General features: G+C 42.0%; 3 protein-coding genes across 3 annotated transcripts; all 3 read right to left on the bottom strand.

Annotated features, from left to right (window-relative positions):
- Positions 1-2,277: 2,277 nt before the first annotated feature.
- LOC128939270 (solute carrier family 22 member 2-like) lies at positions 2,278-12,465 on the bottom strand. Its single transcript, XM_054280152.1, has 11 exons — positions 12,055-12,465; positions 9,834-9,937; positions 8,723-8,877; positions 6,474-6,642; positions 5,380-5,494; positions 5,169-5,275; positions 4,838-5,052; positions 4,472-4,580; positions 3,977-4,089; positions 2,824-2,923; positions 2,278-2,344 (listed from the first exon to the last, which is right to left on the bottom strand). Exons 1-11 carry the CDS (start codon positions 12,463-12,465, stop codon positions 2,278-2,280), a joined length of 1,665 nt encoding a protein of 554 aa, XP_054136127.1.
- Positions 12,466-14,972: 2,507 nt separating this feature from the next.
- IGF2R (insulin like growth factor 2 receptor) lies at positions 14,973-71,180 on the bottom strand. The gene is made up of 48 exons (XM_054279595.1): positions 71,058-71,180; positions 62,718-62,851; positions 57,281-57,405; positions 55,574-55,672; positions 55,072-55,198; positions 53,971-54,091; positions 52,756-52,873; positions 51,086-51,248; positions 50,754-50,934; positions 49,923-50,026; positions 49,384-49,548; positions 48,566-48,706; positions 48,055-48,207; positions 47,023-47,154; positions 46,487-46,634; positions 44,937-45,114; positions 44,267-44,382; positions 43,723-43,885; positions 42,042-42,221; positions 40,918-41,019; positions 39,961-40,062; positions 39,122-39,296; positions 37,637-37,804; positions 36,932-37,075; positions 35,467-35,645; positions 35,013-35,100; positions 33,410-33,616; positions 32,917-33,047; positions 32,109-32,206; positions 31,152-31,288; positions 30,358-30,548; positions 29,663-29,789; positions 29,167-29,289; positions 27,928-28,190; positions 26,090-26,302; positions 25,006-25,155; positions 24,215-24,376; positions 23,525-23,726; positions 22,991-23,137; positions 22,623-22,857; positions 21,510-21,646; positions 20,878-20,992; positions 19,854-20,000; positions 19,249-19,433; positions 18,689-18,875; positions 17,765-17,926; positions 17,093-17,162; positions 14,973-16,662 (listed from the first exon to the last, which is right to left on the bottom strand). The coding sequence occupies exons 1-48, from the start codon at positions 71,159-71,161 to the stop codon at positions 16,261-16,263; spliced, it is 7,401 nt and encodes a 2,466-aa protein (XP_054135570.1). The 5' UTR covers positions 71,162-71,180; the 3' UTR covers positions 14,973-16,260.
- An 11,956-nt stretch (positions 71,181-83,136) lies between these two features.
- Positions 83,137-84,126, bottom strand: MAS1 (MAS1 proto-oncogene, G protein-coupled receptor). The gene has a single exon (XM_054280488.1). It carries the CDS (start codon positions 84,124-84,126, stop codon positions 83,137-83,139), a length of 990 nt encoding a protein of 329 aa, XP_054136463.1.
- Between the last annotated feature and the right edge of the window lie 21,742 nt (positions 84,127-105,868).

Below are 105,868 nucleotides of genomic sequence, written 5' to 3'. Positions count from 1 at the left end.
GGAACACAGAAGTGCCCAAACAAGAGCCATGCTTGCATGTTGGCATTTGGATTTAGGTGCTGACAGCAACAGCAGGGGATGAGAACAGGGCTTAGAAAGGTGCAGCCCTTGGCCACAAGATCATCTGCCCATCAGATGATGCCATGGAGAACACCAGAAAATTTGCAAAAGTAAAGCTGGTTGGCCAAACCCATTTGGTGAAGGCTGGTAGGTATCCCAAAACATGGAGCTTTTAAGTTCTCTTGAGGCTCAGCTGATATAAAGTCCAGGTTTAAGTAATTAGGTGCGGAGCAGGGCCTTCTTTAGGGGTCAGTCCCACTTTAATTAATCTGGCCCTGTTTACTTGCTCCCAGGCTCCTTGCCAGAGTCAGGTGGTGCTTGGTCCTGAAGGGCTCCTTCCCAACTCCACTGGCACTGGTTGTGCTCCAGCAGCCCCAGGAGCAGACAGGCTCCAGCTGCTCTTTAGGGGAAGGGAAGCTGTCAAACTGTGTTACCTGAGGCAGGATGTGAGCTCCACCTACAGCCAGGGGGGTGACACCCTCCTGCCACCCCCAGGACACAGTGCTGCTGCTCCCGGTTTTGAGAGCAGCCACGTGCACCTGGACCAGCTTTTACATCCCTCTGACTTCCCAGCTCCAGGAATCAATCCATCAATGGGCAAAGGTCACCAGCAAAGAAATGAATGAAGGACATTTGCCCTTGTGTTTATTAAGCTGCCAGCAGAAGCAGATGCCACTATCCCATGCAGAAGACAGTAAACAAAGGTGTGCCAGAGCCTCTGTAGTTCCTGCTGTGGCAGTAGCAGTGCTTGTGGGAATAAATACCAGTGTTATAGGTAAGAGCCTTGGGACTCAGCTTTTGTAATTATTTATTTATTCATCTCAGTCTTTGCTTTGCTTGACTTGTTGCTACCACCCCCATTTTCTACCTGCAGAGTTTTCAACAGGTTTTATGTCAAAGAATTGTAAGTCAGAAGTTCTGATAGATTTCTTTTAGTGCAGGGAAGAGACATGTCTGCAACCAGAGCAGGATATCAGCTCTACCAGACACATAATTACACCCCCACTGTTCCTCTTGCCCTCTCAGGACAAGCTCATTCCCCTCTGATCCTGAAGCAAATAGTAGTTTTGCAACTGCCCGGGCCAAAGTCATGTCATTCCTGATCTGTCCCTGCTCTTCTCAGGGCAACCTTGCCACGGCCCTGCCTCTCTGGACAGCACACTTCCCTGCCCTGGAGGCCCTCACAGCAGCACTGAACATTAACTGAGGTCCAGGTCAGCTGAAAGCAGGTGCAAGGTCACTGGGATGCAATCCTGGGGGAATTTCACCCTGCCTGCTAGAGTCCAGCAGTGTCTTGCTCAACTGGGAGTTCTCTCCCTGCAGCTGATTATCAGTGGGCAGAGGTATCTCGCACCCTGCTCACAGTATCCTTAAGGAAAACCAGCAGTTTTTCCAGCAGATAGGGACCAGCAACACAAACAGGGAAGGGGAGCCACAGGACCGTTGTCCCTGTTTTGCCCTGCAACCACAGGCCTGTTGCAGTCGCTCAACAGGATGGATTAGGACAATTCTGAAGGTGCTGGACACTTCCTGGAAGACCCAGTGCTGTTCCTGATTCTCCTTGATGCACAGGACCCTTGGTCAGGGTCCTGCACATTCCCAAGCCTGATCCCAGCTCACTCCAAAGGAATGCCCCTGCAGGGCACATGTATAATGCTATTACCTTACAAAGGATTAAGAGTGTTTCTGCTATGCATGCTCTGGAGTTGCCACATGCCCATCCTTGTGAGTATACATCCTTGTGAGTAGCCAGTAAAATAGGAGAAAATAAAATCAATCTTTTTAAAAACTGTGCAAGTTGTCACACAACTGAACCAGGTTTGTAGTTACCTTGATTCTACAATGGAGATAAATACCATATTATGCTGCCTCTTCTTAAGAGAAACCAACAAAGTCAGACTTCATGGAGACTTACAAAGTTTTGTGGGTATTGATCCTACCATACTCAAGTCAAGACCTCTTGAAGTCCATATTGAAGTCCACACAGCTGGTACAAAAATTTCCCAGACTTAAAATACGGTTCTCTTAGTGCAGAGAGGGGGAAGCAGCTCTGCAGCAATTGGGACGATCCCATCAGAAAACCCTAAATACTGTAAATAAAGGATATGCATAGAAATTGAAATAAGAGAGGCAACACTTTTCAGAGGGAGTTTATTCTAAGTGGCATTTCTGTGCTACTGCCCTAAAGCAAACTACTCAGAAAGAGATACGCCTTCTTCAGCCACGTGCCACTTCTGATCCTAGGACTTGGAGGTAGATTTTTTTGGCCGTTGGAGCACTTTGCCTGCAAGAGACAAAGACATGAACATCAACCAGGAATGAAGTTGTTCAGGGAGAATCTAACTTCAAGTTCTTCACTTGCTCTGCCTTGGCCCCAATAAAATCACCATATATGTTTCCTTGGGTTTGCTCTGACTCCTCAGCAGACACTGGTGCTTCACACACCTCATGTGAGGCTGCTGCCAAGACTGCCCTTTTCCTCTTCAATTGTTAAGGCATTTTTTTAAACACAAATACCATTTATAATGGTGTTGCCACACTTTTGAGAGACTAGTGCAGCTATTTACAGGACAGTAAAGGCCTAGACTACTTGTTGTCAAGATTTTACATAGGGTAAAAGGAGTCTGGAATCTGCCCAGTAAGAGTTACCCAGCAACTTACTGGAAACAAACAAGTAGCCAAGTAACCCCTGGGATTCCCTCCAGACAGGGATTTTGGCCAGTTTCAAGTGAAAACTGCTACAAGTTCATCATCATGACTCACCTGTGAAAGTTTTCAACATCCTCCACAGTCTCAGGCAAAACTCTTCCTTTAGTTTCAGGCAGAAGCAGCACCAATCCACCCGCAATCAAACCAAGCACACCTTCAAAACAGAGGCACAAAGAGCTTGTAAGCATTTATCAGCCACTTGCTACAGCCAGACTGAATGGACTTGTCACTGGCATTTTATTTTGTCCTGCATACAAGGTGTGCATCTCAAGTCTCATATGCAAAACTGTCATGCTGGTGCAAAAATGGAGGATGTGGCTGCCCTGTGGAGACAGCACCAAGCCAAGTCCTCTTGTGAGTTGTGCATGAACTAGGACACCTCAAACTGGACAGACCTTTCCTTTGTAGAGGAAAGAACTCTTTTTAGTGCTAGAGCATGACAGGAAACACATTCCATCTTTATGCTGTTCACATAAGATTAGAAAATGTACACACAATATATTATCTTCTAAGCAACACAATCAAATTCTCCTCTGTTAATTTCTTTTAGCAGTTTGTACATGTTTGGCATGTGTTTTAAATCTATTAAGCACTCTTCTAGATGTCCCGTCTGTCAAAATCTGCATATTGCCATTCAAGGTATTTTTCTGTAAATAATGTGCTGACCTAAAGATTCATAAAAGTGTTGCAGGCCCTGACCTGAGAGTTCAGGTCACTAGTCTGTAAAACTTATCTTGCATTTATTCACCAGCCACTTTCTGAGTAGCTGGAGAAGAGCCAGTTAACAAAGTGTCAGACAAGCTGAAGCATAACAGCCATACTTGTACTCCATTAAACAGGGAATTACATGAAATTCTAGGGTTTGACTGCTGGACAAAGACAGTATAACTCACAGTAGAGCAGCAAATCAGCTTTAAATCCATCAAATATTAAGCTCATCAAAATTTTTATGAGTTCTTTGCCATCTGCCAAACACATATTTGACTCAAACTTCCTTTAAAATGCAAGGAGAAATCATAGGGGCAAGGGAGGCATGATGCATAAACAAGTTCCAGCTTGTCAGAAACTGAAGACTAAGGTCTTGTAGAGAGCAGGAGGCTTCTGCTGAACTTAAAGCAGCTGTGTTGGTGGCTTTTCCCTCCCTTTGGAACTTGGGTCCCCCACTGCACCCTGGAAGGGGCCAGCAAGGAGGGAAGGTGGCACTTACTGAAGACAACCAGTGGCAGATCGTGCCAGATCTCCACCAGTCTGTAGACAATGAATGGGACGATGACTCCACCAATATCACACAGAGAGGAGCAAACCATCACCCCGAGGTTCCTGGTTTGGCAGCAGAGGGATTATGTTAGTGTCAGAGTACTGCACTTGGAAAGGGATGGATTACAGCTCTCACCCTCACACAGGACAGATCCAGGCACTGTGTGGAACTTCAGATCCCTCACCAGAATCCACCCTGGTTCTCTCAAATTTTCCCTTTATTTCAGTCATGTGAGTTTCCCCTTGTCTAAAAGTACATTTCTTTTCTTTATTAAGCTACCTTTTTAAGCATTTTAATTGTGCTTCCCCTACTTTATGTTCAATAGTACCTGTGCAGTTCTGACACATTTGAGGATAACTTAATTTAGCATAAAACATAACACACACATCAGCCTCAACTATTTGTTTCCAGGCCAAATACCAACTGGGGAGAGGATGCACCTACCTGATGTAAGTTGGATACAGTTCTGTGTTTACAAAGCAAACCATTTCAAAAGCCATTGTAATTCCCATTCTCCCAATGCAAGCAGTAATCACTTTTAACCAATGTAGATCTGCAGAGAAAATACATTCAACACATTTAAAAGCATCCCAGGTGTCAATTGACACAACCGTGTTCTTCTGTGGGACCTCTGATCCATGCCAGTTGATGTTTTTAAGGGATGTTTATTTTTTTTGTTTCACCCGTGTGAGTGAGGGAACGAGAACAGTGAGGACTCATGAGCAGTGGAAAAGGGACCCTCCCAAAGCAGCATGGAGGTGCCAGAGGACAGGGTGGGAGCCCCCACGGGGTTTCATTCAGGTGACTCACCCTCTGGGATGAGGGCTGTGGCAAGGCAGGCGGCCCCAGCCACCAGGTTGGACACGGCCCAGGGGTAGCGCCGCCCGACACGGTCAATAGTGACGATGATGATGAAGGCAGCTGGGAACTCTACGAGAGCAGAGTAGAGGAAATCCAGGTACATGTTCTCAGCAGCCATTCCCATGTGCATGATGAGCCCCTGGTAGAGGACGGAGCTCGTGAACCTGGGCAGAGAAGAGCATCCTGGATTTGTTAGATAGCAAGAGAGCAGACATCCCTGTCCTGATGGAGTGGTCAATGCCAGAGCTCCAAAACTAGCTGTCTAGTGCTATATTCTTACCAGTTGTACATCAAAATGAGTGTGTTCTTTCTTATCTGTGGTGTCCTGAAAAGGTCCATCAGTGAGGGATTCTGCTTTCCACAATCATCCTCTTCAAATTTAATATCCTATGGAGGAGCCAGTACATAGCACGTTAAATTTCTCTGGGAGGAACTGATGCAAGGTACTGTCATGATGCTTACTTGCACATACAGGCAAACCCTGAGCTCACCTTAAAATGGGAAGGCATCTTTTTCCGATTTGTTTTAGCCATATTTCTGACAATTTTCATGGCTTTGTCATTTTTTCCTTGAGATATCAGCCACCTGGGAGACTCTGGGAGGCACCTACAATGCGAGTGGATGCCATTATACAACAAAACATAAAACCTACCTATTCTCCCATGAGTGGAGACTTTGGAGGGATTAAATAGAGGTCGATGGATTTTTTTTTTTTTTTTGTTAGGTGAGTTTTGTGTACTACTTCCCACTACCCCAGCCAGGAAAAGGAGTACATCCCATGGCTGAGATTGGAAGAGGAACAGTTGAGGTAGTGGCTTTAGTAAAAAAGGAGTTTACTAAAGATAAATAATAAGGAAGGAGCTTGGAGTGAGAGTAGTGCTGTCACCTTATCCAGCCCATTCACCACAAACCAGCTCCTCTTAGGGAGCCATTTTTCACTTCTGCCAATACAGATTAAGAACGACTAATTAAGTTAGAACTGGCTTACCAATTCAAAAATATGGCAGAAGGAAGGCAACAAATTTCTTTCTACTCTTCCTAATTTCTGACCCACCCATACAATTTCTCAAATCCAAAGCACTCAATCCAAAAATTATTGATTAAAAAGAGAGGAGAGAAATGAAAATTAAGGAGGACCCAAGTATTTAGTTTTTTTCAGTTGGACCACAAAAACTGCACCTTCTCTGCCTTGAAGGAACATGCTAACAGCCTGGTACAGTTATGTTAGACAATCTGTGAATAGCCATATTTTCAGACCAACTAAGTTATGCCAAGGCAACTGTTTTCATTTATAAATTGCTTAAAGAAAGTAGAAAATTATATTAGTCCAACTTTCCCCCAGTGGTCTCTTTCTTAAACACAAGGTCAGGTCAGGTGCACAGGCTAGGATTCAACAAGATCTCAGTTGCTGAGAGTCCTATTTCCCTCTCCTTTTTGCTGGGAGCCTCCTCTTTGCACCAAGGATGTGTGCGGCAACAAGGAGCGCCCAGTCTCCCTCAGCACCAGCATCAGCAGGACACGCAGGGAAGCAGGAGGAGCCGGGATTTTTGGGAGTTGGGCATAGGCACACCGAAAGGGCACTCACCAGTAGTAGAGCAGGAGGAAGCAGGTGGGCAGGGTGACGGTGAGCTGCAGCCACCGCCAGTGCGGGAGGGCGTAGGCGATGCCATCGAGGAGCAGGAGCCCGACGGAGAAGGCGGCCTGGTAGAGGATCCCCACCGTCCTGCGGTACTGCGGGCCCACCACCTCCGTCACTGCGGGCGGGCACAGCGACACGTCAGTGCCACGCTGCCCCACACGGCAGGAACCACCCGGGGCACGCCGCAGGCCCAGTGCTGTGGTAACTCCTTGGAGAAACCTTGGTAATCACGGGCTTCCCGGCATAATGCCTCCCAGCAAAACCCCCTGCTGCACTTTTCTGGCACCCAGACTCCAGCAGAGAGGAGAACACTGCTGCTGGCCGAGCACTGGCCTGAGGCATCCAGCAGTGTCCTCTGCTGCCGAGATCCCAGAGAAAATCAGGCATTTGTCACAGTGCACAGATGTGTTTTGTTGAGAAATCCAATGCCAACATACGTAATGTCTCCAACCCAACAACAAAGCTGAATATTTTGTTCCCAAAGAACAGGCTTTCAGCCTGCTTCTCACGCCAAGTAATAAGGAAGGCCTGTATCACAGGATGGCTCTGAGCTCCCAGGCCAGGGTGGGATCACTGTTCATCTGCACAGAGCCACACATCTGTGGGTCTCTGTGTCTTGTGGATTCAGAGTTAAAAGTAACTATTCCAGCAGGCAGGCACAAGCCCAGTCAACATTTTGCATCCAGTTGTGCGACTTCAAGAAAGCAAGCTCATTAGAAAAAGAACAGTAAGGAACTAATTAGCAGCCAAATGAGCTGCTGAGTTTTGGAGCCACAGATTAGCTAATGCTGCTCAGCTGAAGATGCACAAAGACATCTCCTCAGGCTCAGCAGCACTGAGCCAGAAGCCGCTGAAGGGTACACAAGCAGGATAACAAAGTTATTCTGTCCTTGTATCCTTCCCTGGACATTCAGTATTGGTCACCCTCAGGGAGATGATACAAATTTAAGGGAGATTTGGGCCTGGTTCAGGATAATTTCCATAAAACAGTTTCTAGAGATTCCAGGAGTAACAAGATGTAACAGAGAGAAAATATCAGAATGGGGTAAATAATTGTCCTGAAAAGGACTTCACACTCTAAAACAGCTTTAAGTTTCCCAGAAGAGAGGATGGATATTTTATTTGTGCTAGGAAAAGATTTAAGAGGCCAAGCAAGCATCCAGAAATGCACAGGAAGGAATAATCATGTCTTAGCAGAAAGACAGTCTAGATGGTAGGATAGGTGCTTTTATTTATATCAGACCTCTGGATAACTAAATTAGCAAAATGCTCACACTGAAAGATTTCATGGAAGTTTAGGGCACTGACTTTTACATTTTTACCACTGTCACAATGAACTGCATATCTCTCAGAGGTATTTGGTAGACCCACCTGTTACTCTAACCCAGCTAATGTTCTGTGAGTCAGCTTTTAAAATAGGTAATCTGCTGCTTCAGTGATTGCTTGCAGTTGGGTATTTTGGACAAGAGACTGAACTCCACTCCTGAAAAATCCCAGAGAAGTCCCAGGCAGCTCTACCCTGAAGCAGAAGGAGGTCCTGAGGTGGTCCCAGACCCAGCCTGTCTGCCCAGCTGTGCCTCACCAGCAGACACAGCTGGTGCAGGACACTGGGAGAGAGAGGAGCCCACACGGGCTGGCTCCTCCATGGCTTGGCCTCTGCTCAGCCCAGTGCATACACACAGGTACACAAACACCTCGTCTTCTTATCAGCAAGTACGTGCTGTTCTTCAGTTATTTTTATGTTTCCTGTTTCCCTCTTTGTGTCATAAAAATGTCTCAAGTTTTCCCCACCCTCTGCTTGCTTCTTTAATGGTCTCCTGTGTCCCCATCCTGTCTGCACCCAGGGCAGAGGGACTGTGCCTGCCTGGTCACCTTCCCTAGCCAGAGCCTGATGGAGGGAACAGGAGCCGTGGGGCCCAGACAGATCTGCAAAGGTGAGCTGTACCACAGGGGAAAGCCTATCTGGGGTTAGGAGCCCTAATACACCATCACTTGCTTGAGTTTTGAAGGCTACTGTTGGTTCTCCCTAATGACAGTGCTTGAAAACATCCTGGGGAGTCAGAGGGAGAAAACTCCTTAATAAAATACCGTGGGGGGCATTTTTAAATGGCTTATTTTTCAAGTTTTTTGGAGTTGAGTTTTGTTCCTTCATCATCTGCAGCTAGTCTGGCTCCTGGGAGCAGTCCTGCACTCACCCAGGATGTAGCCTGCAGTCCAGCAGCCCTTGCTGACCAGCCCTTGCAAGAACCGGATGATGACTATCCACAGGTAGCTGGGCACGAAGACCAGGAGGAGTCCACACACAATATTGGCAACGATTGTTGTTAAAAGGCAAAATTTACGGCCAAACCTGGGTTGGAAAATGATAGGCATGAAGCAAACCACTAGTCATGGAAGCATTTTAAACTACTAAGAGCTTTGTGTATCTTCAGGGGGAAAAAAATCCAATTTTGCTATGCAATATTGAAACATGCTTTTTTTCTTTGCCCATTATTCACTTATCTGCTTTTCTATGCCATGAAAAGCTACTGTGCCAGTTGCTCAGCGATTCCACAAAAACTTTAAGGAAAAAAAAAATAGTTCCATGTTTACATATATTACATTGGGACTGAAAAACAAGTAAGGGTCAATGTTATGATTCTGATAGTTCCACATGCACCAGATTTATAAGGGATTTATTCACCACAACCTTTACCTTTAAAACAGTAGTAATGAGTGGATCTACTTGTGAGTGGGCATTTCTCAGCTGGAGCAACTCAGAGCCTACTGTGCTAACAGTCCTAGGGGAGCAAGGGGGAAAACAGGCCTTGACATTTGTTTCTTTTTAACCCCAGGTGCCTGGGCCAGGGAGTCTGACTCTGCTGGCTCTGAACGGGGAAGCTAGAGGGACTATCTGCTTTTTTCTAAGTGACTGCTACTGCACACATCTGGCAGTGTGTGACAACTCTTTCTAAGCTTCTCCAAGCTGCAGCCACACAGAGTGTGACAGGTTAAGTGGGAGATCAAAACCATGCATTTCCTGGCTTTGGTTAACATCTGAGGGCTCTTATACGGCACAGTACAAAGTTTGAGGTGTACAATTCTAAAATAGAATGGGCTCTGCAGGGCTCTCTGAGCAGATCTGTGCTAACCATCAGACACAACCTGAAAGGCAGGGTACTGGCTCATGCTGCCACTGAAGGTCCAGGGGGATGACCTTATTTTCAGAAGAGCAGAGATGATATCACTTGCACAACCTTTATCTAGGTTTGGCTGCTGAACATTGATAAGGGAGGTCAGAGAGTTTTGCTGTCAGCCCACACGTACCTGTCTGCAATGTAGCCAATGTTTAAGGAGCCAATAAAAAACCCAGCATTCACAGAAGACTGAAAGAGATCCAACTTCCAGGAGTCCTCACACACCAGGTCAAACTAAAGGAGCAATCACAGTCAGAGACAAAAGAGTGAAATGAGGAGCTGGCTCACATCCAAAACTCTCCTTCACTTCAGTTAAAGATTTAAACTTGTTTAAATGGGTCATGTTTCTGGGTCAATGCCTGTTTTGCCAGCACACAGAAATCCTACTAACTTAACTAATTGTCCAACATTAAAAACTGGAAAAAGCCCTTGAGCAGTTTACTGGCATGTCCCATTCATGTCTCATCTCTCTTTTCTGGAAAGAGCATAAGTGAGTAATTGTCTGTCAAAACTGGCACCCGAACCTGTATTGGCCCTCATCGATCAAATCAGCAAGGATCTGACAATCACACAGAGTTTTTCAAACAGGTTTTTTTTGTGGCTGATGGTGAGCATTTCTAAGCAGTTCTTGTTGCCTCATACCCTGGCATGGAAGGGTACTGCCCACTAAGTGTGATGCCTTTACTAGAAGCATCTTAGATGCCTTCATGAGCCTGCCTTGTCCCAGGTCCCAGGGAGCACTGGCCTTCTGGAGGAGGGTGGAAGTACCTGCATCTGCCCTGAGGCCACAGCATTTTCTCTCTGCTCTGATCTTTAGCTCAACTACATTGTTGCATGTGTCTGGAGAGCAGACATTTTTTACCCAGGGCCAAGCTTTATAGCACATGGATACCCACATACATTTGTCATCTAGTCTTGTCCTATCTTGCTGGTAGAAATACATAAAAGCTACTATTGCAAAAACTTCTCCTAATATAAGTGAGAATCCCTTCCTCCTGGTAGCTGGGTTTAATTGAATCTATGTATCCATAATTAATACAAAACTAAATTTTTCTTCTGATGCTCTTATAGGACTTCCCATGAGGACCTTTTTCCATAGGCAAACTTTTCCTTTGAAATAACACAATTTACACTGCACTATCCTTTCCTTTTCTTAGTAATCAGAGCAACATATCAGAGCCTGAGAAGTTTCACAGAAACAGTGACAACAAGGAGCTCGTTGACAAAATGCAGAGTTATGTGACACATCTGGTTACCCCATGAAGGAAGCAGCCCGTGGGCCTGGCCTGGCACCCCTTCAGCAGGAGAGGGCAGACAGCTGATGTGAGAGCATGACTGCATAAGCCCACACCGACTGCAAGTGCTCAGCTTCCCACAGCCTCAGGAGATGATGGTGGGAGCATCTGACCCCAGGATCCGCTGGAGCATTTTCCTGTGAGATGTGCTGCTGAGCTGCTGCTGCATAGAACACCTGGCTCAGCCTGCATTTAAGGTGCCTCACTTCCTCCCTTTCATATCTCACAGCCCATAACTTGCTGAAAGAAGCACACTTAGAGTGCAGCCCCTTATATCCAGGACCAATCTCTTACAAAACTATGAATGTGGAAGTTGCTGGAGCACAGATTTTAACTGCTCCTGTGTTAGACATGTGGGGCAAAGAATCCTGACTGCCTCTAAACATTTGGTGGAGCTTTCTATGATGAGATCAAGCTTGTCATCCCAGTTACTGGTTTATTCTTAAAGCACCTGAACTGCTAAAGTACAGCAAGTAGCTTAAGTACTACTTTCAGTTTATTCACACTCCTTCTGAGAACACAGTTTCTACAGTTTATTCCTGACTTAAGCTGTTTAATTGTGGGAAGCAATACCTTTCCTCACACTGACTGCAATTCATTTTTATTTAAAACCAACTTTAAAAGACATTATTCATTAAAAAAATAAAAGAAAAAAAAAGGAAGGGGGTGGGGGGAAGAAATTAAGACCATTGAATTGGCCAGTTTTGTTTGGAGCACTGCTAGCTGCACTGTTTACACACCTTCACCAATTGGACCTCTCATGTGACAGGAATTTCATTCAGAACTGGACTTTATCTACCTGGGGATTTATTTGCTGAAATATGCTCTGCTCCCCAGCTGGAGATATAAGCCTCCTGAACAGCCAAGGCAGCACTTCACAGCAAGGACAGAAGGACGATGACTTGTAAACCCCCAAGCGCAAGTTCACAGTGAGAGCCAATCCCTCCTCCAGGTAAGCAGGGGATATTTTAACACAGCCAAGGCTCCACCAACCCTCTCCCCCAGCCCTCACCTGGTCTTTAACAGAGGGGACAGGACAAAGGGGGTTGTTTTTACCTCTGTCACGATAGAGCTCCCTGGGGAGTCGTAGACCCAGCCATCCCGGCAGGGCCCGAGGGGGACGGGCTCCCCAGTGCCCCCCAGGCTGCCGAGGGGGTCGGTGCAGCTGATGCCTGTTGTGTTCCAGTCCACCTCGTACCTCCTGCAGCGGCTGCTGAAGCTGGCCCCGTGGCCATCCCACTGGGGAACTGTGTGATTGAGCTGCTCCTCCAGGCTCCAGCCACAGCGCTGGCTCAGCTCAGCCACCCCGGGGTTGGAGCAGCGGTGCTCGGGGGTGAACCCAAAGAAGACGACCCCCACGTACACTGGGGTGAAGGAGGCAGATAACAAACATAGGACAAAAAAGGTTTGCTTCTGGAACCTGTCAAATTCGCCAACATGCTCTAAAATATCATCTAGGGTTGGCATTTTGACACCCAGACCACCTCAAAAACCTCAACTAGGTCCTCTCTGCAGCCCTGATATATTTAGTTGGCAACAAAGCTACTTAAGTTACAAAGATATTTGACCAAAAGTCAAGACTAACTCTATAAATTATTAAACTACATGTTGCAAGCTCTATTTTTTAGGTTTCATTTGAAATCAGACCTTAATTCACCCAAGGCGAATTTCCCTTTAACCCCTAATCAGAGCACTTCTGCATTCCTGTTCTCTGGAACAGCCCCTATGGGTCACAGCCCTTCAGGTTTTTTGGGGGGTTTTGGGGTTATTTTTTTAGTTAGGCAAGTCAGTTCATCAAATAATAAGCATTTTTAAACGGCAAACATAGGTGGAAAATTCTACCAATACACAAGCAACACGGGGCTTAGTGCAGAATGGCTGGGCACCACATGAGCAAAGCTTCATAACCAGGATCTGTAAAAAATAGGTGGTCACACCCTGAAAGAGCAATGTCTACACATTGAGCCATAGAGCAGTAAAGGAACAGCTTTCCTGAAAACTCCTCTGTCACATGAGTCTCACCCCGCACCCTCTTCCATTCCCAAGGAAAACCTCTCCCCATCAGGGAACACACTTTTACCTGACCGTATTTTTGCAGTGATCCAAAAGAGAAGAAGCATTCATTACAGAATTATGCACTGGGAATAGCTGTGGAAAGCCATACTATACAGTGTCTATGGCCAAAACTGCTTTTTTTTTTTTTTTACCTTATCACAGCAAACCTATTGGACTTCAGGTAGGCTTCATTGCAGGCACCTCAAATAAATGCAGTTGTATTAGGCTCCAGTGGTACATTGTCCTGCCTATGGATAGACACCAGCTACTCCCAGATCTTTTGCTGACAACAGCAGCATTCCATCAGAAAGAAAAGCCTAAGTGGAGGTAACATTTAAAAGACGTTTTAAAAAGTGAAAAATTGTATGGAAAGCAATTGGAATAGCTTAGGCAACAAAGAAAAAAAATTAAAGACACAATACACTCTGAAAAAAATAAACCAGCTTAGAAGGCCATCCTGGCCCAGGCATTGAAACAGAACTTCGTCTCACTGCTCATCAACTACAGACCAAGACTGGCCTGAGCAGTTGTGAAAGCTGCTCTGCAAACCAACATTCCAAAATCATTCCCTACATCACACAGATGTGCTTTCTCCTCTCCTACTTTATCCTCTTCTCTGTCAGGAACATCTATACCAAGTTAACAAGAACTCCTGAGCTGTGTCACCCTCAGCCAAGCACAGCACCACCCCACTCCAGACCTTTGCCTCCCTGGCTGCAGGAGCTCCATGTGGAACTGGGGAGGGGAACAGGGACACAAACGTGCACAGCAGTCACCACGCTCTGAGCCAGCCCCTGCAACCTTCCTCAGCAGGGGGAAGTGTGCACTCAGCTGGAGCCAAGGGAACTGAAGTCAAAGCCTGCCTGGGATGTGGATGAAGCTAAGGCATTAGGCTGCATCTTAAAAACACACCCCAAACCCCCTCACATCACTTCTTTTCCAACAGTTTTATTTCAACAGTCGGTAATGGCATGGAAAAGTTTCCCTTGAACTACAGAAGTTTGATCCACACTGGGCCAGTTTTCCCCATTTCCCACCATTCTCCCTGGAGCCAGCCCAGAGGGGGCTGTGTGGACCCTGCCAGGCAGGGGGTTTCTTTGGGATGTTTCCCAAGGAGTCATGCTGCTGACTAGCAAAGCTTCTGCTCCTGGCCCAGCCATTTGTACAGACTCATCTGGGCCCTGCTATTCTCATAACCCTTCTCTCCACATAGTTGAGTATTCTTCTGGGAAAAATCGTCTGGTGAAGCTGGTAATGCATCCAGCTCTCTATGAGGCAAGATTCAGCCAGGCTACCTACAAATGCCTGGGTAAAAAGTGGGCAATAATTCCAAGACCAGGCACTGAAGTCACTCACTGTCAGATACAAATTATAACATTGTTTTTGCTCAGAGAAGCACTCCTGGACAGAATAGCTCTGTTCTACCTAAGCCTTGCTAGGCACAGCCCAAACAAAGAGACCGCATGATTTTACGCAGGAGAAATCATTTCATGCAGTTGGTTCACGGATCAAACTCCCAAATGCCAGCCTTGATGACCTGGGCAAGGGAAGCAGCACCCTCTGACATGCATTGAGAGAACTGTTGTAATGATAACAGATGGAATTAAAAATACATCATCAAGCCTCTCACTTCACCAAGCTCTCCTAATTATAAATATGAAAATTCTGATTTAAATTTGAGAAGATGCAGCTTAAGCCAAACTGACTCACAGCTACAGTTGTAGCAATACAAGAGGAAGACCCAAGCCTGATTAAAGAAAGAACACACCCACCAGGGCCTGCCTATATATTCTGATCCTTGTCATCAAACACTGGTTCTCATTTTGAGTGACATGATTGAGGTATTAGCCACCACAGCAGGAAAGGGCCTCACCAGGCTGGTGAGCAGCATACAGAAGAGTGCAAGAAAGATTCCAGACTTGAGATGTGGGATTTGGAATACCCACTTCATATCTTTTATTGAAATTGCTGAATACTTTATATTACACTATTTTGATTCAAAATGGAGTTTTTATAAAAAGAAACCATTGTTGAAACTGAATAAGCCAGCCAAAAGGAACAACAAAAAGTTTCAAAAAATTCTGACCAATGCATGTTCTCGTACAATGCTTTGAAACCCTAACATTGTCCATAATTTCATTTAGGAAACACCTGGAGAGGAGCAAGACTGCTAGAGAAAAACTGACTTGCATTTATTACCAGCAACATTTCAAATTAATGACCATGGCCAGGATCATAGCATACAGACTACAAATTAGGCTATCGGAAAATATTGGCCCAGATTTATTTTCTTGAAATTAATACCAGAGAGAGGCATTATGCAGACTAGGGCTCCTCTAGTCCTTGGGTTTTTCTTTATGATGACAAACTGGGTAGTGCAGACTGTATTATAGGAACTCTGCCTCTATGTTCTTGAAGAGTCTGGCTCTCTGTGCAGTTGGCCTAGCCCAGCCATAATCAAGGAAAAAAAAAAAATCTTTGGGTGCTTGTCAGCTGCTTAGGCAAATACTGATGAAGTCAGTCATATAACCAGTACCAAAAAAAAAAATAAAATACCATGCGAAGAACAGCAACCATTTCAGGCTAAAGCTATACAGAATTGTACCTTTTAGTCCACACCTCTGAACCAATGATCTGTTTAAATTAGAATGGATATTCAAATTTACAGGATAAATTAGACCAGTTCCAAAATTTACATCAAATCATCCCAACACACAAAAGTTATACTTTTCCTTGTCTCACAATGGGTGAGCCCATAGAAGAATACCCTGCCGGCAGGAAGAACAAGTTACTATTAAGCAAACCTGAGTAGTGAGGATCAATAAATACAAGGAGTTAAAACGATAGTAGTCGGATAACTTGAGTCTCAGAAGCCAGGGGCTTCGTTAAGCCTTAATCTTTTCCTTTCAAAGGTTTCTCTTTTTTAAGCAAGCATTTAACATCTATGCTGAGACTTAAAAAAAAAAAAGTGTCCTGGCTAGAGAGAGTCAACTAACTCAACCAACTGGATGTCAGAAATCCAGTCATTACTGAACAGATCATTGTAAACAATCAAGAAATCTTTATCTTCTTCCCTTTTCAATGGTTTCTTGTTAAAGGCAAAATTCGGAAAAATCTTTCAGGCTGAAGTCCTCGTATTTGGTTGGAAATGTTGTCCTGTTATATATAATCTCTCTATATATATTTGATTAGGCACAAGAAGGGTTATTAAATATTCAACAAGTCCTCATCACTATCATCATGAAACGATGTTGTATTTGTAGAGTTCTGTGCCTGATGCTGGCCTGGCTTTGCTATTGCTTTTGTTTCCTTTCCTCCGTTCAGTAAATAAGATTTGTTATCACTGCCAAAATTGTGTGGCTTCTTTTGTGGGTGCTTGCTCTTGTCTAGTCCTCTTCCCGTTTGAATCTTTACATCTGGAATGGTTAACACTTCATCCTCACTGTCCAGGTCATCCACATGGAGAGAGGTAAGGGCTTCAGATGTAACAGACTTGGTAGCAATGTGACCATTCTCCTGTCCTCCTTTGGCTGTTCTTGGATTTGGTGCTGCAACTTCCTCCATAAGCCACTCTGTCTCATTCTCATTAGCTTCTTCTTCACTGCTGATCTGCAAGAAAAGAAAAGAGGAGAATGCATCTGCCACTCCAGACTGACACACACACTGATCTCCCCAGTCGTCAGACCCCACAGCATGCACAGCCTTGGTTTAAGGCAGCTGTGAGAGAGTAAACACTGCAAGAGCATCACTTTCCACTGTGCTGAAACAGACTTGGCTCTCTTTTTGTACATTGACATGTTATTTGATGATTTATGGACTGCTTTGCATTTCCTCAACTCCATCTTCCTTTCTCATTTCACAATATAAATATATATATATATATATATATACACATCAGCTATGTGGCTTTCCTAATACCACACCATATGGTTTCTATGCACTAAAGGAGTTAGGAATTGAGGGGATTATTTATTTATTAACAAAGCTTCATATTATAAAAACTTGACAAGAAACAAATTTGATTTTGTCACTGTATTACCTTTGTGTATTTGTAAGAAACACCAGATGATCTTCTGCAGCAGTTTGTTATCTTGTTTATTACAATTTCCCTAAACAAAGGAAAGAATACTACATTAGGAACACTGTATCCACTTATTAGCCCTCACTTTTCTTCTGGAATTTTACCATCAACATAAAGCATGTCAGCAAATGAGCTACAAACTATCACACTGACCCTGAACCACTCTATCAAAATCCAGTCTGGGATAATGTACATCTTCCCCCTTGCTACAGCTTCAGGCTGACTGTACTGAAACCCCTCTGGCCTTCACATCTAAAGGAAAAACCCCAAAAGTCATCTGGAAAGCAGAGGAACAGCAGGACTTGCACTTTTTCCCTGACACTGTTGTATGGATCTAGTCTCACCCCATGGAAGTGGAGGGATATCAAATACTAACAATATTGTCATAGTGTTTTATGCTCCTTAATTAGCAGCTGCCCACAAGAGACCAACTCAGTTTTACACCCCAGCCCTCTTTACATGGGCCTTCAGACAGTAATGGAGAATTTGAAGGAACCAGCAGTTTGACAGCTGATCCTGCCAACTGAAAAACAGAACTCAAATCTCTAAAGTTTACCATTTTCCTTTCATTTCTGGCAGAAAACAGAGTCCTGACAAAGAAACTTCTAAAGCCTCTTAATAATTTCTTACCTCCTCTCTTTTTTGTAGAACAGCAAGATTATGAGACACGCAGTGAGAACAACCAGGAGGACACTAAGCACAGCACCAACAGCCTGGCTTCTCCTTGAAAGACCTTTATGTATTTGGGTCTCATCTGTCTGCTGCTGATTGTTTCCTGGATCATTGGTTGATCTAGCAATGTAAATTGAAAAGATAAGGTCTATTGATAAATTTTTTTAAACTGGATTAGAAACATCAGATTAAAAGAAGACATGCCACGCCATCCTGTCATTCCCATCTAACAACTGCACAAACTGAATTTAGGGCAGTTTGCCTGTGCTTTCAAGCTAGCAGCCAGAAAGGAAACACTTCCAGAAGTAGTCACTCCATTTTTCACAGTGAGGTACCTGTCAAGAACATTGCAAACACCTAGATACAGACACACTCCCCTTTTAACACTGTCCCCTCACTAATCAGCAGATTAGCTGATCATATTTAATTGCAGAAATGCTTCATTGCTCCTTGAAGACCTGTAATGATTTTCCATTCCAGGTTAAAGAAGTGGGCAGATAGAGCGGAAGGCCAGTCTTTGTCACAGCTTTAAAGTTTTCCAGACAATAAGGCAGGGGAACCAAACATCTCACCCACAAACTGTTTGCTCCTCTCAGTAACATGAAATAGCACGTTCTGCCAGCTACAGTAGCTTTTACTTAGGGAAAACAATTACATTAATTCCATTGTGCCTCTCCAGCTGTAAGTCCAGATCAGTTTGGCAAGCTTTAATTCAGTAGTCATGTGCCCAAATGCTGCATACATGATCATCAATTTATCTATAAGTCTACTCCTTTTTTAGCTTTTCCCCTTTTCCCAAGCACTGTAACAAATAAATACAAAAGAGCCTTTCGCTGAGAAGTGCTGACAGAAGCTGCTTTCAGGAAACAGTTATCTACTCACATTAATGGACACACAGCAGATGTGTACCAGGTAAATAAATACTGGCAATCTGCTGTCTCGTGAAGGAATTCAGGGATGCCTTCCTTCGCTTCTGGATTGCAGTGAAAGAAAATGGTTGAAGACACAAACTTTGTTTTATCTTTACCACATCTGGAGTCAGATGAAAATATGACATCCAAATCATCATCTACAATGAGAAGAAAAAATAGTTTACATCCTTGAGAACAGTCTGTAAACACCAGACCCTGGAAAAAAAAGTAGCTAGCTAAAGGAAATCATTGCAGTATGAGCACAGATGAAAACAGGAGATCAAAGTCTTCTAACTTCAATTCTTTCTGTCTTCAAGTGTCAAGCCCTAACCCCTATTAAAGCCATATTTGCAACTGAGCTTACACAGCAAAAAAAAAAGAAAAAAAAAAGAAGAAATCTAAATTATGCTAGACAGATTTTGAATAGCTTTACAGAAATGGATTAGCATAGATGATGTCAACCAAGAGCCATTTTCTGCTGAAGCAATTCACAGAGTATCAAGCAATTCTGTCTGGTGAATACATACTTACCATCAACGTAGTACTTGGCATTTCTGGCAGAACCAACTCTCCGAACACGCCGCTCATTGGTTTTCACCTGGCAGATGTTGGCTCCAAAGCATTCTGGGGAACTTGAGTTTGTTATACCAGAAAGTTGGATTTGATACACATATTTATCACCATTTGTCCGTACATCACCAGAAGCTGTGTACAACCTGAGGAAACAGGAAAAAATGTATTCTTAAGTCTAAATTCACAGGTTGGGGTTATTCCCAAGACTGGCAGCAGTGGTAGATGCTATCACTGGTTGATTCCAGAGCATGCTGAGTGTGATTCAGCAACCAGAAAAGATGCAGGACTGTGGATTCCTCCTTGAAGTAGAAATAAGGATTATATTTAGCATAAATATAATCTTTTGCAAGCACAGAAGGCAGATTTTTCCAGTTATACTGCCCATCTAAGAGAGTATGAAGACCAAAATGTGATTCAGTGGCTCATACACCCTACTGACTGTGAGAACCACCTGGTGTGCTCTGCAGCTAAGATAAATGGCACAGTTTAGCAATCTTCTCCAGAAAGGTAACTAGTTCTACCGTTCTGCTGTTTTGGGATTTCTTTGGGGTTTTTTTACTCACTTGGAATAAACATCCCCTAAAGAAAAGTTTTTCCCAGTTGCAGGATTAATGACTGTTCCATTCACCACCTCTACCTCCTGCTGCTTCACAGCACAAGCTGCACGTGTGTCCCATGTGATGTAGTAAGCACAGTTTTCTTCATCAAACCTACCAAATAAAAGAGAAAGCTGATGATTCCAGGAAAGAGCAACAACCTTTTTAGCACCTTGAGAAAAGGAAAAGACAACTGCAAACCCACACGTGACAATGTCCTGCCTAAGTATCACACCTAGAGTAAGCTACAATAGTCAAGCAGCACTCAAAAAAAAAAAAAAAAAAAAACAAACTACCTGAAGAATTACCTTGGATTTTTCTGAAGTTTCATGATTTTAGAAGACTTGGCTGCACCTAAACTCCTGAACTTCCTACTGAAAATTCCAGAATTCCCACAGTGTATCAAAGGGTTTTATTGATATATTTCAGCTAGCAAACACATCAGGCTGCTTTTCTGCACCACATTAAACCTGGCTTTTATTTACGCAGGTATAAGCTAATGCCCTCGTTCTGGCCACGAAGCAAAAGTCCTCAAGTTTTCTTAGTATTTGTGATCATGCATATATACCTTATTTCAGAGAGCTGCTGGTTAAATACACTGTATTGAGACAGAAATAACCTATACTTTATTAGCTCAATCACTTACCTACAGAAAATGTTCTTTAATAAATGGATTTTGGACAGAGGTTAGAGTGGTTGTACAATGACACTGGCTACTGACACTGAAAACAACAGCATCCGAACCATTATCAGATCTAATTCAGAAGCAGAATGCTTAAATTTTTTCCCAGAAATTTTAGGATAAATAAAAAATATGATGTTTATGAAAATGAACAATTGCACAAACTCCAGAAGACCCTATGCCTTGCAAGTACAGACCATGGATTATTTTTGAGATTCTCTAACAGAGCAGAGTGTCCCCGTCTTGAGATTTAAGGGTTTACTAGAGAGCTACAAATCAGCCATGAAGGTACGTAAATTTATTACTCACCTCTGCAGCATGGGCATGCCAACTGTTCTTGCACATTTCAGTTCTATAATTGTTGTTACTTTCTTATTTTTCCTACATTCTTGCCCACTGGAATAACTAATATATACTGTATCACCTAGAAGAAAAAAAGGTGACAAAAAGTTTTTGTAAGCAGCTGTCAGAAATTTCCTTTGCTCCTTTGCCCTCTCACAACTATAGAATCACATATTAGCTGAGGGTGGAAGGGATCCCTGGAGGTCATCTGGTCCAAACCCCCTGCTCAAGTGGGGTCACTTGGGGCCAGCTGACCAGGACTATGTCCAGACAGCCTCTGAATATCTCCAAGGTAGCAAACTCCACAACCTCCTTAGATAGCCTGTGCCAGTGCTTGGGTAACCTCACTGTAATGAGAGGGTTTCTTGATATTCAGATAGATAATTCATTTCTTAGAGCTTTAATGACAACACTGTTTAATTGCTTCAATGCTTTCTCATGCCTTAAACATCACATTTGGTTTCCATTTTTAAACGGAAGATTCACTGATAAAATATTTCAAAATAAAAGATCAGCATAATTTAAAAACTGCTGCAGCCAGGCTGTAAGATTTAAACCTTTAACCTCTACCTCTCCACAGGAAGAAAAAGTAACCCTACCTGTCATATTCAGCTTCTGTGTATGAACAAGTCCAAGAACTTGGACATCTCCATTGTCGCTTTTCCTGCAAATACTGGCTCTTTCAGGACAGCCATTGGGTCCCTCATGTACCCCCTGACAGAGGTTCACATAGTACCTATACAGAACATGGAAGACAAAACTTCTTTAAAATTCTTTTAGGCTAAACTGAAGAAGTGATACACAAACTTTAGAATCTTTGTGGGAAGCTAGACAGGTTGCAACAAACTAAATCTCAAATTAGCTGACAGACTAAAACATGTACTACGGTTTGGTAGATTACTTCTAACTATCATTGTCAAGTAAAAGATTGTGCAAAAAATAAAACTGCTCATTAACAGTGACTAATCCAGTAAATTTTGACCTAGGTCTAGACTAGAAATTGGAAGAGAGTCAAGAAATATCCTGAAGTTTTTTCATTTATAAAAGTTATAGTACTACCCTAAATTCAGCATCTCCTCAGAGTTATACCAGCTCAGATATGTTAGAGCAGAGAACTGCTGGCAAGGTGGTGAATGAAGCATTTTGCCACCCCACAGTTTATCGTAAGTTTAGAATTAGATGCTGTCATCCTTGCCAGTTCGTTTCTATTTCCTAGCTGGAGGAGGGAGGCTGGAGAAGTTGATGACTTTCTCATATCCATATTTTCCACTACACTAATACATTGAGGAATATGGGTGAAAAGCCCCAGTAAAACATCAGAAAATAAGTTGTACATTTGAGTCAAAAGAAAGCAACTAAGTAAAATTAAGATTTTTCTTCAACAAGATAAAGAATCAAAAAAAAATAGCACTTCAACAACAAAATTCCATTTTTAAGATAGCAGTTTAAATACAAAGTTTTTAAATAGCTTTTAGTTTAGATGTATTCATCCTTTAAAAAGGGTTACCAATAGAGGGAAAGGGTGAGAATGAAGAACGTGCTTACTCAGTCCCTTCAGATAAAATGGATTCCTTTCTCAGTTTTTTTCATTTATATGAAATGTTAAGCACTGACTGTTTTAAGACACTGAGCAGGGACTAAATAGATATTCTATGCCACATTGCAACTTTACTGATAAGCAAGCTGCTCCCTGTGAGTTGCTCAATACTCACGAGTTCCCATTGTGGGAAAAGATCCATGATCCTGTCAGGGAAGAGAGCATTCTCAAGTCATATGTTCTGTGTTTTTGGACAAACTTGCACTCCATTTTCTTGGGAGGACAAACAGCTTGAGTCTTCCATTCAAATGTCACAGCACAACCAAGAGTCTCACTGAGAAGGTATGGGCTCCCAACATCAGCATTTTCATCACATGTAAAGATAATGGTAGATTCCTTTCTTGCAGTTGCTATAAGCAGAAAGATAGGAAAAAAAAGAAAAAGTGTATTTTACAGGAGGTTTGCAGGCATATATGGATTTTAGTGCAGATAAATCTCTGTGTTAGCTAACACCCTTGTACATAAAGTATAGGAAGTACTTACTGCTACTACATAATCCCCACTTGTCATCTCCCTGGTAGTTTTCAGTTGTAGCACACCATGGCTTATTCCTCCCTTCTGTAATACACTCCTCATAGGTCTTCCCTTTGTACTTGAAGGGGAACACACAGAGCTCTCCCTTGTCAGTCACTGAGAAGGAAAGGTATAATCTCATAACTATGCTCAGTAGAATAGAGGCATAACTGTATTCAGAACCTTATTCAAAGCCTGTACTTCAATGCTAAAGAAAGGTCAGTGGCAGACAACAGAAATACTGAAACACTGAATTTAAATCTGATTAGAAAACCAGATGTAGCATACAACTAGCAACAATCATCCCTACAGAACAGTTGCACTGTCTCTTCCAGGGAGATACATGTTGATGTTGCAGATTAATATGATGCTTGTGATTTAGCAAAACTGCATGTTTCTATTGCTGTATGTAAAATCTAGGTTGCTTCCTCCTGTCACAACAAAACCTCCTGTTCTACGGGAAAAATATTTTCAACATAAAGAATGGGCCTGCTTGGATCTCACCTGGAGGGCACCGATCACCTCCTGTGTATTGCAAGATGACTGTCTCATCCTGGTGGCTATAGTCCATTCTCATTTCCTTTATGTTTCCAAAAGATGACACACCACTTTTAGATGTCAGACACACTGCCCCATCTCTGCATTTTCCCTGGGGCAAGCCCACGCGGCACACACCAATGTGGTAATTGTTGGATCCAGAAAATACCTGTGTAAACAATCAGAAGCATCACAGCAAGTCTAGAGTCAGTACTTAGAAAATCACAAGTGCTTCATAAAACCAAGCCTCATGCAGCATTTGCATACTGCAGAAGGAAGAAAGAACTAATTTTTCAAGTCTGGCCTTCCTTAATATGACAAAACTGCAGATAAAGCACAAAGGATCACAGATAAAAGATGTTCAGCAGACCTGCTTTCTCATTCAAGATTCTGTCAAAGGTGAAGATTTCTCATTCCTTTACCCATCACTGTGTCCATTAACTTCACTCTCAAAGACATTAAAATGTTATACTCTCTAACATTATTCCCTCTGTCAGAAGCCAAACAAGTATCAATACTGACCACAGCACGTTTCAGCTTTTTCTCACACAGAATGCTTAAAAGAAATCCTTCCTGCAGTTTTAAAATGTTGTTAGCAATAGGTTATTATGAATAAAAAAATAAATAAATAAATGTCACACCACAAGAAGGCATTACCTCAAATGATCTTCCAGAAAGGCTGGTCAGGTTAAATGTATAGTGTAGCTGTTCATCAATCACAGAGCAGCCCAAAGTTTTCACTTTATCAGGACACACAAGTGGAGTTTCCCACTCAAACACAAATGTGCAGTCAACTTTCCTTATCATCTTTGGCTTACCCTGTTACCAAAGAACACAGGAAGACACATTTAATTTTTGGAGAGTTTGCTGTTGTCTTTGCATTTTCCCAATTCCCCAGTAGTTAATCCCAGTGCCTCTTTACAGTTTGTTGAAGCATTAAAAAAATTCAAGAAGCGTTAGATTCACATCACCATGCAAGCTCAATTTAGTGTCCAGGTGTTGACACAAAATAAAACCACAAGTAACTAATTGCAAATTTTTAAAGTTGTGTGTGATTATAGAAAATGTTACAGCATAGGGAACACTTCAGAGTAATACCTGTAAGGTTACACTGATTCTTGTGTTAGCTTGAGGTACAAGTACAAACTTAAGGATCTAAATGAGGTGCAATACAGCATTAAGTTTAGTGCCAGCAATAAGTTATCATTACATTACTTCTGTGCAATCTGATGCTTGAAATCACCACTATCTGTTACTCTCAAGCTTAAAGTTCATGCCCTCAATAAAATTTTAGTCAGTCAGGAAAATAAATATTATACTTCTTGGAGCGAGTCCATCCATACATTAGAGAAACAAACCCTTGACTTAGTTTTAAACAAAGCTAACACTGGTTACTACCCACTTTCCATTACATTCCAATATCAACCTAAGTTGAATAGATGTCTTACCAGACCAGTTCCTTGGCCACAGTGAAATACAATAATAGAAGTATAGTTCAATCCATTGTTTATATGACAAGGAGTAGTGCTGTTGTAAGTGACGTAAACTTCATTTGCTGCCTTATTGAACTGGGGAGGTTCAGTAACACGACCAATATCCTACACAAGCAAAAATATGTATTAATAGAATTACAGGACACATCTAGATTCCAGATCAGCCCAGAGATTCAGATCAATTCAGATTCATCTATTTGGTTTAACCAGGAGCACAACTACTACACTTCCAAAAACTTGCAATCTATACTCAAAGAACAGCCATTACATTTCAATCCTAACAAAACATAAGTTGAGCAACTCAAAACAGTTTTTCACTGAGCTAGACAAAAGCCAAGGAGTTTCTGCCTCTTAGAGGTAGATTCTTCTTTACATCAATGTGCCAAATTATCACAACATCACTTAAAAACAGCATTAATGGAATAAGGTCCCTACATGACTATGGAAATTTGTCGAAAACAATCACAGCTTTTTTGCATCTATCTTCAAGAGCTTGCAAACAAGTCCTCAAAAGAAAAAAACCTAGACCTCTCAAGGTAATGACACAGACAAATAGTCGATCCTCTGTAACAGGTTTGCTACTTATGTAGCTGTCAAGTTCTTACATGAAAGACCTAAATGCATTTTGAAGTATACTAGCATCTAGACTGCTTCCAATTGCAACAGGCTATCACAAGTTCAATTAAGCCACAGAATGGCTAAGACATTCTGCTTCCCAGTGTCCACATTTGGCACACAGCACTTGGGTACACAAATTCTTTTCCACTACATGGAAAAAAATTCTCTGTAGCAATTTCTAGATTTATCACTGTATTTAATCTTCTGACATCCAAAAAAGACCACTGGGGTTCAGTATAGGAAAATCCTTCTTCACAGGGAAAAGCAATAAAAGGGAACTTTGCAGAGGAGGTTTTGATTTTGCATTCCATTTCTTTAATCCACTGTCAAGCCTCTGGTTCAAATCAGGTCTCTAGGCAGGGATACTATATTAAACTATTAAGGAAATGCACATTTCAGTGATTCTTGGCACAGTACTTACTATTGGTGATGCATTAACAGGAACCATGCAAACAGCTGATCCAGGTGGGCAACTGACATCTTTGATAGGATTGAGAGGCTCACAAATGTTGATGTAGAAGTCTGGAGAAACATCTGTAATATCTTCATCCACAAATGCTTCATAATACCCAGTGCGATGGATCAGAGGAGACAGGTCAATAATGGAACTGCCATTCATCACTGAGCACTTCACCTACAAGAAAATACATTTATTGCTCTTATTCTTTTATTACTAGCTTTGATTAATTGAAAAACATCTTATCCTTTCTGGGGCCAGAAGCATGGCTACATTTAAAAGTTTCAAATGTAAGTAAAGAAGAATTTGTTATCATTTTTGCTCATCTATAGATACTAAGCACCATATGAAAAACCTTGATCATTTAAACATTCTTATGGAATGAAATCCCTATCAGAACAACACCAAGACAAAGTTCTGGCACACATACACCAGCATACATAGTCACTATGACTTCACCAGATCAGGCCCCATGCCTTCCTCTCCTCATCCACACCACCTCCAACAAACAAGCCTGGTTATAACATTATAATAATAATGTAAAGTCAGTATATTGCAAGTTGATGGCTTGAGTACTACCTTTCCTCAGAACCAATTTCACACACTCTTAACCTGCATAAACCTACTGAGAGTCTATGAGGAATTTGAGAAATCTATTCTTCTTTAGATGCTGGAAAAGAAGCAACTGATACAATTACCATTAAATTTGAGGACAAATAATCATTGTCACTACCTAAATATCACACTGAAATAGCTTGGGTCACTGTGAAAAAAGGGATCAGAATGTCACTATAGATCACCAATGGAATTAACAGGCTAGAGAACATTGGGGTTGGGTATTGTTGATTTGTATTGCAGCATGGTACGTATTACTGAAGGGAAACCAGAACTGTGTGTAGCTGAAGGAGAGAACGTGACAGTTCCTGTTGGTGAAAGAAAAATTGGAACATCTTTTTTCTAAATGTAAGCAAGAGCTATTGTAGTATTGTAGAAACAGTGATAAGGAGGAAAAACAACTTGTTGCAGAGAATGATGGTCACACTAGAGGCAATCAAAGCAGCAAAAATAATTATTAGGCAGATTCACAAAAGAAAATATCAGGTATTAAGAAAAGATCTAAACTCCTCCAACAGTTTGTTTGGCCTTCTATTCCTAGGGCTGCCTTTTACTCTATGCATCCACCCTCTACTGGCCATTTTTAAATAGCTAAAATTAACTAAAGACTACCTCAATACATTGTCTGGAACACCAGTTCAACGAAACCGACCAGATTATGTTGTTACAGCACGTGCTGGACACCAGAAGCCGACTCTAAATTCACTCTGTCAAGGTTTATCGGGTTTTGCACCAAGCAAACTGATCATGCACTTGCCTGGCCTCTAGTCACCTGCCCAGAAACAAAGACCATCCCCATGCACAGAGATGTTATCCTTCCTCCAGTCAACCTCAGCTCTGCTGGCCTGCTGCACTGGAGGATCTTCACCACTGCTTCCCAACATGACACCCTATGGCTTTGATTTGAACTGTACAGAAAAGCAGCTAAGGAGGCTCCACAAAGGGGTTATTCTCAAGTGTTAGAAGTTTTAACTTGGCTCAACACACTCAGAAGGAGTTTGTCAAGTATTGCTTACCTCTGTTTAAATGTTAGTAAGGAAAGCATTCAAGAACTCCTACATGAACTTGGGTTCTGTACTACAGGAAGAAATCTTTCCCTCAAGGAATTTAAAATACACTGCTATTATATCTACCCCCTCTCAGAAATTTTAAGTCCCATGAGCATTTTCTGCAAAAGTGATTCTCACCTCTTCTTCACAAGCCAAGGAAGTATGCCAAGAGAAGTAACTAGTGCATGTCTGCTCATCAAAAGACACAAAAACAGGCCGGCTCTCATCTCCAGCATCAGACTTGCACACAAAGCTAAAATAGCTTTTATGCTTCAGTGCAGGGTCTGCAGGGCAAGGATCTCCATCTTCATAGACAAGCTTTAACACCTGATCTTCATAACTTAAAGTTTTACTCTGTTTTCCAGCATTAACTGGTTTTTGGCCACTTGTGATGCAGACAGCTAAAATGGAAAAAAGAAAAATTAAGAAAACAGATCAAGTCTGATGCAACTGCCTTCAAAAATTGCACCATACAACATAAACAGAAGGAACATTAAGACTGTATCATCACTTTAATTTTTCTAATAAAGAATGGCTTTGCCACAGAATCCAGAATCCAGTTGCAATTAAACTGAGCTGAACTGCACTGATACAAAGACCAAATATTTTCTTTATTCATCAACCAGCTGAATGTATTGCATCTCTACATGCTTAAGCAGCTACAGAGCAGTGTTTGGTTATCACATCTCTGAAAATCAAGCAATTAATACAAAATGTCAGACAGATTATATATAATTTTATTAAGATGCCTCTTAAAAACCAAATCAATCCAATATTTTCTTTTAACTTCACAAAAATAATTTTCTCAACAAGCAATATTCCTATTTTAGCATTTAAGATGCTTAAATATTATTTCTTATTCAATTTGACAGAAGAGCTAGTAATTCAACCTGCAATTAAGCAGCTATAAAACTAGTTAATTAAGCAGAAATTTAACTTCCACTGATGTTTCAGAAGCACCAAGAACAAAACAAAGCTAGAAAGAGGGTTTGAAGTACAGACACAAAGCCCAGTGTAGACATATTACAGCAATGCATCACTATAAAGTTCACTTTAGCTGGAAGACTGTAATGTTTCCATTTTCACAGCATTAAAGACATGCAGTAGAAGCAACTACATTCCTGCCTTCATGTCCATTCATTAGGAAATAAAGGGACTGGGACTTGAAGTGAGCCCATGTGAATGGTGTTGGGTAAAAATATATGGCCTCATTTCCTAAAACAGTTTTATGTTCCTGGTCAGTACAGCCACAAGCTGCTCCCTTCACTCCTTCTGCATTTGCAGTAAAATCACATTTTGCAGTAAACTTGAGCATAAGCATTTCTTTGGTTACCCTATAGTCAATGATTACAGTACCAGAGAGGATAAGTTGCTTACCAGCTCCATTAGCACATGAACTTTTAACTTCAGCACAAACATTCAACTCAATTATTCTGTTGTGGGAATCACTGATGGTATAGCCAGACTCTCGCTTCAAAGGTGTCAGATCAAAGAGGTGGCCTATAGGGAGATCAGGGAACAATTTAATCTCTTATTCAGATTCAAAATCAAGATATTTCTTTGTATTATAAGCTTGCAGTAACTTAATTTAGTCAGAAGGTTAACCAGACCCTACTTGTCTGCTAGCTTAGAAAGGCAAACAATTTCTTATTCACACTAATAGGGGAAAAACTAGTGTTTCAACTATCAGCTATTTATGTTCCAAGTGACATTGCAGTACAAGAGATTTCTACCATCAGTAAGCTTGTTGGTCACTATCCAGAGGATGTGTCATACTGCTCTTTACTAACAGAAGTCCCTAAAGAACACAAACACAGCAGTGCTGCTTCCAGCAGCCTCTTCCACATAGAAAATCCTGAGGCCTCCTCCTTACCTGTGGCAGGATTGGTGACCCGACAGTCATTTTGCACACTGCTTTTAAGGGGACATGCAGCAGCAGTGAACCATAAGAAGGTATATTCACAATCTTCAATGGCAGTTATAAGTTCTGGCTTTGATTCCTAAACACAAAACAGTGGAGAGAGCAACTATAAAGTGATAGTGTAAGATTCATGCCAATGGGTTTATCCCTGCAGCCTGTAGCTGAGCTCAGTTCAAACACCAGTCCTAAAACCTGACAGATCATCATAGTCCACTGAATTAATCCAAGATCAGAGTATTTAACTGTGATTATGTCAAATACACAATAGTATAGAATCATTATCAGGAGAAATAAAATTAATGAGAGGAGAGCTAAAGGTAGCCTAGGGCAATAGAAAATCCAAAAGGCAATTCAAATCTCATCAAATAGAAGACTACTTAATGGCAAGGCATAGAGATGCACAAGAGTTAAGAGCTACACAGTCAACAGCATTATTTACTACTTGAAGCACTTCCCAACCTGCACTACATTCATCTTCAAGATGTAAGCAGATGATCTGAAGCTATTACAGATGATAAAATTTGTGCTAACAGAGTATACAACACAATCTCTTAATCACTCAGCATCTAAAATCCAAGTACTAGAAGTCCTTCTGCTTGCATGAACACCTAAAATCCCAGCAGAAGGAACCAAAGGAACCCACTTACAATTCTGTTTTCATCACACTTGAGTCGCAATATTGTCGTTTTGCTCCGCATTTGATCTGGACACAGATCTCCATTAATGTATTTCAGGATAAAAGTGACATTTTCCCAACGAGGACCATCAGCCACTTCCCCAAGACTGGTACATTTTGTACCCTCAATGAGGGAGGCAGCGGCATCAGAAGGGCAGGAACCTATACATATAAACAAAAATTGCATTATTACTTCAAATGTTAGTAAGGTGTACTAGCCTGGAATAAAAGTCCACTACTCTATTTTCAGGTATACCATGGCTGATCTGTCTCCAAGGCATTGTCCCAGACATACTCATAGGGGTGCATTTTCCCCAAAAATTGCAACTAGCAGCAATTGTCTCATTTCACTTAAAATCATGCAAAAAGTAGTGGCAGCTACCACAGGGGAAGTAGACTAGTACAGAGTGGAAGGCTACAGTCTGGCCTTGCACTGCACGAAATGTAGAGTCAGTCAGAAGATGCCATATGGAAATTCTGAAATTATTATTTTAATCTTTAAGAGCTATAGCAAACTTTGGATAAGGACTGAAGAGCTAGAGTACCAAAGCTATCAAGAGAAGAGCTGCTAGTAAATCTCACCCACTAAGCAGATGGAAATCAGGCTCACAACCTACCTTTCCCTCTGGTGCTAAAATCACACCACATACTGTCTCCACATGCTTTGCTTTGTGATTTATTTTGCTGAGAACAGCCACTAGCAGTACTGTCCTGCCACTTGCCTTCCCCAGCTATAGGAAGAATATATCTGTATTTTGCACTTACGTGTAGCACTGTAGGGTACCAAGGGCCTGCAGACATTAATGTAGTATTTCTGGGTAGGAGCAGATATAGCAATGGCCTCCCAGTTCTCCCTGTGTCGTGTCAGGGACGAAAAGTCATAGGAATTTCCTTCAGCATCCCTGTACAAAAGATTAAAGGCATGTAAAATAATTAAGCACTTCAAAGTTGCAATTCTTAAGTTACTAAAGCAATTTCAACCTGATAACTCTAAGCAGACTGTTACACTGGAAAAGAAGTCTGCATCAGACGCAGTGCCCCCCAGAAACTTTAAATTCAGTAGAGGGATAACATCACTGCACCAGCTACTCCCACAGAAACTGTCCACATGCACACAGCTCTCAGCCAATGCAAGAGTAATTCCAGCTTTTAATTCAAGCATGTTGGCTTTCAGTGCATGGCAAGCATGCACACAGTTACAGTGTGTATGTATTTAACACCCAGTTAAAATCCACTGGTTTACCTTAGGGTAGAGACCTATAAAGAGGCCAGATGTCCAAATATTAGCCACATCTGACCCCACATCCAATCCTAATGAGCTAATACTTGGCTGTGACAGAAATAAATGACATTTTTCCTGAAGCACTGTTTGGTGGAAATTCCAAACAGACAGTTGTAGTCTTATTTAAATTAGCTACTGTTAAATAACAACTTGACACTTGCAACCACCTAACATACTCAGATTCAACCATCAATACATACCAAACAGCTCCCTTTTATTATTCCACAGAAGAATCTCAAAGTTGGTTTTTTCCCAATGAAATTAGTTTTCAGAAGCACAAATTGCAAAAGTTATTTAAAATATTATGCACTGGCATCGAATGCTACATTAGCTGGTCAAAACCCAATAGCTAAAGGGGCAGTGTTGCACTGCATTGCAAGAAGGCTGTATTTGTCTCTCTCAATATACAGCTCCGTTTTAATTTTGTGGAAACAACTTACTTGTAGGAGCACTCAGTAGATTTAACAGGTGGGCAAGCATGCTGAGTATGCCATTCAAACATGTAGGTGCAGTCTGGAGTTTCCTTCAAAAATATAGGCTGAAAGAACACAATACAAAATTAATTTGCTTTCTCATTTAGACACATGGAAACAGTGAAATGCCTCAGTCATGCTTCAGTAAGAACACGCATATTGTCTTAGAGCCACACTATGCCTCTGACCAGCTAAGCATGGCTTCTCCCAAACCTGAGTTTATCCACATGCACACTTCTGATAAAAGGGCAGACATTAGCAATTGCTGCCTCCCCCAGGAAATAAGAAGACCAAAAGTAATTCTAGACAAAGTTGTTTTAGAACAGTAAGGGAAGCACAAATCAGATACCAAAAGCAAGTAATTTTATTTTTAACCAGTCTGGCCATGTAATACCTGCTTATTTTTAACCAGTCTGGCCATGTAATACCTGCTTTCCTGCACATTCAACCTTCTACCTCTTATTTCTTACAAAGAAACAGCTGTTATTTATGGAAGAACATCCCTTCCCAACTTCTCCAAGAGCTCTGGTAATGACAGACATCCCTTAAAGGAACAATATGCACTGATCTTCCTAGGCAATGATAAAGGCACCATCCATAGACATGAGATTCAAAACATTCTTCATCTTTTTGTCCCCTCATAGCACCTTTGAATCACTTGTCTAATCTGTAAATGATTAGGCACGTTCATGTTATTAACCCTAACCTTCCACACTTTAAAAAGGAGAGAAACTCTGGAAGACCGTATGTACAGGTAGCATGTTTTGAAACTAACCTCAGATGTAGTCTTGTCACAATAGAATAATATAGCAGTTGATCGTTCATATATTTTATGACATTTTTCTCCACTGGTGTAATTAATCATTATTAGACCATTTTTGAAAGTCAGTTTGTCTGTACGCAAGCCTAGAAGCAAAGAGTTGAGAAAAGTCAACAGCTACAGTAAACACACAATTGCAGTAATGTCTCTGACAACAGGTCACATAAACAACAATAAAATGCACAATTAAAGAATAGACAGACAGACCTCAACCTTCCTCTAAAACTTGCAATCCAGTTATTGTGGGTCTACTACTCCAGTACAGTAAAGCTGAACTAATTTATAACTGAGTGTCAAGGTAACTACATGTATGCCATTTATCTGCACATTGAGCAAAAGCAGTGAGGTGTTTTATCTCATTAGATGTACTAGATTAGCAAGAACCCTTCTTCTATTACACCTTAGTTAATCTTCCTATTCCTTAGGTTTGTTTAGGTAAGTGCAGTACCTGCTACTTTCTTGAAGTTAGGGTCCATCTTCTTTACTTGACATGATGCAACACTGTGATGCTCTGCAGAGCAAGGCTCTGTTATTTCTCCACAAACTCTGAAGTAGTAGTCATACTCATCTGTACTCACTTTGATGTCTTTATTGGAAAGTGGCCTCAGGTCAAAAACATGACCATACCTTGGATCTTTCACCTGGCAATCTTTTCCTTTAAAGAGAAGTTAACAATTTAAATTACAACTTAAGATCTATTAGCCTTCCCAAATACAGTGGGGACAATTAAGGCTTACTGGACAAATAATGCCACAAAAATGAGTAGCTACTTTAAGGCAGTGACACTGAAGAACCATCTTAGTATAAATGGCACATTTCTTTTATAACTGCCACTAAAGCAAGATGCAAAAGCCACACTGTAGTTCAAAAACTGCCTCAGAGTGGTCTCAAGTTCTTCTTTCAGCTGTGCTGAAGGTAAAGTACAAAATCAGACACTAAGTCCAGAACTTGCTTAATTATCTGGAAAGAACAGCAAGGTCACAAGATCAAAGCAAGAGGTGTCCTAGATGTCAGTCTTGTATCTTCTTTTAACAGCTCTGAAGTTTGATGAGTTGAGAAAATAATCAATCAGTCATAGGAAATATTTATTCAAGCTTACAAATCTACAAAAATGCATATAAAAGAAGGTTTAGGAAAATTCTAGTTTCCTGAGTGTCATTAGCTGCTATATGTCAGTGACTTTGCTGTTGCTCAAGTCCTCAGTTTTTAAAGTGACCCTTTGCTCAATATTCTGAAGCTTTTAAAAAAACATCAGATTGCATCACTCAAACATTATGCTCTTGTCAATCATACACGTTGGTACCCAGCTAAAGACATCAGGTTTCCTCCTTCAAAACCACAATTCAGTCACCAGTGTTCTGCACAGTAATTATGTGCTACAGAGCAGCAGTTTGTGAACATTCCTCATGCCATGTCAGTTCACCAGCAGTTTCAATCAAGACTAGGACCGTTGTGACAGATCCCTTACAGGAAGTCCAAGAATAAGGAATTACCTACAAGCTGCAAAACAAAGCCTGCAAAGGCAGAGAAGATGCCCACACATTCCATCTAAGAGACAATCAAGTACCAGAACCAGAACTTGTGATTTCTTGTTGCACATCCTGGAGTCAAATACAAACTGAGACTCCCCCACTGGCCTCTCAACCATTGTCTAAAAAGGGTCAAGTTTTATCTTGCTTCCAGTCTTTGGTGAGGAAAAGGGAATGACTTGCCAGGCACAGAATCAACTCCATTCTCATGAAAACTGAAGTTTTATTATTTACTAGCAAGTCTGTCTGTGATTTAACAAGAGAGTAATTATGCTGTTTTGATAAAGTATTGTATTACACCTTCTTTCTCTAGATAGGCAAGTACATTTGCCTCTCATCCTAACTTGTACTTTTAACATTAGACAGGATTTGTGGTTAGCTTAAAGCTCAGAACAGACATTCCTCCACAAGCCAACACTTTTAACACAAAGATTCACAGGGCAAGAACCCAATGTAGTTTCATTCAAGTATTTATTACTTGTACAGTTTGAATGATACTTTAAATCTCAAATAACTACTTACCTTCTGCTTTGTGAACAGGACATGCTGCCAAAGTCCTCCAAACAAAGACAAACTCACAGTCATTCTCTTGCTCCAACACTGGTGATCCCTACAGAAAAGAGCCATATGAAGGAGGCTTACTAACAACTACACTGCAAGTCTCAAAACATATGTACATAGCTTTTTTTTTTTCCTGCAGTTTCGCAGTTTAAAATCTCCACTATCAAATTGCAGTATTCATGTTCAGCAAAGAGCTGCTTTTGGTGGCTCACAGGAGAAAAAAGGATTCCACAATAGTTCACAATTGTGTTCTACAGGTTCAGCAAAACAGACAGCTTTTTCAAGAAGAGCCAAGGAAAAACCCAATATGTAAGATTTTACTTTTTAGAATCAGTCTCTCCAAGTTAAGAGGAATAAACATGGTTTATTTTGGTAAAAGCACTAAAATCCTCATTAGGAGCAAGTAGAAAATTACCGTTGTTTGATCACACTGGAAAATGATACGTGTGGAGTAACGCTGATTATCTTTGCACGTGTCACCATTCAAGTAGATAATGCTCAATGACCCATCAGTAGCAGCCTGGGGGTTTATCTGAATGACTCCCAGGTTCTTGCTTTTGCCAGTGTATTTCACACAAGATCCTATGGCACCACCTACAGGAAAAGAACTGGTGTTTAGTTCAAAGCTTTAACAACTAGTGCTAAATTGATTGTAAAATAATATAACAGGGTAGTTTTAAGAGAGCTTTGAAGTAAACTGTCTCAAACTCCTGAAGCAGAATACAACACACACATATTCATCAACACAGTTAGAAACACAGAGTACCTAAAGCCTCTGAGGAATGTAACAAGTCACTCCTGCATACTCAAATCTTTCAAACTGCACTGATTTATCTGATTCCACAGACTTGTAAAAGACTACAGTACAGTTAAATACATTAAACTGGGCAGAAATGGAGTAAGACACAGCTGAAGCTTCTGATTCTGGCTTCATTCAGTTAGGAGGCTTCAACAACATTTGACTTTCTGCACTAGTTTCGGGTTCATTTTCTTCACAGTGGTGAATATGAGGCTGTGTTTTGGATTTGTACTGAACACAGGGTTGATAATATAGAGAGTTTTTGTTATTGCTGAGCAGGGCTTACATAAAGCCAAGACCTTTTCTGCTTTTCCTACTATAATATGGGAAGGGAAGCTGGGGGGGCACAGGAGGCTGGGAGGAGACACAGCAGGGGCAGGTGACTCAAACTGATCAAAGGGATATTCTAAACCATATGACGTCATGCTCATATAAAGTGGGGGAAGGAGGAGGAAGGAGGGACATTTGGAATTATGATGTTTGTATTCCCAAGTCACTGTTACACGTAATGCAGCCCTGCCCTCCTGGAGATAGCTGAACACCTGTCTCCCCATGGGAAGAAGGGAGTTAACTTCTTGTTTTGCTTTGCTTGTATGCTCAGCTTATGCTTTGCCCATTAAAATGTCTTTACCAGAAACCACAATTTCTTACCTTCACCCCTCTGATTCTCACCCTGATCCTGCTGGTAGGGAAGTGAGCAAGCAGCTGAATGGGGTTGACTGCTAGCTGGGGTTGAACCACAACACTTTATATCCTATCTTCTTTAAAAAATAATAATAAGCTCACAGATCCTGGCAATACAGCCCTCAATGCAATTTTCCCAAATGCATTAATATACATCTCAATGCAAGAGTCCTGATGAGCATTAAGACTCCTCTCAGCTTGCAGAAGTCTGTTTACTAATACTCCTGCATATGTCACCCAGACACATGGGTGACATACGTCACCCAGATCTATGCTATTTCTGTGATTAAACAGACAGGAGTCAATAAATCTTACTAAAACACCCAGGGACATCACTCTGACTATAAGCTCTTGCATCAGAAGACACAAGTTAAGAAGTGCTTGCCACGTGGCTTACCAGGACACCCAGTCACGTAGGGCAGGGGCTTGCAGACATTCAAGAAAAACGTTCGCTTTTTCGCTTCCTTTGAAGTGTCTATAGCAACCCACGGCTCACCGTCTTTGCTCAAGTCACTTAAGTCATACTCATTGCCAGCAGCATCTAGAAGAAATGCAGTAAGCGGAGAGAACTTAATACTTGCAGCAGAATTGGATCTGAAATGATACCAGTTTCACTGACAAATACACAACTCAAAATAATTTTCAGAATCACATTAGATATGTATTAAGAGAATGTACTGTTGCCACAAAAACATCACCATGCCAAATGTAGAACACAGTTCCCTTGACAGTTACTTCCCAAATGTAACTTCTCCACAAATCACAGGTGCATTTTTACAGATGTCAATACTAAATTAACTCATTTTCTTTAGAGTAGGGCTGAAGCAGCATCAGTCACAGTAATGATTAAATGTTTTCAAAGTAATTATCAACTTTCTCGTGTATACCACAATGTTTTAAATTAGCTTCTTTCCCTGTTTTTTAAGTTAAGCCTGCTTCAAACAACTTCCCTCTTCTCCCACTCTACAACTTCTACAAAGATTTTAAGTCTCACAAATGTCTTCTCAATAGGTAATCTTACAGCCCTCCACTGAGCAGAAGTTTGCCGCCCAGTTAATCCTTCCAACATGGGAAAGAGCCCACCTAAATTCCAGGTACTCACCTGTAACCTGACAATCTACAGGAGCAGGAGCACAAGCCAGAGCTGTGTGAAACTCAAAAAAAGTATCATGGACGTCCAGCACGCTGTTTATCTCCTCACGCACAAACTTAAGCTCTCCAGGATATGAATCATTACAAATGAAAGTCACTCTGAGCATGTCTGATGTTCCTATAAAACAAACATTTATCTACTGATGGTTCTGTTTGGAACACTTGAATTTAAGTTCAAGCTAATACTCTACTTCAAAATTTTTTAAGAGTTTCTTATTAATAACTGCTTCAAGGATAACACCACCTTGCTGATTATGGGGTTTTAGCTGTAAATATGCAAGCCTTCTTCAGAGAGCCATGAAAAATTGCCTAGCAGGCACCATTGCCTCTACAAACAAGAGACCAAAACATGCCTTGACAATGTAATCATCTTGTTGAAATGTGTCTCCTTGACACATTTCAACAACATGATTACCTTCACTGACCTCTGCTCCCTATGTTCTTTGACATATATGAAGAAACAGAAACCTTTTAAAACACCACCAGTGGTAACAAGCAGCTTTTAAATTACATCACACAAAGTTTTGGTTTAGGGGTTCTGTTTGTTTGTAAGAAGTTCAGTGTAATGACTGCAGAACAAGTAATACTGATCCTATCAAAGCACTATATGTTAAGTTCTGTTTAGTCCTCAAGAAGTGACAGAATTATGTCAGGCAGTAGTATTTGTCAGCAAAATGCTTAGTACAAAAATTGTAGAACCTCTCAAAGTAAAATACATAAGAGCTTAATCACTGTTACATATTATGTACAAAAATGTCACAACTGAGAAAATAAGAGATAGCACCCAAGCAACTGAGCATGCTGAAGCATTTGAGGTTCCTGAACCAAAACTCAGTTTTCCCAAGGTCTTTTGTTGTTAAGATGTCTTATTTCTTTCTACAAAGCTCAATTTCAGTATAATTGAAGAGCATCTACTATCAAAAAAACAGATATACATTTTTAATTCATTTTACCTGCAAAAGATCTAATTCATGAAGTAGGTGCATATGAAGTATTAGAGCACTAATTCAAAAAATTCCATACAGGAGAGCACAAGCTTACTGAAAACTGACCTTTCAGATATGAAATACCTTTAGAGAGAATTATCCATGAAACTGAAGCTAAAAGCTATTACTTCACTTAGAAAAAGAATCTGAGTTCATTTTGTTTTCCCAATTTGACTATCCATTTCTCCATGCAAGGACCAGTACTTTTCATCTGCTAAGGAGAAAACCCTATAGTGTACTGAGTCACTTTCCTAGAGTTTTGAAATGCACATGTATTACTGAGCCATTACCATTCTGTGTAATGGCTAAATTTCCTAAAATTTCCATAGGAGCAAGCTTGTTTAAGTAATTAATACTAAGCCAAATATACTTCAGCACATGAACAAAAGAAGGAATGAAGACCACTCACACTAAGTTTTTACAATACCCTGTGTATTTCCTGAACTCACCTGATTCCACATGAAGACGGCCTCTGTAGGTAAGAGTTAGAAACCCTTCACTGGATAGATAAAGGGTTTTGTCCAATTCCAGTGGCCTCAGAGGTGTCAGCTTTTCTCTTTCACACCCAGCAGCTGTTTTGCCATTGATTTTACCACAATATGGCAAGTCTCCACAAATGTTTAGCTAGAAATTTTGAAAACATGTAGATGTACATAGTATTAACTGCATCAGAAAAACAAGGTCCACAGAGCCATTTCTACATCAGTAAAACACTTGTAGAGAACTATTTGAACCAACACAGTTGTCTTGCAGTGCAGAAATTACAGACTATAATTCAACTATAATACAGTAAGAGCATCCTCAATCTTCGGATTATGAGGTCCATAAATTCTCCCCACTAGAAGTAAAGGATGTGGTTCAGCATGTTTATTCTTGGCCTAAAGATATCACTATGGTATTATCTATGACAGCCTAGGATTACTGACACATGCAGATTACATTAAAAACACTGATATGCACAGACTAAATCCCTTTCTAGGCTTTCCCTGTCAATTTCTTCAGAATCAGCAGATAAATTGGCAGTACACAAGAGAGTCCAGGAGGGGAAAATCACCTCAAAAAGGAGCCTCAAAAGTGTGGCTACCTCATGTTCTCCAAGAACCAGAAGTTCAATGCTTTCAAGATTAGGCGAATGAAGTAATCTTTCATTCCCTCCCTCAACCACAACGCTTTCCTGCCAACTCATACTTCCTAAGAAGGCTGAGTGAAAGCTCCCCTAGATCACTATGCAAGACAAAAAATGCAACAACAGCACTCAAACAACACAGAATGCAGTCAAAATCCTTACCGAGAACGTTTTCCCATTGCCAGTAACTGTATACCCTTGCTCAGAAGCCAATGGCTGCAGGTTGAACACAAAACCAGTGTTTGGATCTCGCACAGAGCACGACTGGGGAAAAAATTACAACAAAATTATTTTCTCCTTCTGCATTTCTTCTGCTTAGATTTTACCTCTAACTCGTTTCAAGAACCAAAGCAGTGATTTAGACATATTCCTACCCTGCATATAGAACATATATAAGCTACTCTGGCAGTAGCTTCATTCAATTCTTTTGTATATTTGTTCAATTCTTTTTGTCCACTGACATCAGCCACACCAACATACGAAAGTGGAATTTAAGAGATGGCATCTATCATATTAGCTAAGAGCATGGAAATTTTAACTGAGGGCTGTTTTCACACTAATGTGTTTATGGTGAGACCTGTAAAGCAGAAGCAACTGAGTAGATTTCACAGAATATTTTTCATTGGAAGGGACCCACAAGGATCATTGAGTCCAACTGTTTAATGTATGGCTCATATGGGGATCAAACAGGAATCAAACCCTCAACCTTGGTGTTATTAGCATCATGCTCTCAGCAACCGGGCTAATCTCATGGCTTAGTGTGAAAAAAGAAAAGCCTCATTTGATGATCTGCAGAAAACAAGGATATTACATATCCATACATATAAACTCAGTTTTACTAGCAACATAACAAGGGAATGAAACATTAAATGAAGCATTCAAGAGGAAGTAAACTTTTCTCACGAGAAAGCACCTGAGTATTTTTGTCAGAAGTTAGGCATTTCAGAAACACTTCAAAAATACAACATGATAAGATATCACAAGACTACATCATGACCAACTTAAGACTTCACTTTAGGTAGTTTTCTTCAAGAGCCATTTAAACAGAGAAACCAAGAGTGCTATAAATAAACATTGTACATTGAGACTATAAATACAATTTATATTCTCCTTTCTCACCTGGGAATCGTCTTTTGCTTCCTTTATTGGGCAAGCAGCCTCAGTTTCCCATAAGAAAGTGGCCACACAATCCAGAATAGCTATAAACCGTGGGCTGCTACTCTGGAAACAGATTGCAGAGGAAGACCAGAGTAAGTGTAATAGCTAACACTTCATCATGTTTGAGATTCCCCCTTAGAGAAACTGTCATGTTCTTCTAAAACACTTCACTACAAAGGCACACAATTTCCACTCCACTTCCCTCTCCCCAATTTATTTTGAAGGTCATCACTGAAAACTTATTTTAGTTAAACATTTACTATGTGACCAAGCATTAGCCAAGAACTGAATCTGACATCCAAATACTCAGATTAAAGTCAATATTTAATCTAGACACATATAACTAGATCTTGTCTCAGTCTAAGCTTTGAGGAGTTTTGGTGTATAATACATAGTTCATAATTTAAAAAAAAGGCAAAAGTAAAGCAACAGAAATCTGTTAGGTGAAGTAACAAGGTAACAGGAATATTAATTATGTACACTTCATGTCAGTGTTTTAGACAAAAGCAAAGCAGTTCATAACTGCTCCATGTCACAGATTTTTCACCACACCTCTTGGGCTACAGATCATGTGGGTAAGGTGAGAGCAAGACCTGCAGATTCAAAAAGCCAGGAAAAACAAGTCTACACAAGCTTAAGTCTAATAATCCCCTCAATCTAGTCTTCACTATGTGGAGTTGTAGTCCAAAAAGCTCTACAGATTTAAGAACTCTAGAATCAACCATCTATGGAGAATGCAGAACCTAAGCCTGAGAATGCACCTTACAATATTTTTCTGCTTAAGAGTGTCCACAATGTTTGCTGTTTTAAGTACTCATGTATTTTTCATGCTAATTAGACTAGTCTGAAATACTACTGTTCATCAAGGCTGTTAGTTTGTATCTAGTTCTTGTTTATGATAAAATACGCAGACACATGCTCCTCTAGCATCTAAATCAGTTTTGGTTTTACATCTCAATTCAAACCCTCAAGCAGTCTCCCTTGCCACAAATCTGCTATACACTACACATCTTCACTTGGCTTCATGTTATAGGATGAGAAACCTACTATGATGAAATAACAACTGGAAGATCATTTGTCCTTACAAGAGTGCCCCTGGAACAGACAAAGTGGATGGTAGTGGTGTAAGTAGTTGTCTTTCCATCAGCATTGATGCACACAGAGCCATTTGCATAGGTTAGAGAAACATGTCCAGGTCTTTCAATTACTAGTTCTTTGCTGGCAACACCAAGATTACTAATAGAGGTGACTTCAGAATAAGAACCCTAGAAATAAAGAAAAGCATGTCAACAACTTTTAATAAAATAGATACAACCAAAAAGAAGATACCTACTACAGTACTCTTGTATACACAGGTCAATAGCCTTGAAGACAACAAAGTTCTCAACATTTCTCTCCCAATCTATAGTAAAGTTTCACATATTTAACAGACAACCTCCACAACAAGGTACAGTTCCATTTTTGTTGTTTTTATTTTTAGTACAATAAGGTGCTTGTAGTACCTTAGAACACCCATCTGCATCTCCTGGGCCATATAGCTTAGCAATTTAGGGAGGCCTGTGTCTTCTGCAATAGGTAGAATTTATTGTAGAGCTCTTTGAAACAATATGTGGAAGCCTCCAGGTGTTCTCAGCATTGACTTTAGGGATCTGCCATGCTTAGCTAAGGCTAAAAATCACTGACAGAAACTGAGCACTAGAAAGACAGTAGGTGCTACTACCAAAGTCTGAAGTCATTGTCACTGCAACATAACTGGTGTTTCCTAGTTTTAAGAAACTACTTAAAGTCAATAGCAGGAACAAACTGAAAAATATACCTCCAAACCAGCTGTCCACAGACTTTTGCCCTTTTAAATTTTTTTTTAACAACTCTTTAGATTGACCCAATGCACTCACCTTTTACTCACTATCTCAAGCAGTGAAGTAATAAAGCCCTGAAGTGTCTCTACATGTAAAGGAAGCAGCCTTGCACAACAAGGCCCATTGCTACCACAGAGAATGAGCAATAATTATCTCTCAAGTGCTGTGTTGGCAATGACTGGCTTCAGTCACTAACACATTCCCTTCAACAGTAAGAGGGGAAGGTGTTCTCTCTGTTTGATAAAGGGAACTAGGACAGATGAGCCTCTAGCTCAGCTTTCCCTACAGCTCTGAGCAGCAATGAAGTCAGTCAGGGCAACAGGTCGATTCAGCCTGTCAGCTGCTATCACTTCCATGATAAATTGTTATACTTCAGGGCAATACAGAAGTAGAGGCCCATAACATCCACCAGTGTTGTTTCTTCTTTTATTTGCTTGGCAACGTCTACCTAATCTACTCTTCAGATCCAAAGCAAGCTCAGGGAGGGCAGGGATGCAACAAAGAATCTTTAAACAAATTTTTTCCACAGTTCAATCTAAAACAAGCCAGAAGCATGACAAAATATCCAGGAGGCCGGCCTGTTCCTAAAGAAATGTGTATTCCTAGCAGCCTCTGAGACTCCAGCAATTCATACAAAAGAGATGCAGCTTGTCTGCCTCTGAAACACAGGGCAAAAAATCATCAGTGTCAAACATGACATTGGTACACTTGTAAAAATTAAAGCTTTATTCTTTGAAGAGGTGGACAGGAGCTCTACCATTTTGCTATGGTTATGCAACTATTATGGTACACAGAATATCCCTCTGCACAAGGAGTCAGAATTCACATGGCTGTTTTAATCTCACTCGTGTCTCTTTCAGTCTCACTCATGTGGCAAACCAGCTCTGAGTTGGGAAAGGGTACTCACAGAAACCTGCTTATATTCCATCTGACAGACAGAGGCTCGCCGGTCACATCCTGGGACAGCAATCAGGGGCCGACAGACATTCATGTAGTACTTCTTGCGCTCACTTGCTCTCGAATTATCCATGGCATACCAGTTTTCACCTCTCTTCTCAGATTTTGCTAATCTGAGCAGAAAGAGAAAGTTCTGCTCTAAGGACACACATGCTTCACAGACTCTCCAGCTTTCTCAGTCTCAAGAAACGGAGCAACCCTAAGGCATTCCCGACTAACTTCTCCCCCTCATTTTTAAGTGCTACAATTAGAAAGAATATTCCTGGGACACAGAGCACAGTTGACAAGGTAATATGTTTTTATAAGCAAAACCATCCCAAAAAGTCAGTTTACATCCTAGGAGGCAAGTCAACATACTAGAGGGATTTCACCATACTTGCAGTCAAGACTCTCACAAGAGGTGAAGCTTCTGGTGCTGTCTACACAGGAAACCAACTTCAGCCAGAACACCAAACTAGAATAGCTAAGTTACACTGCACACGTGACTTTCCTACCTTGACAAGTCATATTGGTCCATGGTGTTGGGATCTGTCACAACACATTCCAGTGGGATTTCTGGACAAGCATATTCAGTGTACCACCTGAAGTTGTAGGTATAGTTATCTTCTTTCTACAAATGAGCAGAATAGGTAAGAGAGGCTTTTCACATTGACAACTTTGTCACCCACAGCTACTGCTTTATACGTCAAGCTCGGTATCTCCCTTTGGTTTTGGGATATATCTTCTCAGATTGATTTGTGTTGGTCTGTCTTGTTACAGATCCTGCCATTCCCTGTGTCACCAAAAATGCTCTTGCCAAAAAAAACTGCTCTGGTTCTGTTAAACCGCTGTCTGCTGGGTACACAGTCATATCATCTGTTACTTCTCAGCCAGTTTGGGTTTTTTCCAGCTAGAAATACGAGACAACCAAAAGCACTAATTACATGGCCCACTAGAAGAGAGTGAGGTAACAATCTGGATCCAGGTAAACAGCTTACTGTTCACTGGTCAAGGAAAGCTTTATGGCTGCAACAAGAGTCAAATGTACCAAGAGAAATAACTATTTTAGTCTGCTTTACAGATACTGGGTATTTCCACACATAACACCCTGCTTGTACGGACCTAGTAGCTATTGTCAGTATTTCAGGATGGAGATCCTTCCTTTCTTCATATAGAACTTCTTACCTGATACTCAGGCTGACCTATTTCAGCATCATGGTCACACAGGAAAGTTATAAGGGTAGAGCGCTGTGTTTTATTCTCATTGTTGTATGCTGCACCATTTTTGTAGGTCAACTGAATCAGGCCATCATAATAGGAAAGTTTGGAACTGGGCAGTCCAAGACTCCAAGACTGCTCGTTACTAGAAAATAAAAAGTGAGTTTAGAGAGTGAACAGAACGCAAAATTGTCTTGAAGAGAAGTCTTACAAATAGAAACCAAGTAAGCTTACACAAGACACCATAATAAGGCATAATAATTAAATAGGGTTGATTAGACCTCAGTGAGCTGGAATAAAAAGAACACTGCCAAAAGGAAACTTAAAATATGAACAGATGTCCTCCTTTGAAAAGGAAAGGAAGTTACATATTGCTAAGATATCTAGAAAACTTGAATACTCCTGTCTCTAAAAGGGTGACAATACCATCAAGTTCTCATTCTCCAAAGTGGAAGTCAAACTGCAGACACCCTCATCTTGGGGTCAAACTGGCCTCATCCAATTACATATGGGCAATGAAGACCTATCATTGCACAACAGCTCTCTGCTAGGTACCAGCTTTGGTTCAGGAGTGTTTTGTCACTGACTTAACATTGACTCTATCAGACCTAGCTTGATCATCTTCCTCTGAAGAACATTTCTAGGGTCTGAAGAAAACTGTCCTTGGCTGGAGAGTAACTCAGGGCCAAGTACCCCATCTCTGGCAGCAGGCTGACCTGGAACCTGAAATACACAGGTATTTCTGATGCTACCTCAGATATAGTTTATAGGAGGCAAAAGCAGTGATGCTGTCAGAGTAGCAGTACACACTAGGACAGTACATGGAACAGCCCATTTAGTAAGGGAGATTATAATATTGTTAAGGTTGGAAAAGACCTCCCAGATCAAGTCCAACCATCAACTTAGTACCACCACCAAATCCTTCCACTGAACCATGTCCTCAAGTCCATATCCATACATATTTTGAACACTTCCAGGGATGGCAGTTCCACCACTTCCTTGGGCAGCCTGCTTCAATGCCTGACAACCCTTTCCATGAAGAAATTTTTCCTACTATCTAATCTAAATATCCACTGGCACAACCTGAGGCCATATGGTACAACATTCAAGATCTGGGCTTCACTACTACCCAAGACAGCCCCTGCTCATCCCAAGTGCAGCAAGCTCACATTCTTTACGCCAGCTCTTGGAACAGAGCTGACCCTCAATCTCTGGATTATAGGTTGCCTTACTACAGCTGCAGCAGTTAACCTAGAATTTACAGTCCCTATGGATAACAAAAAGGAGAGCAATGGGCACATTCCATCTCACAAGTTAGCTGTAAGCAAGGTTACATATATGTGCATTTGGCTTGAAACAGCTGGCAGTGTAATTACTGCAAATTATATGCTAGTTACCTGAATCTATTACAGGTAGTCAAGTAATTACTTTACATGCAAATTGTTCATTGCTGCACACCAACAACACATCATGCAACAAGACACCTTCCCTTACAGCCAAGAGAATGAGTTACTCACCTCCGCGCTACTTGGCAAGCTGCCGATTTTGTGTGACACTGGGCTTCAGGCAGACTGCCACAGACGCTTATGTAAAACCAGTACTCCTGAGTAGTAACTGTATAGAAACTTCTTGCCTTGGCCAGAGGTGATAAATCAAAAGAGAAACCTAATCAGGAAGGAATAAACTGTATCAGTTCAATTTTGTCCTGATATCTCTCACAGGTTTTGATTCACTCAGTCACATGGCTAGCTCACCTCCCCCTGAATAAGCCGCCTCCTATGCCATTATGTTCCAGAAACAGACTGGACAAAGTAAGAGCATGGTTTCTTATACAGAGAGATCTAATTCAGTAAAATACACATTACATCTATTTTCTTACATTCACTAGGAGAGTATTAAGCTCATGCTGTTCTTCCACATGCACGTACTTAAAACTGTGGGTACTTAGTATTAGGCTGAACTCACTTTGCTCCCGGGTATCATAAAGACTTATTTGTTGTGGCATAAGTTTTATCCCTAATGACCTTTTGATTTGCTGAACAGAAATACATACCTGCCTGAGGATCAGACACCTGACAGTCATCTCCTTCAGTTTTAGACAGGACACACGCAGCAGCAGTATACCACTCAAATGCATATGAACACTCAAGCTCTGCCATCAAGATTGGAGCACTTTCTAGATCACCTGGGATAGGTGGAGAGCAATGTGTTACACATACAGCTAGGCTGCCAACAGGAACTAGGAATCTGCACCTAAGAAACTAATTTCTCCTCAAAAGCCAAGTGAACTGTAAAAGTACCTGTTCTTTGAAAATGGAACCAAAAATATTTTTCACAGACTTAGCATCATCCCCCCGAAAAATAAAAGTTTACCCCAGAAGTAAAGACACAGGGCTCAATCTGCTCCTGAGAACCATCACAATATTTGAAAAAAAGTCTAGTTTGATATACAAAACTGGTATTTTGATATACAAAACTGGTTTTACTACAAAGCAATAGCTGTATTAGCAAATAGTGCATAATCTGATCCTAAAAGCCAGCACATTTGGAAGTTCCAAGTTCCTCAGGCTGAGGTAGAGGAACGCAGGTTTTCTATTTTTCCTGGGAGACAGTTAACTAGCAGGCTATTATAATCAACATGACAATATTAACTTCCTTTCATAAACTGCCAGCAGTTTAGATACAAACCATATTTACTGGAAAAGAAGGCTAAAGTATTTGATCTCAGTTCAGAACTACTCTTTCCCACCAAGACAACTAGAGAAAGAAAGTGCTTCCAGATATTTGTATCACTTCCAGATATTTGTGGAGTCTTAAACACTTAAGCATACTTTATTCATGTTTGGAAGAATCTTATTTCAAGAGTTTTTAAAGAGTACTTGCATAAAAGATAAGTAACTGAATACCTGCAATTATATTGCCATCATCCTGGTAAACAAACCCTGATACTTCAAGCTTGTGCATAGAAAGAGATAGAAAACATGCTAATATTTAGCACATGCTAATATTTTGCACTCATGTCTGGGCTTATTTGATGACCTACAGTTTTTAACTGGATCAATGAACACGATGCGGATGTTCTCACCTGGTCTGCATATTAGAGTGATGACCGTTTGGATTTTTACTTTTTCTTTAGAAGGACAGCTGTCTCCATTTGAATAAATAAGTTGAATATTTTCTCCAACCTTTTTTGGAGAAGATACAAATGTTCCAAGATTCTTGCTGTTGTTTTGCTTATCTGTAAAAACAGTAAATACAGAACTTTTGTTCCTCTGAAAAGAAGTGAAGCTTCTGTTAGATACTAAGACTTTCCACTTGTCTAGTTAGTGAGAAAGTATCATTAGGAGTTTGATTTTACCTTGCAAAACTATGCTGCTAAGCATGTGGTTCTTTAGTTAGAAAAAGCTGTGCATTCTTTCTTCAAGCGTTTCTGAGATCACAAAAGAAACAGACTCCTAACTTCTGTACCCTCGAATAAATGAAGGCACTCAGGACAACCAGCCCCATTTGCACAGGAAGTGCCAAGCCTCTAGAGGCTTAAAAAAACAGTGAACCAAAAAAACTCCAAAAATACCACCAACAAAAATCCAACTCACCTACAGAGCAAATAGCAGCACCATCTGAACAGCTGGAAGCTCCTCCGCTCTTCAACACCTTATGGCAGACATTGATGTAGTAATGTTTCCTTCCTACCTCTGAAAAGCTACTGTCCACAGCTTCCCAGTTCTGGGCTGACTCTGAAATATAGAGGGTCGTTAAGAACAAGTCATCTGGCTAAACTGTTGCAGCATCTCCATGCCAAAATGCCTTTTATTATAGGGTAGCCCACGTTTGCGTTATGATCTCTCCTTCAGAGCATCCCCCAGCACACAGAAGCTCTGATTTCATCTCCATTCCCCCACCAGCTGAGATTACCACCTACATCCGTCCCCTGAAGCCACAGATGCCAAATCTTGCCATTTCTGGATGTGTCTCCTTTGCACAAGCCACTGGATGGAAGCTGCTGAGCCATGGTGGATCCTGACTGGCTCAGGCTGCCCAGAGAGATGGTGGATGCCCCCTCCCTTGGAAGTGTTCAAGGCCAGGCTGGATGGGGATTTGACCAAACTGGTCTAGGGGAAGGTGTACCTGCCCATCTCAGAGGAATCAGGCTAAATGATCTTTAATGGCCCCTTCCAACCCAAACTGTGATTCTGTGACTAAAAACCACTTATGATGGCAGCAACCAAGGCAGTCATGGACATGGCAACTAAGGCGCTCAGTCTGTTTGGAACGAGGGAAACAAACACCAGCACCCCAGAAATTCACTAAGAACAACAAAAGCTGACTAATACTCAGCTAAAGAATTGCACTGGAGATGGCATGTGAACTCAGGACTGCAGAAGTAACTGAAAGCTAGCTTTTATTGCCATACCTGAACTGCGGATAAGAGGAGACAAGTCATAGTGTTTTCTCTTGTCAGTAACTCTGCAAAGGAGACCTTTTTCCTCTTTAGGACACGCATATTTTGTATCCCAAGTGAAAAAATAGGTGCAGTCAACTTCACCGGTGAATACTGGAGTTCCTCTACCATCATTACCTTAACATGGGAAACAGATGAACACATATGAGATTTCTAGAGGGGGGAAGGGGAAAAAAAGCAAGAAGACTTGAGGACTAGCAATGAGCAAGAAGACAAAGTCCTTTTGCTGCAGAGGACTTGTGTTTCTGTTTTTTCACCACTGGCTAAGAAAAAAAGGCTCCTTTATATTTCCATCTTCTCAAACATCAGTGTAAATTTAGACTAGCAGTGCTACTACACAGCACATCCTGCCAGCCATCAAAATTACTGCATGATGTAACAATTTCTTGTGTTAGCTCTGGCTCAAAGCAAGCATTCATATAAGCATAATGTCAACTAGCAAGCACAAGAGTCAAACCCTGAGCACAGCTGTCAGAGCTTGCTAAACTCACCTGCTGTTTCATTGCACTCGAAGTTTATGACAGTCATTCTCTGAAAGCCAGAACTACATGCATCCCCATTCGGATAAATTAAAGTGAGATCTCCATCTGAGTATCTGAGGAAGAAGTCAGTTTTAGATAGAAATATAGGGTCAGATCATCACACAGTGATCTTCACATAACAGAAGTCACATTCTTGTTCAATTATTAATTGTTTCACTCCAAGGGAAAGCAAATGCTAGTTCAACATGAATAATGACATTTCTACAGTAATGAAGGCTTGCATCCACTGATTTTTCTGATCACTTTTCATTAATTTCTATAGAAATTAAAGAATGCTCTAAAGCTCCCCCAGGTATGGTGGGATATTTATTCCCACTGGTTTATTGTGTAGCTGTTTCTGCAAGAGGAGGAAGTCATACTTCCTGGAAAATCACTGCAACAAACCTGTCACAGACAAAATGGAAGATCATATCCACTAATCTCTGCTTTACAATCTCATGCAAACTATTATCCCTATATGCCACTTGGGAACCAGCTTCTTCTGATCCTGCTTTACATGTAAAACAAGTAAAAAGGAGGACAACACGCAGTGCACCACAATCTGCAATTGAGACAACAAAGTCAGTGGAAGTCTTCCTGTCTAGCCAATGGCCTCTGCCAACCTCACCGGCTCCTTTGCTAATGCTATCCCGCTTAACTGTTACAGCTTTTCTGACAAAAAAAGTGACAAAAAATGCTTGCATTTTGTATCAATCGTTGATTATGTGACAAGTAAGTAAGCATCAAAGCAGGAAACGGACCAATCAGACCAGTCAGCAGGGCTGAAGAGCATTTACACACCTTAGGGTTTGGTTCGCAAATCTTCCTGCCACTTTTTGCTGGTTATTTGAAAGTTTTACTTGGCAAGATGAAATGTATCCTGTATCATCCTTGCAGTTACCTGCTGTGGTTTTCCCACATACATTCAAGTAATAGTAATACTCCTCTTTGTCATCTTTGGCTGCATATGGTGTGACATATTCTGAATGAATAAAAAAAAGTGTTTTAACATATATCAGGACAGACATGAAACTCCAAATATCAACACTAGACATTTTTTTCTGTCCCTAAATAAGAAAATGCAAAACTGGCTAGTAAAAACCACAAAAACAAAAGAAAAATACTGAGCTTACCTGAAAATTGATTAAGTGGACTTAAATCAATAGAGATATCATGTTGCTCATTAGTCAGACAACAGTTCTTACTCTCTAGGTAATCCCTGTGACAGGCATACTCAGTAACCCACTCAATTTCATACCGGCAGTTTGTTTTTGCTGTAAGTTTGGGACCTGAACTCTAAAACAGAAGTCAACAGAAATTAAATTATAAGTAGACTTACTTGAAATATAATCTTTAAAGCAACAGTATCACATTCCTCTAAGATCAGTAACAACTACTTCACCTCTAATACTAAAGATGGGCAAACATTGTTTCTGGCCTCTCAGAAATAGGTGTTGAGAAGAACAGGTCTTACAAATGATGTAGCAAACTATTACAAGTCTAAGCAGAAGTAAAGCATCAGACATTAGGAGAAAGACAGCAAAAGCAATAGTGCTTTTAAAAGTACTTTTCCTTAATGTGCTGGAAAAAGCAAAGATGTGAGCCCAAATGGCCTAAGCTTGGATTGTGTTTGCCTCAGAGAAGTCCTCAGTGCAGGAAATAGAGATCAAATGCTCTCTGAAGGCAAAGCAGACTTTTAGACACTGGTGTTTTAGCAGCTTTGTTTCCCTCAGTCCAAATCAAAATAGAGATATTTGAGAACTCTTTAGCCAACAATTCTGTTAGCTGAGTTTTCTGTCGTGATATATTTTTGCATGTCTGGGAGAAGCAATAGTCTTGGTTTTCCCCACTTTAAAGTGAAACACTAGAAATGCAAATTGTTTCATAAATCTGTATTTATGCCATCCACTGGAACAACTGGCAGATACACAGGTATGAGGTAAGTTACAGGCACAAGTATCATCAGTAATACTAGTCATCCTACAGAGTGCATAGCTACAGCAAGGTAGTACGAAGTGACAGTACAAAAGAGCTGAGTTTATTTCTGCAGCAACAAGAGTGAAGTGTGGTTCCTATCTAGGTCATATGAGGGACTAGACATTAAACCAAAAATTAGCCAGACAAGAGCTCCCTCTTCACTAATCTGCAACAAAAAGCATCATTATATGAAATGGCAGAGCATTAGCAATTGCCCAGTTCAAGGAGTGTAGGTTGCTGAAATTACCCAGCATTATTTTGAAGTTACTATCACATTGCATTCAAGTTAGGCTAAAACAGTGTCCTGCACAAACTGAGTTGTTGCTGAACACTACAGATATTTACTCAAAAAGAATTCATGAGCCTGCTTAGTGAGTGACAGACCCTTGCCACGAAATGACACTTACTAGCTACTTTTTTCCCCTGAGGAAGAACAGATTAATAAAGAAACCAAGTACCAGGCAACAGCTATAGGCCTGCCCAGCCTGACTGAGGAGGAAGAGTGCTCATTAGCAAGCAAAGCTCTGTGCCAATGTGCCCAGGATTAACTCTACACTAAGTCCTCCTATGCTTAGAGATAAGCCTTGAACCCTTGTTGCCCCCTGTAAAGGGACAACCAAACTCACCAATACAAGAGACAACACATTCCTGGGGAAATTCTGTTCAGGTTCTCATTTCTTAAGTTCTAGAAGACTTTAAGAGTACATCTGGAATCTCACACTCTTCACAAGCTACAAGCCAAGAATACTTACACTCTCTTCAGGTCTGAATAAAAATAAATAATAAAACACCAACCAGTTAACACAAACTAAAACATTGAAGTTACCTCTTCTCCCCTCTTTGATGGGCAAACAAAAGTGATTGTCACTGCTGGATTGTGGCCTAGGCAGAAGCCTGGCCTTTCTTCATCATGCTTGTATAGCCTCTCATAACTCAATACAAGCCTAGAAACAGAAAACAACAAACCAAAAAGACAGTTAAGGCACCACACTCTACAGAAGAAGGATATTCTTGAAATGCTCAGCCTTTGCTAGACACTACAACAGAATATACCAAAGCAGCCCTGCTCCCAAAAGCAACTTTTAGGGAGATCCTCATTCCTTTAATCTTAAGAGTTATTTAAAAATAAAAATTAAAATAGTCCCAGCAAAATTAATTAATACAGTATCTTCTGGTACTCTACTTAAGACTATGCTGAATGCCTTGTGATTCATATTGTAGCAAGAATTTAGTTGATAATCACAGGAACACAGGTTAATTGCAGTTTTGCTCTCAAAACTACTGCTGGAGAGCAGATGTGAAAAATGTTCTTGCAACTTTTGAAAGCAGTATCCACTCAAGTTTTGTCACATTACAGTACTTTATCACCTCTCTACATATAAACTCTCTCCATTCTGCCCCCAGAATTAACAGCAAAATGAACTCCTCAGCAAATTGACAGGAGCAAGGCAAGTGGGTCAGATCAGGTGAAGCAGGAGAAGGAGAATAAACCATGGTAACTGACAGGGAGACAAATAGCAAGATGACTTGGATGAGAGAACAGGATGACCACCACAACTTCCCAGCTATGCATTATTATTCTGTGCAGTTTAACAGGCTGAAGACAACAGCTCCCAGAGCAGTGACATTCTGGCTTCAGATTAGCCACAGCACACAAAGGCATCATCTGCTCCTATTGCCAATTTTTCAAGTACTCCTGGGTAATAGAGTGAGCCAAATGCATTTAGCCTGTGGGCCCTCAGACAGGACCAAATCTTACCCTACTGCCTGTGGGCCAAGAGCACTAATCGCCCCTTGCTTCTATGAGTTCTGCAATTTTGTAAAAAGGAGTTTCTCACAACAAAGGAGAAAATTTGATCTGTTATGGCAGTTCCACAGGACAGACTGCTCTGACAGTATTTTTGACCAGTTTTCTGCTAATGCTTCAACACTGAAGAAGTATTAATGTTACGTTTTAGGAGACTCATCTGTTCCCAAGAGCATTGTTTCCAGGCCAGATGACTGAAGTGCCCACAGAAGTATTACCACAAAAATTGCATACCTGTCCTTGTCTTGAAGCTTCAGCTGCTCCTTTGGACGGCCAACATCATATGCCAGACCATCATGTAACAAGCAAGCAGCACTGCCAGCAGGGCACTTTCTGGTCTCTCCACTTGAACCTCCTGGTTATAGCACATAAAAAAGAAGTTATAGGACTCAATTTCTAAGCCCTGCTTTACCTGAAGTATCTTGCCATTTCACCTGTGGGTTCTTCTAAAAATAGTTCTAAAAAACAGGCTACATTAGACTGTAAAACTGATAAGACAAAACCTGCAGTGCTTGTGGTAATTCATGCTGCCCTGGTTGGGGACAGCAAAATCATCCTTCCTGACAAAATAGCTGCAGTTATTTGCTACTACAGCTGCTGGATACACAGGGCTTTGAAAACTTCCAAAAGTGTGCCAAGTACTTCTTTTTTTTCCCACAACCAAGTCAGGGGTAACCCCTCCTTACAGTTCCCCTTCTTTGTCCCTTATTAACCATCTAATTCAAAGCTGTGAGCAAAAAGTTTCATACCAGTGAAATGTTTAAAAGAATAGACCTCTCACTACAACTAGAAGCATTAAACCTTTAACAGGGGCACAAACCACATATTTAACTACTAAGTAAAAATCGCAGTGAGAGTATACAGCTAAACTAACCTTTTCAGCAAGTTTCAAATATGTTTTTTCTGGTTTAATTCCTTATACATATAGCTCTCAACTGAGAGGGAAGGGCTAGCTATGCACCAGTACTTAGGCAAGCACCTAAACAGAGCTTAGATGCACCTCAGGATATTCATCAGGAACTGGGCAACAACCTGGAGTCCAAAGGAATAAACTTGGGGCACATGAAGCCCTGTGAACAACACTGGTCCTATTTGGCAGTAGACAGACAAGCTGCCCTCTCCCACTTCGAAAAAGTGTACTAACAGTACTTGCACATCCAGAAGGGGGGGCCTATCTCTGAACATCTCAATACTTGGAGAGTAGGCAGTTCAAAATAATTATCTAAGTCTTGAAATACTGATCTCTGAACATAGGACAACTTTAACAGAGACAATGGCAAAGAACCACATTACAAGAAATTTACACACTGACAAGTGACAAACAACCATTCAAACCTATATCCCTGCAGACATTTATGAACAAGGAATCATCATCAGAATCATCCACCAAGTAGTGTCCTGAAACTTGGATGAGAGGACTCAAGTCATGTTTCTTGAGATCTTCAAACACATAGCAAGGGACCTAGAACAACAACAACAAAAAATTACATGCAAACCATGCTACACAAGTAGAGGGAAGTTATGAACAGGAATATATGAAGCCCAGTTAGTATTTGGAAAAGTTTTTTTTTACTTTTGGAAGCTCAAAGCTAGACATGCTGATTAAAATGAGGCATCCAAAGTTAGACTGATTTGCTCTAGCTTTTAAAAGGGCTTTACTATAAACAACTACCCAAATTCTCAGCTCCACCAACTTCCAATATTTATGCTTTACATACCTGTGAAAAACATAGGTTTACGGAGGTTGTTTGAATTAATCTGGGCTGGGGGCAGGTAATTAGATTAAAATTGTCACATATGTGAAGAGTAACTTCTGCATGAGTAGTACATAGATTACCTCTTTCACTGGTTTAAACAAGTCTTTCTTGCAAGCCACAAAGGTCCTCCATTCAAAATAGTGCACACACTCTGTTGCTGTTACAAATTCAGGAGTACCCTATTTTAAGTAAGAAAAGATAATGCTTTGAAAAACAGACTGGTTTTATTTTACATCTGTAGATATTAAGAAGTTTATTCAAGAGGTTAAGAAAAACAGAATACAGCACATCAAAGAACAAGGGCATACAATTTCTTAATTGCACTTGTTAATAGCAAGATTGTTATGTAACAGCTTTGTTGGGCCACTCAGGAAGATGCAGGATGCCAAATCCATAGTCTGCACCAATACTCAACATATCCAGTCCTAATATGCAGTAACTGTATTCCATCTTTTAGAAGTGCTCACTATGTCAGCTGACAGAAGCACCAGTCCTATCTGCTTACTAGAAAGGAAGGAAGACACCAATAGAAATGCATATAAATAGGTTAACACCATGAGGCAATGCATGGTTTATCAGTTCCCTTTTATCCTACAGAAACAACTGATTAGCAGCCTCTTCTGCTACACAGAAATAATATCCCTGACCTGAGCTGCCTATTTTTACAGGCGCATGTTATACACATTTGTATATACTTCAAGATGGGTGTTCTACATGTTCAACTGAATGTCAACAGTGAAAACACAACAATTTCTCACTTGGCTCTCCATCCCCTCAGCTAGAAGCAGTTTAGCACACAAACTGATTACCTCTCTCATTTAACCCTGCCATAAAAGGGGACAAAACAAGTTGCTCCAGACAGTATTACAAAATCCTTTTACTATGTCACGAGACAAACAGGTATTAGAACTGAGCTAACCCGAAGAAGCCTGAAGATCAGTATGATCTGGTGCTACAGTTGAAGTTGAGCAATAATTTTTAATTTAGTTTAAAGAGTCATCTGCTGAAACAGAATGAGAAGCTTTTAAGTCTCTGCTGCAGTGGCACTTTGTTTGAATTGGCTGGGTTTCCAAGAGGGGGTGTGCAATAGCACTGTCAGTGCCAAGAGCAGCACCGACAAATACCTCTCCCGGAAACACAAACATGGGAGCTGATCACAGCCCATCGTGAGCTCTCCTGTCTGTTAAGCGTGTGGAGGGTGTAACTCCAAAAGCATTGTGAAGGGAACTGCATGTACACAGGCCCCTAGAAACTTCTCAGGGATCTCCAATCACACTTCGAACACATTCTCACAAAAAACTATGTCCTCAGAAGCCCAGCTGGCTGTATAAGCACTGTTAGTTGAACAATGTGCAGACCAAGCCTAAGGCTTACTGCTGTCAACTATGCTGCCCCACAACAGAGGTCAGTCATTTAAACAGTCCTGCCACATTCACACTAAGGCACAGCCAACAATTAAACAACAGCTCACACTGTTATGGTACCCTGCACACTCCATATTAAGCTAATAAAATACTACAGTGCCAACCATGTAAAAGCGCTGAAGACAAAGAAGAGCCCAGAACCAGAGCTAAGATGCAGACCTGCAACAATTTTCTACCAGGACTGAATTTTGAAAGCCACAATAAATTATGACTTTTAACTTAACAGTAAAACATTATTGGCTCTTCTTTAGGCTGTGAAGCTCAGTAATCAGTACATCCAAAAGCACAGCAAGTCTCTTTAAAAAGCAAGTCAGAACTACTTGTCATTTCCATTGAAGAACACAGCACATTATTTAGACTTACCAATGTTTTCCCACACAGGAAGTTAATATTACTTTGAATTTGGTGTTCCTTGCCTTGCTGTAAGCAGCTACGTGTAGTGTTGAGCTCCAGAAGACTTTCAGAAACTTTTTGCAAGGCTAATTCACCTAGGGTTTAAAAATGAAAAGGTGGGGGGGAAAAAAAGAGTGTTACAATTCAACACCTTCATAGAAGCTCAACAGACAGGATCTAGTTTCAACCACTGAGCAGCACAGGAGATACCAGTCCACTTGAAGACACTACATCTAAAGATCTTTGTGGATTTTCTGATTCAGAAGATCAGATCCAAGTTAAGATAGTATTTGACTCTCTCGTCACACTTGTACTTTCTTAAAGGTTTTTAGCAAACACTTTCTAAAATAAAAGTACAACAGCAGGTGCTACTACAATCCAGTCACCTCCTCAGGAACAAGGAAAGCTGTTACCAACTAGTTTCAATCACAATTCACTCCTTCCTCCTACGAGTTTCTATTTATCAGTTTCTCAGCCTTTATATCATTTATATTAATAGCATCAGCACAAGATTAAAGAGAGTCTATCATAGAATGGTTTTTGTTTAGAAGGGAGCCCTCTGCAATAAGCAGGGACATCTTCAACTCTATCAGTTGCTCAGAGCCCTGTTCAGCCTGACCTTGAGCATTTTCAGGATGGGGCATCTGCAACCTCTCCAGACAACTTGTTCCACTGCCTCACCACCATCATCACTAAGAAATTTATTCCTTGTATCTAGTCTGGATCTACCCTCCTTTGGTTTAAAATTATTACCTCTTGTAATAATTTTATTACAAGAGGTAATAATTTAATTTCCTCTAACTACAGGCCCTGCTAAGTCCGCATTTTTCCTTATGAGCCTCCTATAAGCACTGGAATGCTGCAATAAGGTTTCCCTGGAGCCTTCTCTTCCCCAGGCTAACCAACCTCAACTATCTCATTCTGTCTTCATAAGAGAGGTGCTCCAGCCCTGTGAGCATTTTTGTGACCCTCCTCCAGACCTGCTCCTACAGGGGCGTGCCTTTCCTGTGCTGAGGACCCCAAAACTGGATGCAGCAGCTGAGGTGCAGTCTCACCAGAGAGAAAAGAGGGGCAGAATCACCTCCCTCGACCTGCTGGCCACACTGCTTTTGATACAGCTGGCTTTCTGGGCTGCAGGTGCACATTGCTGGCTCTACTTAATCTTTAATCTACTTAAATGAAGAACACACTGGTGCACTGGCACTCTCTGCAGACAAACCCAGCACAGATCCACTGCCTCAGTGCAAATCCCCCATGCCCTTTAGCACAGCTCACATGCTGCATGATGAGCAGGGGCAGTGCTTTGTCACTGCACACTGCTCTCCTCCCCAGCACTTGACATGAAGGGGAAAGGTGGAGCACATTTCAAGTCACACTGAGCACCAGCTCAGGCCACTGAAATGTTCCTGCTCAAGCCCATTTTGGTTAATATTAAACACTAACTGCTTTTAGACCTTACATGCTAACTCCACCCTGTTCTTTTTTTTTTTTAAGGAAGTAGATTTTAATTCTACGATGAGTTTGGTTTGAACTACAGAAAATGCTATAAAGTGTGAGCATGGATCAGCTTCCCCCTTTCCATTTTAGTTTATGCCTACACTAGGGAGAAAGCAAGTCAAATCTGTAATCATTGCAGATAGCAGCTTTGCACTTAGGCCAAATGTTATTTCATTTTAAAAAATACATTTGTAAGAACTTTGCTGAGCCTGTTACTTAAGGCAAGGAAAACTACACTGCACCCACATAGAGAGAGAACAGAAGGGGAGCAGAAGCCAAAAAGCTGTGCAGAAAGATCATCCATGTGGTGCCCTTTTTATTTCCTGTATTATCAAAAGGCCATCTTCAGGTTTTACAGCTCCCAGCACTGATGCTAGCCAACGTGCCATGCAGCTGTCTTAAATCTAAGAGCTACATACTGCTTTGAGAGCAAGAGCGTTACTTATCACATGACTGCTTAGAAGATACTGTCAAGGTGTCCTCTTTTCTTCCACAGATTAGCAGAAGGAAGCCAACACAACTTTCTAGGCAAGAGATGTATATAGTAACAATATGCACATGACTTAAAACCCCTCCAGTTATAAATGTATACAGCTACAAGCTCCCATTTAGCAGGGAACTTATGGCAGCACCATCTGAGGACTTTGTGCTCTGTATGCACTAGCTTCTCTCTGTGCTAAAAACATAGTACATAGCGTTAAAGGCACTTCTGAGCTGATTCCAATTTTCTCAGCTAAAGTAATATTCAAGAAAAAACCAGTTTAGCCAGTAAATCTTGTTTACTACAGGCCAACACGTATGCTCTCTTCCCCCTCACATGCTTACAATTAGTTTGAGAACTTGCTAAAAGTCTTAGCAAGTCTCTTCAGTGGCACATGCCTCATCACAGCCTCGTCACAGGGCAAGGAACATCAGGCCCCTCACATGATCAGCTTCCTGCCACAGGTGCAACCACTTTTACTGTAGCATCAAGCTCCTTCTACAATCACCACTCATGTTTCTTCATGCCTTCAGAGATATGTTGCTTCCATGAAACAACACACTACAAATCAGCTAGTGCTGTTCAGAGAAATTAGCACCAAATACTTCATATTGCACAGGTGTGCTAAATCAGTACCAAAGGCACTGGCCACAACATCTTCTGATCATTGACTCCATTTGTTTAGCTAGGATAAAGGCACTCATGGAAGGTATCTAATCAGTTGTCCAGGAGAAAGAGGGATTTAGGTAGCAGCTATCATTTCATGTCCACTCATCCTACAGCAGCTGGACAAAGTGCACCTTCCACCATCAGGTTAAGAGACACTTAAAGTAATAGCTCCATTTTCTAGGAGCAGTCCAAGTACATGGCACATGAGCCACTAGGCATCATGGTAAGCTGAAAAGTTAAATAACTACCATGTCATTTCCATCCTCACTGATGTTCATGAACTAAACATTTGCCTACCCTTGAAAACTTCTGGGATTAATCAATAAAAGTGCAGAGAGAGGCCTCTGGGGTCTCCATGCAAACGCTGGTATGTCACTGACACACAGTTAAGATTAGCCACAAGGCTTGCCTGGGATACAGGCTGATTACTGCCACAGAGCATATGGCCTAAACACCCCTCAGAGCTGGGAGCAACAAGCAGTCCTACAGCTGTCATCCTTTGCACAGCTAATAGAAAAAAAAAAAAAAACCAATTGTTTGCATTGTGGGTTTTTTTTTTTTCTGGAAGAATGAAGAAGAGAACTGATTCAGCCCATATTTGAAGAAAGCTTACTACTTAAAATTTATCAAATTTATCAGTTAACAAACTGCCCTTCTTCCCCAAAATAAATGTCCTTCATCAGCACACAGCTTTGGCATACAGGTAACCTCATGTCACCTGGATTGCTTGAATACAAGTATGTGGTTTAGCTGGTTTAGGTAGCCAGGAGTCTACACCTGCCTAGACCTGGATAAGAGAGATTCCTCTTTTCTCACTAGGAGTAATTTTTTTTTTTTTTTTAACAAAAAGTTTGATGACCCATTAGCATGATCTAAACTCAGTATGATGGTGATGAAGCTTCAAGGCATTTAAAGGCATTTAGAGGCATGAGCAAGAACAAAACTTGGACAATTTGACCAATTAAAAAAGCCAAAATTCAATGACAATGTTAACTGCTCACCTTGTTTTTGCACTTTATTGCAGGGTAGTTAAAAACATATCCCACTTGAACAAGATTCATGGCTTAACCTTTGAAAGTAATTTCAAACTGCCTTGGCAAGACCACAGTATATCTATTCCACTCAGAAGCACAGAGGCACCCAGGAACTCAAGGTTTGCACACAGAGGAATATTTGATACTGCTCAGTCACCACCCAGCTCTGTTCACCCTTCCTCTCTCCACAAGAAGTGTAGAACAAAACCTACACAAGCCTCTAGTTCTCACACCTCCCTGTGGAGAACAGACTTCCTCCATCTCACTCCACCTGCCACATTCCAGTCTCACCCAAAGCAGCATGTTAAAACAACCGCTCAGATGCTGCTTTCTTTTCGAACCCACAGGCAACTGAAGTCTCAACAGCATATGAGCAGAGACCCCCATGAGCAGAAAATAAAAATGTGTTTCATTCCTAAAATGTACAAGAATAACAGCATCAAGTGCTCTAACATGCCATACTCCTCAAAGAAGATGCTACACTACATGCAGTTGCAGTTTGAATACAAATGCAATCTTACCAGTCATCGCAGAGAACTCTGCAGCCTGAATATACCTTTATTCACGCACTCAGTGATTCTGAAAGCCTGGGTGCCAGCATTAACAGAGTTTGTTTGAAAAGCACTCATCGATCATAGACTAAAACCAAAGTATCTCTACTGTTGGTAGAGAGCTGTGGGGAGAATGGCAGCTGACTAGCTGCTGTGCATTGGCATACAGATGAGAAACTTTCCTCCTCACCACAATCTGGCAGTTCAAGCAATTCAACAAAGAATCATAGCTTCTTTTAAAAGCTGTCTGCCAATGGCTGGCTAGACTGGCAAGCATGTTGAATCAGACTTCAGATCTGCAGATACTATGAAGCAGTCTGAAGAGATATTGCTCTTCAAAATGCTATTACTTTATTCTATTAGAACTTACAGTCAACTATGAGAAAGCCTCCTGAACAGTACTCATATATTATTGTGTCATTAGCCAAAACACAAGGGCAACCTTGAAATCGACAAACATGCATGAAAATAAATCACATGAACTCATGAAAAAATACTGTTCAGAGCACAAGGTGCTTCTGACTGATGAAATCACACCTACATGTAGAGGAATACGTCAGTTTCATATTTAGATCAGCATGCACAAGTCCGCCTCTCCTCAGAATACCCAGGACATCCGTGAACTACTGAAGCTGACACCAGATTTCACAAGTGTAACCACAACCAGAGAACTGCATGTAATTAGCTTCCTTTCCGTGTGGAACAACTTGAAGACGACACCCCAGACACTCAGCAATACTCCCAAGATTGCATTTCAAAGAGTAACCTGCCTCTGAACAAAGACCTGACACTCCATCAGGCTGGACTGAGTATACTTCAGGGCTGTAACTCAAGCTCTGTCCTATGTTCAGTATTTACAAAGTTGTGCACAGCCCACACCCTGCCACAGGCAGATGCACTTGTTGTACCAGAGGTAGCCTTGCATACTTTCACACTAGATTACAGTTAACTAAAGCATAAGATACATTTCAGTGTCCCATAAAGTCATTATCTACAATCAGATCACGTTTTACCAAATCTCCCTAGTAAATCTGCAAAAAACCAAAGTTTTACACAGTTCCAAGGGCAGGGGGGAGTGGAGGGAAATCTTTGCTAATACATCAAACTTTACAACAGTTATAAGAGCATCCATTAAACAAGGCTCTGAACTACCCACGAGACACTTAGATACTTACCTACAGACAGATGGGTATTCGTCTTCCTGTCATACACACAGACTGCACTTGTCCTTCCACACTCTTCAACACCAGAACAGAAATTTATTTTATAAAGCACCTCTTTGTCTGCATCAATTGCTTCCCAAGTGTAACTGAAAAGACAAAAATGCCCGTCAGTTGGTATTCAAATGGTCTGAATTGCATCCCATCTAGATACCAGTCCCTGAAATAACCAAGTTAAAGGCTAAGAGCACCACTAACTTAAATTCCTATTTATGTTCTATATTTGTAAATGCCAGAAATAATTGCTATTTTGTTGGGACTAAGAGCAGAACAGATTTAACCACTTGTGGAATGTAACGTCGAGTCCATTTTTCCCTGTCTTGAACACCCAATTATCCATTCTTCCCCATCAAATCTCTGTGAAGGCCACCCTGACTAAGGATCACCACCTGTGATATTTTATCCTTGACAGCCCAATAAATTTCTCACATGACTTTGTCAGGCTGGACACTACTGCACCTTAATGTTCTGCTCAACAACAGTGGCAGAAGTGCCAAGTCTAAGTGGAATAGAGCAGTAGAGTATCTGAGATTTAGGGTCAAAATTGGGGTTGAGAGTCTGACAGTATTCTGACCAAAAGATGCTAACAGTGCTTATTAGGGCCTAGCTGCACCTTTAGGCATTACATATATGTCAAAAGTTGGAAACCAAGCAGGGCTATCCTCAAGACACCCAGTGAAAGATCACATTACCTAGCTACAGGCCTATCAGAAAGCCAGCTGTCTAAAAACTGGAAAAGGAACACGAAGCTCAGGTTAAATATAACCAGGAATAAATCCGAATAACAGCAGAAAAGAAATCAAATGCAGCATAGTTCAGAGGCAGAGCAAGGATCCCCTCCCCTCACAGCAGGCAGTATGACTGCCGTGCAATGTGGTCAGTTGCATGACACAGCACTGCTCAGTTTTGAGGCAGGCCCAGGTCATCTAGTTTAGAGCCAGGAGCTCTTTAGACAGCCTGGCTTACTATCAGGGTGCTCTGGCCAAGCTCTGTTAAAAAAGCACAACTCAATAAATGTTTGCCGTCACCTTGGCTCAGCTATCCCTCTTCTGGCACTGGCAGCAGCCTGCATCTTCTGGACACTTGATTTTTGCAACATAACAGATTTCCAGCTGCCTTTCTATTCCAAGTAGAAACTTCAGCAGGATTAATACACATTCATCAACACATCAGAAAACTGAGGACCCTACAGGGACTTATTAGGCATTCCTGTTATTTAAAACTCACACAAAACTTAGTGCACCTATGTGACCCACAGGAGCATTTGTCTTAATGTTCAAATCTCAATTGATAAGAAGCTTCACCCATCAGGTTTGTTTGCCTTAATCTCTAGGGCATATGTGTTGCACCACTCAGCATTATCATACTCCAGATCCCCCCAGGAGGAGAAACCATTCCTGTTCACCTCTGAACTTCAGTCCTTGGATGAGAAAGGGACAACAGCAGTTCAGTTACTTTATTTTAAATTTTAAATCCTCTGAGAATTCCTCTCAAACCCAGTGCATCCAATATCTAATCAAAGAGCCAGCAGTAAGATATCACATACTTTTCCATTTTAATTACTGACTCTGGGGCTCTTGGATTCCCTGTACTACAGCAGTCATATTCAATTCAGACTGCTGATGGCTGGAACAAGTGAGGGGCAAATCCAAGAGCGCCCTCTGTGAACTGAAAAAACAAAGAAAATCTTTATACATTAGCATAATATTATATTTGAGGCTTATACCCTAATATAAGGGTGAAAAATAACTTGCCAGGTATTGAGTCATACCCAAAGCATCAGTAAAAGTAGGTATTCAAGGACTGTGTCTCAATCCTAGACAAATACTTGCCATTATTCTTTCCTCATAAGCAGGCACACCTGACCTTTTACGATCGTACTGATTAGCTCTCTCAGCTAGTCTGTTGCATTTCTGAAGTAGATAAAAGACAATATTGATGCAGGAGGATGATGAGAATTTAGCCACAGTACAGAATAACCAAAGTTCAGCAATGGAATAAAGCTTCTCAACACACAAAAAAAAGAAGTTATAAGAACCTATCTCCAAGAGCTCTGAAAACAGCAAGAGATGAAAACCAAAGATGCGTTTACATCCAGGAGAAAATGCATTTCAATCCAAACCAAATTTCTTCACAATGAAGTTCCAGAAAGTTAGCATTTCTCAAATTGAGAACTGAAAATTTCTGAAGGGCTTCAGTACTCTATTTTTTTTTTTTTACTGGTTTTGAAGATGACAAAAAGGTAACACATAATACTAAGGCACAATGTTTTTTATTAAGCTGGGGTGTTCTTCAGTGTGTTGTTGGTTTTCATAGAGACCTTGCAAGCTAAAATCTATTTGTGAATGGAGCAAGAATTTAAGTCCTTCACACAACAGAATTATCACTCTGAGATTAAGGTTTTGCTTTTCCAGTTCCATGTTATGAAATAGAGGAAATAAGCATCTTCAAGTCAGTTCACACATAGGCCAGAAGCAAAACAGAAACAAGATGTGCAGTTTACAGAACAGAAGCAAAGCAGCCACTGAAGCCAGACCTTCCCTCTGCCCTGTAACAGGCCTCTGGACAGGGAAGGTTGAGGAATCCTTCAAAACAGTCTGCACAAAAGAAATACCAAATCTAATGTTCAGGGATGTTCCAAACCACAACTTCAGGGGCACAGAGGAGTGAACATCTAGTGCAGTTTCAGAGTAGTATTACTTTCATAGATGTTACAGAGACTTCTATTTTTTCTAATGTGTAGGAGGAGCAAGGTGGGATTTATTCATTGTAACAGCAGCCCAGATGTAGCCTAAGCAGCTGTTCTCACAGAGATGCAAAGTACTATCACAGTAAAAGCAAGAATTATTTCTCACACAAGTAAGACTCCAGGCATTAAATCAGTACCTGGGAATAGTTTCAAGTTGCATGTGCTCTACTTTCCAGTAAGATACAAGCTGACCTCTGTACGGCAATCCATAATGGAAACAATCTGTTGGCAACCACACTGCCCATCCTGACCATGTGAGTCACATGGACTGGCTTCCTCCAGCCTGCTCAGCACTCACCTCCACCAGTGGTGATGCCTGATGTAATCACCTCTTTGCCAGGGCCAGAAGAAGTTATCTTGTTTGAAGGGCTTAAGCTACCCTGCTCCAATGCAGTTGAGCTAGTTTAGGGAGCTGTTATATCAGCACCTTTAAAAAGCAACAGCCACAATGCTGGGGTGGGAACGTGATGCATCCTCTGATCCAGGGGGCTCAGTGCAGATGCCATCTCACAGATTAAACCATTCAAACAGCCATTTCTGGAGCAGTTCAAGGTCAGGGCTCAAACATGCTGTCTGCCCTATATAAAACTGTCAAACAGTTGTTTTTGCTGAAACCACAACATGATGCTTGTTTTCTGATAAGCCCAACTGCGAGCTATCCCAGAATTAAGGGATGAAACACACACCCACGCCAATCCCCCCAGGGCAGGCTCTCCTGTCTCCTGCCAGCGCTGCTGGCCCAAGCACCTGACACAAGCTGGGCCCAGGGACTGTCCTCTCTCCAAATTAACTCAGCAAAAACAACAGGTGCATGTGAATGTGTGACTGAGCCTGGCCAGTTCCCCGTCTGGCTCACGGTGGCTCCTGGCCATGCACAAGCAGCAGGAGGCACAGAAGGAGGCAGGGCCAGCTCAGACCACTGTCAAAAGCAGTTGTGCAAGCAAGATCCAAACGAGTTATTGGGAATAACCCTGCCTGCAGGTCAGCCTTTTCAGCTACCTAGCATTGTTCTTGAGACACTGAAGCAATCATATGAGAAAGAAAATTAATCTACTTTTTGGCAAGCTGCAACATCAAATGAGAGCTCTGTCTTCTCGAACAAATCAAAGAAGCAATATGAAAAAATAACATGAGAAAGGGAAAAGCAAGCCTAGGTTACTTTGTAATGAGAAGCTGAGGCACTGAAGTAAAGCAAGGTGTGAAAGGCTAACTCCTGTCACAGCAAGCGCATCCTGTGAAAAACACCAATCACTTGTTTTTAAAATTTTAAAGGCTTAATAGTAATAACATGGTTATAAAAATAGCAATATAATTAGAGTAATAATAATTTGGACAATTTGGATTAGGACAATATGAGACAATAGAAACAAAGAGTTATGGATGTCTGGGTATGTTTTTCTGGGCAAAATAAGCCCAAAAAAGGACACACGTTAACAACGGATTAACCCTTAAAAACAACAGCTTGTTGCATACTCATACGCGATGCATAAATTCCATTCAAACACAGGATTCTGTCTGGTCATCATCAACTTCTTGCTCTTAATCCTAAAGGCATCTTCAGGGCTGAGCAAGGCAGGAAGAATTTAATTTCTTTTGCTAAGAGAGCAATAAATTATTTTTTTCTGAAAGATTTAGGTGTCCTGTGGCTGCTATTTCGGTGCAAGTCTTTTTTTAAAGAAAAGTATCTTACATAGCATAGTTTCTATTTTAACCTTATGTTATAAACTAAAACTATATTTAACACACAACTTAAGAAAATTAATACAGAATAACTTTCTAACATAACACATATAATACTAATTTTAAAATTTGTGAAAAGACAATCACAAAATACGCATTTTTCACAAGCCCAATGCCAGAGCCACTTTGAGGCCTGAGTGCTAGGGAACCACTTCCAATCAGCAGAGCACCAGATAGACCACTGCCACCCATCCCCAACAACAGCTCAAGCTTTTTGGCTCTCTAAGCGTCACCCAAGGGATGACTGCTGGAGGAACAGCGCACCCTGCTCCAAAGGGCTGTAAAGCACAGTCGCAGAGAATCATGTGTTCCCTCTCGGGGGAATGCACTGAAATAGCTCATTTTGCTGAGGGGGTGTTGTTCAGACGACCTGGCAGAGAGACAAGGCAGCCCACGGCCACAGAGCTGGAAAGCACATCCACATGTGATTCTGCAGCTGCACGATTTTGTGCCCAGATGCTTCTCAGCTATTAGAACACTGCAGAGATTAAACGAGTACCCAAAGCTCCTCACCAGCAGTTTCAACCAGCACAATCTCGGGCAGACAAGATCAGGAACAATTTCCAGAATGGCCACTGTAAATTTGAAGCTTGCAGCTCACTTGCCACAGAAATCACTATTAGATGTGACCACCCTTTTCACACGAATGTGTACCGTAAAGAAATCTCTATGTTAAAGCAAGCTCTCCTTACAGAAGATGAGAGCTTGAACAGCACAAAGGACAGCCATCACTATGCCTCAAGAGCTTTTTAATGCATCCCTACCCAGGCATAATTCTGCTCTAGCTCACCCGTCCCCTTTTCCAGCTACCACGCACACTGTGCACCTTCAGGCAAGTTTTCTTGTGTGCATCATGCATGAGAGCCTCAGTTACACTACAAGCTCTTCTGCTTTTTGCATCCAGAAGACATTTGGGCTTTCATGCTGCACTCTACACCATTTCACAGAATGCTTAAGAAAAGGGGCAACAACCTGAAGTTTAGGTAAGCAAGAGCTATAGGAGGAGGCTCATGTGCTGAGAAATCACACTCAGACACTACAGTGGCAGCTTCCCAGGCACGTGACGCACCCATTCACATCGGTATATAAGTCCAGTGATATCTTATTTATGACATCTCCCACTTCAGTATGTCAAAGCACTTAATAGAGCTGAATGAGTGCACCCAAAGGTCACCTCTCTGTACTCAGCACGTGCTTCTTCACCAAGGCCAAGCCTGGGCTTTCAAGCAGCACAGATGAGTGCAGTTGCGGTTTCACAACAAAGGCTGAAAAGACAGCGTTTTGAATGAGCAGAAGTGTAGGTACAGTCAGCTGTAGGAGCTGTGTTATTAAAAACTACACATTTAACATAAAATAGAATTGACTTACACGTCCAAAATTTGGAGTCTGTGTAACAGCAATCGTGTGTTGTACAGCAGTTTGACATTCCCTTACATCGCAAGTCAAAAAATCACTGAAGTTATGCACCAGCTCCTATCCTTGCAAGGGGGCAAAACCATCACCAGTCATTAAATCACTTCTCATCCAGTACAGATTTTCAGAAAAAACAGCTCACAGAGGAGGCAGTTTGTATTTGCTGCCCTAACACCCAAAATATATTCTGCATTTTTTTTAGAAAGAAAGGAAAATTAGACAGCAATTTTTGCAGTGTTATGTACAAGGTGAACCCAAACTGTCAAGATTCTTTTGAAGTAGATGGACTTAAATAACATGTCGCAAAATTAACTCTGACTCCAGAATTTTTCTTGCATTGTAACATGAAAAATATCAGGGGAAGAAGAAAAACTGGGAAAGACCAAGCTGGCCAGTAACTTCCTATATCGAACCAGTTCCCTGTACTCCTTCACAGGTACTCATACTGCAGCAATCCTGGAGAAACCTCTACACGGAAGATAAAAAAAGAATTCCAACTGCAAGTCACATGACAGCCACAGTCAGCTGTCGGAGCGCACAAGAACAAAGGAGAAAGCGCAACAAAATCAGTGACTGAAGCCATGCCATTAGACAAAGTTCCAGGGAATGAAAGCTTTTCTTCTTTCCCGAGACCATCCAAGCATAGCAGCAGTAAGGCTGCACAGAGCAAACAATGAAAGGCTCCAACTCAAGTTTAAGTGGCCTCATGCCGCAGTTCTTGCGCAAAACAGTTTTGACACCTTTCCTCCTCCCTGCAAAACAGCTTTCCTACTCTTACTTAAAGGAGAGCCAGTGCCCCTTCTAACCCCCAGCAATTTCCTTTTTGCCCACCTTCTGACACTCACACACCAGACACAGCAGCTGCTGCAGTTTCAGCAGCCCTATTACAGCACACAAAACCCAGGACGCTGTTTTCTTAACAGCTATAAAACAAATAAAAACCTTGCTTTAAGCCAGTACAAAAATAGGTTGGTCAGGGACTTGTCCTGCAGACTGACATAGTAACTTCTGGCTGGGAAATCCACCAGTAGTGCGTTTGCATTGCCTGCATCATTTCTCACTTGGTAAAGTTTTTTGGCAACTGTACCCGAGAAGAAACTTCACCACTGAACTCAATGGGGACTTCCCACTTATCGGAGCACAAGTTCTTATTTTTTCTTTTACCCATTATGGATCACTGGACATAAATCCTCCAAAGCAGTTTTTTCCCCACCGTGGCACAACAGCAAATACATGTTTTTGAAGCAGTCCATCTTAAAAGGAAACCTGCTGATTGTGTTATGTACGTGCAAATTATTTCCACTTGCCAGTAGCAAAATGAAACCAGCTGAAGTAATTTGCATCCAAAATGAGACAGCATGTCTCTCCATAGGACTCTCAAATATTCCTCTAGTCACAGACACACAACAAAGCCAAGAAAAAAAGGAAAAAAAACCCAACAGCAACAAAAATCACTCATCAGAGCAGCTAAATTCCCTCCAAAAGCTACACAATAGTGCCTCAATTCTGCAATCAGGGTGGTCATCTGACAAAACCACAACACCAATTTTTGCCACTGTCATGGATTATTCTGGCAAACCAACCCCCTTTTTTCATCATTTAACAATATCATATTGTTTATTATACCATTTCCCAGATTCTGCCAGGTGGAGAGCCCATTCCCTCCAGCGATCCAAGCTCTGCCCTTAGTGCTACACTCACCCTGCCATACTGGTGCCTCCACAGTGACACTGATTGAAATAATGTGTTCTTGTATGTACCCTGCGTATTCTGGCTAAATAATTAAGAAATTAAGACTGGCAAGATATTGGTCCTATAGTAAATTCACGGCTGAAACTGGAGCAGAAAAATGTCAAGACACGAATAATGGTGACATTTCCACGTGCTAAGTTTCCCAAAGCTTTCTTAACTCACCTGTAAGCAACCGAATGGCTCATGGTGATATTCTTAGCAAGAAGCCAACTCTCAAGTGACATCCCTTCCAAACCAACAACACTTTGTTTTTCAGACTAGACCGACCGCAGGCGCCTTGCACAGCGCAAGCCTACCCATCCTCTCGCCCGCAGGTTTCCTGTATCTGCAGAGCAGAGAGGTCCCGCAGGCAGCGGCCCCTCAGCCGCCCCTCAGGCTCCCAGCCCGGCTGCGCCTCCGCCACGGACCAGCCTCGGCCTCACGCCCGGGGACAGGGCCGCGCTTCCCCCAGAGACCCCGGCCTGACCCTTCCCGGGACGGGCGAGCAATAGCCCGGGGACCGTGCCCGCGCTGCCGAGTCCCGGCGCTGCGCTCCGCGGAGGGCAGGAGCGGCACGGGCACCAAGATACACCGCCCCCCTCCCCGTACGCCCCGGTACAGCCCTTCCCCAGCCGCCCCATAGCGTCCCGGCGGCCGCCCACCTGCACAGGTCCTGGTAGGAGTCGGGGAGCGCGGTGGCGGCCGCGGCGGCGGGCGGGAGCAGCGCCAGGAGGGCGCCGAGCAGCAGCGAGGCCATAGGCGCCATGGGCCGGGCTGCCCCGGGACGTCAGGCGCCGCCGCGTCATGTGACCGCCGCGCGCCCCCGCCCCGGCCATGTGACCGCCGCCGTGCGCGGGCACGGCGCTCACGTGAGGCGCGCCCCCCCCCCCTTCCCCGGGCTCTGCGGTGGCTCTGGGACAGCGAGACACCGGGACACTAGCACATTGCCATACCGCAACAGCGGGACACCGAGATACTGCCACTACGGGACACCGGCTACCCTTAACACCGGCACCCGTGTCCCCGGGGCTGCTGTCCGGCCGGCTGAGCAGCGCAGGGGCCCGGCCGGTGGCGCGCACCGGCAGCGGGTTGCAGTGTCCCGGAGCGAGTCCCGCTGAGGGCAACGAAGGTGAAGGGACCCGAGCAATTCTTAACAAGGACAGGCTGGGGGAGCTGGGCCTGGAGAAAGGATCTCGTCAGTGTCTGTAAGTGTGTTAAGGGGCAGTGCCGAGAGGGTGTTCCAGGCTCTCCTTGTGGTGCCCAGCAATAGGACAAGAGGCTGAAACTGATGCACAGGAAGATCCCGCTGAACACGAGGAAGAACTTTACTGTGCGGGTAGCCACGCACTGGAACAGGTTGCCCCGAGAGAATGTGGAGTCTCCCTCACTGGAGATTCCCTCCCTGGAATCACCTGGACACAATCCTGTGCCATGTGCTCTGGGACCACCCTGCTTGAGCAGGGAGGTTGGACCAGATGACCCACTGTGGTCCCTTCTGACCTGAACCACTCTGTGATTCTGTGGCTTGGTGCTTGAGTCAAAGAAATGCTGTTTGGGAAACATGAAGTGAGGTTTTAAATAAGTTATTCAAAATGTACAGCGAAATCTTGTGAGAGATCAGGAGACAAAACCCATCAGGGATGAAGGCTGAGGAGGCAATGACAGTGGTTAGTTGTCTGGCTGCAAGAATTACTGCTGCAGCAGGGAGGCTGGTGCGGTGTGGAAATTGCCCCATTTCAGCAGAGGGCAGGAGGGGAGGCTTGCACAAGGCAGCCGCAGCCTTGTCAGCAGGAAGTGGGACACACACTGTCCTACCTTCACTGCCTCCTGGCCTACAGAGAAAAGTGATCCAGCCTGGAGTTTGCGTAATTATCTCCAGGATTTAGCAAATTTTTACTGCAACATAAAGATTCAAAAGAGGGAATTAATTAGTAAATTTTTATGAAAGTGCAGTTAAGAAGAAAAGCACCTTTGAGAGTGGTAAGTGGTATAAGGGTGGGAGAGAGAAAAAAACCTAAAAGTTACACTCATTAAACAGACAGCTGTCTTGTGTGAAGAAATCCTGTTCTCTAATTATGAATACTTTCCAAAAGCCATTTGCACAAAAAAAAAAAAATCTGAAAAAGGCCTAAAAGTGGAATACTCTGGCAGCATTAGCCCTGCAGCAGGGCAGGCAGCTGCCTGAAGGTGCTGCTCTGGCTGAAAGCTGGCACACTGTTCTGATTGTTTTGTGCAGGTTTGCAGCTGAACCTGTCACCTGACTTGCTAGGCTCACTGCATATCTGCACTAACACCAGCAGCAGCTCCAGAAGGGGCAGAGGAACTGCAGAAAAAGAGCTATTAAAAGGGACTGAGTAAATGCTACTGTCCTCTACAGTTTTCTACTGCAATATAATGGATTGTTGTCAATTCTTTGTCTTTTATTTTAGCCTTCAGTGGATTCCCAAAAGTTCCAAATCTGATTGCCCAAGAATCCCTGTTGTCTGCTTTTAAGACTCCATCCTGTATGGTTTAAAGAGAAGCTTGATGACACCAACTCAAAGGCTAAAAAGACAGAAGCAGTTGACAAAAAGAATACCAAGTCTGTTAATTTCTGTGGTTGTGTTTCTTAAACTTTGCTGCTCTGCTGGCAGGGCTGGCATCACTCACTCTACACAGAGCAGGGCAAATAGAAAAGACTTGGTGGAAATCCTGTCTCTGCTTACCAATTTGAATTAAAAATATATCAGCCAGGATGTTCACTGCAAACAGCAGAGCAGGCAGACATTCTGTAGCTGCTGATCTTATTGGCTGCCCAGGTTTCTGCAGATAGGGCTTTATGCCTGAAATTTTCTTTGTGTAGATTTAAGTACCTGAGCACCACTGAAGACAATGTGACATCTCCCCTTGTAACATTAAGAATACATATAAATATTGCAGTGTCAGGGCCTGGCAGTGCAGTTAATTTCAGTTATCTGGTAAGAGCTAACTCAAAGTTGTTTACTGACTAAAGAATGAAGAAGTTTAGAGTGGCATTTTCACTCTTTGTACTGCTATGAATGCTCTGTATTTGCACAGGATTTCAGAGCAGCTTCTTTGCATACAGAGGAAAGTATGTGAACAGCTATCTAGCAAGAAGGAAAGAAATTGAAATACCTGGGGGAAAAATCCCAGTTAGAAAGGAAAAAGGAACAAACCAGAAATTCTTCTTTCATCTGCTGTGCTGATACATAAGCATCAACCTAACAATGAACCAGTGTTGCAACACAGCAAGGGTGCTGCAAGGGTGCAATACACATTGTAAGTGCAAATACCTTTAATAAAAGTTTCCAAGTTCCAATTATGTGACTGTTTCTGTTTACTACATATTTTCCTTAGCCTTTATAATCTGGTGAATGCAGTAGTTGTCTCAAGATTCATGGATTTTCTGACATGCTTCAAGCTAGCTACATGCAATAGAAATTATCAGGACCTATGTATCAGTCATTTTTGTATCCTAAACTGTATTTTGCAAATAGCCCATAAGAATATGCCATTCTGAGTATGATTTATAAATAATAAAGTAAATATTTACCTCCCATGCCTAATCACACTGGCATCTCAGCTAACCATGTACCATGACAGTGTTAAAATATTCTGAAATTATGTAATTGTGTTAATCTTACCTTTTCCTTTCCCTCGGGAGAAGTTCAGCATCATGGCTGCTAGTTATGTGGAGTAAATCCCAATGCACCTGAAAGTCATGCTGCAATTTCCATGTTGGCTTTTCAGGCACAGTGTCATAAATAAGTGATGGATACACAGGTCCTCCAGGATTATTCTTTTCATCTTGCCAGGTGTCAAGTGTCGCATCATTTTTTGCTCTTCTGACTCACAGTCTTACTTCATGTGGCCACCATCAGCTGTGCAGGTCAGGCTGGCTGAGAGGCAGCTCACTTTTACTGCTACTGTCTCAGTCCCCTTTAACATTCACATCTGATCTCTAATTTTTTTCAGTAATAGGAACAAAAAAAATTCAGCATCTGTTTTTACATTTGATTGTGGAAAATTCCTTACCCTGTGAGGTCTGGACAGTTTCTTTCCATCTGCCTGTAAGCAACATTATGTTGAAGTAATTACTTTTATACTTCATGGAGACTTCATAAGGCTCTTCTGTGGAGCTGTGCAGTTTTTCAGAAAGCACAGATGTGCCACTCACTGGGTAGTTTCCTTTTCTTTCCTGTTCTCTTGCTTGCTAGTCTATACTTCAGTCTTCTAACATTACTCCCATTGCCATTACTTCTAAATGCTTCTTATTCTTTTTGCTGCTTGTTTCTAATGCTTCCTACTTCTTTCTGTTCTATGTCTACTCTCCTTAGCATTTTTAAAGGCAAGCTCTCGATAAGAGCTACCTTCTGATTTGTTCTGATGAGTTATCCTGCTTTATAACAAAAAAATACCAGTGCCAGATGACCTTGTTTTGCAGACTTAGGTTTAGGCTTCCCAGTGCAGTTAGGGAGATAATTAATGGCATTTCCTAATCTAGATGGTACTGTTCAATGCTACTGTAAAAGAACATCAGCTTTGTCTGAACACTTTGACTTTACGTGAAATCTTTGTCTTGTTGGGAAAGTCCTTACGTGCTGTACTCGGTGTTTGTACACTGAAAAGGGCCCTGTTTTGTGCTGTGGCTTAGGAGGTTAGTGTTGATAATACAGAGGTGTTTTGGTTATTGCTGAGCAGGGCTCACACAGCATCAAGGTCTTTTCTGCCTCTCACCCCCCCACACCCACCACTGGGAGGGCTGGGGGTGCACAGGGTGTTGGGAGGGGACACAGCTGGGACAGCCAAGCCCAAGTGACCACAGAGATGTCCCACACCACACAGCATCATGGAAGGAGGAAGGGGGGATGTTTGGGGTGACAGTGCTTTTCTTCCCTAGTCACTGTTGCATGTGATGAAGCCGAGCTTTCCTGGGGATGGCTGAACACCTGCCTGCCTGTGGGAGCAGTGAACGAATGCCTTGTTCACTTTGCTTGTGGCGTGCCTTACGCTTTCCCTATTAAATTGTCTTCATCTCAGCCTACAAGTTTTCTCACTTTTACCCTTCCAGTTCTCTCCTGAAAGAGAGCAAGTGGCTCATGGGGCTTGGTTGCCAGCTGGGTCTAAACCACAGCACTAACCTAGAGCAATGCCTGAAGCTGGAAACAGCTGTGGATCCCTGTCTGGAAGAAGTGCAAGCTGGTACAAGATGTGTAAACACCACATTTTTACAATGGCAGAAACCTGCAGATGTCTTGTGAAGAGCTGAAGTGAAAAAAATGAATCATCTGGAAGTCTTACTGCTTCATCATATTTTATTTTTATTGTAAGACAATAGGCAACATTTCTTTTTCTAGTTCAGTAGTTATTTCACCTAATTCAGTAGTATTACGTAAGAAAATATGTTGTCATCTCTTCCTTCTTGATTGTTACAAGGTAGCTGATAAATTTCTGGTTTGCTGTATTTTTCCTGGTTCTTTGTAATGGGAAATTTCAAAGAAAAACAAATTCTTCTTTCCCATTTAGCTGAAGGGCACTGAAATCAAAATGCTATTTTCAGCATCACACTTAAAAATAACAAACTTCATACACAGCAGAGAAATTAAAAAATTTGTTTCATTTAAAGCATCAAGGCTCAACCTACATTTTCTTTTTTCCTAGTCCTCTCAGGGGTAAAGAACTGAGCAATAAATTTCTTGCATAATATGATATTTGTGAAGGACTAAAATATGTGGTATACTTTATTCAGTTGATTTTTCTATCACCCTGCCTTGCTAGAATTTATTGATATATTCTGATGATACATTTATATATTCTGTCCATGCATATATATTTGTTTCTATAGCCACATTCATAAATAGGTCTAGGCCAGTATTAAACTCCTTCTAGGCATTCATTTTATTTCCATTACATTTGTCTGTAAAACATTTTAAGATATCTGAAGAAAGAAGTGTACGTATTAACTTACTTAGAAGAAAAGTAACAATCTAGGTTTTTTAAATAATAGATACCACATTGCCCTAGATGTTTTATATTCACAAGTTGCTAAAGGAGATAGGGTAGAGAAAAATAAGTATCAGTGAACACATGAAGGCCCAGGTCAGCCATCACAGTATTGAATAAATGGTTCAATTAGAGATTCCCATTAGAACATAAAAACCGGTTGCACGTGTGGACCACAAGAGAAGAAGGAGATCTCCACACTGCACGGTTTTGGATCTGTAATATTGCCATCTGAATCCCTGCAGTAATCCAGATTTTCCTTGCCTTTTTCAGTCAGAGCCAGAGTAAAATGAACAGAAAGTGTACAAATATGATAGTGAATGTGCTAAGAAATATGCATCAGATAGACATGGAATGACAACTGTCTTGAAGAGTTTTCTGGCATTTTTTCATGTACTGGCATGACATTTAAAGATATGATGAAATAAAGAAATGTTACAGTGGGGAAGAAAATCTTTTGGTTCACCCTTACTGAAGTGAATAAATACTGTAGTAGACAAATTGCTAGTAATAAATACTGATATTATCAGACAGTTATTGCCTTAGCACATGAAATAAAGTAATAGTAGGAAATGCCATGTGTGTTCTCATCCAAAATAGAACTCTTGTCCCACACAAGAGAGAAAATAGTTTTCTCTGTATTTTATTTGTCTTAACTTTTACCTTCTCTTGTGCTTGAACCTCAGAGTCTGCTCTCTGAAACAGGTGTTGGAGCTTTCTCAAGAGCGAGCAGTAATTTGTCTTTGAAGCCTTCAATAAAACTAGTTGGAGGGATTTTCTGTGTCTTTTCTCTCTTGCTGCTCCACACAAAGCAGTAATGAGGAGACTGAAACTGTTTGATGATGGGCAGCGATGCTGAAAGCTTGTTGAGTCCCTTGGGCGGTGTTTTGTTATCCCAGAGCTACAGCAGGAACATGATGTCATGAGCATGGCCAAGAGAAGAACGTGATAGCTGCACTGGCTCTGAGTAGACAGGATAGGAGGCATCAAATCTCTGCAGGATTTTACAAGCCTTATGTGAATAATGAAACTGGAGGGAGGTATGAGTGGAGTGGACAGTAGGAAATTCAGGGTGAATAGATAGCTGAGAGATGCAGGGCATGTATCTCACTGTGTCTGCCCAAGGAGTTAAAATAGCTGTGCTGTTGTGGGCTTGAAGTCTCCTGCCACAGGGATTAAAGAAGGGAGAACCCACAGGATGGCACATGCAGTGGCTGAATGGTGCTTTGGGACGTGACATCAAATCCAGACAGAAGAGTACAGAGAAAAGTTTCTCCATATTGAATGGTGCTAAGAAACAGAGGCCAGTGTTGTACTGAAATGCTATATGTGCTGGCAGATAAATGAACCAAAAGAGAGCTGACAATATAAAGAATATAGTTATTGAGCAGAGCTATATTTACAGAGGACCTCAGCCAGGCCGAGGTTGGCAATAGAGATGTTGTTTACTGTTCAGACACTGGTCTGACAGGCTCAGCCTGTCCCCTGGCTAAGGACAGGTCCATTCCAGGCTATGCCCAGGGAAAGGAAAAAAAAAATAGCCAAAACACAAATTACTGATTGTATATATTTATTTTCACAAAATAATTACATTTTGCTGTAGTATATAATTGAGTATAGTCATTGAGCTTAGCATATGTGGTCATCTGAAATGCTTGACTTGTAACAAAGAGAACTTTTTTCCTATAAATAATATCAAAAGTTATATCTGAAACACATATATCAATCTTTGAGTTCAAAAATAAATCCAGACAGACCAAAGACAACATGAAACATAAAGCACCCTCCTCTAATGCGTTAAGCAAATGGAGTTTTTTTTCTAAGACAGAGCAGTGATACCAAGGTGTTCACTCCATCTCCTGCACGTAGCTGTTAAATTTTACATCTCTTTGAACACTATACCTAAAAATACTGATTCTATGAATATTTTAATTTATCCTTTACCTCAAAACACTGTTAACTTTTATCATTATAATTGTTATCTATTTGCTATAATGTCCACTTTTCTAGAGCCATATATTTTATAAAGCAAATTCTTAACAGAAGAAATAAATAATTAAAAGTTACTCCAATTCCAGAGATGCTTTGTGTCCAGAGGGGAAAAATATGTGTGCTCTAAGAGAAAAAAATTAGTTGCTTTGTATTGCATCTTGCTTAGTGGTGTTAGAATGATGGAATCCAAGTAAGAATTTAATTCTCCAATTCCTGAAGACAATCCTTCAGAATAAACATGAAATACTTCTGTGAAAGTGTTGAAGACATAAAAAACTCATATGGCTTCCATGGAGGTCAGATGTTTTTGTTGAAGAGAAGTCCAGTGAAAGGTACCAAGTGTAAAGATTTCTAGAGCAAAGTGTTTCTGAGCTGATAACTGCTGAAGGCTTGGAGAGGATGAGAATGAAGAATGATATGGGTTTGCTCTGTTCCTTCTCCTCTGTAGGCATCTGCTTGTGAACACTGCTGGAGATAGGACTTGGGGCCAGATGGATACAGCCACAGCCACTGCCTCCCCTTTCCTACCCTTCATATCTCTGAAACAACTGAAGTAAGGACTCTAGAAATACTTAACTAAGCCAGCAGCAGGTCTAGTCTTGTGTATTTAATGAGGCAAGAGTCCAGTTTGGAGAAAAAAATAGGTTGCAATAATATAATTAAAAATTGAATGTTATATGCAAGGAAGAAGTGTTAGAATCATGCAGGCTATCTCAGTACCTCTAATCTGAATTCAAAGTTTTGCACCTGTAATACTTTTGTTTGAATGTGGATCCTAATGCTTCATCTTTTAGGCTTGTGTGAATCAACTGGAAAATAAAATAATTCCATGTGGACATCACACAAGTGCCTGGGCAACCAAATAGAAGGCAAACTGGCTTTCCATTTGGATGGGTAGCTAGAAACCCTGTGTAGTGGATTTTAATGAATTATTTCTGCATGGAGTTGGGAAGAGAAGCAGCAGGCACACAAATGGCAAGGCAGCATTGTATGGTGTGAGCTACACACAAGCTCACACTGACTTTCTGCTTTGCCTTGACCTGGTACCTTCTGAGAGTATCTTCTGCTGGCCACTACCATCACTGCAACATCTGCTCATAAAACCCAGTGTGTGGGTCGTGCTCTCCCTGAGACTGGCACAGCAGGAGGACTTGAGAAGGAAGAATCTCGCTGAGGGGAGCCAGACAATCTATCTAGGGTTTTTGGAGGACCCTGCAAAGGAGCCATCCCTCTTACCCTCAGTCCACAAAGTGACCTGAGGCATTTTACCAGGGAATGCTGTGGACTTGTGGATTGTTCTAATGCTGAGAAAGGGAGGTTTGTTGTTTGCAGCAACCAGTACAACTGGGAAACATTTCAGCTCCCCTCAGAGGATTTCCCAGGGTGTGCTCCTGTTAGAAGTAAACTGGGCAATATCATGTTCCTCACCTCTCTGCCCTTGTTGTCACAAGGACTGTTCACAAAGTCCTTAACTGACAAAGTCTGTGAGTTATAGAGGAAAGCTGCTGCATAAACTCATCACATCAGGCCTGAAACAGCAGCCTGCCCCATATCATCCTTTGCACCCAGGGAGTAGCTACAAGAACAAAAACTCTTCTGTTTCTAGGGAAGTGACTTTTCTCCTTGTATTTCTAGTCACACTTTTACAGCCCACAACATTCATTCGGATCAATTTGATCAGAAGCATGGTAAAGAGCATTTTAACAAAGCAAGCTGTATACTGGACATTACTTTCCTGAATAATTCCTTGTCTTGGCAGCACAGCAAAATTACATCCTTATTATCCCAGACATTACAAGAGATAACCAAGAGATAGTTGCTGTTCTAAAGTGCCTGTAGTGCAAAAGTGAAAGCACAACACTGGAGGCAAAATAATGCAACTCTCATTTTATAGGTAGGAAAGAGTGGCACAGAAAAATTGGATGCCAATACTGCATTAAAATAGAGCCCACATCTCTAAGCTCCATCGATAGTACTTGACCCTCAAGACAACCTTTCCTGTTCTGCACCACTAAAGAGTGCTAAAACCATCTGATTTGCACAGTGGTATTTCAATCTCTCCCACAGTTGCAAATATTTTTTAAAGATGCAAGCTGGTGGGGAATCACATCCTTGTTGTGCAACAAATTGTCACATTTTCCATGTCTTGTGTTTTGGGTTTTTTTTAATCATGGAATCATGTGCTTATTAGTTCCCCTTGTACTGCAGCCTGTCTGCACTGAGAACAGTCACCAGGTGCTATGATAAAGAAGAAAGAACATCCCTAAGTTATTTTTATCTATCCACTGGGAAATATTAGTAATTTTTCAACTGTTAGATATTCATTCTTATTTGTCTTTCTGCATGTGCATCTCATGCTGAATGTTAATTTTTGTTGCTTTGTGAACTGATCTATGAACCCTTGTCCAAAATCTGAAACATTTGGAGGCATGGCCAGGTGAAAAGGGGTAATAAGCTAAAAGCTAGAGCACTATTCAGCTCACAAGCATCCCCATTGCCCTGCTGCACATTATTGCCTCTTCAGATGCACTGCCCTGGCTGCATGCATGGTGATCCTTAACCCAAGCCTGTTGTAATAATCTGGATATGTTTAAGCACTGGAAATCATGTGCCTTACCTCACCTGAATCACTCTGAGAGAACTGGGTTTCATGTGTGGTTACAGCAAAGCATGTGTTGAAAATGCTTCCTGCAATGCTGCCCCTGTCTCTGGTTCTCTGTGTGATTATTTTGAGGTAAGGGTAGGGAACAGCTTTGAAGGAAAGTCTGGGGTTTTTTTGGTGGGAGCTAGATCTATCCTAGTATTTAAGTTTATGGCATTCATCAGTGTTGACAAATTTCCCTGCAGTCCCCCAGCCCTCAGCAGCTGCATATACACACATGACACATGTATGTGGACATTGAACCCACTTTTCCCCCGGCCCTCTCTCACAAGGTATCCAGAGGCCTCTTTGCCCTCTCCTGCACTCCCCATCAGCAATGGGGTGCAGCTCAGCTGATGTGTCATTCCAACAGCACAGTAGATCTCTGTCCTAAGAGAGAAGCAGACTCCACTCATCTACTGCTGGAACCAGTAGAGGTAACAAGCCTGGGACTGGAGTTTCAAAGACAAAAACTGGAACAGGGGGAGGGGCTGTCATAGGTAAAGGTTTTGATGGAGTGAGGGACTCAAGAAGATGTAGAAGTAACCTCTTTCTTCTCCCAAGCCTTCTACAATGACACATTGCAATGCTTTAATGTAAGGAGGAAACGGCATGTGTAGAAAGGACATTTATCCTTCTGAGATCTCCTTTCTACATGAATTCCCACCCAATCCTCTGTCTAAACCTACAATCTTCCCTATTCCAGGACTGGCAGTCTTTCAACAAAGGAGGGGTGGGTTGTATTTTTCTTTCCCCTGTTAGCTATTAAGTGTGCCAATGGAAACTTGGCGGGAAGCTGAAGATGCTGCTTTTGCTTGTGGGGGGAGATCTCAGCTCTTGCTGAATTTGTGAACTGGCTCCATGGGGGCCAGAAGCAAATGTGTGTCTCTTTAAATGTGCCACTGTGCTCTGACTGACAAAATCTGCCATGTTCTGTGTGATAAAGCTCATCTGGCCCCATCATATCTTTCCTATTGCCCTCTGCACTCTGCAGCTTGGCTATAGTTGGGCAAGTGACCCTGGGAATTAAACTCCACAAAATAGCAGCCCCAGTACCCTGGCATACAACAGAAGGAGGCAGGCAGCTGGAAGAGTGTGGCCGGTGTGTGGCTGCAGTCATTCATTGTGTAAGACACCTTTCTTTTTTCTGTTTTTCCAAAACTGGTTGTTATAAAACAGAGAGGCCACACAGGGGACAAATATTCTCCAAAGAGATAAATACTAAGTATGTGCCTGGGACAGCAAATGTTGGGACTGACTTTCTCATAGACTCCTTGAATATCTAAACCTACAGGAATGCTGACATTTTTGGGGATAAGCCCGCCCCACCCTTCATAATTAGGGCAAAAGCCCTCTGTGAGTTGGCAACATCCCTGTGTTGCCAGATACTACTATGTGTCAAGTACCAAATTATCCAAGGACCCAGAGACATCTTGGTGTCAGTGGAAATTATGCAACATATACTTTGAAAACAAATTCTGAAGTTTAACAACAGATTAATTAGGCCATTTAACATATACTTAAATATCTTGCTAGATCAAAGTTGCACCGTATGTGCATTGCTATGTATGGGGACTTACTGTCATACGTGGATTTCTTCCTCTGTTTCCCCCAGGGAGCAGCTCTTTTGCGCACTTAAACGAGCTGGAAACAGTTGAAATTAAATCCCAGTATGTAACGTGAATCCTGTGTTTAGTGGGTTTGACTTTTAAAAATGTGAACACACACAGGCCCTGATGACTTCAATAGCATTTATGGGTGCTCGGTGATTTTATAAATGTCACACTATTTATAACATATTTCTGTGTCCTTTTTTAATATTCTCTGTTGGCCTATCCATTTTTCACTGTGGTATCTTTGATTGGTATAGTCACATTAGGATTTGCATGTATTTGAATAATTAAGAAAATACAAATTAAAAAAAAAAACAACAAATAAAAGTTATCTTTATTCTAGTCCCTGTTTTTCCGTTGCTCAACCACCAAAGATAACAACACCATTTCACCTTTGCTTTTTACATTCTATGAAAAATACTTTTTGTTTTGCAGAGTGTTATTAAACTTTCCACGTCCAATTATTTGCCCCTACAGTTTCCCCCCTAAGCTTTAGAAAATTGTTTCGGCTATATCCAAACTCATGCCCACTTCCTGGCTTCTTGGCCGCAAGCCATCAGTGAGAGCTCTGCTAAGAACCACTTTGAGGCTCTCCTTGAACCTCTTCTTCTTGCTGCTTCCTACAAAGAAGTAAACCAGGGGGTTGATGCTACTGTTAACGGTGGACAGAACAATGGTGACATGGTTCTGCTGGCTGAGCAAAGATGACCAGTGGTGGTAATTCAGAAGATACAGCAGCCTCATAGGCATGGCAAAGATGAGGAAGACAATGACTGTGGCCACAATGATGATGTAGAGCTTTGACGAATGAGGTCTCAGGGAGTTACGGCGAATCCTGATAACCAAGATCAGGCTGGACAGAATCATTAGAGGAATGAAGATCATGAAAGTCAGGATCCACGTGAAGATGAGCAGTGCTTGGCAATGGTTGCCGTCGTCAAATTGTTCCTTGGTTGAATCGTCTTTGCATGTTAAATATTCGGCCACTGTCATGAAAAAAGACAGAGTCCACAGAATGGCGCACACGATTGCCGATTGGTGCTGTGACCGGTGGCATCGGTACCAGATGGGGTAAACAATAGACAGACACCTCTCAATACTGATGGCTGTCAGGAGATAGAGACCAGTATTATAGCCAAGAAGGAAGACAATAGATAGTGTGGTGGTTACATAATAGTAAAAACCGTATGCGAATCCAAAACCAGCAATGTACTCAATTGACAGAATAAACGTACAAAGCAGTAAGGATATATCAGCAATGGACAAGTGTGTGATGTACGCAGTGAATGGGTTTCTTTTGATCTGGAAGCAGAGGCACCAGAGGACAATTCCATTTTCACAAAAACCCAGGAAGGAGATGATCATAATTACCCAAAGTGGGGTCAATATCTCCCAGACCCTTTCCTGTGTAGAAATGTTTCTGTGCATTGAGATGTTCTCTGTGCCTTCGCTGGGATGAAACGTTATGTTTGACTCATCCATGGGGAAAGCTCAAGTTTGGATAGCACAGCTCTTCCTTCTGTAAATATGTATAAAAATACACTGTGAGCATTGTGTGCTCCTCCCCTCCCCCTTTTCCTTCTGTTTTGTGGACCCTCAACTTCTGGTCATACATGAAAGCCTTGAGAAAAGGCACACCAGCTTTGATATACTGATGCTAGCTAAAACCCAATTAGAACTGCTCTTGGCAATGTTAAAGGTCACTAAGCCCATCATGCCAGCAGAAATCCCAAGCTGCCTTCTCCAGGGGGCTCAGCCTGTGAGTGCTAAACCACAGCTAAAGAGAGTCTCTTAAAGAGCTCTTGGACAAGCAATGTCCCCATCACATTGCACAGTTTCATTATATAGTCGTGACAAATGGCATCGGTAGCTCTTGTTAGAGCCCTAGATTGTTCCCAGAGAGGTCTCTTCAGTTCCTATTGAAGTTAATGGCATTTATTTTAAGTTAAACTTATGCATTTCAAGTGAACTTGGCTAAAAAAAAAAACATTGATACCAACATCAGTTTTCCAGAAAGGAATTTAATTAAGTAAAAATAATTTGTAGTTATTCAGCAGTGTATTTCCTCCAAGTACAGAGGTGGAGGGAAGGCAAAATGGCACTGTTTTGAGAGAGCAATTTCTTACCTGCTTTAAGTGCCATTTATCACAGCATAACAAAATTTAAACATGTTCACACACTCTAAACACTTAACATGACTACAGGTATCTTGCAAACATTATCCATCTAACCCATCACAAGGAGATGTTCATCACATCATGTTCATCATCATCATCATCATCACCACAATCTGTTCAGTTTCCCTGCCATTGTTATAATGGTTTTAACTGTTGTTTTGCTGAGTTATAGGGTAACTTCTTTTATCTCATAACAGAGAGTTGGTAGCATTGGCTTCTGCTGATTTTCATACAAATATTTCATACCCCATTCCCTGTTAACTTCCCAGCTGCCCTGTGATGATACAGTCACATTCAGGACACTTTTGGATTTACTGATGTTAACAGGGATTAACTGCTGACAATAAGCTTGCCTAGCTGACTTGGTTCATCCAGATAAGTTACCTTGTTCATTAACGTGCCACAATAAGAATTTACCCATACTGTCAAGTAGTTAAGAACATCAAATGCAAGGTAAAGAAGTTTTACTGGAGCAATGATTATTTAAAGAGAGCCATTCACCCCAGCCATAGTTTTTCTCTCATGACCTTTGCATTTCCTGATTTTAAAACAGCTCCTTAAGACAAGGGTATCACAGTCTAAGAATGAGCATTCTGTAAACAACCTGGGAAGCGTCAGGCCTTGCTGGCATTTAAACCTGTGCAAAAACATTAATGATGATCCCACCTGTATGCTGACCATGTTACCACCTGAGACAGTTGAAGACAACAAACAACATGGCTGGAGATGTGGTAGGGGAGAGTGAATGCAACAAGTGAATGCAGTGACCAGAATGAGTGGCAAGCCTCCCAAAAGCAGTGCTCTGCAAAAATTGCAGAGGAAAGGTGCTCAAGCAGTGTGCTGCTGGAAGTCCAGTAAAAGTTCACAGTAAAAAAAAAAGGAGAGGAGAATCTACTTCAAGAGTTAAAACAAATAGGAAAGGAAAAAGAGAATTAAAAGATTCAAGTATGAAAAAGCAACAGAGTATGAAAATATTCAAGCAAGTTCTGGATTTGTATCACTTTAGGAAAGGAGTTTTCTCTCTGGAGAGTAAAACAAAGAGGAAAAAGTTCTTGACTTACTAAGGTCATTCCCACATGATAGCATTCAGAGATGAGGATGGAAAGAATCCTCTTCTTCCAGATACATCCATGGTTTGTCCAGATTTCCCTGAGGCTGTTGAAGAACTTCCTTGAAGAAGCTGAAGCTCACCTTCTCCAACCATTTGCCTTTGGTAAGAGGGGGAGCAAACAGTGACTCTGACCATGACTCAAAAAGAAGTGTGCAGTCCTCCCATTGCTCCAAAAGTCTGAGGCATGCCAAATAAAAGGTCCCAGGCTCATCATCTGAGGCTGAGCTTCAAATGGCATCACTCAGTAGCTGGCAACCCATCTAGCTGAAAGCCTGGGATTTAACTCTTGTGGGAACTGAAGGGCAGTATATGGAAAGTTGTCCTGAGCTGCTACAATACCAAGAGACTTGGTTTAAACAAACAAACATTAAGGGAGTAGAAAATCTATTTGGGGATGTTAAGATCCAAAGAAAAAAATCTCAATTTAGAACTGTGCCACCACATGCCATCTAAAAAAAAAGTCAATTTGCAAATTTGTTTCACATTTTTTGATATGAGAAAACAAGAAAGTGAGAAGGAGGAAAGGAAAGGAAAGGAAAGGAAAGGAAAGGAAAGGAAAGGAAAGGAAAGGAAAGGAAAGGAAAGGAAAGGAAAGGAAAGGAAAGGAAAGGGTCACAGAGCAAAGTAAATAGTCCATCATTGTGTTAGTCTCATACATCCATTCCTCTAGGTAAAATCTATATCTTGAGATTATTCTTTACAAAAACCCAAAAAAACCAATCAAACACAAAAATCTTTTCATGAGATTTAAACAGTTTCCCCTGAAAAGTTCAAACAAAACTAGGAGCTTGAAAAGTCTCCTGAGGATAGCCCCTGCTTTTGTCCCAAGTATTAGGTTGTTTTTACATTCAGATATTAGCAGAACAAACATTCTTAGCCAAATAAGGAGAGAGTTTGCTTGGTCTTCTCCTTTAAATGTTTCACTAAAACTACCAAATCCCCAAATGGGAAGAGCAACTAACTAATGCGAGAAATAAATGACCCCAAAGGGAGGGTCAGAATAAAGTTAGGAAGGGAACAGAGTGAAATAAAACAACTTTTAACTGTTTTTCGTTGGCTTAAGTTGTAACCTACCTTACATTCAACACCTATGGGACCAAAATTTTCAAGCTACCTCTGAAACAGGAAAAAACCTGCTCCTTTCCCCAAAAAGGAAATATGCATACAAGTAATGAGAGAGTAATCACAGGAATATGTTAACATGTCAAGATTGACCAGGTACTTGTGTTTGCAGCCCACTGCAGTCCAAAGTTGGAAATGCCCTAGCTTCCCAGTCTCCCAGAGGCAGCTGGATTGTGAGATCTGCTCAGGCACACAGCCCCTCCTGCAAGACTCATCCCTGCAGTACCCTCAGTCACCATCCACATGGCCAGGGCACCAGAGTGAGACCTGGTCTTGAGGGGAATGGATCAAACACACCTTATCCTTGGTGATTTTGGGAGTAAGAGGAAGGTTGAATAGCAGTCTTTATATCAGATGCTGCCAAGAGTTGGAGCAGCTATTTCTGAATTGGTTTAAATACTCAGGTATGAACAAGGAGGCTACAATAGCACAATGTAGAGAACTTGAACTGATTTTGGGACTAGAAATTGGTACTGACAGTAAAGACATGATGGGCAATATGGAAACTCTTGTAATTTTGATCTAAATGGAATATACAGCAATATGCCACATGAATGATAATTTATCCTAAAATCTTTCTCTCTGACACTAACTTGGTGGGACAGAGCAGCTTTGCAGTGGATGTAAACTGAACGGATTACACTTGCAAGTATCCTGTATGTAGGAAGCTAGTAGTGTTACCTTTTATAATTTTTCTTAGAGTCTTTGAATAATTTCATATTCTCCCATCTCCAGTTCCTGGAAACAGAAGGCAACCTTAACTTCCAATTCATTCATTAAACACAACCCAACAACCTAGGATTTATAAACCAGATTAGAGGGGTTTATGTGGTTGGTACAGGTGGTAAAAAAGCCTCTGTGCACCCAGGGGTCAGGTCTCCCACTTTATACTTACATGAGCCATTACCAAAACCCTTCATGGATGAGCTTTGGTAGTACTTTCAGGAAGTGCAGTTTTTCCTGATGGTCATTCAGTCATTACCGCTTTCCAGCTGGAATTCGTTCCTTAATTATTCAGCTCTAACAAAGGGTAGGAGTTGGGCTTATGTTTCAGAGTGTGGACTGAAGGTCTGGGTGCAAACCATTAACAGAGAGCTGAAGGGCACACTGAGAAACAGGGGTTGTAAGAGGGCCAAAAACTCAACAGGGGGTTTTAGAGTGCAAACAGAGTACTATGGGACACACTGAGAACAAGATGGAGAGGGACTTCTTACAAGCGCATGTAGTGACAGGACAAAAGGAAATGGCTTTGAACTGAAAGAGAGTGGGTTTAGATCAGATATTAGGAAAACATTCTTTACTGTGAGGGTGGTGAGGCACTGGAATGAGTTTCCCAGAGAAGCTGTGGATGCCCAAGCCTGGAAGTGTTTCAGACCAGGCTGGCCAGGGCTCTGAGCAACCTGATCTACTGGAAGGTCTCCCTCCAGTAGATGGGGAGAGAGATGGGAGCTGGGTGATCTTTAAGGTCCCTTCCAATACAAACCATACCGTGACTCTACAAAATGCATGGATCCTAAGAGTTTTAAGATCCCTTAAGTCTCGCAGAGACTGGAAGAGCCATGATAACTTATGGATGCTCCTCAGTAGGTGATGTGAGAGTGTCATTAAAGTAGGAGTTAAGTGTGGAGTAATCTTAAGAATTAAGGTTAACCTAAAATTCACCACAGAACTTGCTGGACATCTTTTATCCCACTCCTACCAGCCATGACCCTAGCATATACCAGTTCCCTAAAGGGTGGTAACTGATGGATTGTTTTATAGGCAACAGGCATGAAAGCTGGCTTTAGCACTGCTTTCTGCAAAACAAGGTGAAAATATATGTCACCAGCAAGCTTTGAAGCCAACACAGGTCATCTGATAACAGCTAAAAGTAAGGTTATGGTAGGAGTTAAAATACAAGAAAACATAAGACAAAGATGGCTAAGTCTGGAATTGGTGTGAGGCTGAAGACTTCTTGGTGGCTGCTCAGTTGCTGTAAGGCCAATTGTAAAATCCTATTAGTGGCAATAACAGGATTGTGTTTTCATGAGAACAGTATGGAATAGCAGGCTCTGAATCAAGGGTTGCTGCTTAATCCTGTAATCCTACTGAGAAATTTTGACAGCTAATGTTGGTTGAGGTGAATTAATCGTATTATTTTGTGGGTGGTTAAGACCCACCACATTATGTTTATGAAAGTGGATTTAGGGCCTGAAAGCCAAGTCTACTGTGAGAAACAGGGAAGAACCTTACCTGAAGAAAGAATAAAGCATGGTGAGAGATGGGGTGGTTTATAGTTGGTATTGGGACTGTACAGGTTCCTAAAATAGTTTTGTCAAGGCTGTTTTCAGATTACTTATCTATTCCTTGTCACAGATATTTTTGAATGATTCATGAATTTTAGGCTCTGCTCTGAAAATGCTGATGAGAAAAGGGTAATTAATAGCAGAAAAAAAGGTAGGGCCAGCAAGCCCCAAGCTGGTGAGCAGATCTCTGGGAGAAAAGTGAAGTTTCTGGCCATTACTGTGGTGGTGTTGCCCAGGCTGGTGGAAGGTTAGAGGACTTGTTTATGTGTTAACTTTATGGACTGACTGTCTCATGAGCAAGGGAGGATTTGGAGATGTTCCTGCTCCTGACTTGAGCCGCACCTTCATTTTTCTGACCGGCAAAGCTCTGGGTGGCAAGCCAGGGCTCGGCACTCAGGGGTGATGCCAGCAGCAGCCAGAGCAGAGCTCCAGCTCAGCAGCCTCGGGGCAGGGTGTGTGCTGCTCACCAACGTGGCTGCTGAATTTTGAGGGGACACAGCTGGCTCCACTCCCCACAGCCAGAGGGGAAATCAGCCAGTTTGGCTATGGAAGCTGTACTGACCTATTCACACAATAGCAGATGTCCGTGTTTACCCACCTGGGTGGCAGCACACGTGGTGCTCTGGATCTGAGCTCATGCCCCTGTGTCACGTCACAGCTGGTGAGAAAGCAGCCAGAGTAAATTGCAGGGAGTTTCCCAAATCAGAGAGAATATCATAACAAGTGAGGAGCTCTTGGTGTGGCTGTGAGCTGGGGAAAATGAATACAAAATAATTGTATATACAAAATAATATAATAATAATACTATAATAATAATATAATACAAAATAATTGTTTCCTAATGCCCATCTTTATCCCCTGTATCCTTGGGTTCCAGAGGCCCCCCAGCTGTCTGCAGACCTGCCTTCAGCCATAACATGAATAGCAGGTGGCTGTTCTTCCCTTGAAGACATTGCAGTCTGTCCCCAGTGGAAATCTACCCCTGCTAAAATCATTCTCAGACTTATTTCCCCCTTGTTCTGGTCACTGATGGCACAAATGCTTGCTCCAAACCCAGGGGCATCACGCATCAAAAGAGAAGATGCCCTGCACCTGTCTGCTGGCAGCCCAATAGCAACCAAGCATGAGCGCCACCGCTGCTGTGCAGTGCAAGACAATACAGGAAAAAGCATTTTCTCTCTACATTTTCATTTTGTATATGCAAAACAATGCAGGAAACCACTGGGGAGACAATTGGGTAAGAATGGCAGCAATAACCTGGCGTGTATGATTAGTACAGGCGGTTTAAACCACTCTAGCTTCAGTTGTGCAAAGAAGAAGTTGCAGTTAGAAAATGTGACTGAGGCATGATAGAGATGAGTCAGAGCTTCCCATGATAAAATGCTGGAAGGAAAGCTCTGAATGCTGATTAGCCAGTAGTGCATATAGAGTAAGATATTTTGTATTATTGATCAAGTTAATGAAAGAAGGGTCTGATACCATGGTGCTCTCTCTTTCAACACATGTTGTTTCTGGATGTTCCCAGCAACATATATCCAAATTCTTCTCGAAAAAGTGTTGCTTTTCAGACTGAGTTGTGTCTGTCAAGTGCCCACCCTTGTAAGAAAGATCACCCTGAAATAATATTTAATCTTGAATGTACTAATCTGTCTCTTGTCTTTTAATCTGCATCACGTATTTATCATTTGCATGCATTTCCAGCCTTCCATAAATTAGCCATTATTCTTTATTTGCCCTCAGTACTGCAGGAGTAGGTGGTTAAGGAAGATGCTTGATGCATGGTACTGTGAAACCTGTGTCTCTTGTGGTCAGTTCACTGAACACTCAGGATTTTTCACCTGAAGTCTGATGGCTCACCTGTCTCCTTGTTCTCTGCACAAGAGAAATTGCTATACTGCTGAGGATTCCTCGTACTGGAAAATTGTTTAAAAGGATGATAACTGGTGTATGGAGGCACAAGGAGTTTAAAAAAATATATAGATGACACAGGAATTGTTAACAGTCCTTTCTGGACACTCTTTGGAATCAGCCAGGATAGGCTGTGACTCCTTAGGGCAACATCTTTGCAAGTCATCTAATGACATGCTGAAAATGGAACAACTGTGTATGACTGTAGTTAGATAATAAGCAGCAAACAACAAGAGCTTTATAATGACAAGCCTGAATGAGGTGTGTATTACTATGTTGGTGGGGCTTAAAAAAGGAATTTCCACCAGAACTGTAAAAGTCTGGTCTAAAGGTCCATGAATTAATTCATTATTTTAAAAATCAAAATTTCCGTGTTGTGATGGGGGTGTGTATATCACATTGTGGTTTTGCAGGGAAACTGTAGCCCAGTTTTCTCATGTCTCATTTCTCCTTTTTGAACAGAACCTCCCACAGTGCACCATGGAATATGACTTTGTATTACAATTCTCTTTTCTCTTGGTCTCCAGCTGGGAGCATGACTAATAGAGAAGAACCAGAGCACAGTGCATCAAAATATCATTGCAGAAGGAAAATATTTCCTCCTGCTTTAGGATTTTTCCCAAATGCTGAATTTTTAAATGAAGACTCTAAAATGAAGAAGCTAAACATTTTCCTTTGAGTAAAGTTCTTCTATTATTTCTAAATTGCCTCTAATACCCGTCTCTTTCCAAAGACAAAACATAGACTCTGAGATAATTTTTATTTTTCAAGGTGATGTATCTTGAACACAAGTGCAAAACAAGCTCATGCAGTGGGTTTACTGCATGAAGTCAGAAGGTCGCTGAATGAAAACACTGAACTGTCTCTTCTCTCAAGTGTGCATATACACATGGGGTGGGTCTAGAGTCCTAAAATATAAAAAGGGCCACTATATTTTCTAAAAAATGAAATTGTTAAGGTGTAGCAAGAGTACAGGACAATGACTCTGAGGGTAGAAATCATGAGGCCTGGGATTACTCTGTTTCAGACTGCCTCAACATCATCAAAATTCCTCCTCTGCAAAATGGGAGTAGCATGGGAGCACTGGGAGGCCAGCTTCAAATCTGTGAGACACTTATCTAACACAGTAATAGAAATACTAAAAATACAAGGAATTTACCGACTGCTTCAACCTCACGAGAACAATAAGAAATTAGTTTGAGCCTCTTACAGGAAAAACAAGGGATCTTGGCTTTTTCTTTACATATTTTCACCTTTTTCAACTTTCACTTTATACCTTTGACAGAAATGGGACTAGATGCTAAGCTGTGGTAGTCATCACATAGAAATCCATGTCATTAAACCACATCATAATTCAGGCCCTGAACTATGGAAGGATAGACTGTAAGAGAATAGTGCAGAAGGCAATCACACCCCTGAGGAGTTGCAGCTGCACTAATCACCAAAGATTAGGAACGGGCCTGCCCTTAACAGGCCACAGCTGGGTCCAATAAGAAGACGAGTGCTACAAAAGGGTGGGTTAGCTGGGTGAGGAGAGGGTTGGAGTTTGTTGGTTGTGCTGTGAAGAAGGAATCAGTGCTGTGAGGAGCTGCACGTGAGAAATCACTGAGAAAGTACGGGAACTTTTGCAATAAAGTGCCAACACTGCACATGAAAAAAGGCTGTTCTTGAGGACTTTGAGTTCAGGATTTCTGTCTCCTACAGTGATGTAGTAGTACAGCTTGCCAAAGTTCCAGCATAAACACCTATATTGCTCAGGTCATCAGTTTGCTTTCAGAAACAGCATTGACTTGTCCTCTTTTATTCATAGTTTGATTTGGTAACAAAGTATTTGCCCTGCGGAGTTGAGATAACAGTACATAAGCTGTGTTGTGGACAACAACCAACTGAATTGCAGCTGGAGATAAAGAACCTGAAATTCTGTGGTTTTAGGCATTCCATTTCTTCCTCCTGGATTAAAACATAGATTTCCTTCTTCCTCTGAGCTGGAGGGATTAAAGACATCACTGTTTTCTCTTTCCTTAACAGCGACTACAGCAACTAAAATATGTTGAGTCAACTGAAGTTTCCACTTTCTTTATTTAATAGAAAATATTTTCCTTGACTTTAGATGTTCCAGGGACTACTGCTGCCTCTATTTCCTGCTGAATACATTTCTCAGAACTACATTTTTTATTCCTGGTCATACTTTGCCTTTACCTTTTGATGGCAAGCACCCATGATTTTCCTTGCCCCATGAGCAGCACACCAGCATCTCGTGTGGCTCTGAGCCATGAAGTAAGTGTTGCTGATCACAGTGGAGGCAGATGCAGGTGGGGCTCCAGGGCATGTCCCAGGGGGGCAGCCGTGTCTGCTGGTGCACCCACAGTGGGATGGGGTGGGCCTGATACAGCTGTGCAGTGTAGAAATGTTCAGGTTACTGGCAGCCCCCATGTCACCACATTTCTCTTCACAGAGAAAAGCAAGGCACAATTCTTCCCAAGAATGTTTCTGGGTTTCACGTTCTCTGAACCTCAGAGAAAGAAAAAACAGTTCTTATCTCAGTTACTGCTCCTGTGTTTGCTCACAAGTGGAGTGGATCATGGAAGACTGTTTACCTGAAGGGAATTGATAATTGGATTCTGGTGTGAGCGTTTTGGTTCACTGGCCAATTGAATCCGTGTGTGTCGGGACTGTTGGCTGACAGTCACGAGATGCTGGGCAGTGGAGTGCAGCTCAGTGCTTGGCAGAGTCAGTTTAGATGTAATGTAATATAGTATAGAATAATATAGTAATTAATTAGCCTTCTGATAAGATGGAGTCCTCCTCATCATTTCTCACCTTTGTTGGGGGTGAAAATATCACCTATACCCCCAGGGCAACACAGTCTCACGGGACGTAGCCCTGGCAACAAAGCACTTTGACTGCACTTTCACTGCTCACAAGGCACCTACACAATAAAGACTGAAGGCTGGTGGCTCTGTATCATCTATCCTGTTTCTCTTTCTCAGTATCTTTTATTTTCTCTCTCTCTCTGATCCTGGCGTAATCTCTTAATGCCTTGTTGTGGTTTACGTGCACCCACACTCCCACTGATGAATCCACGTTTGCAGGGAGATGGACAAGCAGAGTTTACAAGCATGACTCAGGGCACACTTAAATACACTTAATAAGTTTTCTGCAACTGTGTTATGTGGATTGTTCTGCTGTGGTACAGAGAGATCAGACTCTAATCTGAGACATATTCTTAGCAAAGCAATTTCCTAGTCCTCCTCCGACTAGGGGTCGATGGAAGGAGATGAGAGGTGTCAGCCACAGAGCTATACAGCTCCTCCTCAGCAGGCCAAGTGTAGCAATCACCCAGGTGACTGTGTGGCACATAATATGCATAATATTTATATCTTACCAAAATTAAACAGGTGAAGAAAGGCTTGGTTTCTGGCATTGGGGTATTTTTTGAGGGACAGAGATGAGGGAAGGAAGAATTAGCAAGAGACTAGAATACAGTTGGTTGTGTATAAACCATATGAGTCAGAGGAAAAAAGTAGATTAAGAGATTTGTAAAATAACCTGATAATCTGTATCTCTTTTTTTCACTGGAAAGTTTTGGAGACATTGTGATGGCTGAAGACCAGAATCAGAGCTGTCTTTTGACACTGCACAGAGATGGAGTGCCAGCATCCAGAGGTGGGAGGTAGCTCCAGTGACAGAGTCCTGAAGCAGAGGATGGCATGGCAGTGGGGCTCACCCCTCACATGGCAGATGAGTCACTGGAGTCTGTGTGTCCTGCACCATGGCTGTTGGTTTGATGACCCTGCTGGGACAGAGGAGGCAATATTAATAGATGCTGGCCAGAATCTGTAAACATGGGGTGGTTTTTGTTGCTATTACCTGTGATAGTCTCAGTGGGCATCTACTAATTCTGTTTTGGCAGAGCTAAACTACACTACAACATATGTGAGCCCAAAACCAGGAAATGAGCCCCAGGTGCTGCCTGATCCCAGCTAACTAGTTTTACAAGGGCTTCTTGCATCCTCTCAGCTACTTAAGCAAGTGGCTATCTGCACCTCAGGATGGGATCAGGGTGCAGGCTCTGAATACAAAGGCTTTGTATGGTATATAAAACACAAACTCTTCTGAAGGGCAAGCTCAAGTCAGGATGGAATGAGAACATGTCTTAAATGCCACCTAAATTCTAGCTTCTGTTCAGGCACTTTATTCAAACAAGGCTTAAATTCTTCAGTCTTCACATTTTCATCAGCTGGGAAGAAACAGCTGAGGGGTGGTGCTGCCTGTTCCATAATTGCAAATGTAAATCTTTCTTGGGATGATCATTAAACTGTAGGTGTGTGATTCCTGAAGGAACATTGTGCCAGGCAAAACAAGGCCAGACTTTTCAAGCATTCATCTCCTTGTGTCAGTGGTGAAACAGACTTCCCTGGTGGGAAACATGTGATTGATTAAGCCTAATTATCCCTTCTGGCTTCCAAGAACAGGCTTTAGGTTAATGCAAGAGGAGATACAGTCTCTGCCCCAATTCACAGCCAAGAGCACTTCCTCACTGCAGTAACTGGCATGATCTGTGACTGGCAATACTCATGTTCTCTCTTGTTCCTCACACATCTCAAACACACCATCATACCACAGGGACATCACCTGCTGGTATCGCTCTCGGACGTGGCTATTGTAGCACCACGAGGCAAATTCTGTGTTTGTGCATTTCAAAGCCTTTCTTTCCACAGAAAGTATTGCCTAAGAGTCAGAATTCTCTGGAATAGGCACACTTGGCCCCTCTCTTCTGGGTCATTTCTTTCTTGTATATCAAAGCCAAGCTCAGATGAGGATTTGGAAACACTTCTGGGGAAAGGAGGGGAAGCATTTCTTTTTTTGGGTGTCTGCCCTGGTCTTTTCTGCTCTTGGATAGCTGCACAATCTGATGGCTGTAGAAGCCAGAGATGTTCTCCTGGGGCTAGGCAAAGGCCTGGGGTGCTGAATCGACTGCTCAACAGCTGATTTGAAAACAAACAGACCTTAAAATAGTATTTCTGCCATTCCATTGGCTGCAAACTTTCAGCCCTGTGTTGAACTGGACCAAGCAGAAGGAGCAAAATAAGCAGTACTGAAATTACTCTTCTGCCTCCTTCGTCCACCATATTACTCCTGTGTCCACAGCTTTGGGTGTTTCTATTTCTCTCTTCCTTCTTTATGGCTTTTTTTTTTCCTGCTCTGTCCTTTCTCTCATCATTTCTGCAACTCTCCCTTGAGGTGTTCACTTTCTTCTTTTGAAAGCCTGAAGTACCAGACAAGACTTGAGAGACTGGGAAAATGGAAAGAAGAATCATCCAAAATTAAAAAACTCTGAGGTAAAGAGGTATGGGACTTTTTCCTTAACTTCAGTGCAGACAGAGCCATCAAAGCATGAGTAAAACCAATATGGAGAGTGTGGAGAGTGCAGGCATCTTCAGCATTTCCCTGCCTCATCCTCTCTGCATTTCTACTCACTAGTTTGATCATAACCTGCTTCAGACCCATCTCCTGTACACCACCAGCAACTGAAGTTCTTCTCAGTCTACATGTTCATTTCAAACTCACCCACTGGCTCCAGGGGGCTGCCTTCACCCCTCTTATGATGTGCTCCTTCTACCTCAGGGAGAAAATTTATTTTTGTCCAATTGTTTATGTAAAGTCTTTATTTGCTAGAGGTCTTCCAGGACACAGACATATGCTCAAAACGTGGAATCTCAGAAATTTCTTCTCTTTCCTAATTTAGGCAGAAAAGAAAACCACCTCTGTCACCTTAACCGTTGAGATACACTGAGCACTGAAGAAATGCTAGCTTTTGGGAGGCATTATGCTGTCCCTCCAGTTACAACATCAGCCCCAGAGCTTGTCCAAGGGCATGTGGTGACCTGCCTCAGCTTTATCCTTCACTTTCCTCCCCCATGGCTCATCTACAGACTTGGAACACCACTAACACACTTGGCAAAGGAATCAGGAGCTGGACTAGCTGGGGGTCCCCTCACCATGAGCATGGAAGCTGCCATGAATGTCTGCAGTTCTTCACATGCACAAGTACCATTATCTGCAAAAAGCGGCATGCTGGTGCTTTTTGAGACAAAAATAATTATGTCTAACACATATCTTAAACATTTGAATTACCACAGCAGCTCCCACTGAAACCTCCAGCAAAGCTCATCCTTTGGCTTAACTGAGAGCAGGACCCAGCCTGACACTTGTTTGAATGTTGACTTACACTTTTTGTTCTGAAAAACTGAGGTAAGCTGCCTGTGAAGCACAGTCTTTTCCTCCAGTTAGGAACTGATATGACTACTTCTGTTGGACATTATCTGGAAGTGTCAGAGTGACGTGGCCTGGCTGACAAGAGTGTATCACCTCTAGCATGACAGTGAAACTGGGCTGGAAACTGATCTGGTGCAGAGGACTTCTGCAGTAAGCCTGGAATAAGAAGAGGCAGAAAATCCAAAATCCTGAATACTTTCAGAAAAGAATATGGTCAGCTTAAAGATGGGATTTTTGGGTTTTTTTTTTAATTGCAATAACAAGAAATTCAGCTTTGCAAAGAGCTCCCTTCTAGTCCTGCATTCCCTCTTGAGCACATTAATGATCTTACTTCAGTGTAGTGCAAAAAAAAAAAAAAAGTCAGCATATTCTCCTTCTCTTCTGCCCTTGGGGATTCTGGGTTCAGGCACTTTTTGTGTAGGAGTGGTACTAATAAACCTGCTTATTTGGCTTTAATCTAGTTCACAAGTGTGTCTGTGACTTTCCATTCCTGTACAACCAGTGGAGCCTTCAGCGTCCCATTTGCTTCACTTTTCAGGTCTGACAAGCAGGAGCTGTGTGAGAAAGAAGGTGGCTGTCTCCTGCGAGTCCCTGGAGACCAGAGCAGCATCAAACAACTGTAACAGCGAGAATGCACCCCACAGTGCCCACAGTTCCTCCTTCACAGGAAACAAAAACCGCATGAGGCTGCCACAAGGCTCACATTCAGCCCCAGCAAGGAGGACGTGGGGATGGGAGGTGTGGGCACCATGAGCATAACGCAGGAGTCTTAGCAAATGCCTCTGAGCCCCTTTGCTTATGAGAGAAGACAAATAATTTGAATTATAATACTGGTTGACTCATTGTTTTAAATCAATGCCACCTAGTAGTCAATTTTTATTCTGTGTCTTTTTTAATAAATAGAGTACACAAATAAGTATTTTAACAGCCTAAAGGGTTTCTGCCATTTTATTCAAAACTCAGCAATCAAATGCACCAAAATCAAGATTTTGTCCCAAACTCAATTTTTTTTACAGCAATGGTAGGGTTTTATTCTTACTTATATTCTCTAAAAATGCCCTTGCACATTCACTGCTAGGTCTCTAAAAGCAGACTGATAAGGTGCTCACTTTTGTTGACAGGAGATAACACGGGACACACACATGGGAAGGTCACAGTGACAAAGCTGAGTGCTCAGCCCTTCCTCACAACAGAGGCATTGAGGCTGAGTCCCCTTGCCTTGAGACAGCCTCAGGGAGCACGAGACCAGGGCACATCCAAGCTCTCCCCTTTGATGGATATAGAGAATCAACTGAAATCATCCCACCGGAGCTGGAGAGATCAGTGCTGCACCCCCAGCTGGGTCCTTGGAAGCAAATTACAACAAAGTTCATGACTCGTAGAAGATGTAGGACCTATTCCCACCAAACTTTGACCATTATCAGCTGGTACTACCGTAAATGGGGTAAAAGATACTTGGGACTTTGTGCTTTTCCAAGTCTATGGAAATATAGCAAACTACTACTTTTGCTAGATAGCAAAAGCCAAAAAAGATTGAATGATACTGTGAGTTTTCTTTACATTCTTTTATACATTTATCTATTAACACAGTACATTAATTACCATTTTAACACAGAGAAACACAGATCACTGATCAATGACTTTGTGTTCTCTAAAAAATCACAAACTGTTCAGTTAGATAAACAAGACCTTATCCAGATGTTGATTTTTTTCTTTGATGGTAGTTACGATTTCATCAGATTGGTTTCCATGTTAAGTACCTAGTAGCTGATGAAGCACATTGTAATTCTGGTATTTGCCAACATGGTTATATTTCCTTGGTCTTTATCAAATACCTCAAAAGAGGAGAAGCATCTTACATTAGTTTGGTTTCAGTGGGATGGAGGATTTCAAGAAATTAAGGTCTCTCAAACTGTTTGCTAAGGGCTCTGGGAGGAACAATGCAATCAGTATTTTCAGTAATTACCTAATTTTTAACTCACTCATAGTTCTCTCCAGTTTGATCTTGTTCATCACTGTCTAAAAGTGGCCTCCAAATAAGGCTTGACCTCACCACAGTGGCCAGCGCCATGACATTCCTCAGCTTTGCTGTGCTGTCAGACTCACAACCCCTGCGAAACAAAGGCTTCCTGCACTGCTGCCTCTCAGGTCTGTGTACATTTCTGCTTCATTCAGCATCACCAGCAGTGCAAAACCCCCAGCCTCCTTCTCTGTCAGGGCGTGAAAGAAGATGCGAATTGGAGAAACCATTCAGAGAGCCCTGCAGAAAGCCTTAATGCATGGGACATGGGGAGCAAGGTGAGAACAGAAGCAGAGCCAGGATGGGTTGGAAACCCAGAGGTTTAGTTACACCCTCTTGAAGGGATGCACTCTGCAGGTAGATGAGTTTTTCAGATTTTTGAAGACTACAAAGACAGCGATTTGCTACATGGTATTACCCAAGAAGAGTCATAGTCTTCAGCACAAGTGGATTTGAGGGGGAGGTGGTACCAGGGGCAGGTGGTGGTGTCAGATTTGCAGTGTGACAAAACCAAGCATTATGCCATTGGTAAGGGAAATAAGTTTTTGAGGGGAAAAAAGTAAACTTCACCTTTTTTTTGTTTTCAAAAATAGTCCCATTTTTTGTGGTGAAAACTCCATTTGTCAATGAATTTGTGATTTCTTGGAAAAACACCCAAACCCACTAAACCTTTTAAATTTAAATAAGATATAGCATTTCACATCTCAAAAAAATGAAGCACAAGGGGCTACGAACAGGAAGCTGTTGCTTGGGTATTGCAGGAATAAGGAGTGAAGGAAGGAATGCTTAATCCTCCCTACCAGGTAGGCACCCTGCCCCTGGCTAGAATATTAAAATCACACAGGGTCCTTGCCAGAGTGATCCAAGGGAAATTTCCTCCTAGTCTCTACCAGCTGAGCAGACTAAAAGGGGCAGAGAAGCCAGGTCCAGCACAGAGGGCACTGGCACCAGTCCAGGCTGGTTCCTGCACCTGTGACAGGCTGGGGGCAGACTAGGGCAACCTTGGATGTATTCAGCTTCCTGGGACACCTGCCTGACAATGAGACACAGAGCCAGCACTATCCCTACACTGGAAAAAGTGTTGGTGTCAGGGGAAATCCATATTTACAGAGGAAGCTGCATTCATTTCCAAACTTCAGAGTTGCAGGAGGAGAATAGCAGGAAAGAAACACTGACCCTTCCTGTAGGTTGGCAGGTCCACACATCCACATCCATTGCTCCATCTCTGGTGGGATTTGTGGTGAATGTGGCAGATTAGAGGGTCAACGTGCAAAGCCCTGAGAGAAGTGGTAACCTTCAGTGAGGAGAAACTCATGTGCAGCTGAAGTGCCAAAATCTCCTGTCTAAAGACTGGAGATCTTTTCTCCCTGTTTTCTCCCTGACTATTTTCTCCCTGCAGATCATCACTAGCAAAGCCTTTCACATCACCTCCAGCTCCCAGTCACCTATTTCTGCCCATTCTCTGCAAATCCAACTTTTTCTCCTAGTCCTTCTTCCTTGCTGAGGAGCAAAGCCCATCTCTCTCCTGTGCTTGCTGCTCCAGGGATGTGGTGGGGGCCAAAAAGTGTTAGAAGGGGGGGACCAGGGTTCACAGATTCACAGAATATCCTGAGGTGGAAGGAACCCACAAGGACCATCGAGTTCCACTCTCAAGCAAATATCCCACACAGGGACTGAACCCACAGGCTCTGCATTATCAGTACCATGCTCTGAGCAGCTGAGCCAGTGCCAGGGTCAGGGCCCTCCTGCCCCAGCAGCAATGAGGCTGCTGATCCTGGCATGTGCGCCAGGAGCTCACGGCCACTGCCCTAGCACAGATACTCATAGAAATATGAGACAGGCCAGCACGTCTTCCTCGGGAACTGCCCACAGCAAGGGGATGGGGCGGTGCTTTGTGAAGCCACAGCCCTGCCTCCTGCTCCATTCGAGCCCGCCGTGAGCCAGCAGCCACTGACAGGCACTATTTGTTCCTCCTCCTTCAGCAGTGACACCACTGGAAGCGTGCAAGTAAAGAAGGGAAAGTTCACTAAGGAGCAGATGCAGAATCAGAGGTGCCAGCCAGACTGTGCAACCACTTGGGAGTCTGAGGATGGAGAAAGGTGCCTGTGAAATTGGGAAGAGCTCTGGTTGCGGTTCTGTTCCCCCATCAGCGTGCAGTACTCTTGTGTTATGGTACATTTAGGACATTTATCAGTGCAAGCCATGGAGCAAGAGCATCCCCTCACAGGGGTGCCCCTGGCTGCAGGGCCCCCAGACACCCCTCACTGGGCAGCCAGAGCCAGTCAATCCCTGGACACTGCCCAGCTTCTGGAGGCTGTGGGACCCCAAGGGAGGCCCAGGAGCCCAGCACGTCTCCTGTGGCACTGCTTCCCATGACCCAGTGGCCCTTTGGAACAATTGCATCAAGCTGCTTCTGTCCTGCATCCCAGGGGAGGGGGCAAATTTTGAGCACTGCAGGCAGCTGTGGGAGCCTGTGGGTTTGCAAATCCTCACACTTGTGTAGGCATCTTTCATGCACAGGACAGATGAGTTCCAGCGTGAGTGAATGACTGCCTGTTTTGGTTAGGCTGGCTGCACTTGTAAGCAAGCATCTTGTTAAGTGGTGAGAAATTAAGACAGCTGTACCTCTGTTAACCAAAAGCGGGAGGCAAAGCAGGAATTTCTAGCAGCACCTTTTCAAGCAAGGTCAGAACATGTTACAGATCTGTCCAAACACTAGTGCCAAGTTTTATGGGGCCAGTAAAATGGTTTGTATTACTTCAAGATTCAAAATGAGGATTGCAGATTACTCTTCCACTGCTTATAAACCCAGGTAAACTCCAGGAGTGTTCATGGGTGGACCAGGTCCAAACTTAGAGGTACTTTAGGATTTCCTTAATTTGCGTGCACCTTTTGTTTAATAAGCTGTGTTTAAGTTTTAAATAGCACTCTTTTTTATTTTCCTTTTTAACTGGATGTGTTTCTGCCAGGGCACCATGTGTTTCCCCTGCACAGTGGCTATTACCTTTCACAGATTTCCATCCCACAAATATTTTAATGAGGTTCTTTGCCAACACACTTGCTGCTGCCATCTTCTTTTAAAGCTTGACCATGGAAGGTCAATGGATTAACACAGCCATCTGCAGAAACAGGAGAATGAGTGCCAATCTCTCCTGTGTCTGGAAGGGGTCTTTGGCTGTCCTGCATGGGGAGGAAGTGGTGCAGGAGTCCCATCTCCATCTTACCTTTGGTGAAACGTCTGTTTATATTCTCATTTGGCTGGGGACAAAATTCAAGAGGATTCAACTACTCACCTGCTTGTTAGGATGCTGATGGGATTTGAATCCACTTTCTCTGAGGATATGAGTCTCATTCCCCTGCCCAAGGTGCAGGGCAGGGGTCTGAATGTCAGGTGGGAACATATCTGCATAGTGTGTCTGTGCTTAAAAGGGAGCAACCCCAGCCCAGGTACCCCTCAGAGATGGGACTGTGCCAAGATCCTTCCCAGAAGGGAAGCCCAAAGGCACTCCCATAACTACAGCAACCCGTGGAGAGGGGCTGTTGAGGAAAGCCATGGGAAAAAGAGAGATTAAAAACCAGAAAATAAAAGTTTTATTGCTGCTGCATATAAAAGAACACCACAAAAATGTGTTAACAGAGCAGTTGCACAGCAGGGTTTTCCCATGTCTAAGGCATATGGAAACTCTGTGAGTCCCTTCATCAGCACACAAAGTTCTGACCCAGCTGTGGTGCTGCAGCACAGCCAAAGCTGTTCTGGCTTGTGAGGGAACCTCCCACCAAGGGGCTGAGCACTGCTGGCACTTGGCTGTTCCACTTCATTCATCCAGCAAGACATTTGCAACCTCACCATTCCAAGGTTTTCTGCTATGATGTCTTTTGAATGAAAACCAACTGTGAAGAACTGTTGGTTCACACCATTTAAAACCACAGAACTATAAAAAGTTTTCTTCTATATGAAAAAAGTATCTTTTCAGAGAGGTACATCCTGCTCTCCTCTCCTCCAGTGCCAGTGGGAATCTGGCCTATTACCACTGAAGCCATGAGCTGCAGCAAGAACAAAGGAATATTTAGAGATAGTTCTGCCTTTTCCATGCCTTTTCATTGGAGTGGAGATGTTATATTAAAACTCACATATTTAAACTTGAACACATCAAAAAAAGTCAATGTATCAGAAATCAAATTGTTCTTGTAAAAAAATATATTCTGATCTGCAGTGCTCCATTTGCAGGGCTGTATTTTTAGCATACACCTTCACAACTTGAATTGTAACATTTTTTTCATTGAAGGTTGGAATTATCCTTTCAAGCCTTGCAGCTGTAGTACAATTTTCTCACAGAGCTAAGAGGCAGGTGGGCTGCTAGGGACTCTGCTGTGGTTTTACCACTGTCCAAGGGAGACAGGTTTGATTGTCTGAACTGCCAGCCCTCAGAACAACTCAGAAGCTCTCACATGCATCTCTTGAGGGCCAGAGTCACAAGTCAGGTTGCACCACCATGAATTGGCCTCACAAGAATCTAAATTATCTCCTACTGTCTAAATTATCTCCTTCTTGCAGGAGACAGGCAAGAACAGGTATAACCTGAAAAACTTTGGATACTTCCAAGTTCAATTAGTAAGAATTCCCTAGTCTGGAGCAAAAGCAAGGGCTGAGGTTGGAATGGCCACATTGACATATTCAGGAAGCTTTTCTCTTGATCAACATGAGTTCAGAAAAACTTGCTGGTCTGTTCCCAGGACCAAATGCTGCTCTGTTCTGATTTGACTAGCCCCCAGCTAACACACTTCATTGGAATTGACTGCCAGTACATCACAATGAGCCATTCAACAGGCTCTAAGCAGCAAGGGACCCTTGATTATTAGAGAAGGCAACTTGTTTCTGTGAAGTCTTCCCTTGGAAGATCAGAACACACTTAACTCACTCTGATCTCTTCATGTTTTTACTCTGCATGTAAACGTAACTGATTTATACTAGGCATATCTAGTAATTCTACAGTAACTGTCATTTCTCCCAGCTCTAAAGCAGGAAAATCAAGTCTCTTGATTCACTACACCACGTTGCTACATGAGGTGTGTCTGTCTCTTGGAAATGGAAAACACATGGTCAGACCCATGGGCTATTTCTCCAAAAAGGGTGAGAGGATCTCTACTTTTGTCCACGGGGAAGTGTGCTTCTCTAGAGGTGAGCCAAGAGAGAGAACAGCACTGCAGGGAACTGAGTCATTATGTATCTGTATGCCACTCTGAGAAGAAAATGGGAGGAACAAAATTTAAAGACAGAACAATTTCTTTGTTCCTTCAAAGTGGATGCTCTCTTAGAAACTCCTGGGCTTCTCACAGGTGACAGCATGTTTCTTCATGATGCCCAGACTGTAAAGATTAGATGCAAGTGAGGCTTTGTTTCCCCACATTTAAACAGCTAGCTGAATCCAGACCTCAGAGAACAAGGGTATTATGTTTCCCAAGAAGAGTGTTTTTATGTGAAAACACATGCTACTGTATATAACACCCAGTGGAAATCTTCCTAAATCTACACAACACAAAGAGCCCGTGCTCTCCCTTACACAAGGAGAGTGTCTAATGGTGCTAGAAGACAAACTAACATTACAGAATAAGCACGGAGGCACACTGGTACTTGAAGGAACACTGTGACAGAGAACCCCATCACTAAAGGGTCATAAAAAAGGTCATCAAGAAGTCTGTTCCTTGTCTTGTTTGTGAAACAAGAGCTGTACACCACAGCTGTGCAGAACTCAAGAACCACATGTGGAGATGTGCAGCCCTCCTCCCCTCAAGAGCAGCAGAGAGCACATGATCCTCAGGCACACCGCAGGGCTGTGCTCCTGCCCTCAGGTCCCCTGCAGCAGCTCCCACGTTACAGGCAATTAAAGGCACATTCTGCCTATTAGGTGAGCATGGGCCCCATCCAATTAAGTCTGACTAATGACAGCTAAGAACCATTATATGGAAACCCTGGATCAACAGGTTCTTTTTAAGAAGAGGAGATTAATAAATAAAAAAAAATCTCTGAAGACCAAATTCCCTGGATTGACAAATACTCCAGCTCTATCAAGAGAAACTGATCCACAAAGCATGTCTCATGCTGCTTTGGACAAAGGACTGCTTACATGCTGAGCACCAGAAGCAAACAGAAATGTGTGCCGACTCACCTGACCTCTGTATACTCCACAAACTGGAACCTGATAAATTCCACTTATCTGTGTCAAACCTCAGCTACACTGCCACTGAAAACACCAGTGCATGATACTGCACTGACAGCACTGCAAATTATTTACTATTCCCCAGAATCTGTCATGAGCCCCAA

Source organism: Melozone crissalis, unplaced genomic scaffold (genome assembly GCF_028551555.1).
Source record: "Melozone crissalis strain CALT ecotype California unplaced genomic scaffold, PUWL_Pcris_2 ptg000027l_1, whole genome shotgun sequence".
Taxonomy (NCBI): Eukaryota; Metazoa; Chordata; class Aves; order Passeriformes; family Passerellidae; genus Melozone; species Melozone crissalis.
Note: the sequence above shows the minus strand (reverse complement) of the source record. Positions and strands in the feature narration are given on the sequence as shown.

Coding starts and splice junctions, on each gene's coding strand:
- LOC128939270 (XM_054280152.1), bottom strand. CDS start 12,465: ATGCCAACCCTAGATGATATTTTAGAGCATGTTGGCGAATTTGACAGG. Junction 5,053..5,168: donor CTCATTTTGATGTACAACTG/GTAAGAATATAG, acceptor TTCTCTGCCCAG/GTTCACGAGCTCCGTCCTCT. Junction 2,924..3,976: donor TCTGCCACTGGTTGTCTTCA/GTAAGTGCCACC, acceptor TCTGTTTTGAAG/GTGTGCTTGGTTTGATTGCG.
- IGF2R (XM_054279595.1), bottom strand. CDS start 71,161: ATGGCGCCTATGGCCTCGCTGCTGCTCGGCGCCCTCCTGGCGCTGCTC. Junction 48,208..48,565: donor TGCTGCTATTTGCTCTGTAG/GTGAGTTGGATT, acceptor CTGTTTTTACAG/ATAAGCAAAACAACAGCAAG. Junction 21,647..22,622: donor TTTTCCCACAATGGGAACTC/GTGAGTATTGAG, acceptor TGTTCTGTATAG/GTACTATGTGAACCTCTGTC.
- MAS1 (XM_054280488.1), bottom strand. CDS start 84,126: ATGGATGAGTCAAACATAACGTTTCATCCCAGCGAAGGCACAGAGAAC.